Here is a 144,179-nt window from a genome sequence, read left to right on the forward strand (position 1 = left end):
CAATCTAAAGGCAATGACAAGGTGAATTCTGGCAAGGATTGGTCCTGGGATTTAAGTGTGTCCGTTGTGACCCCCCTCACCTACCTGGGAATTAGCCTAGATTGTACTTTGGAGAACTTTGTTCCCCATTAGCAAATTGTTTTCTTTATTTTTGTTTGTTTGTCTTTTGGTTAAACATTTTGTATGCTTGGTGTATGCTTGGTAGAAGATCATTGAACTTAGACTTGACACCTTTAGATCCCGAAATTGAAAGAACTCTTAGGAGAAATCTTAGAAATTCTGTTGAGATGGGAGATAACATGCAAGCAAATGAAAATGAGAGGAATCAGGGAGAAAACGTTGATCATACTAGGACACTTAGGGATTTGTTTGCACCCGTTGCAACAAATTCTCCTTCATGTATCGTGTTACCCCCAACCAATGCCACTCACTTTGACCTCAAGCCTCATGTCATCCAACTCCTACCCGCATTCCATGGCTTGGACCTCAAAAATCCTTATAGCCATGTGAAGAAATTCAAGGACATCTGTGCCACCTTCAAATTTCAAAATTTTTCTGAAGAGTCTGTGCATCTTAGGCTATTTCCTTTCTCACTCCATGATAGGGCCAAAGCATGGTTGGATTCAAACATGCCTGGTTCCATCACTTCCTGGGAGAACTTATTAAACAAGTTTTACAACAAATTCTTCCCCATGTCCAAAGTCAATGAGTGTAGGAAGGAGATAAGCTCATTTACTCAAGAAGAAGATGAGAAATTTTCTGAGAGTTGGGAGAGATTTCAAGATATGCTGATTAAGTGCCCTCCACATGGATACGAGAAATGGAGACTGGTGCAATTTTTCTATCAAGGATTAACTCAATCCAATCGTAGCATGATCGAGTCGATGAACGGAGGCACATTTCTGAGTTTGACGGGAGAGGAGGCGTATAGGACCTTAGATCAGTTATCCGACAATTCCTAACAGTGGGATTTTTCAAGCTGTCGAGATAAAGCTGCTCGCATTCAGAAGAAGGGAGGCATCTATGAGGTTAAGGAGGATATAGAATTAAAAATGAAGATAGATGCCCTTACCAAAAAGGTCGAAGCCCTAGTTGTTAGCAAATCCATGAATGCTGCCAACCCATTCCATGTTGACTGCTGTTCCATCTGTGCTAGTCCCTTGCACTTAGCACAGACTTGCCCATCATTGCCAGCTTTTGTCGAGTCACCAATGGAGCAAGTGAACACTTTCAACGATTATCGAAAACAAGCCAGTGGACCTTTCTCCGAATCGTACAATCTAGGGTGGCAGAACCACCCTAACTTTTCTTGGAAGCAGAACCAGCCTATGACTCAAGGGGGAGTTCCTCACCAATCCCATACTCAATTCCCCCCTGTATTTCATCAGCCGGTTCACCATCAAAGCCGTCCATCCCAGCCAGCACCATCATACCAAGCCCCTACTCAAGCCCCTGCCTCTTCTTCACAATCTTCTTTGGAAGACACTCTTAAGGCCTTCATCCAGATTACAGGCCAATCCATCAATGACGTGAAGAATGCTACCATGGTGAACACTCAAGCTATTGCCAAGATGGAGACCCAGATCGGGCAAATTGCCAGTCACCTGGGGAGAGAGAGAAGGGAAAGTTCCCCAGTCAGCCTGTGTCGAATCCAAAGTTGCAGTTTCATGAGGGAGGTTCATCAAATGCAGTGCATGGGCAGGAGCATGTGCAAGCCGTTGTCACCCTTAGATCAGGGAAACAAGTGGACAACCAAGTGGTTCACCCAGAGGAGAACCTACAGCACAAGGAGAACAAGGAAGCAGGAGCGTAGAGAAGAGAGATGCCGAGCCATCTACATTAGCTCCGACCATAGAGACTCCTCCTAGGCTGTTTATACCTAAGGCGCCTTACCCTGATAGACTTCTCGCGCCTAAGAAAGGAGGAACATTCGAGGACATTCGGGAGGTGTTCAAACAAGTGCAGATCAACATTCCGTTCTTGGATGCCATCCAGCAAGTACCGTCTTACGCCAAGTTCTTGAAGGACTTAATCACCATCAAGCGGAGAAACAATGTCCCGAGAAAAGTTTGTTTGACCGAGCAAGTCAGCTCAATCCTTCAATACAGGCTGCCCATCAAGTACAAAGATCCTGGATGTCCTACTATCTCTTGCACGATAGGAGTCAACAACATTGAGAAGGCCCTGCTTGACCTTGGAGCCAGTGTCAATCTCCTACCCTATTCAGTTTACCTGCAATTAGGATTAGGAGAATTGAAGCCCACCTCCATGACATTGCAATTGGCTGATCGGTCAGTTAAGATACCACGGGGAATAGTGGAGGATGTTTTGATTAAGGTGGATAAGTTTTGTTTCCCCGTGGACTTCATAGTGCTTGACACCGAGCCGGTACAGAATGTTGGAGTTCAGATACCGGTAATCCTAGGGCGACCATTCTTAGCTACGGCTAATGCCCTGATCAACTGTAGGACGGGGGTCATGAAGATCTCATTTGGCAACATGACAGTAGAGCTGAACATTATCACCATCAGTAAACAGCCGAGGGAGTGTGATGAGATCAACAATGTCTACTTGATAGAGGAAATCCTGGAGGAAAGCATTGAAGAATCAAGCATACAAGACCCCCTGGAAGGATGCCTTGCTCAATTTGGAGAGGATCTGGACTTGGATGTATTGCTTGAGCAAGCAAATGCTGTTTTGGAGTTTGCTCCTCTAGAGAGCAAGAAGGAAGAGGAGGCAACAGTACCTGAGCCTCCAAAGAAGGAACTTAAGCCCTTACCGGACAATCTCAAGTATAAGTTCCTCGGTCCAGCAGAGACTTTGCCTGTAATCATAGCTTCAGATCTTCACACCGCTCAGGAGGAGAGGTTGTTAGATGTCTTGAGGGAGCATAAGGAAGCTATAGGCTGGACCATTGAAGACATTAAGGGAATCAGCCCCTCGGTGGTGATGCATAGGATACACTTGGAGGAAGACACCAAACCATCGAGGGAGCCACAGAGAAGGCTCAACCCGACCATGCAAGAAGTCTTCAGAGGAGAAGTAATCAAGTTGTTTGATGCTGGCATCATCTACCCCATCTCTGACAGCAAATGGGTGAGCCTCATTCATGTCGTGCCCAAGCGAGCTGGAGTTACAGTCGTGCAGAACAAGGAAGGCGAGTTGGTTCCAACTCGAGTACAGTCTGGATGGAGAGTCTGCATTGACTACCGCAAGCTGAACACCGCCACCAGGAAAGATCACTTTCCTCTTTTGTTCATTGATCAAATGGTGGAGCGGTTGGCCGGGCACGAGTATTATTGCTTTTTGGATGGTTATTCTGGATATAACCAGGTCCCTGTGGACCCTGAAGACCAAGAGAAGATGACCTTCACTTGTCCGTTCGGGACGTTCGCCTACCGACGCATGCCCTTTGGCTTATGCAATGCACCCGCTACTTTTCAGCGGTGCATGATCAGCATCTTTTCTGATATGGTGGAGCGTTTCCTAGAGGTGTTTATGGATGACTTTTTCGGTTTTCGGGTCATCTTTTGAGGAGTGTTTGCACCACCTCACGTTGGTTTTGGAGAGGTGTAAAGAGAAGAACCTGGTACTCAATTGGGAGAAGTGCCATTTTATGGTACAACAAGGAATCGTGCTCGGGCACGTCATCTCTCGATGGGGGATAGAGGTAGACAAGGCGAAGGTAGATCTGATATCCAACCTTCCGCCCCCACGGACGGTGAAAGAGGTTCGCTCTTTTCTGGGCCATACAGGATTTTATCGGCAATTCATCCAGGACTTCAGCAAGATCGCCCGGCCCTTGTGCAAACTGTTGGTGAAGGAGGCCCCTTTCATTTTTGACGAGGACTACAAGAAGGCATTTGGGGCCTTGAAGGCAATTCTAACGTCCACACCCATCATTCGGCCCCCGAGCTGGGGTACACCTTTCGAGATCATGTGTGACGCATCCGATTACGCCGTTGGAGCTGTGTTGGGGCAGCGCATTGACAAACTTCCCCACGTCATTTACTATGCAAGTCGGACTCTGAACGACGCCCAGCTGAATTATTCGACCACTCAGAAGGAGCTGCTGGCAGTCGTATTTGCTTTGGACAAGTTTTGATCCTACCTACTAGGATCGAAAGTCATCATCTACTCGGATCACGCGGCATTGAAGTATCTTTTTTCCAAAAAGGATGCTAAATCTCGCCTCATCCGATGGATTTTGCTCTTACAAGAGTTTGACATTGAAATTCGGGACAAGAAGGTTTCCGAAAACGTGGTGGCTGATCATCTCTCGAGGATTACCGTGGACTTCACGGAACAAGCCGCCCCCATTTCTGAGACCTTCCCCGATGAGTAGTTGATGCATATTGCTCATGCTCACTCACCATGGTTTGCTGACATAGTGAATTATCTTGTCACCGGTCAAATGCCTGTGCATTGGGGACGGCAAGATAAGTCCAAATTTATGTCCATGGTGAAGAATTTTTTCTGGGACGATCCTTACTTGTTCAAATATTGTCCCGATCAGATCATTAGGAGATGCATTCCCGAGCCTGACCAATCCAGTGTCATCTCCTTCTGTCATGATCATGCCTGTGGAGGCCACTTCAATGCGAAGAAGACCGCTGCAAAGATTTTGCAGTGCGGATTTTACTGGCCTACCATCTTTCAAGACGCTCACACTTATTGTGTTTCATGAGAGCGCTGTCAGAAGCTAGGGAATATTTCACGTCGAAATATGATGCCCCTCAACCCGATTCTTATTGTTGAGATTTTCGATGTATGGGGCATTGATTTCATGGGACCTTTCCCAAACTCCTTCGGCTATCTGTACATTTTGGTTTCTGTGGACTACGTGTCCAAATGGGTAGAGGCAGTTGCCTGCAAGACCAACGACCACAGAGTTGTGGTCCAGTTTTTAAAAGACACTATATTTGCTCGTTTTGGTACTCCTCGAGCAATTATTAGTGATGGTGGAAAGCACTTTTGCAACCGGGTCTTCGAGCAGCTGATGAAGAAATATTGCATCACGCACAAGGTTGCCACTCCCTATCACCCTCAGACTAGTGGACAAGTGGAGGTTTCAAACAGAGAGATCAAGAGGATTTTAGAGAAGACGGTGAACCCGTCAAGGAAAGATTGGTCTCTCCGGTTGAGCGATGCATTATGGGCATGTCGGACAGCGTTCAAGACACCGATTGGCATGTCACCTTACCGTATCGTGTACGGGAAAGCATGCCATCTGCCTGTGGAGTTGGAGCACAGAGCCTACTGGGCCATTAAGCAGCTGAATTTCGATCTCACAAAGGCTGGCTCACAGAGGAAGCTCCAACTCAATGAATTGGAAGAGCTGCAGAACGATGCCTATGACTGTGCTAGGATGTACAAAGCACGGATGAAGAAGGCTCACGACCAGAACATATTGAGACGATCTTTTGAGCCCGGTCAGAAAGTCCTTCTTTACAATTCACGTCTGCATCTGTTCCCAGGGAAGCTCCGATCTCGATAGACAGGCCCTTTCATAGTTCGATCAGTATTTTCTTATGGGGCCATTGAGATTGAGGATCCAAAAAGTGGCAGCACGTTCAAGGTGAATGGGCAACGACTGAAGCCATTTTTGGAGTTACAGAGCTCGAAGATTGAGACGACCCTTTTAGAGGACCCGAGTTACTCGGAGTGATTGTCGTCAGGATGGAAAGTCTGGTTGAAGACTGAAAACTTAGCGCTTGTGGGAGGCAACCCTCATCATTTTTTTTTCCTATCATTTGATTTTCTTTCTTTAGTTGTGATTTTCAGGACAGTGTCTGCCGTTCAAGTTTGGGGGAGCGCTTCTCTTGCAGTGTGCCCAACTTGCATCACCACTTCGGTATTGTATCTCTAGCCACATTGGGGACAATGTGTCCTTCTAGTTTGGAGGTGGGGTAGACATTTCTGTCTGTTTTCATTTAATTCTTGCTTTGTTGCCTTGTTAATACTCATCCAAAAAATAAAATGCCTTATTGTTAGTTGAGCATGGTTACATCTTACTATGGTTTGCACCTCATTGGTTTGTTTAACATGTTGAATTTTGCATATCATTAAAATCTGAGATCTTTTGACTCATCTTTAGATTAGAGAGACTTGACATGTTTAATTTATTTAGCACAAGCACATTAGCATTGTTTTTGTGGGGTATAAGATTTGAATTAAAATTTATATGTCTTGAGATTTGTAGAATGACTTGTTGATGAAACCTTGGCTTATTGTTATAAAAAAAAAAAAAAAAAAAAAAAAAAAAAAAAAAAAATGCTTCGAAAAATATCTCCAATTTGACTTCTCATTGAGTAACCGGGCCCCTTGCCGCATTAAGCATTGGGTGTTCGCGTAAAAAGATGAGAATTTCAGTTTGGATGATTGTTTGGCTAGTTTAACTTCGTAGCCTTTTTGAATTGAGTAATTAAGCCCTTAGGGATGTTTTTACATCTAGTGCCCTAAAACCATCTGGTTTGGGAGTCACTGGCCCAACACTCGTTATATAGGTCAATTAGAAAGCTTAAAGGAGTCAAACATTGCACAGCCGACACAAAATAATAATAAATGATAATAAATGTAAGATAAGCTTTGGTTATTTGACGGAAGTCCTGCGAATTTTTGGATACATGTGTTTTGAGGAAAATCGAAACCCCATGACTCTATGTCATTCACACCTTACACTTTTGAACATGTGTTGTCTCAATTTTCCATCTATGAGTTGATCTATTTTTGATAACATGATAATGTGATATTCATTTTGTTAAACATGCTCATGATGTGTGAACCATGTGTTTGAATGATGATTTTCACTCAATTGATAATACGGCATTTCAATGTTTGTGGGTTCCATTTCTGGCAAACCCTCACGAGACTTCACTCGTCCACTAGGGAGTCCTAGGGGTTCAAAAGGCTTGTTGCATATGCTAAATGCAATCGTTTCTCCCACGAAAGAGGACTTATGTTTCATGTTTTGATTTTGTTTTCTATTTTGTTTTTGCTAAGGGACTAGCAAAATGTAAGTTTGGGGGTATTTGATGAGTGCCAAATTTTGTGTATTTGGACCCCTTGATTTGCACTAGTTAGACCTTTAGCCTTGTTATTTTCTAATGTTTTGGTTAGTTTTTGTGTTTTCTGTTTTTGTAGGACAATAAGAGAGGAATGGCAAATTTCATAAGGAAATGACTAGAAATTCGGAGATCCTGAAAAGTCGATCGATAGAACTTAAAATTCGATCGATCTAAACTTTGCCAGAAGTCAATCGATCGAAATAAAGGTCGATCGATCAAAATTTCCCAGAAACTGCTTTTGCAGAGTGCGCCAGAACGCCCAATCAGAAGCCAAAAAGTAGTCCTCCCTCTGATTTTCGCTGCAGAACACGCTGGTTTCGTGTTTGTGGTTGTCTCTAGCAGCAGAGGAACCCTAGAGGAGGGTAGAGAAGTCATTTCTAGCCCTAGCTCTCTTCTATAAAAGCCATAGCCATGCCTCCTTGTTGGGGAGAGTAGAGGAGGAGAGAATGGAGTAGAATAGAGCAGAAAATCAGTAGATAGGTTTAATTTCGTGCATCTTGTAGTGTATTTCAGTAGTTTTATTTTTAGATATTTTCTCTTTGTAAAGCTTTTCTTTCATTTCCATGGTTGTTCATCATTTTCTTGTGGTGTTCTTAGTCATGGAAGGCTAGTAACCTCAACTAAGGTTGAGGATGAAACCTTTCCATTGATGACACTCACAATCTTGCTGTACGACTTGCACGTTTAATGATATATCATATTAATTGTTCAAGTTCCATTCATTTAAAGCTTTATCTTTTGCAATGAATGTGGTTAGTGGTGGAAAGAGGACATTTTGTGTGTTTCAACCGACGAATACATTGTTTTATCGGTTTGAATGATGATATCCATTGTGATTGAATGATACATTGGATGTTTTGATTTCAATTGGTACTCTTTGTGATTTGTCTATGTGTTGGATTCATTTAATGGTTCTCGGGTTTATGGTTAAGAAACTTGAATGACACCCTAAGCTTAATGTTCTTTGGGTGTTCAAGTGGAAACCAAGAGTGTGAGTTGTAGGATTTGGTTTGGTGGATTCCTTAACCTTAGTTCCTTTTAATTTGAATATTTCATTCCGTCTCTTTTATTTAGTCTTTTATTCTTGAATCAATTCTCAAACCTTTGGAACTAGGTTAAAATGAGGTTGATTAAGCAAGACACCAATATTTGACCATTTCCCTGTGGATTCGACCTCGCACTTGTACACACTATATTGCAAACGATTCGTGCGCTTGCGAGTACTATTTAAAACACACATCAAGAACCTGCACCAATAAGTATGCGATTGCAGATTTTTCCACAATCTCATACTGTGATCAAGTGAGTCAACTGTTTTCAATAATATAATGCTTACAAAATTATTTATTTAAAGAAACACAATTATAAATTTATTTCTATATGTATATGCAATCCATGGTCTATGGTCATGAGTCATAGTAATAGATTGAATAGATATATATATATATATATATATATATAAAGTAATGGTGACAGTTTTATATGCATTGTCTTAATTATTTTCTGCTTTAACTGTAACGCCCAGCAATTTCAAGCTCTTAAGAAATCATTGATATTGTTGAGGAGACAATATCCACATGTTTTTATAAGCAAACCTAAACTTGTTTTGAAAACTTAAAAGATCAAAACCTAAAAGTAACATTTAAGCTTTAAATTTTGATTAAACCGAAAACAGGTCAAACAGACTCAGATTTAGTTAATTCAAAGGCCGTGGTGCTCAAAATAGAAATATATATCACATGGTAAAATTTTGTGAAAAGTCCACATGTTGACTTTTTGGATTTGTAGTTGACTATTTAGGTGCCAAGTGGCACTTTTGGTTAAACTTTAACCTTTAAATTTAGGCTTGATAAAAATGTTTTTATGGCTTATAATTACTCAATATAGTATATATATAGTTTTTACTTGAATCCTGTGAAGTCAGAATTCATTTTTATCCAAAACCAGTGCTTAAATAACCCAACTGTCAATATTAAACGAAAAGCTGTCAAAGAAAAATATCTCCATGCGTCTAGAAACATTTATGTATAAAAAACAAGAGTAATGATGAAAGGATAGAATATCTCAAGAGTAATCATGACAAGAAAGAAAAATCAATAAAGCAAGTGTGAACGCAGAAAGTGGTTTAAAGAAATTTTGGCTTTATAGACAGAAACTTTGACTTGACTGGAACTAAGTCAAAACGAACTCGAAATGAGTCAAACCATAAAGAGAAAGTGTTTGTCTTGAAATCCTTTATCTACCCTCAAAATTTCACATCAATCGGAGTAGGTTTGACCATCGAAAAATTTCTCGGAGTAGGCTGCCCTCTAGTTGGACGAAAATTCTAAAATCCAAATAAATAAAAAAGTAAGGATTAGTTTGCAAGACATTATCCAATAAGATAATTATTTTATTACATTTTGCACCTTAATACCCCTACTTTCCTCCTATAAATAAGCATGCAAGGGTCTTAGTCTTTCCACACAAATCATAGACAACTTTCAAGAAAGCTTTTGCTTTGGTTTTCTCTCCCTTTTTCTCTCTTTCTACCACACGACTACTTTGGTGTTCTTGAAGTTATTTTTCTCTCCAAATCAGATTGGTAAGTAAATCTTGACACCTCTTCCTTACTATTTGATTTCATTTCTTGTGTATTTATTACTACAGAGTTTGTTTGATCACTCATATTTTATTATTTATTTATTACTACAGAGTTGGTTTGACCACTCATATCTTATTATTTATTTATTACTACAGAGTTGGTTTGACCACTCATATTTTATAATTTATTGCATTCCAACAAAGTGGCTCTGCTGCTAATTTTCCTATCCCTTTGCATATTTATTTTATCATTTATTGTATTCCTACAAAGTGGCTATGCCGCTAATTTCCCTATCTCTTTGCATATTTATTTTATCATTTATTGTATTCCTACAAAGTGGCTATGCCGCTAATTTCCCTATCCCTTTACATAAAAATATTATCCTGTTAGGATTCATGTTTAAATGTTATGTTACCAAGTACATTATGCTGTGTTTCGATGCTTAAACATGAATCGTTGTAATATTTTCTCATGAATCGTTGTAGGATTCATGTTGAAGTAATTACCTTTTAATTGATAATTAAAAATGATGAGTAAAGTGATGTAAAAATATACACATTTTTAATATTGGAAAAAGGACTGATGTATATATCATCTTCTTTGTATATATTTGTTATAGAAAAGGAGCTAAGAAACTACACCAAGGAGAGTAAGTATGGATGTACTTACTGAGCAATGATTCTATGTTTCATCAGGACTGTGTGGAGTGTGTTTATTGCATGTGGTTGTTCATGCATTGCATGTTGTGTCCAATTAATATAATGGCTAATGAGATAGCCATCAACAAGCTGATGTAGTAGCAAGTGGAAGGAAAGCTAGTCAGTGGATCCAGGGGGTTCATAGTGACCCAGGGTGAGTCGAAAGTCCTAATATATAACTAATGCTGGGACCGGTAGGATTCCAGTGCAAACAGGTAAGACTTTAAGTGTGAGGCAAAGGACATGAACGGGTTTGGATACCTAAGAACGAGAGGTCTGAAGAAAGATGATCATAAAACACCAAACTAAATGGTTACTACGATGCACATTCATACAACCTTTGCATTTGTATTATTTATGAACTGTTATTAATCTGATGGTAACTTAGATATGAAAATGGATGACTCACTTGTTTGTCTATGTAAATATGATAATGTCATATTTGCATAGTTACTGATGCAGATCTGGAGAACGAAGGCATGGACCCATATGCCAGTTTTGATGGTTTTTGAAACCATCAACCAACTATTATGTGCTAGTTTAGAAATTACTAGTTGTGCTTATGTGTGATTTGTTTTGTGGCATGTAAATATTTATAACGATGTCATGTTTGGCATGTTTTATGTTATATGCTTATGTGCCGTTTGTAGCACTAATTTTGATGCACCTAGTGTGCATATGGCATGTAAAGATAAACCTAAGTAACTTTTAATAAACGTATCGAGGTATTTCAGTCAGCTCTAATGTGTTATGCTATCAATTCCTAAGTCTTTAGAAGAAAAAAAATATATATTCCGCTGCGAGAGTTTATCTCTGATGTAGTAATGTCACGTAGAAACCGGAGGTTTCTGCTTACGAATTTGCAGGCTCAAATTTGGGGCGTTACATTCACTCCTCTATTTCGACCTAGGCTCGGTTAACGTGTTACTTGAAGCCTAGTGATGTGTAAATTTATTTACTCGCAAGCGCATGAATCGTTTGCAATATAGTGTATGTGCAAGTACGAGGTCGAATCCACAGGAAATTGTGTTGCAAAAATTAATTTCTATTTAAACTAATTCTATTTTAACCTAGTTTCGAATTTTGGGGTTTTGTGAATAAAATAAAATAAAACAAAACAAAATGTACTAAGGTTTTATAATCCACACCCACCAAATTACAGCAACATATTCTTATGTTCGTCAATACATATCCGAAGTTCTCACCGTACAAATCTTATGTATGTTTTACTATGCTTCAAAAATTAATTAAATCATTCACTGAATCCATTCTTTACACAAATCACAAAAGATATCTGGTTTAAACTAAATCATCAAATATATCCATAGAATGAAAGACAATGAATATCCAATGTTTTGATAAATGAAAAATCCGAGCAATCAATTAAATGAGACTACCTCAAATCATCACATGTATCCAGATATCACAATAGATATCTAAGAAATCATCTTAATAATTGAAAATGAGTAGAACATTGGAAATATTAAACCCAATAAAATCGGATAGTATGAACTCTCGTGAAAATATTGTCGCTCTTCAAAAGTGAGGTTTAATCCTCAACCTTAGTTAAAAAATTAACTACTCATCATTAAGAAGAAAATACTAAATTTTATTGATAACATAAAAATAAATAAGGGACTTACAAAGAGAAAAGAAAATACACAAGAAGAAGCCAAGGATGGCTCTCGGACATGATGCCAGGTTCTCATTGTCCCCTCCTTACGCGTTCTCCCCAAAAACCAATCTATATCCTAAACACAAACATCTATACATATGTATATATAGCTCACGCATGCCTAGGTCTAAAAAAAAACACTCACAAGCGCCGCACCATCCCCTTCAGGTCAAGCCAAAAGTATGTTTACACGTGATCTGCTTGTTCTCTTTTGGAAAGAATAGTGTGTAGGTGCTTCTTCCTTTTCAGCATGGATTCGGTCTCTTGGCCAGGTTTGGAAGGACTCATGCATGAGTCTGAGGTTTAATTAGGCGCTGCCCTGCATGGAAAGAATTTGTCTTCTGCTTTTTGATTCGGTGTTGCACTATTTGACAGATACGCATGGCTTAATTAGCTGCAGGTTTTATTCTTTCTTTTGGCGAGAATCACGCACGCCTATGCGTCCAAGTTCTTCCAGTCGGCTAAAGGTGTAGCATCCTGAATAAAACATGTATAAGCAAAGAAGAAGGCTGACTTGCGCCGCACGACCTGCATGGATCATCTTTTTGATGCTGCATATCTTGGAAAGAATGTGTAGCTTGGTGGGTTCTTGCCAATTCTGAAGAGATACGTGTGTCTTAATTGGTTGCTGCCCATTATGGAAAAGAAGTCGTGCGTTCCTCTGCTGTCAAATTGGAGAAAAATCTTGTATTTTCTGTGCTGCGGCTGCTGCCCATGTATGGAAGGAAACACGTGCCTTTATTTCTGCCTCAGCTGTGATTTCCGAAGGTGCATGCGCTGCCAATTAAATCTGGAGATAGTTACGTGTGCTGCCAGCTACTGCTATATATTATGGAAAGACATGTATCAGTGCTTCTCCAGGATTCGGTCTTCAGTTAATTAAGGAAGGAATCTTGCTGCCAAATTTGCATGCATGGATGAAGACGTTTATAAGAAGGAAAATGACTCTTGCACAGCACAGTCGTTTTCCTTCCTAAAAAGAAATTAATGTCTCTCTATCCGGTGCAGCAAATCCTGTACAAAAATGTGTCTTGGCTATCTTTGGAAAGAAGTGTATGCTTTTGATTTTGTGCTGCAGGTCTTCAGGGATTCGGTGCCTCTTTTGTGAATTGCAGAAAGTGCATGTACTGGCAAGCCTTGAGAATCACGTATATTTGATTTTGCCTTCCTTTGCATGGGCTCACCTATGGAATATTCGGTGTTGGAACGGCTCTGGAAAGAACTTGTACAGCAGCCACGTGTAGACATGTCTTCATTTATGTGCTGTTGGTTTCCAAGGAAAAATCAGCTATGGAAAGAAAAACGGCCGTGTCTTCTTTTTGGTGCTGCAATCCCTGGAGAGAAACATGAGCCTTTGATCCGGTCCCTTTCAAGAAAACGTGTCTCTTCCTGCCAAGTTTCTCCAAAATTACGCCTTAATGAAACCTCAATTTTACTTGTTTTTCACGCTTCTTTGTAATTCCACATAAATTCCGTAATTTTTCCTCAATGATATGCAAAACACTAGAACATTAGAACTAACCAAAAATGTTAGAAAATAACAAAACTAAAGGTTTAACAAATGCAAATTAAAGGGTCCAAATATACAATATTTGGCACTCATCACCTAGGTTTCCTCACATATAAAGTTTATTTGTTTAGGAGGCCAAGGCCTTGCCTGTGAGTTTAGACTTGCCATGTTTGTATTTATTATATCTTTTCGAGTATTTCCTCATTCACCGTGAACCTAGGAACGCCAGTGAAGCCTCATGTACCCACTATGAACCTAGATCCGCCAACTTGTTAATAATCAGATTAGTTAAACCAGTAAACTATGAAAATTTCACAAGCGCAGATAATTAAATAAATATGTATCCATAATATGAAGGAAACTCAGTATCACTCATTAAGTATTTTAGAAATACTTACAGTCCTTTGGTACAATTCTTACTTCTTCATCTGCAATAAATATATATACCAAAGATGGCATATTTGTCAGTTTCTTTTCTAAACTTAATACATTAATCTCATAAACATGGGTTCCATGGTTTCAACCAATCGATTAAAACCAGGTGATAATTCTTTCTTAAGACTAGACCTATGAAAACATACATCAAAGTCAGTCAAATATTAACAAATATCATAGAAATAGTAACATATTCCCAAAACATAAAACATAGCCAAATTAGTGAAATGGCATGAAATTCAATTTAAATCTTATGGGGTTAAAATATAGTTAAAACTCATTGAATTCAAGCATTCAACCAAAATATAAATGCAGAAAATAAATAAGATAGATATTTTAGTGACGAAGTGGAAACTCTTTGTACCAGAGACAAAAACCACTCCGGGGCAGCCAAATCAGGAAATCCATTATTCAGAAAAAAAAAAAAAAAAAAAAAAAAAAAAAAAAAAGCTAGTTACAAAGCACTCATACTCACATACCCCTGATGCAGTAGTTGTACCTTGAACTCTAACACGTACCTATATGTGAGCGCCTCCAACCAGATAGCATGTCTGAAGAGTTCTTCAATGGACTCCTTTAGCTTAGGACTCCTCCCTAAGCTAGACTTCAATGGTTGATCAAATCACACATAATACTCTAAGAGAGCTCGCACATCTAACAATATCTGACTAAACACACTCTCTTAGCACATTGGAATTCAATACAAAAATCTTAAAAAATTACAAGCACAAAACCCATTTAAATAGGCTTCAGAAATCCTAATTTTAAACTGAAAAATAAAGTCACTTCTAAATTACAGTGTGTGTGAACAACGTGTAACAAAATATCAAAAGTTATTTTGTTAACGAAATGGAAACTCAATTAAAAGAAAAACCACTCCGGGGCAACCAACCCAGGAAATCCACTATTTAGAAGATAAAGCTAGTACAAAGAAAGTAACACTCACATACCCATATGCAGCGACCATATCTTGCACTCCGACACGTAACCCAATAAGAATGCCTCCCAACCAAGTCACCTACTTGAAGGGGTCTTCAATGGATTCATTTACCTTAGGGCTCCTCCCTAAGATAGACTTCACACGAAATAGCAACAATACACTGGCAACAGCTTGAGAGTTAGCAAATTTTCACAATATCTCCCTAAACACCCTCTCTAAGCTATAGAGAATTCAATACCGAATTCTGTAAAGATTACATGCCTAGAGGCCTCTATTTATAGGTTAAGAAGACCTAAATCGACTATGTCTTTGATTACTCTAGGCGGCGTCTGGACGGTAACATAGAGCGTCCAGACGGTCAGCTGTACAACTACCTTTCCATAACGCGCTTCACGCATTTCCATATTAAGGCAGCGTCCGGACAATTGCAACTTATCTGCACGCAATTTCCTTATCAAGGATCTTGGCGTCCAGATGGTGTTGCCTTGTCGTCTGGACGGGTGTAAGCTATCTTCCCACTCCATGTCTGCAAAGGAAAAATTGGAATCTTCTCGAACTCAGAAGAGCATCTGAACGTGTTGCCATGTCATCCGGACGGATGCAACCTTGAACTGTTCAGAAGCTTCTAGACACTGATGGGCATCCGGACGTATCACTAGGCCGTCTAGACGGAAACATAGGATCCGACTTCTCTGAGTTGGAATATGCACAGAATCTTCTTTGAACACTAAAATAGCCTTTCTCTAAATACTTTGAAGATTCTGAAATTATACACATCCCTGTTTATGTTAGCAACATTACATAATAGTGATTTTGGCTATTCTGGGACAAAAATCACTTGACCAGTTTAAAAATACATTCCCTGTCCAAAAATAAAAATACTCCCCATTTTTGTCTCAAAAGGACAAAGGGTAAACATAGTATAGAAAAATTCTAGTCATAAAATACTCTCCTTTAATGTCTCAACAAGACAAGGGTAAACAGAGTATATAAAATCCCATAATAGCAAAATTACTAATATTCAACAAACCAAGAATAAAATTAAATTGTCTCAAAATAAGAACCAACAAAACAACAAAAATAAGTGATCAAATCACCCAGTCATCCTCATGATCCAATTTTTTGAGGCAGCGTCTAATGTTGATATGAGTCTGCTCAACACGAATACCCATAGTGGTGACCTCCCGTAGAATGTTATAGTATCAAGAATGCGGGAGAGCATAGCATCAGTGGCTAGAGGTGGTGGAGTAGTGTTGGAAGAGGAAGCTGCAGCAAGGTCATCCTGACCTGGAGAAGAAGCTACTTCCTGTTGATCCTCAATACGCAACTGAGCATTAGATTTTATCACTGTATGCTTCCCAAGGGTATCCTTGGTTTCCTCCTTTGGCTCCATAGCTGGAATGTCAAGAACAACCTGCATGCAAATCCTCGTGACAAGGCACGCAAAGGGGAGACCTGTTTGATGCTCATCACGCATCTCAAGCATAGTAAACACAATGTGCTTGCAGATATAGAAGGGAATCCACTAGATCAAAGCATATAGAAATCTTGCTCTTTTGTAGATTAGCTCACTCCGTCAAGCCATAGGCCATAAATTGTGCTGCACAATTTTTGCAAGAAGACGATGCGGAGAAGAAAAGATGCTAATCCTGATAGAGTGAAAGACTCATCCATGGTAGGGGAAACCACAAAATCTAAGAAAGGACTGTCCTCAAAAGGAACTGGATCAGTCCCGATAATAGTCCCAATAAGCGCAACATCAACTCTGAAAGTCAAAAGTCACTCCCCTAATTGTGGACTGTAAAGTGAGACCGCCCTGCTCATCTTGAATGACCTCCAAAAGCCCATAGAAATCCTGGACCAGTCTCGGATAGACAATACTGGAGTAGTGGTACAGGTAATCCTAATGATTCTCCCAGATCAACGGATCAATGAAGTCAAAAGTAGGAATCATAACGTCGGCTCTGACGACATTTCTCTCAATGATCACGGGTCTGGTTTCTCTCAATGATCTCGCGCTTCCAGACTTGTCACTTATTTGTAAGGACATTTGAGCCGCACGCGTCTAGACACAAGAGAAGGTCCGTACAGACGCTTCACACTAAAAAACTAAAACTAGAGGAAAATTTGCAGAAAAAATATTTTCCCTAAAGTTAGCTTCAGAACACGCATGTATAATCAATTGATAAAGCAGTTCAAATAGCATTTCAAAAATATGCAAAGATATAATTGAGAGTTAAGTATCGAATAAGCATAAATTTCCTAACAGATAGGAAATTTAAATAGATTACTCAATTTATGCAATGCGTGTGTGTGTGTGTGTGAAAGCTTTCTCAATAAGGTATGAAGTTCGCTGATATGACTTGAAGCAATTGAATTTTCTAAACAAGAGAGAAAATCAAAGATAGATCAGTCAAAAGTCAAACCTTATTTTGCTAGAGCCTAGCCACCCTCATCTTATATACTCACCCTAAGATGCAGCACTTTTCTTTTACATAGTCCTTTAGTGACCATATATTTTCGCAATGATTTGGTCACTGACTGTTTCTTTAGGGACAAGTTTAAGAACAGATTTATAGCACAATAAGTATTGGATCTTTTCAAATATCCATATATACTGAAATTTAAATGCTTTTTATCACTTGGTACTACAACCTAGAAAGAATGCCAAAATTTATGGGTTCTAGGTTCAACTAGCGAGTTAGTTAATCTGACCATCTTAGCAAAAAAAAATCTCTCTCATCAAAATTTCCAGAAGCTAAAAATCAGAGAGTAAAAAAAATGTGCCTTAGGAGAGCTTTTTTGGATAATGCACAATTTTTTATCACATGAGAAAAGTAACTATCTAGCATTAAGATGCATAGGAAAACTTAGCAGATATCAAGCATAAACTCTCAATCATATATAAGCATAGTTAATTAATGCACAATGAACTGAGATATCAAGCAAAAATACATATAATATTTGAAAAGCTATCAAAAGAAAAAATAAAAATTTATGCATCTTCTCCCCAATATATATATATATTATGTAAAACAATAAAAACATGCTTGATGGTAAAAAAATAGAAACTAAACCGAGCATATGTGGTAAGATCAAACATGTCATAAAGGAGAGACGTTCAAAATTACCACGACAGAAAAGTAGCCACTAGACGTGCTTTTTCTGTCATCCCCAAATAGTACCGGCAGAAGTTTCTCAAGACAATACGAGAAAGCAATGGGGATAAAACAATGATGGTTCCTAGATTGCAAGGCAAAAAAGAAATATGTCAAGGAGAAAACAATGCAATCAAACCTGTTATGCTCTAGGATTATGAACCAAATCCTACGCATGTGAAACCTCACCATCTTGGTGAGTCCACTCCCCCTCAAGGGGTGAATGGCTTTATCCTTTCTGACCCATAATTGCCTTACCGGTGGTGGTTGTTGACAGGCCTTCAATTGGTTGTTCATCCATCTTATCATGCTCCACATCAACATAGGCAACTCCTTGTAAAACTGGTTGCTTTCAGGCTTTTGTAGCTTTTTCATGTAGTGCCTTGATTTGTTTGTCTTGGGTTTGCCATTCTAATTGGCAGGAACAAATCGCTGTTGTTGCCGCTGATGCTGTGGAGCCTGATGCTGGATCAGAGGTCCAGTGCCGGATGTAGCTTGTCTTGGTTGCTCCTTCTTGACCTTTGATCTCTGAGCTTTGAGAAGTGAACACTAAGGTTAGATATGACCACTTAAACCACAATGGAGGCATATAGGAGGCCTTCTAATGGTAGGAGGCGTTTGGGACAGCCGGAACATCTCCACCAATGACTTCCTTTCCTTTATCCACACAGGGCTCGGGGACAATGGGCTTGACAAACACAGTCTTGGAAGTAGAGGGGATATCAGAAGCAGAGGTTACATACCCAAGTCCTATCATGTTTATTGGGCTCTTCTGGATTGATAGCATATAGGTAAGCTTTTCATCAGTGACCCTCTCCAATTGTAGTTGTGTCTCCAACAACTTCTCCTCTAGATCTTGAATCTTGAGCAGTAAGGAACTCTTCTCAATCTGCAGACCGTTCAGCTCATGCACGTGTTGTTGGCGTGTCTCCCTCAACTTCAAGTATTCTACATAAAGGACTTTATGGGCCTCTTTGAGTTCTTCCCCGTCTTCATCACTGCACTCAGAGTAGTAGGATTAGGAATCCTCTTGGTCTATTCCCACAGTCTGAGCATTCAAAACATATGGGACCTCTTGGATCCTTCTTCTTAGCTTCTTCTGGCTCAGATTCTTTTGGGGCCTTCTTCAGTCTCTCGATGAACTTGTTCTTGAATTTATCATTCTTTATCAGGCTCCCAAAGTTCTTGGCCAGCATTGCCATTGCATCTTCTTCATTATCAGAGTTTTCCTCAAATGAGACTCTAGCCTTCTTCTTATATGCCTTGAGGGCAATTGTCTTTGCCTTCTTGATTGGAGGCAGGGAATACTCGTAAGTTTGAAGAGATCCCACCAACTCTTAAATCTTCATCTCCTAGATCCTTTCTTTCTTCAATGGTAGTTACTTTTATTCTGAAACGCTCATGCAAAGATCTTAGAATTTTTTGGATGAGTTTTACATCCAAGACTGTCTTCCCAAGACTCACCATCGAGTTTCTCAAGTCGCTAATCTTAGTGTAAAACTCCCTGAATGTCTCTTCTTCAAGCATCTTAATTTTTTCAAATCTAGAAATCTACATCTAGAGCTTGGCAGATTTAACAAGTTTTGTACCCTCATATGTTGTTTCTAAGATTTGTAATGCTACTTGTACAAATTCACAATTTAAAAATTCTTGCGAATTCAAAAGGTGAAAGAGGTTGACATAGAGCATGCATGGAGTGCTTTATTGCTGGCAAGTCGTGCGTTTTTTTGAGTAATAGGCTTGATAGCTGTAGCCTTTGGCTTAGTCCAACTAGATTCTACAATCTGCCAAACATCGATGGATTTTAAAAAGAAATGCATATGAGCTTTCCAATAGCCATAGTTTGTGACATCAAAGGTAGGAACAGAATTAAGAGTTTGAGACATAATAACTGTTAGGTTTTGATTGGCTACATTCTGGTTGACAAAATCACTTGTATGTAAAGATGCTTTTAACATGGATTTCACTATTCAGAGTGATGTCAGAAGTTTCTGCACTGCTTACAAGTCAGAAGAATTCGGTTCCCTGTCAGCCGTCCGGACGACGTGTCATCCCGTCCGGACGCCCATCTGTCCACTGTTCCATCCGTCCGGACGACGTACATTTTTTGTCCAAACCTCTACTGTATCGAGAAGCTACTGTTCAAGCATTGCATCCGTCAGAACGTCTCAACAGCCCGTCCGGACGCCTCTCAGTGATCAATCAGCTTCAGATTCTTTCCAAGTTCAATTTAAGGGAAGATTACTTCAACCGTCCGGACGCGCTCATACATAAGGCAAGAATCGCAATTCAAATATCACCGTCCGGACGACATTCAGCCTTGGTCCAGACGCGTGTTCATCAGTTAAGAAAATTGCCGATTCGACTTCAACCGTCTGGACGACTGCCTATCATGGTCCGGACGCACGCATAGCAGATATGGAAATTGTGTGTTGAAGTTCAGCCGTCCGAACGCTTATCCCCCATGGTCCGAACGCGCGAAGCCTTATAAGGAAATTACTTGTAGCGAAAGTGAGGCCGTCCGGACGACTGTGTCTTACCGTCCGGACGCGGCTCTTAAACAGGAAAGATTTTCAGCGAAAATCTTGAAAAATTCTTTCGCACTATTGTCAGTCCAGACGGCCCTGGTTCATCGTCCGGACAGCGTCCGTACATATTACAGCAATCGCCTTTTCTGCACCTCAACCTATAAATAGAGGCTCCTGGGCATTGAGAACTGCAAGAATTCGGTATTGAATTCCACAAGTGCTCAGAGAATTTATTTTGAAGATTGTTGAGCTGATTTAGTTTCCTCTGAAGCCATTGCAAGTGTGTTGTTGCTGCGCTACAACTGAAGTCTATCTTAGGGGTTGGCCCTAAGGTAAATGATTCCATTGAAGACCCCTTCCAGTAAGAGACCTGGTTGGGAAGCGTTCGTGTTGGGTTACACGTTAAAGAGCAAGGTACGACCACTGCATCGGGTATATGTGAGTGTTACTATCTTGTATCTAGCTTTGTCTTCTGAATAGTAGATATCCTGGGTTTGGCTACCCCGGAGTGGTTTTTCTCTTAATTGAGTTTCCATTTCGTTAACACAAATCCTTGTGTCATTTATTTTCCGCATAGTTATTTTTGTTGACACTTTGTGCACACACTTGCTATTTATTTTAGAAGTCAAATTTCATTTTTTCAATAAAAATAAAGAAGAAGTCAAAAAGATCACGCTCAAAAAATTAATCTAAATAGAGTGTACCAAGCTCTGATACCAATTGAAAAATAAAGTGACTTCTAAATTACAGTGTGTGTGTGTGTGTGTGTGTGTGTGTGTGTGTGTGTGTGTGTGAAAGTGCAACAAAATATCAAAAGTGTGGAATTTAAATGAGACAGATATTTGTTAACGAAGTGCAAACTCAATTAAGAGAAACACCATTCCATGGCAGCAAAACCCCGAAAATCTACTATTTAGAAGACAAAGCTACTACAAAGACAGTAACACTCACATACCCATATGCAGCGATTGTATCTTGCACTCCAACATGTAACCCAACGTGAATGCCTCCCAACCGATTCACCTACTTGAAGGCGTCTTCAATGGATTCCTTTACCTTAGGGCTCCTCCTTAAGATAGACTTCACACGAAACAGCAACAATACACCGGCAACAACTTGAGAGCTTGTAGATTTTCACAATATCTCCTTAAACACCTCTCTAAGTTATAAAGAATTCAATATCGAATTCTGTAAAGAATACATGCCTAGAAGCCTTTATTTATAGGTTAAGAAGACCTAAATCGAGTCTGTCTCTGATTACCCTAGGCGGCGTCTGGACGATAGCGTAGAGCATCCGGACGGTTAGTTGTGCAACCTCCTTTCCATAATACGTTTCACGCGTTTCCATATTAAGACAGCATCCATACGGTGTTGCCCTAGAGTCTGAACGGTTGCAACTTGTCTGCAAGTAATTGCCTTATCATGGACCACATTCGGACGGTGTTTCCCTGGAGTTCAGACGGATGCAGATTTTATGCATGCAATTTCATTATCAAGGATCTCGGTGTCCGGATGGGTGCAAGTTGTCTTCCCACTGCGTGTCTACAAAGGAAAAACTGGAATCTTCTCGAACTCTAGAGAGCATCCGGACATGTTACCATGACATCTGGATGGAAAGGAAAAATTGGAATCTTCTCAAACTCTAGAGAGCATCCGGACGTGTTACCATGACATCTGGATGGATGCAACCTTAAACTATTCAAAAGCTTCTCGACACTGATGGGCGTCCAGATGCATCACTGGGCCATCTGGATGGAAACATAGGATCCGACTTCTCTGAGTTGGAATCTGCACAGAATCTTCATTGAACACTGAAATAGCGTTTCTCTAAATACTTTGAAGAATCTGAAATATACGACATCCTTGTTTACGACAACGACATTACATAATAGTGATTTTGTCAACAAAATGAAGCCAACAAAACTAACATAAACAAACTCAAATTTCCATAGGTGGCATCCGGACGGTGCTCGTAGCGTCCGGACCTTCACTTGAATCTTCAATAAATCTCTAAGGCACGTCCAGACCGATAATCCTAGCATCCGGACGGTTGCATGAAAACCCTTTCTTCGTTCTCAGTCATTGCATTTTCTTCTAGACCTTGTGCAAACGGAGACTTACTGAGTATAGTGTCTGCTAGGCCGTCCGGACCTCTTCTAGACCTTGAGCTACTGACTTCAGTGTCCGTTGCGTTGTCTAGACCTGTTCCGGATCTTAAGCGACTGACTCCACCTTCTGCTATAGCGTTCAAACCCTAATTAGACACTGAGTTTCTGACTTGGGCGTCCGGACGGTCTGTAGGGAAAATCTACTTTTTTGATATGTAAAGTCTTCAAAATATTTCATCCTCCAGGATGTTTCCTTCTTAGTGATATTCATGCAAATTTCTTCCTTGTTCACCCCTTTCCATATTGAAATAAATCTTCTGCAAATATTCTTCTAGAAACCTCTGGAAATACGGTGTCCCTATTATGGAAATCCCTATAAAGGAAATTCCATGATATGGAAGCATTTTTGTCAAAACAGAATGAGCCAATTGGAATAAACCAACAAACTCCCCATTTGACCATTGTAGGACAAAAACGACTTAAACCAATAAAAATTACTCCCCATTTTTGTCTCAACAGAACAAAGGGTAAACAGAGTAATAAAGTGAGGAAAAAAAAAACCATAAAGGTTTAAAATTAGTGAACAAAACGATAAAGATGTTCATGAAGGTAGCCCAGTTATAAAAATTTATCAAAATACATGATAAAAAAATGATGCAGCACTAAATCCGCTAGCAGCTTTCTGAAACAGAGAAGAAAAACATACAAAGAGATTCTTTCACACATATAGACAGAGCACGCATGTATAAAGAATGGATAAAACAGTTATGAAGCATATCAAACATATCCAAACATATACAAGAGATATGAGTAATTTATGAGCAACAATTTCTCTACAGAATTTTAACTATGATCAATTTACTCAACTCATGCCATGTGTGTCGTGTGTGAAAGCTTTCTCAATATGGCAAATGTTTACTGATAAGGTTGCAAACATTGAATTTTCTAACCAAGAGAAAATTACTGTTAGAAGAGTCAAAAATCAAACCTTATCTTACTAGGGCCTAGCCACCCTCATCTGAAATACTTCCCCTAAGGCACAACACTTTTTCTTTAACTTAGTCCATTAGTGATCGCCGCTTACCGCAATGTTTTGATCATTGACTATTTCTATAGGGCCAAGTATAAGAACAGCTTTAACAACACAATAAGTAGTGAATCTCTTTATTTATCCATATTTTATAAAAATTGAATCATTTTTAACACTTGGTGCTGCAACCTATAAAGAATGCCAGAATTTATAGGTTCTAGGTTCAACTAGCGAGTTAGTCAATTTGACCATCTAGGCAAAAATTTATCTCTTGATAAAATTTTCAGTGTTAAAAACCAGAGATAAAAGAATTTACCTTAAGGGATCTTTGATAGGGCACACATTCATCGCATGAGAGGAATAAACTATTTAGCTTTTAGATGCAGCAGAAAAAATTAAGCATATATCAAACTTAAATCATTTCAAGGATATGAAGAATATGTCATCAATGCACACAAATTGAGATATCAATTCTAAATACATAAAATATATGATGATATGTATAAAGAATTAGCTGCAACATCCCCCCCCCCCCCCCCCCCCCTTTTTGTTGAAAAATAAAACACTCTTAAACAGAAAAACAACAAAAACATGTTTTTTAGAGAATAAGATAAAATCTATTCTAGAATGTAAAGTAAAAACAAACATGTCCTCAGAAAGAGGTTTGAGATAGAAAAATAAAAACTCCTAATTTACCGTGTGTGTGTGATCAACAATTCACCAAAATATAAATGCGGAAAAGTAAATGAGACAAATATTTTGGTGACGAAGTGGAAACTCTTTACCAACAAAGAGAAAAACTACTCTGAGGCAGCCAAACCCAGGAAATCCACTATTCTAGAGATAAAGCTAGTTACAAAGTACTCGTACTCACATACCTTTGATGCAGTATGATATAGTAGTCATACCGTTAACTCTGACACGTACCTATACGTGAACGCCTCCCAACCAAGTCTCTTACCTGAAGGGGTCTTCAATGGGCTCTTTTAGCTTAAGGCTCGTCCCTAAGCTAGACTTCAATGTGTTGATCAAATCACACAATAACCACCCTAAGAGAGCTAACAAATATCTCTATTTCTTCCTAAACACCCTCTCCTAATACACAGGAATTCAATACCAAATTTTTAAAGAATACAAGTCTAGAGACCTCTATATATAAGCTTTAGAAGACCTAACACAAGTCTGATTTGGAGTTCTCTGGGCAGGATCCGGACCAAGATAGTGGGTGTCCAGACGCCAAGAAGCAATCGACTTCTTTTCACGCGGTCTCACGCATTTCTTCATTAATCTTTAGTCATCAAGTTCGAATGGCTTCGCCCTAGCATCCGGACAATTGGATGGTAACAAGGGAACTAACTTTGCTGAGCTATAAGTGCGTCAGAATCTTCCTTGATTGCCTTAATTGATATTTGTAACACTGAACTTGTCGTATTATAACACACCCTAATAATAATTAAAACATTTTTAAGATTAGATAATAGGTTGCTTAAAAAAAAAAAAAAAAAAAAAAAAAAGAGGGCAGTACAGATGGACGTGTGAAATTTTTTTGTTTAGCATGAGATTTCTTAGCATGAGATTTTTCTGATTAATTATGGCTGTCCGTGAATGCCGGGATCTGCAAGTTCTTTTTTTGTTTAAGCCTAATCTTCCAAGACACGTACGCAACTCTATCCATATTAAATACCCTTGAGTTTTATTTCTTCTACTTCATCACCTCTTCACTGAACTGAGAAAGCTTGCAAAACCCAGAGCAAAACCAGCAGGTATTATTTTGAGTTCTACTGCATTTGGTTTTGTTTTCTAGTTCTTTAATATTCTTGGCATATGTATATTATTTCTTTTTTTTAATCTTTATTTTCTTTCCTTTCTCTTCCTTCAATAACGTGCGTGTCCCTGCAGACAGCACCTTATTTTGTTTTTTTCATTCTTCTTTTCCTTCTTCTATTCTCCTTCCTTCTCTGTTTATTTCTTCTTGTCTTTTTTTTTCTAACACAATCAGAGAGGGAGACGAGAGTGGAGATGAGGGAGATTTGGGCGTTGGCCGAGAGAGAGAGGGGAGGAAGGTAGAAGACCCAGTCGGTGGGTTGGCCACCGGACTGGGCGGTCGGCGCCGCTGGGCCGGAAGGCCACGGCCCTGCGTCGGCAACGTCACCGGAGAACTTTTTCCGGTGATGTTTTCCGGTACTTATACCATAGAAAACCCATTTTCTCCATGGGTAAGTGAAATCCTAGTACTTTTATATTTTTTGGGTTGATTTTGGTTTGATTTTGGGAGTAGATTTCTTGGGTAAACCGGTTGAGTTGTGGGATTCTTAGTTCAAGAAAAATTCTGGTTTGGTTGAGCTGGGGTGTGTGCCGTGAAGTGGGATGTGATGATTTTGTGGTGGTTTTTGATGATCGGTTTTTCTTGGTTGGCTTTGTGGGTTCGGCCGGTTGGATGGAGGTTGACAGTGGGTTCGTTTGTGACTCTCAGTAGAGTGTGTGTGACCTTCTTTACCATTTGTTTTCTTACTAAGGTGTTCATGATCTAGTGGCATTTCAAACTGACCCAAAGCTTTGCACCTTGTTCAGTTATCTCATGTTCAGTCGTGATGTTCTTCCCTGTTTTAGTTATTTCATATTCAGTTGTGTGTTGACTGATTCGTGATATTCTTCCCTGTGTTGGATTTGTGCTCTTCTGATTTTGAGTATGTGCTTGGGTGTGATGCTGTATGACCGAATCCATGTAATTTAGAAACAAGATTTTCCCCTGTTTTAGTCATTTCTCTGTTGATAAAATTTGAGTAGGCTAATTTGATTGGTCTTTATTAAGGATTTTGGTTTGGTAAGGGGATATTTATAATTGAGGACTAATATGTTTTAAAATGGTTAATTTACTAGCTAATTTGGTATTGGAACAGTGGACTTTTAAATTAGTTTTAATAAAATGATAGTGTAAGTATTAGCTCTAATTTAGATTTTAAGGTTTATAATTAACTGTTATAACGGTTATCTAAACTACAGAATATCCTCTAAAAATTTACCCTTGTGTTTTATTTAGGTAAAAGCTCAATCTTGTCGTTATGAGCAAATCCAGGTAAGGGGATACAACACCTAAAAATCCCCCAACAAGATTTTACTATAAATCTTTTGAAAAAGTGTTGGGGAATTTTACAAAGCATTGCTCATGTGAAATTTTAAATGCCAAGCTGTTATTTCTCATATGTTTTTATTCATGCAATTTTATGCATTTTTATAATTATGATTAAGAGCATTTTAAAAGTTATGGATTATACATACTTACAGCTATGAGAAAGAGCAATTCAAAGATTTGATTATAGAGTATTCTAAAGTTTATGATTTACATAGTTTTGAATGAAAAAAAAAAAGAGGATTTAAAGTTTAAAGTCTGCACATGACTATAGTTATAAAAACGGCTCTTACAGTTTTAAAGTATAGTATACAGTTATAGTAGAGCCTACAGTATTACAGAAAACGTTCATGTGCAGTAATTGTTTAAATCCTGAGGCACTACTACAGTTAAGATCGGTACCATATAGGGTAGCAAGGCAAGCATACCAAAATACGGTGTGTGCTACCGGCCGGGGTTGGCCTTCACCTAGGGAAGATCCCCAACCCGGCGACTCTTCTCTGTGACGACAGGCTGAGTCTATAGGTCCTTTGGACAAAGCCAACGTGCGCCGCTCACGGGAACTGGCGGTGTAGAGTCTATAAAGGGTTAAACCACAGTTAAAGGATAAAAGAGAAAATAAAAAGAATTGATTTGATTATTCATGCCATTATTCATGTTTCTTGTTCATCTATTTTTAAGTTCTGTTAATTATACTTATAAATTCTGTCTTAATTGCTCATTTTGATATTTTTGTCATTATGCATAATTAATGATTTTATAGCATGTTTTATTTTCCTGGTGTTGATATTTCCTTACTGAGTTGTCGAACTCACCCCTTTTCCTTATAACCATTTTCAGATGAAGGTGTATATCATAGTCTTGAGGGGAGGAGTGCCTGTAGGACTCCTGGTAGTCAGTGACCCACAGATTTGGCCCCATCCGTGGGCAACTTGGACTTACTGTACAGTGGACTAAAAGAAGATGTAGATATTTGTAAATAGTAGCAGTTTTAGTACCTGGGGACTCCTTCGTGGACAAAGACTGTAGAGCTGATAGATCATGATAGTACAGTTATATTTTGTTGATGGAAACTGTACTCATTTCAGTCTTTTAACTTATGTGGTGGTTTTTGTAGCAATGTTGATTGCTAGCTTTTGCTTTACCACTTCACTTTTGAGCTGTAAATAACCTCGAGCCCCAGTGTAAAATTTTGATACTGCTATCATAGTTGGTATAAATAGTAATACTACTTGTGTTTTGAAATTCTCCGTCTTTATTTATTTATCTTTTAGTTCGCGTTTCCCTTATTTTCTTAAACGGGGGCGTGACACGTATTAAGGCTTTCCATGTTAGAGAAATATTCTTTGAATATTCTGAAGACTCTGAATAATTACGGCATCCTTGTTAAAACAATACGTCAATATGGTAATGATTTTGTCAATAAAATGTAGCCAATAAACTAACAAACTCCCTCTTTGGCCATGCTCAGACAAAATTCACTTGACCGGTTAAAAATACAATCCCGGTCCAAAAATAAAAAATACTCCCTATTTTTGTCTCAAAAGGACAAAGGATAAACAGAGTATGAAAAAAGCACAGCAATTACAGAACTAAAGACCAAACAACAGGAAAGTAGTAAACTGTAAACAAAAAGCCCAAAACAAAGAACATCTTGCTGAGATGACAGAGAAAGAAAATAAGGTTAGTCTTTCATGAGTAAAGCAGCATATGCATGTATCTGAAACTGATAAATCAGTCAGATAACATATCAAAAATATGCAGACATACAATTGAGAGTCAAGTAATTAATGAGCATAAATTTTCCTACATATAGAAATTTTAACCAGTGTACTCATCTCATGCTATGCGTGTGTGTGTGAAAGCTTTCTCAGTACGGCAAGATGTTCACGGATAAGGTTTAAAGACAACTGAATTTTCTTAGAGAGAAAAATTTATCAAACCTTATTATACTAGGGCATAGCCACCCTCATCTAATATAGTCCCCCTAAGATACAACACTTTTCTTTTACTTAGTCCGTTTAGTGATCGTTTATTTCCCCAATGATTTGGTCACTAACTGTTTCTATAGAGACAAGGTTAAGAACAGATTTAACAGCACAATAAGCAATGGATCTTTTTATTTATCCATATATACTGAAATTGAATGCTTTTTATCACTTGGTGCTGCAACTTAGAAAGAATGCCAGAGTTTATAGGTTTTAGGTTAAACTAGCGAGTTGGTCAATTTGACCATCTTTGCAACAAAAAAAAAAAAAAAAAAAAAAAAATCTCTCTCATCAGAATTTTCAGCAGCTAAAAAACAGAGAAAAAAAATTACCTTAGGGGAGCTTTGGATAGTGCACAATTTCATTGCATGAGAGGAAGACACTATCTAGCATTTAAGATACAGTAGAGAAATTCAGCAAAGAGCAGACTTAGAATCTCAATCATAGGTAATCATATTCAATCAAGGCACAATGAACTGAGATATCAGATAAAGATACATGAGATAGTTGAAAGACTTGTAAAGAACAACCTTCACCTTTCCCTCTTTTTTTTTTTTATAAAACAAATCATGCTTCCTGAGGAAAAGACTAAAGAACACACTAAAGTCTAATCCTAGCATGAAGAGAGACATGTCTAGGGCATGTCACAAACACCAATGGCTTTTCTAAAAGACTCAAACCTGCTCCCATTGAGAGGTTTGGTAAGAATGTCAGCCAATTGGTTTTCAGTGGGTATAAAAGAAAGAGATACTACCCGGGATTCCACAAGATCACGGATGAAGTGATGTCTGATGTCTAAGTGCTTTGTACGAGAATGCTGAACCGAATTCTTGGAAATATTAATGGCACTTGTGTAGTCACAGTGGATGGCCATGGTGTCCTAAGTGAAACCATAGTCACAAAGAAGTTTCTTCATCCATATCAACTGAGTGCAACAGCTTCTAGCAGCAATGTATTCGGCCTTAGCAGTTAAAAGGGAAATAGAATACTGTTTCCTACTCATCCAGGTCACTAGATTAGTCCCAACATAGAAACATCCTCCATATTTACTCTTTCTGTCATCTGTATTGCCAGCCCAATCTGCATCAGAGTAACCTGCAAGCACAAGATTTGTTTCTCTAGAATACCAAATGCCATGGTTAATAGTATCATTAACATACCTGATGATGCGCTTGACTGCAGTGAGGAAGGATTCCTTAGGATTTGCTTGAAATTGAGCACACACTCCTACATTGAAGGCAATATCTGGTAGGCTAGATGTAAGGTAGAGAAGACTCCTGGTCATACTTCTATAGAGAGTAGGATCCACTTGTTTGCTTGTACTATCAGTACTGATCTTGACACTTATGCTCATGGGAGTACAAGCATGACTCTTCACATCTAGATCAAACCGCTTCACCAGATCTTTGGCATATTTGGATTGAGAGACAAAGCTCCCTTCAGAAGTTTGCTTAACTTTAAGTCCCAGAAAATAGGTCAACTCACCAATCATGCACATCTCAAACTCCTGCTTCATCTCCTCAGAAAGCTCATGGGCTTGGGAATCCAAAGTTGCTCCAAATATGATGTCATCAACATAAATTTGAGCAATGAGCTTATGATTCCCTTGATTCCTAATGAATAGAGTCCGGTTAGCGTGTCCTCTTGTGAATCCTCTAGCCAGAAGGGGGGCTTGCTTGAGGCCATACAGGGGCTTCTTCAGCTTGTAAACATGTTGAGGATGATGAGGATCTTGGAACCCCTTTTGTTGTTCTACATACACCTCTTTTTGAAGTATGTCATTCAGAAATGCACTTTTAACATCCATCTAATACAGCCTAAATCCAAGATAACAAGCAATGGAAAGCAGGATTCGGATGGACTTTAAGCGAGCAACCGGAACAAAAGTTTCATCAAGATCTACCCTTTCAATCTGAGTATACCTCTGAGCAACGAGACAAGCATTGTTTCTAATCATCGTACCATGCTCATTTGATTTGTTCTTGAAGATCCACTTGGTGCCAATGACATTGTGATTTGAAGGTCTGGGAACGTCCACACATCGTTTTTGGTAAACTGATGCAACTCCTTATGCATTGCAACGATCCAGCTTTCATCTTGTAGAACTTCATCAACCTTCTTTGGTAAACCTGTGCAAGATAACAGCTATATGTGACTTGATTAGCTACTTCATCTGATAGTTTAATTACTCTGCTTCTCAAATGACATCCTTCGTCGAGATTCCAAATAAGCTGCCTGGAGGGATGATTGAGTTTGATCCGTGAAGATGGTTCTTTAGGAGGATCAGTGGGTTATCTTCAGAAGTACTGGAAATGTCCCCAGAAGACAAAGTTTCTGGAGAGTTTGGAGGAGGAGTAGTTGCTAAAGGAATAATAAGAATTATTGGGGTGAAGGAGGCTTGACCGCATCAACTGAAAGAGAGGCCGGCTCTACTAGAGAGAACAGTGGTTCCTCCCCCTTGTTAGGTAACTCAACTTCTTCATCATCAATCACCACATTGATTGATTCGATAATAGTCCCTATTCTTTTGTTGAAGACCCTGTAAGCACGACTGTTGGTGGAGTATCCCAGGAATATTCCTTCATCACTCTTAGGATCAAACCTGCCCAGATTTTCTCGGTCTCGAAGGATGTAACACTTACTTCCAAATACCCGAAAATACTTGACTGTGGGCTTCTTTCCCCGCCATATCTCATAAGGAGTCTTGTTGGTTTCAGGCCCCAGATAAACTCTATTAATGATGTGGCAGGCAATGTTCACAGCTTCTCCCAAAAGTGTTAAGCCAAATTCATTGAGTGGATCATTACACGAGCCATTTCTTGTATAACTCTGTTCTTCCGCTCTACTACACCATTTTGCTGAGGAGTGATGAGGGATGAAAACTCTTATTGAATCCCATGTGAGAGGCAATACTCTTCAAAACTGGCATTCTTGAATTCTCTTCCATGATCAATACGGATTCTCATGATGGGACAGTTTTGCTCAATCTGAATTTTCTTGAATAATTGTTGATCAAAAGCATCAGACTTTTCCCAGAGAAGAAGAGCCCATGCGAGCCGGGAATAGTCATCCACAACCACTAAGATATACTTTCTTCCACCTAGACTAGCAGTTATAGTAGGACCCATGAGATCCATATGTAGTAATTCTAAGTTTCTGGAAGTGAGAATACCTTAAGTTTTCTTATGAGCTACTTGAATCTACTTCCCCAGCTGGCATGGACCACAAACTCCTTTCCCAGTTTTCTCCATCTTGGACAGATCTTTGGCAATTTCCTTGCTGGCAATCTTAAGCATACCTGTGAAGTTTAAGTGTCCTAACCTTTGATGCCACAGTTCACTGTCATCAGCGATTGCCTTGTTGCAGATTATCTGAGTCTCTAAAGTAAGGCTAGGGAGGCCATAGTAGTTGTCAATAGTATTTTCTCCTCCCATTATCCACTTGCCACTGCTGTCAAAGATATTGCATTTCTTTTTGGAGAATTGGACCACCAAGTCATTGTCACAGAATTGGCTAATGCTGAGGAGATTCGCCTTGAGTACTTCCACATATAAGGCCTCTTGAGATGCTCCCAATCTTGGAATATCAATAAGCCCTTTTCCGATGACCTTGGATTGACTTCCATCTCTATAGGTGATCTTTCCTCCTCTGCCCATCTGAATTTCCTTTAGAAGTGTCTTGTCACCTGTCATATGTTTAGAGCATCCACTATCCAAATACCACAAGCAAGTATCAAGTATTTTCAAAGCAGTATGAGCAACCAAACACAGGTTGTCTTCTTTTTTAATCCAAACTTGTTTATTGGTGGCATTCTTCCTTTTACTAGACACGACATATTTCTTCTCATTAGGGGTAAGGCTTCCTGGTTTTTCACTAATGAGTTTGACTTGATCACTTAGGGTCTTAACTTGATTCTCAATACCAAGTTCATCCTTCCTAGGCACATGTTGTTTATCCCAAGGTTTCTGATAACGTATTTGAAAGCAATTAGAGCAGATATGGCCACTAATGCCATATTGATGACATGTGAGGATAAAATTTGAATTTTAATGACTAGTCCCTTTAGCACTTTTACCCTTGTCCCCACAAGCAGAAAGAGTATGATGATTAGACATGCTAGGTTTAACAAACATAGTTCTATCAATACTCAGAGTAGAATCAAAAGGTTTATCCAAAGGCATTTTTTATTTCATTAGAGCATCTTCCAAAGACTTAATTTTTGCAATAAAACCATCTTTTTCCATTTTAAAATTTTTAAGTCTTTGTAGATGTCCAATGCTAGAATTTTTAATTCTTTGCAAATGTCTTACCACATGGATTATACACTCCTATGTACTTTGTTTTAGGCTTGCCTAGGTTAAGGAAAGGTAGCGATTCGATTTTTGTGGTTGTTGATAGGTTTTCTAAGATGGCACATTTCATATCTTGTCATAAATCTGATGATGCAACCCACATCGCTGATTTGTTCTTTAGAGAGATAGTACGGCTCCAAGGTGTTCCTAGGAGAATTGTGTATGATCGTGATGTTAAGTTCCATAGCTATTTTTGGAAAGTCTTGTGGGGAAAGTTGGGAACTAAATTGTTGTTTTTGACAACTTGTCACCCCCAAACGGATGGACAAACCGAGGTAGTGAATAGAACTTGAAAAATTGGGAGGATTGTTTGCCATTCATTGAGTTTGCAAATAATCGGAGTTTTCATTCTACTACTAATCTTTCACCATTTGAGATTGTTTATGGTTTTTATCCACTAACTCCTCTGGATTTGCTGCCTTTGCCAGTTAATGAAAGGACTAGTTTGGATGGTCAAAAAAAGGCTGAGATGGTAAAGAAACACCATGAAAGTGTACGGCAACACATAGAAAAGAAAAATGAGCAATATGCAACCAAAGCTAAAAAAGGTCGTAGACAAATCATCTTTGAACTGAGTGATTGGATTTGGGTGCATATGGGAAATGAAAGATTTCCAACCCGTAGGCAGTCCAAGCTACATCCTAGAGGTGATGGTCCATTTCAAGTCCTTGAGATAATCAATGATAATGCTTACAAGTTGGATCTTCCAGGTGAGTATGACATTAGTGCTACATTTAATGTTTCTGATCTTTCTCTTTTTTATGTAGGTGACGATTCAAGGTCGAATCATTTTGAAGAAATGGGGAATGATGAGAATCAACAAGCATCATTAAAGGATCCATTGCATGTTCCAATTGGGCCTATTACTATAGCAAGATCCAAGAAGATCAAAGAAGAACTTAATGGGCTGATTCAAGAGATTTGGGATGATTCTAATAATGGGGCATTTCAAGCTTGGCCCAAAGGATGATGAAGGCGTAACAAATTTAATCCAAGCTATTGATGGGCGTAATTTCCTTAGTAATGACATGGATTAATGACTAATTATGGCGTGAGTGGGCGTGGAATTAGGAGAAAGCAGCTGATTACTTTCTAATTTCAGACTAATTAATTGGCTAATTGACTTTCCAATTCCATACCAATTATTTGGCTAATTGACTTGCCAATTCTATATCATTTAATTAGCTAATTTATTTGCCTATTATTAGTGCTAAATTTTAGGCTCCTATGTTTTTAGTCCTTTTTTATCTATTTTCTTATTTTCGAAATACGTTAGTTTCCTTTTCCTTATAGTGGTCGTGTAGGGTTGAAGAGGTTATAAATAGCTTGCACTCATTGAAATGAAGCATCATTTAATTAAAAAAGTAAGGTTTGTTTTCTTTTATTAGTTCTTCAGAGAACTTGTGAACTTATCAAGGATTCTTCCTTGCGGCGTTCAAATTTTATACCTTCGGTTCGTGATTCAATTATAATCATTGGGTCAAGGTTTGTTACTTTGTACCTTCGGTTTATGATTCAATTATAATCGTTGGGTCGGGGTTTGTTACTTTATACCTTCGGTTTGAGTTTCATTTATAAATATTAGGTCGGGGTTTTCTATCAAAAATCTGAATTTTAGTTTTCATGGGGCAAATATTTCAATATTATTTATTGGATCTCAAAGCGTGTTGATTGAGGTTCGCATCAAAGGAGTAGCTGAAACCTTAGTCTTTTTGTAATATTTTTTTTTTTGAACACGTGGACTGTGGAGGCGCCATACATGCAGATAGGGAAAGAATTTTTTTTTGACCGAGACACACACGTTTTCATGAGGAGAAAGGCGCCAAAACTAGGGTATGTGGAGGCGTGAAAACCTAAAAGCGTTGCATTATATATTGTTTGGACAGAAGGGAGAGAAGCGGCAGTACTGCAGAATACATTTTTTTTTTCTTTTCTTTTCTTTTTCTCTTGTAAAAGGTGTATTGGGACGTGGATTAGAGGCGCAAAACACAATTCTTGAGTATTTTTTTTTTTTTGTCCCATGCAGCCATACATGTAAGCAGTGGCGGAGCCAAAATTTTGGTTCAGGGGGGCAAAATTTAAAAATAAAATTAAACAAAAATTAATTAAAAATTATGACTATAAAAAAATAAAAAATAAAAAATTATTGTTTAAAATGTATAAATGTAACTTACGATTTATTGTTCTTAATACCGAAGCACTATAACAACTGATACCGTTTTACTCCTATAACCTTTCTTTGGGAGAACCTTTGTTATTCGACACCTACTGTCCAATTGATTCTTACCCTTTAAGTCTCTTGGGGAATTGTAAATGTTGAACTTAATTTGCCTGATCATTTATAATATTTCAAGTTCTCTTAAAATAAAAATAAAAAAAAAAAAAAAACTCTTTTGTCTTTTGTTATTGGTCAGAAATCATAAAAGAATTTGGTTCAGTTGATAACAAAAAGAACATTGGCGTGAATGGGCTTTTAAAGCATCCACATCAAGCTCTCTAAAATTTTTTCTAAATTTAACTTAAACAATCTACTTTTTTGATTTTATCTCTCACTTTTGAAACACTTTCTACATCAAATTCTCTAAATATTTCTCTATTTTAATTATATATAATTTTTTATTAGTTTTAACACCAACCAATTTAACTGTATAAATTATGAACATCAAATTTTTCTACCAAAAGCAATCCCTCTACAATCATCTACGCACATAACCACAATCTCAAAATTACACTATACCACTAAACCGGCCTATTTTTTTTTTTTAAAAAAAAAAAAAAAAAAAAAAAAAAAAAAAAAAAAAAAAAACCCACCGCCAGCTGTAAAACACAAACTGCCCAGCTCCATCCAAAAGCCGCCACGTATACTGAAGATGACGCAGTGACCTTAGTCTTCACTTCAGTTTGTTTCTTCCCTTCACTTTAGTTTTAGCTTCCTTCCTCAATAACCGCATTCCTTGCCTGATGATGAGTCAACCCGTGACAAGTTCTCTCTTCCCACTCATTCTCCAAGCAACAACGCCGTCTGCGAATCCACAGAGTCCTTTGTTTCAGCAACTGTCCTCCACGGAGCTAAAAGACATCGCGCCAGACAGATATAATGCGAAAGCTTGAAGGCGCGGAGGAAAAGTGAAGACGCGCGGGAAGAGAAAAAAAATGATATTAAAGTGAATGGCGTAAGAGCAAATGGGGTTAAATTTAGATAGAGTTTCTGATGAGAGTTAGTTTGGGGAAATAATAAAGAGCTCAATGCATGGAGGTTTTTGAAAAGTTTCTCTAATATATGGTGAAAAGTTTAAAATGGAGAGTTTTATGCTAATGCTCTTAGTTACTAATTTTGATGAGGCTCACAATAATACCAAAGCCTAGTTTTAGGAACACGATTAAACACTTATGCTCCGTTTGGTTCGACGTAAAATGGTTTCTGTCGTAAAATGATTTCAGGGAAGTCATTTTTCTGGAAAATATATTTCGCCAAAAGTATTTTTCGGTGTTTGGCGCGTACGGAAAATCACAAATATTTTTAATATTTTTATTCAATCATATTAACCTATAAAAATCAATTTTTATTCAAAACATATAAATATTAATGAAAAATAATATAAAAATTACTGAAGACGAGATTCTGTCACTGACAGACAGGATTTTGGTCATTTTTACCGAATTCCGTCATTCTGTCTACTATAGCTAGAATCCAAGATAAAGGCCAGAATCCGAACAGTTTCATCGGAATCTGGGTTGGCAGGATTCCGGCAAAAGTGGCCGGATTCTGGCCAAAAATTACCGAATTCCGGCGAAAATTGCCGGAATCCGGCCAGATGGCCGGAATACGGTCACCAGAATCTGGGTTGATGGGATTCCGGCGACGATGGCTGGATTCCGGCGACATTGCCTGAATGCTGTCGGATTTCGATACCAGCAAGATTTCGGTGATAGTCAATTGCTTGAAGTGAAAGTCGACTGTGTCATTTAATAGGGGTCAAATGCGTCTGGCGTCTTCGGAAAATGATTTACGCTTTTAAAAAGCGTAAATCATTTTCCTAAATTTACTAATCATTTTTGGTCAAACAGAAATCATTTTCCGGTTGACCATTATTTTCGCCTCTACCAAACACCGAAAAATGCCGAAATCATTTTTCAGAAATCATTTTAGGCCGAAACAAACGGAGCATTAAACCCGATCAAAATCATTCCTCTGCAGAAGAGCTGGGTCCACTTACACGTATGCCGCGTTTTGGGTTATTTATGACTTTTATGTGATGTTGGCATATATAATCTAAACGAATCGTTTTAGTAAAAAATCTAAAAGACTTGAGAAGAAGTCGTTGTCGTCGTCTTCCTTCTTCTTTTAACCTAAATATCTGAAACTGTAACTGTAAATCAAGAAAAATACAAAGACTCTCGCATGACGGCGTCGTCTTCCTCTGGAAAAAATTTGCTCTTAATTTCGATGCCCCTGATGAAGTGGCTGAGGGTGGGCAAAGAAGACATCTACGGGACTTTTACCAGGGATTAAAAAAAATATTGGGGGTTGAGGGGGGGGGGGGGGGGGGGGGGGGGGTGGGGCATTTGCCCCCTCTCAACCCTCCCTCCCTCCGCCCCTGCCTATAAGGGTGTAACAGTTCATTCGCACGTCTTCTTCCTCATCGAAAAGTCACCAAGTTTACTTCTTTTATGTTTTTTATTCAAGTTTTTATGTTGAATTTAGTCATGAAAGGCTAAATCTTTAGCTGAGGTTAAAGATGAAGCCTCGCCATTGATTAGATTTCATATTTTCATGTTTCGTTCATATAATCTAAATATATGTTCATTTCAATTCAATTAAAGGATTAACACTCTTTTAATTGATTGTTTCGATTAATATATGTGTAAATGTTGGATATTCAATGTGTTTCATCCAACGGACACATTGAATCTTTTGATTTAATTTGGATATTCATTGTGATTTGTTAATCAAACGGATACATTAGATGGTTTTGAATGAAATTGGATATTCATTATGATTTGTAGAAAGGATGGATTCATTGAATCTTTCAATAGGTAATTTTATGAAGATTAGAACATGCATAGGATTTATTGGAATTCGCATGTATTAACAAACATGAGAATATGTGCTTTGATTTGGCGAGGTGGATTCTGAAAAACCTTAGTGCTTTTTATCTATTATTTTTAATTCAATTTTAATTTAGTTTATTATTCTGCATGATAAAAATCCCAAAATTCGAAACTAGGTTGAGATAGATTTAGTTTAAATAGAAAATAATTTTCACAACACAATTCCCTGTGGATTCGACCTCACACTTGCACACACTATATTTTCGTGCGCTTGCGAGTAATTTAAAACTCACAACACCTTCCAATATACTTCCAAGCTTGTCCACAGGCAGACCGAAGCCACCCATTCGGATATCGCTAGAAAAGCCAAGCAATGGGAAGTTGCTCAGGGCTCAGCCGGAAGGCTTTTAGGAGTTGCCGGTTTCTCACTGGCTTCAATGCTCTAAGAAGAAGACTTGGCTCAACCTTCCTAGCAATTCTGGCTAACGCAGTCGAAATGGTGTATTTCTTTTTCGATCATTTTTTTGGCTGTCAAGAATTGGAATCTTGGACGCGAAGTTGGCAGGAAAGATGAGCTTCATATCAACATTTGGTGAGTCTTTTGGCTATATTTTCTTTATTATATCTGATTTCATTGTCATTAGAGAGGGAGTAGAGGCAGAGAAAAAGCTTGGCAGTGCTTCAGAAGGAGAATCAGAGGATGCAAAACAGAGCATCAAAAAGATCAAAGCTGATAGAGTGATGAGGCTGATGGCAGTGGCAGCTAATGTTGCTGACTTGATTATTGATGTGGCGGATATCGAACCCAACCCATTCTACAACCATGCTGTAACTCTTGGGATCAACAAATTGGTCTCTGCATGAGCTGATTTGTACAAAAATTGGCCCTCAAAGAAGTTTCCAGGACCGTGAATCAGATGTTAGGGAACGCCTTTTGCTAGAACCGCACGGACTATGTCGACATCCTCGGTGGTCGACATTGTGTTAGGGTTTGGCCTTGGGGTGGCTGAACCACCCCCAAGGGCCATGAGAGTGGTTCCTAAAACCGGCCTTGGAGCTACCCCCTTGGCCAAAATGAGAGTGGCAAGCCGGGCCCATTGGCCAAAATAGGAGGCCCGACCACCCCACATTTTTTATTATTTTTTTAATTTAATTTTTATTATGTTTTAATTGAAAAATGACACGTGGCAAGAGTATTATAGGCATATTTTAACAAAATAGGCATTTTTGAAACTTTTTGGTAGTTTGAGGGGCCAGAGTCCAAGCGTTGGCAGTTCGTGGGGCTACTTGCAAAATGGCTGGCAGTTTAGGGGGCTAAACTGTAATTTTTTCTATTATTTATTTATTTATTTTTATCAGGTTACGCAATGTTTGGCCCGCTTTCTAATTGACTCATGTATCGAGTGTTAAGCCAATGACTCCCAAACCAAATGGCTTTAGGGCACTAGTTGTAAAACACCCTTGCAGGCTTACTAACTCGAGTCAAAAAGGCTATGAAGCTAAACATAGCCATATTATCAATTAATCCAAATTTCTCACCACGTGAACACACAATGCTTAATGAGACAAGATGTTCAGTTACTCAGTAAAAAAATTTAATTCTCTTTTTTCTATTTTTTTTTTTTTTAATATCATGCCAAGTCATTTATCCAACAAGTCACCCACTTCATTTCAAGATATTGAAAACAGACACAATTTGTTTCGCATGTCATACCCCACAAACTGTGTGCTAATGTGCTTGTGGCAGATTCAAAGTGCAACATGTGAAATCTCATGTGCCAAAGGTAAGTACCAAGACTTAGATTTCCTAATGAAACGATCATGTGTTCAAAATTTTAAGCTCGCTAATGAAATGCAAATCGCAATTAAAGTTGAATCCAAATCTTAGAAATAACATGATCAGGCATTCACAATATGTACAACAGGACAACAAAATATTTTTTCCTACCCCTAAACGTAAACAATACATTATCCCAATGTATAGATAGAGATACAATACTGGGTGAAAAGGAAAAGGTGGGGCTAGAGTACTCCCCCAAACTTCGATGCAAGAACATCTGCCCTGAAAAACAAAGCACTACTCCAGACATAAAAAAAAAAAAAAATGCTTTATAAAAACAGCAGGAGAAGTATCAGTAAGAGAACAAAGTAAAAATAAAAAATAAAAAAAGACAGGAATGTAATGGGCTGCCTCCCATAAGCGCTAAGTTTAACGTCTTCAACTAGACCCTTCAAAACTGACATCCTATGGGTTGATCAATAAATGTGAGTGAAAAACAACCCTTAGTCAGAATGCCCGGAAGTGAGTTTTTGACAAATGCTTGCAATATTTATAGGAAGAAATGCTCATTCTTAGACGGCAATGGCTGGGTGCTATGGAAGATGTTGAGTGTAACAACCCACCCCAAACGACACGATATTGTTCGCTTTTGGCTCCCCCAAACCAGACTTCCCAGGAGGTCACCCATCCCGGTACTACTCTCGCAGAAGCACTCTTAACTGCGGATTTCTAATATGTTCATGGCCATCATGGCTTTAAAACACATTGTGTCAAGAAAGGTGGGAATATACATATAAGTACATACCCTTCCCAGGCGATGTGGGATGTCACAATCACCCCCACTTGGGAGTCAGCGTCCCCATTGGCGACCATTATGGGATTCCCCCACTCTTGGCATCCCAACGAGTGTCCGTTGGTGACCCTCATGGGCTTGTACAAGCTTCATCCATCTCAAGCTGGGAAATGGTTCTGATACCATTTATAACTACTCACCCCAAACGACACAATATTATTTGCTTTTGGCTCCCCTAAACCAGACTTCCCAGGATGTCACCATCCCGGTATTACTCTCGCAGAAGCACACTTAATTTCAGAGTTTTGATAGGTTCATGACCATCACGGCTTTAAAACACGTTGTGTCAAAAAGGGTGCGAATATACATATGAGTACATACCCATTCCCATACGATGTGGGATGTCACATTGAGCTTTCTCCCACATTCTCAATAGGCTCATTGGGATGGTGAGGAAAAAGAGCACTAGGCTCATATTCCTTCTCAAGAGGAACTGGGAATGGAATTGAATTTTTCGGGAGTTCAAAAATCAGAACCAGCTCATCCTTCATTTCCTCCATCTCGTTGTCAATTATCCTCTACTCCTTAGTGAGATGTCGGCCTAGATTAGTTCATAATGATAATTGCTTGAAGCATCTTCATCAATCATGTAATATGGAGAATTGTCTTCAGATTGACTCCAAAGCTCATCTTCCTCTGTTTGATTAAGTGCATGAACTAGCCGCTCCACTTGGAATTCTAGCTTGGCTATGGATTAAGAGTGGGAATGCAGCAATTAAGTGGCTGGCTCAAGTTTGCCAAGGGCTGCCAACACTGTATCTTCAAAGCCAACACTATATGGAGATGATTGACATTGCTGGTGGGGAGGATGGATGTCGCATGGTGGATAGAACGCTAGATTGTAGAATTGCGGATATGCTTGATTGTGCAGTTCATGACATTGTGGGGCTGAATTACCCGTGGCTTGATCTTGCCAAGAGAAATTAGGATGGTTTCTCCATCCCGGGTCATAATAATCAGAGTAAGGATTATTCGCCGGTCTAGAGAAAGCCACATACTCTAAATCAAAGTGATCAAACCCAAAGTGAGTTTGATAACCTTCATATGGGTCCATAGATATGGTTCAAGGGCAAGGTCACAAAGATAGAAGTGATAAAGAACAACAACCAATCATAACTATGTAAAACAAATAAATATATATAGAAAATAAAATAAAATAAAAAATCCAAAAAGTTCAAGTGTATAGCTCTTTGCAATGCAATAGCTTAAGTACTACTGATTTGGGAAGGTGCGCTCACGCTCTTCTATGTAGCAGTATTGGTATTGCGCTTAAGCCCAACTAGAATGCACTCAAGCCCAATCTGACAGTGTTGAACCTAAAACAGGAAAACTAGAACATAAATTTAAAAATCAAATATATACAATTTCCTAAACTACGAATCAAATTAGATTTAATCCAAAAAACTTAACTACGTAACAGTCCTCGACAACAGTGCGAAAAATTGATGTGGTCATGAGCGTATTAATAATAAATTAAACCACTCGCAATAGAACAAATCTTTGTAGGATAGGATCTATGTGAGGTTTGTGTCATGTAATGCATTCAAGATTAATTGTAATATAACTCAGAGAAGGAATTGATTGTTTTTGTATCAATTATCACTAATATACGCAAAAGTAAATGAGAATGTAGTAAGGAGAAAGATAGAGTATTGATTTCACCATTAACATTATAATAATAGTAAATTGCAATTATCAAGGGAATAACATAAACATGAGTATTAGGACCGGGGGATTCATATGTCTAAATATCCTTTTTCCTTTCTTCCCCGGTGTTTATTTTTGAAAGCAAATTTCGAGTATGAAATAAAGATTCACACAAGAAACCGTTGCGCTAACAAACAAGCAACGAATTGAGCTTTAGAAAGCTGTTTCTTGTTGGACCTCATAATAATGGTAAATTGCAATTATCAAGGGAATAACATGAACATGAGTATTAGGACTTATGAGTATGTGTTAAGCACTCAACGATGTCATAAAGAAAGTACTTGTATTAAAAAATAAGAATAATCCATCTTTGGTTGGAATGGATTGCCCACCTAGCCACTAAGATGCGGAATGATCCATTCTTCCCTCAATATAAATTACGATCATTCGTGGTGGTGACCACGACCGTTCCTAGGGGAAAATCGCAAACGGTCCCAGTTTAGTAAACTCAAAAATTCAAAAGATCCCAATTCCTAATAAAGACATAATTATCCTTGATAATTATTTGGGACACTACACTTGTTGGTGGTCCGGGGGTGGCTCTGTTTTAGTTTGGGGGTGGCTTGAGGGTGGTCTAAGGGTGGCTCAGTGATGGTCCTAGGTGGTTCAATGGTGGTCCAGGGATGGCTTGGTGATGGTCTAGGATGGCTTGGCAGTGGTTTGGGGTTGTCTCGGTGATGATCCAGGGTGGCTCAATGGTGGTCTGGGGGTGGCTCAGTATTGGTCTAGGGTGGCTCAGCGATGATCCGGGGGTGGCTTGGCAATGGTCCAGGGTGGCTAGATGGTGGTTCGAGGGTTGCTCGATGATGGTCCGGGGCTTGCTCGGTGGTAGTCCGGGGGTGGCTTTGTGATGGTCCGGGATGGCTTGGTGAAGGTCTAGGGTGGCTCGGCTGTGGTCCAGGGGTGGCTCGAAGGTGATTCAAGGGTGGCTCGGTAGTGGTCTGGGAGTGACTCAGTGATGGTCCAGGGTGGCTCGATGGTGGTTCGGGGGTGACTCGGTGGTGGTTTGGCGATGGTCCAGTGGTAGCCCAAGTGATGGCTCCATGATGGTCCGGGGTGGTTTGGTAGTGACCTAGTGATGGCCTGGGTCTGTCTTGGCAGTGGTCAAACGATGGTTATGCATTTTGAGTAGGAGAAACTCAAACTCGAAAAAATGATTTACGGAATCTAAAAATGTAAATCATTTTCCGAAAGTAAAGAAGCTTTTTTAGTCAAACTGAAAATATTTTCGATTTGACTATTATTTTCGATTGCACCAAACGCCGAAAAATACGAAAAACAATTTCTAAAAAATATTTTACGTCCAAACTAACTGAGCATAAGAAGAAAGACAACTCATGCCTAAGGTATCAAAATACAACATAAGAACTCCCATAGTAGCCACCTGCATTCATCCACAACCAAAGTGTCGAGCTCAACATCCAAGGAGGTAATACCTATCACATACCCTTCACACTCCATTCAATAAGAAAAATGCTTCAACTCTCTTATCACCAAAATATGACTTGAATCTACTAAATGTACATTAAAACAATTTTGAAGCGTATGCAAGCATTTTGGTACATAACTTATGAGGAGAAGAAAAACACTTTAGTATTATTACAAGATGACTTCCATTAAAAAAATCAAATAAAATAAAGTGAAATGAATAATATAATCAACGAGATATTATTTGTTAAAAATCTAATTAAAGCATCTAAACTTGCAAGGAGATGCTGGCCTAGTGCAAGAAAACCATAGCTTACTAAGGAACAAAGTTTTCTAAAATTTATGTTCTTCTAACTCAATCTATTAAATTGACATATGTTCTTAGAACACTTAATTCTCACATGCATATTAAAAAATCCATGTGAGAGACACATACTCTAACGACATATGTCAATTTATATTAGAAATATATATATAAGAATTACATGCTCTATAAGTATAGATATTGAGTTGGAGGAAATTCAATTTAATTTATATGTGTATATATTGATAAGTCTTGAATTATTCGATTCAAGACTCCTTAATTTGCATTTGTTATACTTAGTTTGTATTGTATATATAACGTTTTGTTGTAGTTTTGTAGTATGTCTTATTTTCAGGTCTTAGTTGAAAGCTAATTCAAAACATTTGAATTAGACCTGAATATACACCAAGGGCAATTTAGTCATTTTTAGAGTTCAAGGTTGATCCTGAAAAGATAAAAATCAGCCAAGGCAGTTTGATCGATCGACTTTTAGTCGAACCAACTTCGATCAGTCGAGATGCGATCGATCGATTCTTAGAGTATCACAAAATCGATCAATCGACATTATATTTGATCAATCGACTTCGGGTCTTCCAGAAGGTCCTGATATTTCCAAATCTTTGTGCGATCCAAATCAAAATTTAATTTCTATGGACAGAAATGGACGCCGACCTCCTACGTTTGTGCGGCTAGAATTGATTTTTGATGACATTTTGTAAATCCAATTCTCTTTAAATAAGAGGGTTAGGGTTTAGGTTTAATTTATGCATCGTTTGGGGGTTTCAGATTTTCTCTGGTGTATCACTTAGTTTCTTTATATTTTAATTTCCTTTGATGCACGTTTTTTGGGCCAAAATCCAGAGAGCTTGTTCCTTTACACTTCTTCCTTAAATTTCAAGTTCTAGCTTAGGTTTTGTTCTTCCTTTCTTTTCTTTTGTAGTCCGAATTTTATAACCTCAATATAGTTGTTGTTCTTCAATTTTCTAGCTTGTTCTTTACTGTTTTCATTAATTTCCATGCTTAGATTAGATTCAATTATGTCTAGCTAAAACCGTTCTAAGAGTTTTGATCAAAATCTTTTCCAAAAACCATAGAGTGTTCTTATGTTTTTAAGTTTTTTTTGATATGTTTGATGATTGTGTAAGACTAGAATATTGCAAAACTCATGCTAAAAGGTTTTGTCTTCAAGATTCCAATCCATTTGTTCATGAAAAAGAGTTATGCTTATCTATGAGTTTTCTTGATTTCTCGAATAAAACTAATGTTCTTGAAAGAGAACGATGTCTTTTGCAATGGTTTTATTTGACATGATATGTGTTTACTTATTAGAGTTACCTTATAGGATATGCCAGGGAGCACTAGTCATTTCACACCTTTGGTTGTGTAAAACGTCTTTCCATTGTAGTTTAATTTTTACATGGAATAGATCGGTGTGAAACTAAGATATTTTATCATTGTGGCCTAATCAGGGTGTTCATGTATTGTGTATGCTTATTAGGATGTTTTATAGAGTAGTAAGCTAGGGCTCATCAATCCCCCACACCTTTGGTAGTATAATTGCTTTTTTATTGTAATTTAAATCTTTACGTGGTAAGTGTTTGATGTGAAACTAGATGCTTTATCATTACATCTTAACGAAAGTGTTTTCATGTCGAGATAGTCGTAATGGTTAACGCCCATTATGCGCTCATATCATGCATGTTAGGAAGATCCATATAGACTTTAAGTATTCCATTAGTTTAGGATTTGATAAGTTCATTATCCTAAGTTTTCCTTTAAGTTTGTTTCATTTTCTTGTTTTTATCATTTACTTGTTGTAGCTTCAATTCTACAACCTTTACTTTTTTTTTTTCTTTTTTTTTTTAATTATTATTATTTTATTATTATTATTATTTAAGTTAAGTTAAATACGTTCCTTCAAATATCTTGTTACACAAAACAACTCCCCAATCTCTATGGTTCGATAACTCTTATTATAGTACAATTTATTTGTATTATTGTAAGTGATAAAACTATAAATTTAAAATTCACGTAGTCGAATTGACTACTATATATATATTTTTTGGTTTGCATAGGCATGGATGTGTGAACAAGGAAGTAGGATAAATAAGACTGAAAATTGTAATAAATGTAAACCAACAATAAAAGCACTTTGTATTTTTTTTTTTGAACGGTAAAAATCAGCATCTCATTAGAAGAATCAAAACAACATAACACTTGGTCCCAAACAAGGAATCTAGGGACACAAACGTTCACTAAGAATAAAAGCACTTTGTTGAATTCACATTATCAGATGGTATAAACAAACATTTTCTTCTCCAATTGGGGGACGACTGACGAATGGCCAACCCATTTGATACGCAAGAAAGTCCTGGCTTTCCAGTCAAAACAGTCAAATCCCATTCATTGTCACTAGTAAACAAGGCACGCACGGTCTTCTCCCCACTTAAAGGTTTGGCTCTGAATTTCCAATTCGAAAGACTCTTCCTTTTTCCCATTTGGACTTTTGCGTCTCTGAGTTGTTGAAAAGTTAGAAAGACCAACACAAAACGAAGTCTTCGTGACAATAACACCCTACTGATGTTTCGTAGCTGATTCTTGGGTTCCTATGCTGCAGAGAGGGTCTTCTACGTTTTCTTCTTTTCCCTGTTAATTTTTTCCCTTCTTCTTATAGATGATAGTTCCCATACGAAATACTGAGTTCAGGTATGTCTGAAACCATTTTCTCTTCTGGGTATGTCCCAAATCTTCTTTAGTCAATTGGGTTTCAAATTTTCTTGGGTCTTCAAGGATTTAAGGTTAGTGTCTGTAACGTCCTCGTATCAAATTTAGGGCTGCTACTGTTGTTGTTTCTTGTAACTTATCTTGTATGATTGTTTTTCCTTAAATAAATTTCTCGAGTTGGGGTAGTATTATAGCTTGAATTGGGTTTTTTTTTTTTTTTTTTTTTTTTTTTTTTTTTTGTGATAATGAAAATCGAAGTCTTTTTCTTGGTTTGTGTACTATTTTGGAGCTAAATTCTTTGTAAAATTCTTAATTGGGTTTTGAGTGTTATTTTATTCCAAGGACTCCTCGGTGAATATGATGTTGAATGCCAAAGATGTCGTTGTTCTTGCCCCCACTCTGATCTTGTTTGTGGTGATGGTGTTGCTTAGTAGTAGTTCAAGTTTTGCCACTTTGAGTGATATTCACTGCTTGAAAACCATCAAAGACTCTATTGAAGACCCTTACAACTACTTGAACTCCTCCTGGAATTTTAACAACAGTACTGAGGGATTCATTTGCAAGTTCACTGGTGTGGATTGTTGGCACCCCGATGAGAACAAAGTTCTAAATATCCGCCTTTCGGACATGGGTCTCAAAGGCAAGTTTCCTCGTGGCATCGAGAATTGTTCAAGCTTGACAGGCTTAGATCTTTCTAATAACAAGCTATCAGGACCCATCCCTAATGATATATCAAAGAAACTCACGTTTGTGACATCCCTTGATCTCTCATCCAACAGTTTTTCAGGTGAGATACCAGTGAGTCTTGCAAATTGTACTTACTTAAACGTGCTTAAACTCGACCACAACCAGTTAACCGGTGCGATCCCGCTGCAACTCGGCCAGCTAAATCGGATCAAGACTTTTAGTGTGTCCAACAATCTCTTGTCAGGGCCAGTCCCTGTGTTCAGTTCCAGTTCTAATTCTAGTTCTGTTGCAACGACTGAGAGCTATGTGAATAATCTAGGACTCTGTGGGGGACCCTTGAGAGCCTGCCAAGGTACCCCAAAGAAATCTCATGTTGGAATCATTGCCGCAGCAGCAGTTGGTGGGATAACTTTTACAGCTATTATTGTGGGTATTGTTCTCTACTACTTGTCGCGTGGAGTAGTTATAAAGAAGAAGGAAGATGACCCCGAAGGTAACCAATGGGCAAAGAGTATAAAAGGAACGAAAGGCATCAAGGTAAGTTTTGTTTTTGATATCTCCATTTCTTGTATCCATAATATGTTGATGGATTTCGGTTGAAGAAGCTCCAAATTAATGACTGACAAACAAGTTTCAATGTTGTTTATACAGGTTTCAATGTTTGAGAAGTCAGTTTCTAAAATGAGATTGAATGATCTCTTGAAGGCAACTGATAACTTTAGCAAAAGCAGTATCATTGGAACAGGAAGGACCGGAACAATGTATAAAGCGTTGCTTCCTGATGGTTGCCCCCTTATGGTTAAGAGGCTACAAGACTCGCAGCGTTCAGAGAAAGAATTTGTGTCTGAGATGAATACGCTGGGGAGCGTGAAACACCGTAACTTGGTTCCCTTGATGGGATTCTGCATGGCAAAGAAGGAGAGAATTCTGGTGTACAAATACATGGAAAATGGGAGACTCTATGATCAACTACATAGTACGGAAGAACCTGAGGCTAGGAGCATGGACTGGCCCTTGAGGCTCAAAATCGGGATTGAAGCAGCCAGAGGTTTGGCATGGCTTCATCATAACTGCAACCCACGGATTATTCATCGTAACATAAGCTCCAAGTGCATACTTTTGGATAAGGACTTGGAGCCCAAGTTATCTGATTTCGGCCTTGCCAGGCTTATGAATCCAGTCGACACCCATTTGAGTACTTTTGTCAATGGAGAGTTTGGGGATTTGGGTTATGTTGCTCCTGAGTATCCACGGACATTGGTAGCCACTCCGAAAGGGGATGTTTATAGCTTTGGAGTTGTTCTTTTGGAGTTGATAACGGGTGAGAAACCAACCCGTGTGGCTAATGCTCCTGAAAGCTTCAAGGGAAGTTTAGTAGAGTGGATCACAGATCTTTCAAGTCATTCCCTTCAAAAGACTGCCATTGATAAATGTTTGCTCGGAAAGGGTTTTGATAATGAGCTTACGCAGTTTCTTAAAGTTGCTTGTAATTGTGTGTTGCCAACTGCTAAGGAGAGACCTACTATGTTTGAAGTGTACCAGCTTCTTAGAGCTGTTGGGGAGAGGTACCACTTCACAGCTGATGACGAAATCTTGATGCCATCTGATTCCAGTGAAATTAATTTTCCGGATGAACTTATTGTTGCTCAAGAAACAACGCAGGTTCACTGATAGACGGAGTTTCTTTTTAAGTGAGATATTCTAGTTTTTTTTTTTTTTTTGAAATAGAGATATTCTAGTTTGATCTTATATGAAAGAAAGGTACACCTGTTCTAGATGTAATGGCTTCTTGACATAATATATTAGCATTTATGCAAGATATATACAATATGTAACATTTCTAGCGTCTGTTGGGCCACCGCCAATTGTGTGTATATATATATTCTACTTGGTTGTGATTTTTTAAGATAGTTTTATCTCATTTCATTGGAGACCAAAAGTATATTGTTTAGACAGTGTGGGTCTTTTTTTTTTTTCCCTTGCGCGGGGGGGGGGGGGCGGGGGGGGGGGGTTGGGGTGGTGGGGTGGTGGGGTGTTCAGTGGTGTATTGAAGATCAGCAAATTGATTGTCTCAGAAAACAGGCTCAATGGCTCCCAATGGCTCCAAGAGTTTCTGGGGTTTAATATACTACTGCGTTTGTGTGGTTTATTCATTTTGGTTGTTTAACAATTTCTTGGCAGTACCTTTCCCTTCTGTCTCCGAGGAGAATTCACTTGTACTTCGCCGCAAACTTGATACCTGTAACCCCTTGGAATAATGTCCTACTATGCTCTTGATTTTGTTGACTTTGCACGATCCAAACAAACTGGCATTAAGCAGCAGGTGCAATGAGTATAGACAAACATGCAAACAATGATTCCTTAAAGATCAACATCATCTGCAAAATTCTTCTTAGGAAGGAAGTACTTCAAACCTTGATCCTATTATGACGAGTGAACAAATCTATTTAGTAACGAAGTTTAGCTCACACTATGCACATGGATCCCATATTGCAGCTTCCCACAGTCCTATTCGGTCAAAACCATCCAAACCTGTGAAAAATCATATCAACACGCTTCTAATTTGTAAGGACTTCTGCGTTTCGGTCATTCGGGACCTGCTTTTTGTCAATGCGGTAGCCTCACTACATTTTCTAAGGCAAGATCAATATGTGCAAAACGCTTGCCTCCCCATTCAAGGCAGAATGCCAGAAACCACACTCTGTTGCTACTGATTTTTGATAGAGCAATTTACCAGAACCAAATTATCGACCTCGAGCCACACGCAGTTCAAACCAGGGAGAGGCTTCACATTTGAAGTTATTGGCAAAAGAAAAAAAGAAAGTTAAAAAGTAAATAGGGCATGCATTTCTTTTTTCAGGTCTGAATCTACATATGCCTCAAATGGTAGAATGAATCAAATGCATACAACAAATTCAGATAGACACGTTAGGTGCCTAGCCTAAACTCAACTCGGTAAATTCTGACTATCTGGCGGAGGTTGAAAACTCTCAACAATTTTCCCCTTTTTTTTTTTGTTTTTAGCTGGACGACACAAACAAAATAGAGAGATACATTACTAGAGAGGTAAAGGTACATTCATTCATGTCATTCATGTAATAGATGATACACTGTAGTTTGGTTAAAAGTCAAGATCTTAAGTGCAGAGAAGAAACAATTTTGACCTGAAAGAGGCACCATATTTTTTCTGAACTCCCAATTGCCGCACTGATCTGCCTTTCAAGAGAGACCCAGCACATATTAGGAACAAGCCAAAGTCATCAGCTTTTCCTCCACAATCAGATAATAGGAAAATGCCAGTAAAAAAGAATTAGAAAAAAAGGAACCCATCAAAGGAAAAGCGAGGAACTCAAGATGCTCCACCATTGGAAGCTAGTAACTCAAGGATCACAATGGAAGCGGGTAACCACGGAGGTATGTGGAATCTACACCCGACTCCCGCACCAATGCCACCCTCCCTGTCCTTGCAACCTTCAAGAAAGAGAAAATAGCTCGTAAATCTCCAAGATTAATTAAGCAAGAACAGTTTTCAATCACCAATATCTTTCTCAAAAGTTCCAAAACACCCCCTATCCTTGTATTGTGTAACACAACCACCTATTTTTAGTATTAACATTAAGAATGACATAAGATGATGTCAGCATTTTTTGCCCCTCTCTACTTTCTCGTTTCATTGTCTTCACTCTCGACTTCTCCAGATTTTCTCTCTTTTTCTCAAGAGAATTGGTTCCGTGCTGGTAGGCGCATGTCCCAGGAGTCTAATATAGTGAAGTTTTTAAGGATTGACTTATGGCTTTTGTTCATTGTGATTGAAGTTAGTCAACCTCAAAGTGGGGAGAGTCATGTTACAGATTTGAGTGGAAATCTGGGAATAGAGGAAATCGTGAATTAAAGAGATTGGTATGTTTGGTGAATGTACAAGGTCATGCATAGAATAGGTGTTGGGGACGGGGAGGTTCCTCAAAAGGATCGTTCAGAAGAATGGTGCGAACTGTATAAGCAACTAGCTCCCCTACATTAAATGTGGAGCTAAGACCAGGATCCAGTGGAACAGCAATGACAAACACATTTAGTTCGGCCCATTGCAAACACTTACAAAGGGCTGACAGTATGATATTGCAATTTTCGAATGAGTCCAAGTGGAACCCATTCAAGTCTAATCTGGACCATGATATCATTTTCTACATCAAATTCATTCAAATCTTTACTTCAGTCGACTTCAATTTATATTGGGCATGAGTTACTTGAATATGCTTACTAGTCTCATGCAAATCACGGCCATGTCGTGCCAATGCATTGGCTGACTTAGAAACTCTAGCATGTAGGGACATCAGGAAAATGTCTAGAGGTCCGCTAGGCTGATAACAATGCACAACTTTAAATGGACTCACGCCAATAGACTTGTTTTGATAGGAACAACTTCAAGAACAGCTGACCTATCTACAACGAGGTAACTCGAATGCAACCTAGATGGGTAGGATTGCCTAAGCAATCATCATCTACGTCCTCAAACTCATCAAGGTTAGGCTCATAGATGATAGATCTATGTTTCAACACCCTCTGTTTCTTTCGCATCAATGATAAGGGCCTTGTTGGTGTAATTGATGGCAACATAACTGAAACCTAGACACCTGAAGCACTGAACCTATCCTATCCTTGTCAGCATCAAGTAAATTCAGTTTGTTATTGGGCAGAAGCTGGTTGACCACACTTCAACCAATTATAGCAGCTAGGTTTCAAGTCTAACTCTCAGAATCAACAGGTTATTAGATTTTATGATATGTAGGTAAACTGCATACTACAATCGTATGGCAGTGTTAGAATATATAGAGAATAGATCATCTAGGTTACACTAGATATCTTTTACATGAAGAGTTCTAGTACTAATAACTATCTATCTTATCACAAGACTAAAGAGACCTAGACTAATAGAATATAACTCTTAACACTTTACACTTATCATTATCGGATAGCAAGTCTAATCCAATACGCCCCCTCAAACTCGATGTGGGAGGATGAACGTTGAGGTTGAATCGGAACATGATGAACCGGGCAGCAACAAGTGGCTTCGTGAGGATATCGGCCAATTGATCTTTTCCAGAGATGAAGCATACTTTAAGGAGCTTTTTAGCAACCATATCTCGGATAAAATGATAGTCAATCTCTATATGCTTTGTGTGAGCATGATAGATGGGATTTGAAGCGAGATACGTGGCGCCAATGTTATCACAATACAAAATCAGTGGTTCTGGAGATATTACATCAAGTTCACGAAGAAGTGTTTGGATCCAAGTTAAATCTGCAGCTGTATTCGCAATGGCCTTGTACTCAGATTCGGAACTAGATCAGGACGCCGTGGGTTGTTTCTTGGAGCTCCAAGATAAGATGTTTTTACCAAGGACACAATACCTGGAAGTAGAGCGCCGGTCATCAGGACAACTAGCCCAATCGGAATCTGAGTAAGGAGTAAGATGCTTTGTAGAATTCTTTGAAATGCAGAAGGTATGTGAAATTGTGGACTTTAAGTACTAAAGGACACGTTTTACTGCCGACCAGTGAGTGTCCCTAGGATCTTGCATAAACTGTGATACTTTATTGACTGCAAAGGCAATGTCAGGCCGAGTAAGGGAGAGATATTGAAGAGATCCCACCGTGCTTCAGTATTGAGTAGAGTCCGTAATAGTAGAACCTTCAAAACGGCTGAGTAGTGGAAGCCGACATAGGAGTAGCTATTGGCTTTGCAAGCAGCATGTTTGTCTTGGTGAGGAGATCATGAATATACCTCTGTTGGGAAAGATGAAGAGCATCATTGTGCCATGTTGCTTCAACTCCATGAAAAAAATGAAGAGGTCCAAAGATCCTTAAGGGCAAAGGATTCGTGACGGTCACTGATGAGCTGAGAGATGGCCGCTGGATGGGAGCTTGTGATTATGATGTTATCGACATATCTTAGGACAAAGACAGTGATGCCGTGAGATTTGTATATAAACAAAGACGAGTCTGATTTGGAGCTAGTGAACTTTAGATCAAGTAGTCGAGTACTTAGGTGCGGGGGGCCTGTTTTAAGCCATATAAGGCTTTGCGAAGTTTGCAAATAGCTGCTGGATATTGAGGATGCTGAAATCCAGGAGGTTGAGCCATATTCACAGTTTCTTGAAGGTGACCATGAAGAAATGCATTGCTAACATCCACTTGCCGAATGTCCCAACCTGCAGAGACAGCAATGGAAAGCATAGTACAAATAGTAATGGGTTTGACCACTAGACTATAAGTTTCAGCAAAGTCAATTCCAGGTTGTTAATGAAACCCTTTCGCCATCAAACGAGCCTTGTACCGTTCTATTTCTCCATTAGCTTTTCTTTTAATTCTGAAAACCCATTTGGAGCCGACAATATTCATTGAGGGTCATGGAACTAGAGACCATGTTCCATTTTTGAGGAGAGCATCAAATTCAGCCTTCATTGCTGCACGCCAGGCCGAATGTTTGCTGGCTTGAGAGAAACAAGTAGGTTCTTCTTCGTTGGAAGCAATGGAAGCCGTGAGAGCTTGAGGAGGGTACCTCACCCTGCCATCAGTGAACTTGGATGGCTTGAAGATCATATTCTGTGACCGAGTGGTCATGTCATGGACTCGGGTTGGAGGAATTTGCAAGGGGACGGAAGAGGTTGGCTCGGATTGAGAAGGTGAGGGCGGTGTGGTTACTGTAGGTGAAGGTGATGGAGTAAGTGGTGTGTTTGGAAAAGTTAGCAAAGGTGGATTTGAACATGAGGCAGGAGATTGAGGAGTTAATGAGGGTATAATGGGAATAGAGATCGAGGAAGGTGTTATAGGAACAATAGATGTTGTAGTGGGAGTAGGAGTTGAAAAGGGGAAGCTGTTTTCATTGAAGACAACATGTCTTGCAATAGAGACTCGATCGGAGGGAAGATGAAGACATTTATAGCCAAGATTTTGTTTGCTATATCCAATAAACACACAAGAGGAAGATCGGAAGGAGAGTTTAGAGGAGTTATAAGGTCGAAGAAAGCGCTAGCATTCACATCCAAATATTTTAAGGAATTTGTAGTCGGGAGGAGTGTGAAAGAGAGACTCAAAGGGAAATTTTTGGTTGGTTACTTTAGATGGGAGACGATTTCTGAGATAAGTGGCTGTTTCAAAAGCTGAATCCCAAAATGTTATAGGAACATTGGCAGTGGCAAGAAGGGATAGGCCGGTTTCAACTATGTGGCGATGTTTTCTTTCAACGGTTCCCTTTTGATGATGGGTGTGTGGACAGCTTAATCTATAAGAGGTTCCCATGGAATTAAGGGCAGATTGAAGTGGGCGAAATTCACCACCATTATCACTTTGGACAGATTTTATTTTAGTATTGAAGAATGTTTCAACAAGGTGTTTGAAACGAAGAAAAGTTGAACACACTTCCGATTTAGTTGCAAGAGGAAAGAGCAAAGTGTACTTGCTAAATCATCAACCACACTTAAATAGAAACGATTGTTGTTTACAGAATTTATAGAGGCAGGCCCCATACATCAAGAAACAACAATTGAAGGGGAGAATTTGAAATAGAAGGTGAATAACTGAAATGAAAACGGTGACTTTTGCCCTGTTGACATGGAGAGCAGACGGAGGAGGACTTTGATGAATACACAGGCAGTTTATTTGACTGGACAACTTGGTTGACGATTGGAGAGGCAGGATGACCAAGCCTTAAATGCCACTGATCCAAGGAGACTTTTTCACCAAGGAAGGTAGCAGGTGACTGGGAAGAAGAAGCAGCAAAGGATGGCCATGGATAGAGGCCGAGCTTACTCGAGCCTTGAAGGAGCAGCTAACGAGTTCAAAGATACTTAACACAGAAAAAGGTAGGGTGAAACTCAATGAAAACATGGTTATCACGTGTGAATTGATTTACGGATATAAGATTTTTCTGTATTTGAGGAACATGAAAAAGAGAGAATGAATGAAAATTACGTGAGGGAGTGGGTAAGAGTCCACGACCAGAATTTGAAATATGCAAACCTTGTCCATTGCCCACTCGGATCTGATCAGTGCCATTGTAATTCTCAGCATGCATATTGAGGTTCGCCAGCTCATTCGTGAGATGGACATTAGATCCGGTGTCATGATACCATTGAGAGTCAGATGCAATAGGGAGGGAAGCCAAGTTTGCATTCAGAGGAGAGCTTTCAGATTGGTATCCTTGTTCAAACCGGAACCAACAAGTGGCAGCCGTGTGGCCTAGCTTGTGACAGACTTGACATGTAGGGCGTTGGGACGAACCAGAAAAGGAATATTGATGAGGTGGTCCTCGACCACGGCCACGCCCCCTGCCACGAGAGAAATTTGAGTTGCGGCAGCCTGTATTGGAGCCACGATTGTTCCTTGGATAGCTGGGACTTTGACGTTGAGCAGTGTTGGCAGTAGAGATGTTGATTTCAAGAGCTGTTTTGTGAGTCTCCAGACGCAGTTCATGTGATAATATGTAGCCATAAAGATCAGTAAGAGAGATAGACTCTTGCCTTCTTGTGACAGAGGTAACAAGGGGGTCATAATCAGCACCTAGTCCGGCAAGGATGTTTAAGATTAATTCGGAATCTTCGACGGGCTTACCAATGGCAGCCAAGAGGTTTGCAATTCTCAGTGCTTTTTGGAAATAAGCAAAGACAGTTTGAGCATCTTTCTTCAGATTTGATAGTTGTTGCTTGAGTTGGAGGATTCGAGATTGGGACTGCACAGCAAATAGAGTTTCGAGAGTGACCCAGACTTCCCGAGATGTTGTAAGGCCAATAACATGGGGCAGTGTTTCCATTGAGAGCGTGGAGATGATGGCGCTGAAGATAATGCGATCTTGATGATACCATGGAGAATGATCGGGATTGAGGATGAGGAGACCAGAGGTACGGTCAGGGATGAGTTTTGGAGGCTGAGGGAAGGTGCCATCAACATAACCGAAGAGGTTGTGCCCTTCGAGAAACGAAACCATGAGAAATTGCCATAGGATGTAATTATCCTGGGTTAGTTTTTCAGAGACGTGATGGTGCACATTCTGAATAGGATAGGAGAAGTAACTGGGATGGAGATAGAAGGTGGGTTTAAGGTGGTGGTAGAATCGGTTTCAGAGGTGGGAGCAACCATAGACATTAGTCTTGACTGGCTCTGATACCATATTAAATTTTATGACATGTAGGTAAACTGCATACTACAATCGTATGGCAGTGTTAGAATATATAGAGAATAGATCATCTAGGTTACACTAGATATCTTTTACATGAAGAGTTCTAGTACTGATAACTATCTATCTTATCACAAGACTAAAGAGACCTAGACTAATAGAATATAACTAGTCTAAAGATTACCCATAGAGGAAGAATCTTGATCTAACTCTAACACTTTACACTTACCATTATCGGATGACAAATCATGATCTAACTCTAACACTTTACACTTATCATTATCGGATAGCAAGTCTAATCCAATACAGGTTACTGCAAATAAAATTTCCAATGTCTTTAAAATCTTTAATCTTTCTTTCCCCTTTTTTTTTTTTTTTTTTTTTTTTTTGATATTGAGGCATGTCAAATTTGGTTGTAACTCAAGAAATATGGATCTAAACTTGGAACGAATTTTGACAAAGCTCACACAACAAGTATTGATCACATCAAGTAGCTACGCAAGTTGAGTGCCTTCCTCATTTACACTTTCAAGCACTCATTTTTTATCAAAAAAAAAAAAACCTTTCAAGCACTCATCTGAAGATGTTCCCCACAAAAATCAAGAATGAACATTAACAGTATGTGAAATGTTTGAAAATGTTAATTGCATGAAACAAAGACTTTGAACCAAGTTCACATGGCAACTCAAAGTTACTCCTATAAAAATAAATGCAGGAAATACCTCACAAATTCCAAAAGGCTCTAATAACCTCTGTAGTGCAACCATCTTGTTAAAATCACCTGTAAGCTGGAGCACATATAAAAAGCTAGTATTAGTAAGACAGGATGGAGAAGATTGTGGGGATTAGTGAAGTCAGCCAGCTGAGACATGCGATCAGTGGCATGTTAATGAATGTGGAGCTGCTGAAAATCAGGTTAACTGCTATAATTTTGCATTGCTTTCATCACCAAACTCAGATTATTATCCATCCATCCAACTGTCAGTTTTCAAATAATGTCTATACCAATAGACACTCTATCCCTCATTTCAATTTTATTTATTTATTTATATTTATTTTTTATTTTTTAAGTAATTCCTTGTTTCAAATTAAATAAACTAGAATGAGTAAAGCAGGTTAGGGTTGCAGATGATGTTGAGGAGCTGTTCAATTTCAGCAGGTTCATGAGTATGGGCAAAGGTGTTTGTCATGCTCATATTGCCCCTGAAATGCTTCAAAATTGTTTCCTCCAACTAGACCTAATCCCTAGAAATATGTAATTGGCAGTGAGATGGAGAGCTAATAAGAGAAGGGAACGACATTATTCTTACAGATGTTCCCATATCATGATTGGTGTCAATAAGGTAAAAGAGGAAAGATGAGATTTCATTGGATCTTTGTTTAAGAACCACCCACTCATACAAAAAAGTAGTGTCTTATGAGATCAACTGACAATCAACCAACACCCAATACACCCCCTCACCCCGCGCCTCCGGGCGATATCTGCCATGTGAAGTCATGAACTTAGAGCTCTTATGAGCCCCTAACAAATATAAAGTTATATGCCATGTGAAGTTGTGAAAATGGTATTCTGTAGAAGCTATCATTCTTTTCGACAGACTTTTCCAATGCTGGAATAGTCTCTCTTCTGATTGTAATGCATTCCTCTATCCTCTTACATATTGAATGGTATTGATGTTATGGAGGTTCAAATTAAAAATATTAAGCTTTCCAGAGCAAGCCTCTCTGTCACATCTATGCTAAATAGATTTTTTAACGTTAAAATAAATAAATAAATAAAAAAACGCGCGCGCACACACACAGGAAGGGCCCTTTCTTAACTCCCAAGATAATGTTATGCTCAATAGACGATTGGATCAGAATTCTACTTTTCATTCAAAGGAAAGAATGCCATTACAGTGATTCAAGCTGCTTTTAAAATCCTACAGAAAGTATGCTAAGGCGTAACAACATGCTAATAGATAGACAGATATGTAAGAATTCTTACCTCAAGGGTAATGGTATGATCAGACACGTCAACAGCTTTGGCCCGAAAAATGCTGGCAATATCAAGGACGTCCCTCCTAGCAGCAGTATTCACAGCAACCTTTATCAGCATAAGCTCCCTCTCTGCAAATGGCGAGTGAGTAATATCCCGAACCTGAAGAAATAACCACCTTGCTTTTTGTCAATAATGACCCACAAATTTAGGTGTTCAAGAATTGGGAAACCCAGTCACGGCATTAAGGACAGCATCCCTATGCAAGCAGATAGGAGTGACCATTTTATTAACTGCACTCTTTTGGTAATAAAACAAATTAAGAGCAGTAGTTCAAATAACTATTCTATTGAAGCTCAATTTTGTTTGGCAATACTTAAGTTTAGGAAAGTATTTTCTTTTTTGTTTGGTTCGATAGAAATCTTTCTCCTGATGAGGAAGATCTATACACACACAAACACATGTATCTATGAATGTACATGTTTATATTGTGTACAATAGTACCTTTCCCAAAACTAGTCTAGGCATAGCAGAATTTTCTCAAACTTCACTATAACAAAAAGATCCAATGATGAGTAGAGAGCCTTGGACCCTTAATGGAATAGCCGATTATTAAAATCTGACAACTTTTTTCTTAAATGCTAATTTTTTCACATTTATTCTTTATTCAAAGCTCAAATGTTCAGATTTTTTCCACCAAACCAAATAGGAAAATAAATACTTTCGAGTGTTAAAAGTAAAAGATGGATGACAAGAGTGAAGACTTGATTATTTTTAATGCATCAAAATGATAAGAGTATCCCCATTTTAGAGATTTGATACCAATACAATAATTTTTGGCTTCTGAAGACTATATTTCCATTGAACATAAGGAGCAAAGCATGCACCTGATTTTTTTTTGATAAGTAAGTAGTAAATTTTATAAAAAGCGTAAAGGCGCCCCTAAGCATACAGGAAGTATACAAAAAGACACCAAAACAGGAAAGAGAGGGGAAGGGGAAAAAACACCCCAAAAACCCAAACAGAGGAAACCCAAAAAACCCCTACAAAACCAGCCCACAAAACCCCAAGACTAATACATCACATTAGGCCGCTTAGCCTTGCCCCTACTAGAACAAAAAAACCTCTAGCATCATAATTAATCGAGCACTCTAAGTTCTTCACTTCACGACTCCCTTTAAACTTAGAAGCGGAAACTGAAGCCTCTAGACGATGCTCCGCATCAATTAGAGTCATGAAGTCTAGAAAGCCCTTCACATTCCCCTCGTGGGAGACCCCTAAAGTATTAACACAGAAGCTAAGATCAATCGCAGCCTCGGGAGGATCACCAATCTCTTCAAAACCACCTCCCCGCGAAGATTTACCCACCTCTGAGAAAGACATTAAAGACGGCCACCCAAGCACAGACTGGACCGAAGAGAGTGGAACCACTCCCACTTCTGATGGATGAAGAGCCACGCCGCTTGGGAGAAGGAAGCCACGCCGAAGGATAGGCAGATAGCCCTCGTCTTGAGCAGCCGAAGACTTTGGAGCTAACAAGGGCTTGGAGACAACCCCACAAAGCGGCCTGGAAAGCTCCTTGAGAGCACTGAAAGTCTCAAGAGCCTCTTCAAGCAGATGCTTATCCAATTTGCCAACCTTGTTCTTCCGAGAGTATGTAAGCACCGACTTGGATTCCGACGGGTAAATAGGCGCGCCAAACTCCGACATCACAGGGAAGGAGAAACGCAGCCTTTCACTAAAGCATCCGCGCCTGAAGAGCAATCGCCGAGAGCTGAATCAAACCCAAAGAGAGCCGGAGAAGGAGCCATCTCAGACGAAGGCGACAAAGGAGGATCCCCACCCAAAGCTGACCTCACCAAAGCAGAGACACCAAAGCCCTCGGAAACAGAAGTAACGGCCGACGACGACACGTTAGAAGCTTCAAACTGGACGGAGAAGAGGAATTTTCCCTGAGAATCTCCGTGGCAGAAAAAACTGGAGGAAAGGGATAGGAGCGCTCTTTTAACTCCGGAAGAGAGGCTGAAGAAAAACCCACAATTTTCGGCACCGGGGCACCCAAGCCCGAAGGAACAGAACCCATACCCGCGTCAGAACCATGAACCAGAGCTAACCCGCATTTCTTAGCCTTCTTAAAGTAATCCACTCTTCTAAGACCCGAATTACTGGTCTTTTTAGAAAAAGACCTACAGCCCACCCTTCTAGACCTAGCTCTAAAACGCATTCTGCCCAACCCAAGGCAATGTAAAAGTCCATGGGCCTTACTCACTCTTAAAAGACGCCTTGAAAGAGGAGGGGACACCATGACTTATAAAGTGCCCAAGTGAAGGAAATCTTAGCGATGTAGGACACTTTAACACGCCCCCTCACGTGTGGCAACTAATGGCCAAACACGTGGACAATAACGGAAGGGAAAGGACCCATCATCGCAAGAAACCTGTGGCTCTGATACTATGTAAAAGTCTATGGACCTTACTCATTCTCAAAAGACGCCTTGAGAGAAGAGGGGTGTCCATGGCTTATAAAGTCTACAAGACAAGGATCTCTTAGCAATGTGGGACACTTTAACACGCCCCCTCACGTGTGGCATCTTTGGCCAAACACGTGTTCAACAACGGGAGGGAAAGGCCCATCATTGTCAAAGGAACCTGCTCTGATACCATGTAAAAGCCCATGGGCCTTACTCACTCTCAAAAGACGCCTTGAAAGAGGAGGGGACACCATGACTTCTAAAGTGTCCAAGTGAAGGAAATCTTAGCGATGTGGGACACTTTAACAGGCAACACTTAGTCTGCCCAACACCTGATTTTTATCTTACAACTTTATAAGTTTTTTTTTTATAGGTAATCAGAAATTTTTTATAAAAAGTGTAGGCCCCTAAGCATACAAGAAGTATACAAAGGGACATAAAAATAGAAAAGGCAAAAGAAACAAGAGAAACAAGAAAAAAGCCGCAAAGACCCAACCACAACAAAAATCCCAAAACACCCTAGCAAAAACCAGCCCAAAAACCCTCAGCAACATTACATCACACCCTCAGCAACATTATATCATAGCAAGAGCCCTCTTGCTTTTGCCTTGAGTAGAACCAAGACTTCTAGTATCATAATTGACATCGCATTAAAGATTTTGTAGTTATCTTCCCTTTAATCTTAAGAGTGGAAATTGGGAAGACGCTGCCCCTCAACCACTTGAGCCATAACATCCAAAGAACCCTTCACGTTCCCCACAAAGGAAATCCCCACAAGCTTGAAGGTGCGTAGCGTCAAACACTGTCCCAGGAGAAACTGCAGCCTCTTCAGAATCACCTCCCTTCGAAGATTCACTCACTTCAATTGGCGGGGAAGAAAGACTATGCAAAAGAAGGAACCCACGCCGAAATGGAGGCTCCTACCTGCCTCGGTCTCCATTGGAGGCGAAGAATGAGGACCCAGCAGAAAAGCAGAGGCGGTGATCGCCACCAAAGACTCAGCAATTAAAGTCTTGTTAAGTTGCGTATCCTTTTGCTTTTGAGAAAACCTCAACACTGACTTAGACTCCGACGGATAGATAGGTGCCCTAGACTCCAACATCATGGGAAGCGAGAGACATGCCATTCACCCAACGCTGCCGCCCCCGAAAAATCTGACCCAACAACAGTGAAGCCCGGCACTAAAGGAAACTCCTCAGAACCTGTATCTTCCAAAACCACCAAGGAAGACCCCTCAATACCCGGTTCTTACTCAAAAATAGGTGGACCAATGACTTGTACATAAGGGACATAGCGGTAGGGAAGGAATGTGCTGAGATGTGCGTAGAAGGGAAAGAAGAGGCGTGCACATATGACGCCAAAACAGTAAAATCCCACCCAGAAAACGCTAAAACAGATTCTGGTCTACAGTACGTCTGAACGGGATCAGAGAAGGTCGGAGCAGTACCTAGAATCATCGCCGAAGACCACAAACTTGGAAATGCTTCTGGGATCGAGACCCACCCAACAACCGCACCATAACCCAACGAAGGCTCAATACCCGTAACCATAGAAGCATCCATGGCCGCTGAAGACTTGGACTCGCACCTGGACCCGAGACCCGCCCCGCATCTGCACCATAACCCAACGAGGGCTCAAGACTAGTATCCACAGAATACGCTACAGGCCCAAAAACTAGGTCGGGACCTATGACCCTCTTGGCATTGGGCTTAAACACCAACCGACTAGACCCAACCCGAATCCGAAAACCTTTGAGTGCAGACTTATACCCCTTAATCACCCAGCCTGCCACAAAATCACCCACCTTACGCTTAAGCCCAAAAGTGGACTTAAAGCCCAATCTCTTCGAAAACCCACAAACCCAATCTAAAGCCTTGGAGAAACATCCAAATAGCTCGAGAATCTTCCTGAAAACACCAGACTCTTCCTGCACTGAAGTGTCAACCTCAATCTCTGTAGCCCTAGACTTGACGCAAGCTGAGCTACCTCTGAAGTCTCAAAAACTGAAACAATCATCAACATGAAGTTTCTTACCTAGGGGACCAAGCGTTTGCATTTCCTGAGCGAAGCAATCCACCGCATGCTGAACCACCTCCATCTCCATACCTAGAGGACGAAACTTCTCCAACTTGCACCAGTCCACCACCTGTCGTGTGTCTTCAACCTCTACCACACCCCGCGAACCCGTTGTCTAAACTAGAAGCTGGCAACCCAGGATAGAGACGGTTGCTGCAAAGCGCACCACCTCCGCAAACGACAGAAATCCTACTTTCTTACCCAACTTCTTCCCTGTCAAAGGACCACCAGAAGGCGAAGACCCATCTGTAGCTTCAAGAAAGGCCAGAGCTTTGCTCAGCTCTCAAGAAACATGGCTCCAACACCGCCCATCATGGCCTTCAGGAATCAGAATTAGCTATCTCCGGCCACCCACAGCGTAAACCGCTACCTTCAAGAATTGACCGGACCTATTCTCACCTCTTTGTACGATGATCGCCTTAGACCCCACCCTTAAGGATTTGACAAAATCCTCAAACCCAGGATTTCAGAATACCTCTTCCACCATCAACAGCAGCCAAGCAGTGCATCTCGTCCCCAAAAGAGCAACCCCTAAGAATCCTTTCCTCTTCTCCTCCACCCGAAGCTCTGCTAACGCTTTCACCACCGAAAAACAGAAGGTTTAGCCTCCACAAAGAAATGGCTCTACATCCCCAACCGCAAACGGCAACCTCCTACGGGAATCACATCAGACACGCCACCATGTGTCACACAAAGTTACCTTAGATATTACTAGGAAATCCTTAAATCTTTGCAAAAAAAAATTAATTCCTAACTACCCACAAAGTTAAGAGTTTTACATTCCCAACTTGGATGTGGTTAGAGTATGTTTCTTTTTTTTCCTTTTTTTCAGGAATTCTTTTAACTATCACTCAATTACTTGAAATTAAATTTGTAAAGTCTCACTAAACATTCGCAGCATTTAATTCCGTACCCCTTACCTCATGAAGATCGATTAACTTGTGAAGTTGTTGAACCAACTTGCCAATTGATTCATCAGTCCCAGGAACAACAGTTGTAATGCGGGAAAGCCCCTCTATTTCAGCAGGCCCCACAGCTAAACTCTGTATATGAATGAAACTATCGGATCAGCGAAGGCATCAAAACCAGAAAGCTAGAAAGATGACCACCACTTGAAACCAAACTGACCTGAATGTTATAACCTCTTCGAGAAATAACCCCAGTGACCATGTTGAGAACTCCAGGACAGTCATTCACAAGCATAGTCAAAGTATGTGACTGAAGCCCACTTGACTGTAGTATTACATTTAGCACGTTCCAATTAGTGGTACAAGTAAAACAAAAACAAGAACTATGACACGGATTATTAACAAATTCAAAAGATAACAGTAACTATAGTTAAGAAACCAATTCACTAACAAAGAATGTGAACAAACTTAATGATTTGACTTTCAGACCAACCTGTCGCCCACATGTTATATGAAATTGAAAGAACTCCGTAACGAAATTATTTACTGACTGACTGAATATATAGAGAAAATATCAAAGCTCATTTACATTAATGAAAATGGCATAGAGCAACCAAATAAAAGCTCAATTTTGATATGGCATCTTCACAATAAAGCTTATCAAACTATCTCGACAATATCAGCAGATTGTTGAGTTCATCCTAGGCAATATCAGCAGACAACATTAAGATAAGGTGATTGAACAGCATCTACATTTGAGTTAAGATGACCCAGATTTTAAGGAGCTAATAACAAATGTGTCAAATAATCTGAAATTACCATAATATGTGATTTATTCCATTTGTACACCTAGCACATATTCTACATGGCATATATTTACTTTGAATTAGTTCCATAATTATCTTTCAGAAAAGATTATAAAACAAATTAAAGGATTCTCAAACATATATAGGTATCTTACATCTTCATCATAGAGAACACCCCAATGAGCATCAAGAACTTGTTTCATTGACAAGTCATCATATGGCTCCACTGGATAAACATCACCCTGTAACAGAGTTAAAAGTTACAAATTTGCAAACCAAAATTATAATGATCGAAAGGGAAACCTACAACACAGGAAGTAAAGAGGAATATAAGCAATACAATATAGATTTAGTAAAGCAAGAAAGAATATCAGTCTGAAGACATTAAAATATAAAAGTATTGGAATCTGCTTGCATAAAACATACAATAGTCCTTGGGCAGAGTAAAGAAGCCAAAAACCATGATTCAGTGGGCCAAACATCCTACAGACAGCGGGAGGGCCGACAACTTCATACTAGGGTTCAATATGTGAATGCACAACTTCAGGACCATTTATGATGCAATTCCAAATACAATCAAGTAGCGAAAAGGAACTTAATTTCAATTCAACCAACTCCCAATTTCACCGGATATGATTTTACTAACATGCCACCAAGTGTTGGATTACAAACTGACTGCAATATGAAACTTCATCTTAGAAAGGAATTTACCACTTCACCATACATTGTTACCAATAGTGTAGCACCCCAGAAAATTACATCTCACATTGGCTGGGACTTGGGTGGACTGTGGTAGTGTTACATGGGTGTGAAGTGATTATAAGTACTTTTAAGAAACTCAAATAGTAACTTTGACTAATATTTTTGGAGTACTAGTACAAATATAGTAGCACTTCTTTGAGTCGCAAAAAAAAATGGTATCAGAGCAACCTAGTAACTGTTAGAGAATAAAGAGCCGTTGCAGCATATCAAGAATATCTCATTGATTTCCTCTCCAATATCTTTTCTTATTTTCCTACCTGATTTCCTCAATATTTTCCACTTTAATATCTCCTGATTGTGTGCCATGATTAGTGGGATGTGCTCCCCTCTATTAGCCTATATATTCATATCTTTTGTAATCAAAAGCACTCAATGAAATAAGAAGCAATGTAGCGTTTTCTCTCTTTTGTGTTCTCCTCTTCTTCCCTTCTATCTCTTCTATTTTATTTTTACATAGTATCAGAGACATTTGGCTAACACCTCACGATCTTGGTTTTCTTCTTCGCTAAAGCACACTCTTTCAGCCCCTTTATCAAACACGTCTCACCCATCACAAGGTTCTGCCTAAAAACAGAGCTTCATCTCTGCCACTCCCAACATCCCAACTCCATCCACACAGAAACTCTCATAGTTTCTAATCTATACCAGTTTTCATCTTCATCTCCCAAAATTTTCTCTCTTTCACTCCAAAAAAAAAAAAAAAAAAAAAAAAAAAAAAAAAAGAAAAGAAGAAGAAGAAGAAGAAGAAGAAAGAAAAGAGGCCCATTTTTGGCCCACTCTCAAATCTCTTGCTTGTGGTATGTTTAAAACCCAAGCTTCTAAAGCCATTTGGCTCTCTCTCTCTCTCTTTCTTTCTTTTAATTTAGCCTTGTGATACAATTAAAAAGCCCAGACTTTATCTTTTATATTCCTGGCTTTGTGGTAATGTTTCAAAACCCAAGCCTATCTTTAATTTCTTTTGGCCCATAGTTGGCTTTATTTTTAGCCTTTGAGGTACAGTTTGGAAACTCGGGCCAACACAAAAAAAAATAAATAAATAAATAAATAAATAAAAATAAAAAAAAAAAAAAGGTTTCATGATGATGATCCGACACAGAAGACAAACTGAAGGAAGTTCCTCCCATCAGTTTGCAGGGGAGTGTTAGAGAATAAAGTGTCGTTGCAGCATATCAAGAATATCTCATTGATTTCCTCTCCAATATCTTTCCTTATTTTCCTACCTGATTTCCTCAATATTTTTCATTTTAATATTTCCTGATTGTGTACCATGATTAGAGGGATGTGTTCCCCTCTATTAGCCTATATATTCATATCTTTTGTAATCAAAAGCACTCAATGAAATAAGAAGCAATGTAGCGTTTTCTCTCTTCTGTGTTCTCCTCTTCTTCCCTTCTATCTCTTCTTTTTTTTTTATAAGTAATGATAGTTTTATTGAAAGCGTAAGGCGCCCCTACGTACACTAGAAGTATACAACAAGAAACACCTAACTAGAAAGCGAAAAAGAAGCAAGAAATTCAGCAAAGCTGATAGATAAAGGGTACAAATAAGCCATCAACCAGACATACAAGGTATGGAGAAACAACTCTAGCACCTCCTCTAAGGAGCTTTCTAGATTCTCAAAACACCTAAGGTTTCTTTCTCTCCAAATACACCAAAAAAGGCAAATAGGCACCATCTTCCAAGAAGTAGCGCTCCCAGATCTCCCAGACTTCCACCTGTCAATGGACAGCTGTGCTGTCCATAATTCCTCCGATTCTTTCCTTATTTCTCCATCTCTTATTTTGTATAGTTTATTTTGTATAGTTCGCATATATTTGACCGAATATGGTTTATATGTATAGGGCTAGAATCATGCGGGATATTTATTTTCTTTCCATGTATAGCATTCGTGTAAAGTCTTTATAATAGACAGAACTCAAGGCTCAAAGGCAGCCATTCTCACAATATTTTGTCATGGTATCAGAGCCCAATTACTAAATTTTTTGCTTCCTGATTTTTTTCTCAGTTCTCGATTTCTCGGTGGTTTCTCGGTGGCTTCTCGGTTTCTCGGTGGTTCTCGGCCTCAGTCTCTCGAAACAGTTTTCTGCAGCTTGGGTTAGTGGTTTCGGCAGTCTCTGTGTGATTCTCGGTGGTTTTCTCGGCACTTCTCTGGGTAACAGTGTGGGTTGTCCCTCTCAGTGGAGTTCTCGGCAGAGTCTCTCTGAGTCTCTCTTTCTTCCCTATGGATTCAGCTCCTGTGTGTGTTAAGTTTACCGGCACCAATTATGCTACCTGGGCATTTCAGTTTGAGTTCTTTCTCAAGGGCAAGGCGCTTTGGGGTCATATTGATGGCACGGATGTCGACTCATCGTCAACTTCTGAAAAATCTAAGGCTGACGGGTCTTCTCCGTCCTGGGCTGTGCTTGATGCCCGTATCATGTCCTGGCTTCTTGGTTCAGTGGAGCCTCATATTGTCACTCACTTGCGGCCTCATCGCTCCGCTCAAGCCATGTGGGCTTATTTGAAGAAGGTTTATCATCAAGCTAATGATGCTCGTCATTTTCAGTTGGAACATGAAATTGCCATGTTTCAGCATAATAGCCTTTCCATCCAAGATTATTACTCGGGGTTTTTGACTCTTTGGCACGAATATGCGGCCTTGGTTACTGCGGACGTTCCTGCTGCCGCTCTTTCTGCTATTCAAACTCTTCACGCCACTACACAGCGTGATCAGTTTCTTATGAAACTTTGCCCAGAATATGAACCTGTTCGCTCCTCTTTACTGAATCGCTCTCCGGTTCCCTCTCTTGATGTTTGTTTTGGTGAGTTACTTCGTGAAGAACAACGTCTTAGTACTCAAGTTATTTTGGAGCAATCTCATGGCAGTTCTAGGGCTGCAACTGTGGCCTTCTCTGCCCAAGGCCGTGGACGGCCTATGCATTCTCGACCGTTGCAGTGTTTTTGCTGCAAGGAGTCTGGGCATATTGCTGTTAATTGTCCTAAAAAATTCTGCTCTTATTGCAAGAAGAAGGGCCACATTATCAAAGAATGTCGTATTCGTCCCTCAAATCGTCCAGCCCATGCATTTCAGACTTCAGTTCTTGCCACGCCTCCTGCTGCTCCTGCCACCCCTCCTGCACCAGATTATTGCACTCCAGGAATGGTGCAACAGATTATGATTTCAGCTCTATCAGCAATGGGGTTTCAAGGTAAACATTCGCCTAAACTCTGGTATGTGGGCTCGGCAGCGTCTAATCACATGACCCCTACTCACACAGCTTTGTGTCATGTTCGGCCTTATGCTGGTACTTCTATTATTCAGACTGCCAATGGCAGTTCTCTGCCAATAGCTGCTGTCGGAGATGCTTCTTCTAAGCTCACTGATGTGTTTCTTGCTCCTGAGCTTTCCACCAATCTTATTTCGGTTGGACAATTAGTTGAAAACAATTGTGATGTTAAATTTTCTGGTGAAGGTTGTGTTGTGCAGGACCAAGTAACGGGGGAGCAAATCGCGAAGGGACCTAAAAGGGGGCGCTTGTTTCCACTGTTTTTGCCTGTTCCAGTTTCTTCTTCAGTTTCTTCTATTCAGTCTTTTGCTTGTAATAATGTTTCTGATCTTAGTATGGTGTGGCATCGTCGTTTGGGCCATCCCAATACTCAGATTTTATCTCATGTATTGAACTCTGGTTTACTTGGGAATAAAAACAGTTCTTCTTTCTCTCTTGAGTGTGCTTATTGCAAACTTGGTAAAAGCAAAATTCTTCCCTTTCCTTTGCATGCTAGTCGGGCATCTCATTGCTTTGACCTTATCCATAGTGATGTTTGGGGTCCTTCCCCTGTGAGTTCACATGAAAAATTTAAATACTATGTGACTTTCGTTGATGATCATAGCAAATTTACTTGGGCCTACTTCCTTCGCTCTAAATCTGAGGTCTTTCGTATTTTCACTGAGTTTTTTTGCATATGTTACCAATCAATTTCCTTCTTCTATTAAGACTTTACGCACCGATTCCGGTGGTGAATATTTGTCTAATGAGTTTCAAGCTTTCTTGGCATCTAAGGGTATTCTTCATCAACGTTCATGTCCCTCTACTCCTCAACAAAATGGAGTAGCTGAGCGCAAAAATCGTCATCTCCTTGATGTGGTACGTACTCTCTTGTTAGAATCTTCTGTTCCGTCCATGTTTTGGGTAGAGGCTATGAAAACTGCTACTCACTTGATTAACCGTTTACCTTCTCAAGTTCTACATATGGAGTCTCCCTATTTCCGCTTATTTGCTAAGCAACCTAGTTATGATAACCTTCGTACTTTTGGTTGTGTATGCTTTGTTCATTTACCTCCTCATGAGCGACATAAATTATCTGCTCAATCTGTCCGTTGTGCTTTCTTGGGATATAATGTGTGTCAAAAGGGATTTGTTTGCTATGATCCTCTCTTACATCGTACTCGCATTTCTAGGAATGTTATTTTCTTTGAAAACCAACATTTCTTTCCTGTGTCCTCTCTGCCATCATCTTCTACTATGGTTCTTCCCTCCTTTGAGGAGTGGCTCTCAGATCTTCCTCCCGTCAGTTTCAGATTTAAACCAGGTATTGTGTATACAAGACGCTCCCGCCCACAGTCTCTTCCGGTAGCTCACCAAGTATCTAATCCTACCGCGCTCCAGATTCAGTCCGTGGCAGCACCTCCGGTGGCTTTGGTTCGTCTCTCTTCTCGAGTGTCTGTTCCTCCGGATAGGTATGGCTTTTCTTCTTCTAGTGCTGACAATTCTATTTCAGCTCTTACTGCTACATTGGCCAATTATGATATTCCCACCTGTTACTCACATGCTGCCAAGCATGATTGTTGGCAACAAGCTATGCAGGAAGAAATAGCCGCTCTAGAGGCTAATCACACCTGGGACATTGAGCCCTGTCCTCCTACTGTTGTGCCTCTGGGATGCAAATGGGTTTACTCAGTCAAAGTTCGGTCTGATGGGAGTTTGGATCGTTATAAGGCTCGGCTTGTTGCTCTTAGAAATAATCGGGAGTATGGTGTTAATTATGAAGAGACTTTTGCTCCAGTGGCTAAAATGACAACTGTTCGTACGATTCTCGCCCTTGCAGCTTCCAATGATTGGCCTCTACATCAGATGGATGTTAAGAATGCTTTTCTCCATGGGGATCTGAAAGAGTGTATTTACATGAAGCCCCCTCCAGGCTTGTTTTCATCTCCAACTTCACATGTGTGTAAGCTTCGTCGCTCCCTTTATGGTCTCAAACAGGCTCCGAGGGCCTGGTTTGATAAATTTCGCACCACTTTATTACAATTTTCATTCAAGCAGAGCAAGTATGACACCTCTTTGTTCCTTCGGAAATCTGACATGGGTATTGTTCTTCTATTGGTTTATGTTGATGATATTGTGATCACTGGTTCCGATTCTATTTTACTTGACCAGCTCAAAACTCATCTCTCGAGGTCTTTTCATATGAAGGATCTTGGTTCTCTCACATATTTTCTTGGTCTTGAGGTGCATCGTGGTCCCGCCGGCATTTCTATCAATCAACATAAGTATGCTAGTGACTTGGTGGCTACAGCTGGTCTTCAAGAGGCTCCTTCTGTTGATACTCCCATGGAATTAAATGTCAAGCTTCGTAAAGAGGAGGGCGACTTACTTGCTGATCCCAGCTTATACCGGAAGTTGGTGGGGAGTCTCGTTTATCTCACCATTACTAGACCGGACATTTCTTTTGTTGTCCAGCAAGTGAGCCAGTTCCTTCAAACCCCTCGTCATCTACATTTAACTGCTGTCCGAAGAATTATACGCTATGTTCACGGTACTTCTGCTCGTGGCTTATTCTTTCCTGCCAGCAATTCTACTCGTCTTGCCGCTTATAGTGATGCTGATTGGGCTGGTTGTGCGGATACTCGTCGCTCCATCACAGGTTGGTGTGTGTTCTTAGGTGATGCCTTGATCTCCTGGAAAAGTAAGAAGCAAGACCGAGGCTCTAAGTCATCTACGGAATCTGAGTACCGCGCCATGTCTCTTGCTTGTTCAGAAATTATTTGGCTTCGTGGTTTGCTTGCTGAGTTAGATTTTTTTGAGACCGGCCCTACACCGCTACATGCCAATAATACCAGTGCTATTCAGATCAAGGCCAATCCTATCTATCATGAGCGCACCAAGCATATTGAAGTGGATTGTCACTCTATTCGGGAAGCCTTTGAAGCTGGGATTATCACTCTTCCACATATTTCCACTGATCTACAAATTGCGGATATTTTCACCAAAGCTCTCACTCGTCATCGACATTGCTTCCTAAGTAGCAAATTGATGCTTGTTGATCACCCTGCATCAATTTGAGGGGGGCTGTCAATGGACAGCTGTGCTGTCCATAATTCCTCCGATTCTTTCCTTATTTCTCCATCTCTTATTTTGTATAGTTTATGTTGTATAGTTGGCATATATTTGACCGAATATGGTTTATATGTATAGGGCCAGAATCATGCGGGATATTTATTTTCTTTCCATGTATAGCATTCGTGTAAAGTCTTTATAATAGACAGAACTCAAGGCTCAAAGGCAGCCATTCTCACAATATTTTGTCACTACCAACAAGCAACTAAGTCAAGCACGCTCCTAGGCATGACCCACGAAATACCAAAGCGGGAGAAAATGTTATTCCATAGAGCTGAGATCGCAATGCAGAAGAATATGGTCCACTGATTCCCCATCCCGCTTGCAAAGACAGCATCTATCCACAATAATTAAGTTCCTCTTCCTAAGATTGTCTAAGGTCAAAATTCTGCCTAGAGCTGCAGACCAAGTGAAGAAAGCTGCCCTCGGGGGAGCCTGAGACCGCCACACACACTTCCATGGGAACCGAGTACCTCCAGCACATATCATAGAACCAAAAAATGACTTCACCCTGAACACACCTTTCTTGGACGGGACCCATTTAAGACAATCTGCCCTTTCCATATTCACCTTGGTAGAGCCCAGCATCTGGAAGAAAGAGGCAAAAACATCGACTTCCCAATCATGAGCCTCTCTAATAAAGCTTACGTTCCATTGAATAGACCCGCCCAAACTCTCCAAATTATCAGCCACTGACGCATCCTTCATCCGAGCAATGCCAAAGAGATCAGGAAACACTTCTTTCAGAATCGAATCACCACACCACAAGTCATGCCAAAATCTAATCCTACTCCCATCCCCCACCTCAAATCTAAGGAATTTGGAGAAATTCTCACAACCTTTCCTTATAAACTTCCACAACCCTACTCCAAACGCCCCAGCAACCTCTCGGGAGCACCACCCACCCCACAAACTTCCATACTTGGATTCCACCGCGACTCTCCACCAAGCATCTCTATCTGTACCAAATCGCCATAACCATTTACCTAGCAATGCGCGTTTAAACTGAACCAACTTCCTAATGCCAAGCCCCCCATTCGAAATTGGAGTACAAACCTTCTCCCAACTCACCAAATGGTATTTAAAAACTTCACCCATGCCACCCCAAAGAAAATCGCGTTGCAACTTCTCAATGCGAGAAGCAACACTCACCGGAATAGGGAACAGAGACATGTAGTACGTAGGTAAGTTAGAGAGCGTACTCTTGATAAGGATCACTCTCCCTCCCTTAGAGAGGTATAACCTTTTCCAACTAGCCAACCGTTTTTCAACCTTCCCTTCTATCTCTTCTATTTTATTTTTACATGGTATCAGAGACATTTGGCTAACACCTCACGATCTTGGTTTTCTTCTTCGCTAAAGCACACTCTTTCAGCCCTTTTATCAAACACGTCTCACCCATCACAAGGTTCTGCCTAAAAACAGAGCTTCATCTCTGTCACTCCCAACATCCCAACTCCATCCACACAGAAACTCTCATAGTTTCTAATCTATACCAGTTTTCATCTTCATCTCCCAAAATTTTCTCTTTCACTCCCAAAAAAAAAAAAAAAAAAAAGAAGAAGAAGAAGAAAGAAAAGAGGCCCATTTTTGGCCCACTCTCAAATCTCTTGCTTGTGGTATGTTTAAAACCCAAGCTTCTAAAGCCATTTGGCTCTCTCTCTCTCTCTCTTTCTTTCTTTTAATTTAGCCTTGTGATACAATTAAAAAGCCCAGACTTTATCTTTTATATTCCTGGCTTTGTGGTAATGTTTCAAAACCCAAGCCTATCTTTAATTTCTTTTGGCCCATAGTTGGCTTTATTTTTGGCTTTTGAGGTACAGTTTGGAAACCCGGGTCAACACAAAAAAAAAAAAAAAAAAAGGTTTCATGATGATGATCCGACACAGAAGACAAACTGAAGAAAGTTCCTCCCATCAATTTGCAGGAGAGTGTTAGAAAATAAAGAGCCGTTGCAGCATATCAAGAATATCCCATTGATTTCCTCTCCAATATCTTTCCTTATTTTCCTACCTGATTTCCTCAATATTTTCCACTTTAATATTTCCTGATTGTGTATCATGATTAGTGGGATGTGCTCCCCTCTATTAGCCTATATATTCATATCTTTTGTAATCAAAAGCATTCAATGAAATAAGAAGCAATGTAGCATTTTCTCTCTTTTGTGTTCTCCTCTTCTTCCCTTCTATCTCTAGTAACATCATTTAGCATTGAGACATTGCATCATGACACGGGCCTTGATGAGGGAGACGTCAGGAATTTGAGTGAGGGAGATTGTACTACTCTGTAAAGTTAAGTCCCACATAAGGTGGGTGGATTGTAATGGTGTTACAGTGGTTAGCGCTTTTTCTATGTCGTGACAAATAGCTCCAAAACAATCTAAGACAAAATAAATATACAGAGTTCTATCTGAAAATCTACTTGAGCTAACTTGACCTGATTTTATTTAAATATAGTGTAGAAACACAGGAAATTGATCAGAGATTTATTTAAGTAAACTTCTTGATTAACTTAGATAGCCCAAATATTTTAATATTGTAAAAATCTGAGAGCAAGCTGTTCTCACTTTCAGTCTCATTGAGTTTCTTTCTCAGTTAATGAGAAAAGTCTTGACAATCTTTTCTTGCTTCAAGAAGCATTTTGAATTTCTTAACAAAGCAACACTGTTAAATGGATATCTTTTCTGATATTAGTTCCCACAAGTCAATTTATCCCAATAATGCAGAAACACGACATACAGAAGCATAGTATCAGGATAGCACTTCAAATAAGAAACACCTACCAAGCTGTGGCCAGTGTCACCAACTCAATTTAAAATTAATAATTCTATAAACTACTTTTTCACCTGTCCTTCTGACACTAGCCTTTCTCATCACAAGTTCAACAAAAGAAAAAAAGTAACTTTTGAAATAAAAATTATAATGCTGACGACAAGCAGGAAGTGTCACAGAATAAAACGCAACAAAGAAGTTGCAACTATGGTGAGTATAGAAAAGGATTATATGTTCTCTGTATTAAATAATAGCAATATCTCCTCCCAAATGATTCAAAGATCATAAAAGTTTGAAAACCAAGGCTGCCCCTGCGATTCCTTATTCTCAAACTGCATTTTGTTAGATTTTTTTTTTTTTATAAGTAATTGCAATTTACAAAAAAAAGCACAGAGGAGCGCAACCCTTATACACGGAAAGTATACAAGAGAACCCCTAAAAGGAACGAATAGAGAATAATTTTAAAAAATCTACATAAGTAAAAACATTCAAGCTATGATGGGATGCTATCCAAATATATAACGTATTGAGCAACTGCTTCCGTAGCTCCACCATAGATGTCTCTACATCTTCAAAGAGCCGCGCATTCCGCTCCCTCCAAATGCACCACAATAAGCACAGAGGAGCTAACCGCCAAGCTGCTTTAGCACGACCACACCCAATCGCCACCCCCCAACTATTCAACAACTCCAACACCGTTCGTGGCACAACCCACTCTACCCCAAATAAAATAAGAATGTAGTTCCAAAGTTCCCGAGCGATTTCGCAGTGAAGCAACAAATGATCAATAGACACCCCACTCTTCTTACACAAACAACACCACTCGATCACTATAACATTCCTCTTACGCAAGTTATGATGCGTCAATATTTTGCCCAATGCTGCTGACCATACGAAGAAAGCCACCCTTGTTGGAGCCTTAACACGCCATATATTTTTCCAGGGAAAAGATGGAAAAGATGGGCCATCTTTCCTAATAAGCTCTTCATAGAAGGATCTCACCTCAAATAAACCTTTTTTAGAGCGATTCCACACTAACCTGTCATCCTCTCCATGTCAAGCCGAAATGGAGTACAGTCGATCGAAGAAAGAAAGGACCATATCCATCTCCCAATCCTAGATTTGTTGCGTAAAAAGAACATTCCACTTAATAACATCATTATGAACAGCCAAATTATCCACCACCATTGCATCTTTGTTCCTCACTATACTAAAAAGAGCTGGAAAGCATTGCTTCAAGGATCTATCCCCACACCACCAATCATGCCAAAAACTAATATGTGATCCATTCCCCACATCAAAACGAACAAAATTGCGAAACTTCTCCCACCCCCTCCTAATATGTTTCCAAACACCCACTCCAAAAGAACCCAACACCTCTTTCGAGCACCACCCACCCTATAGACTCTCAAATTTGGCATCAATCACCAATCGCCATAAAGCCTCTCTCTCCCTGCCATATCTCAACAACCACTTACCCACGAGTGCTCGGTTGAACTGGATGAAATTGTGAACTCCCAACCCACCTGCATGCAAAGGAATACAAATCTTGTTCCAATTCACTAGATGAAATTTGGTCTCGTCCCCATTGCAACCCCAAAGAAAATCCTTTTGAATTCTATCAAGACGATTAGCCACCCTCATTGGAATAGGAAACAATGATAAGTAATACATAGGAATATTGGAAGGCGTACTATTAATAAGAGTCAACCAGGCACCCTTCAACAAATACATTCGCTTCCATCCCGCCAACCTCCTTTCCATTTTCTCAATAACACCATTCCAAATAGAAGTGGATTTGTAAGAGGCACCCAAAGGCAAACCCAAGTCATAGGCAAAGATGCAACCCAACATCCAAGAAGATTAGCCAACCCTTCGACATCCTCTACTTCACCAGTAGGAACAATTTCTGATTTTCCTAAGTTAATTCTCAAACCAGAAGCTACCTCAAAGCATAAGAAGATACATCTCAGATGTCGAATTTGTTCTTCTTGAGCACCACAAAAGATCAATGTGTCATTAGCAAACAGTAGGTGATTCACAACTAAAGCCTCGGAATCCCTGGAACCCACTGAAAACCCTATCAAATTACCTTGATCCAATGCAGCAGTCAGCATCCGACTCAAAGCCTCCATAACCACCACAAACAACGAAGGAGAAAGAGGATCTCCTTGTCGCAAACCACGAGAACTACTAAAAAAACCCGATGAGGTTTCATTTACAAGAATAGAAAATCTCACCGTAGAAATACAAAAACGTATCCAATCCCTCCATTTTTCCCCCAAACCACGTCGCTGCAACAAATAAAGCAAGAAGTCCTAGTTCACATGATCATATGCCTTCTCCAAATCTAGCTTACACAGGAGTCCTGGGTCCCCCGATCGAATATAACTATCCACACATTTATTAGCAATAAGCACAGAATCCAAGATTTGTCTACCGCCAGTAAACGCATTCTGTGTGTTGGAGATAATCTTGTCCAAAACAGATTTAAATCTGTTCACAAGGACCTTGGACATAATCTTGTAAATCCCTCCAATCAAACTAATAGGGCGAAAATCCTTCACACCCATGGCACCAGTCTTCTTTGGAATCAAAGAAACAAAAGTAGCATTAAAGCTCTTTTCAAACTTACCTCGAGAATGAAATTCTGCAAGAACAGCCATAATATCATTTTTTTTAAATATCCCATCACTTCTGAAAAAATGCCATAGTGAAGCCGTCTGGACCCGGTGCCTTGTCTCCGTTCAACTCCTTGATCACATCCCACACCTCCTCCTCAAAATCTCTTTCTAACCAAATACTTTCATCCTCATCAATAGATATGAAAGAAAGACCATCCATCCTTGGTCGCCAAGAACAATTCTCAAGGTACAGATTGTTGTAAAACTGGACTATGTGCTCCTGAATCTCCACAGGGTTCTTGGAAATTTCACCATTGATCTTCAAAAAGTTCACTTGATTGAATTTACGATGTGAGTTTGCCACCCTGTGAAAAAAATTTGTATTCTTCCTTCAGCCGCAAAGCTCTAAATTTCTGTCTCCAGTTCAATTCCTCAAAAAGAAAAGTTTTCTCCATCTCTCTCGACATATCAATCTTACAAACCCTTTCGTCCTCCTCTAAGCTACGACATTCTTCAATAACATCCAGCCCTCGAATATCCTCCAATAATTCTTTCTTTTTCTTCCCTATATCACCAAACACTTCTACGTTCCATTTCTTCAAATCTTTCTTCAAGGCCTTCAATTTATTAGCCAAAATATAACTAGGTAAACCAGAAAATTCATAAGACAACCACCAATTCTTAACCTGCTCAACAAAACCCTCATGTTTCAGCCACATGTTCTCAAACTTAAAGTACTTGTTACCTCCTCTTGGTGCCCCACAATCCAACAACAAAGGAAAATGATCGGATAGAAGTCTTGGCAATCTCTTCTGAATCACTTCAGGAAATCTTTCTTCCCACTCCGGAGAAACTAAGAATCTATCAATTCTAGGCCATATTTGATCTTCCTAATTGTTTGACCAACTAAACTGGCCACCTTCAAGAGGTAGATCCACCAAATTTTGCATGAAAATGAAGTCTGAAAACTCTTCCATAGCTGCGGAATAGCCGGCACCACTAGACCTTTCACTTGGGAAGCGGACCACATTAAAGTCTCCCCCAATGCACCAAAGCAACTCCCACAAACTCATCAATCCAGCAAATTCAATCCACAAATCATTCCTATCCCTATCATCATTCGGGCCATAAACCCCCCCCAAAAGCCCAAACTACATTATCTCCGGTGTTGCGCAAAGAACAAGCAACAGTGTACCTACCTACGCATTCCTCCACTTTCTCCACCACCCTTCTATCCCACATTAACAAAATCCTACCCGACACTCCATTGACCCCCAAATAGCACCAATCAACATGATAGCAACCCCATAAACTTCGCACCACCTCCCTAGAGATAACTGCCATCTTTGTCTCCACCAAGCATGCTCCCAATCCGGCAGAGATAGGGGAGCATGTGGTTCAGTTCTATCAAGATCTCTTCTCGGAGAAGCATAGTTGGAGGCCTCGGTTGGATGATCTTTCCTTTGATGCCATCTTAGAGTCAGAAGCAAGGTGGTTGGAGAGAGCCTTTGAGGAGGAGGAAGTTAGAAAAGTTGTGTTTGCTTTTAATGGTGATAAAGCGCCGGGTCCGGATGGCTTCTCTATGGCTTTCTTCCAAGCTTGTTGGGAGGTGGTGCGCTTGGACATTATGGAGGTTTTTTCTGAGTTTCATGCGAGAGAAGTTTTTGAGAAGAGTTTGAATGCTTCTTTTATTTCTCTTATTCCTAAGACTCCAGGAGCCTTGTCTCTCAAAGATTTCCGGCCCATTAGCCTCGTAGGAGGTATATACAAGATTATTGCAAAAGTCTTGGCCAACAGATTGAAGACGGTTATGGACAAGGTTATCTCCAAATCCCAGAGTGCTTTCATCCAAGGAAGGCAGATTCTTGATCCAATCCTTATTGCGAATGAATGCCTTGATAGCCGTATTATATCAAGGGAGCCGGGAGTCATTTGCAAAATGGATTTAGAAAAAGCTTATGATCACGTTAATTGGGATTTTCTGTTGTATATGTTGAGGAGATGCGGCTTTGGGGGAAAATGGTGTTCGTGGATAGCTCGGTGTATCTCTTCTGCTAAGTTTTCGGTGCTTGTTAATGGCTCACCATGCGGCTTTTTCAGCAGCTCTCGAGGCCTAAGGCAAGGGGACCCTTTGTCTCCTCTTTTGTTTGTATTTGTTATGGAGGCGCTGAGTCGCATGATTACTGCGGCAGTGAGTGGGGGTGTGTTGGATGGTTTCAGAGTGGGTGGTGCTTCTTTTTCCCATCTTTTGTTCGCTGATGATACATTGATTTTCTGTGATGCTAGCTCCGCCAAGATTCGGGCTTTGCGAGTTCTCTTGCTCTTATTCGAGGCTGTGTCGGGGCTTAAGGTTAATTTGGCAAAATCCAGCATTATTCCAGTGGGAAATGTCGATAATGTGGGTAGGTTAGCCGACATTTTAGAGTGTGAAGTTGCTTATTTGCCTGTGAAGTATTTGGGTCTTCCATTGGGGGCTCCTTACAAGTCTACTCGTATTTGGGATGGTGTTATTGAGAAGGTTGAAAGACGGTTGGCTAGTTGGAAAAGGATATACCTATCTAAGGGAGGGCGAGTGACCCTTATCAAGAGTACGCTTTCCAACTTACCTACGTACTATATGTCTCTGTTCCCTATTCCGGTGAGTGTTGCTTCTCGCATTGAGAAGTTGCAGCGCGATTTTCTGTGGGGTGGCATGGGTGAAGATTTTAAGTACCATCTGGTAAGTTGAGAGAAGGTTTGTACTCCAATTTCGTACGGGGGGCTTGGCATTAGGAAGCTGGTTCAGTTTAATCGTGCACTGTTAGGTAAATGGTTATGGCGATATGGTATGGAAAGGGATGCTTGGTGGAGAGTCGCGGTGGACTCCAAGTATGGAAGTTTGTGGGGTGGGTGGTGCTCCAGAGAGGTTGCTGGAGCGTTTGGAGTAGGGTTGTGGAAGTTTATAAGGAAAGGTTGGGAGAACTTCTCCAAACTCCTTAGATTTGAGGTGGGGGATGGGAGTAGGATCAGATTTTGGCATGACTTGTGGTGTGGAGATTCGATTCTGAAAGAAGTGTTCCCTGATCTCTTTGGCATTGCTCGGGTGAAGGATGCGTCAGTGGCGGATAATTTGGAGAATTTGGGCGGGTCCGTTCAATGGAACGTGAGTTTTTTTAGAGAGGCTCATGATTAGGAAGTAGATGTTTTTGCCTCTTTCTTCCAGTGGCTGGGCTCTACCAAGGTAAATATGGAGAGGGCAGATTGTCTTATATGGGTCCCATCCAAGAAAGGTGTGTTCAGGGTGAAGTCATTTTTTGGTTCTATGATGTGTGCTGGAGGTACTCGGTTCCCATGGAAGTGTGTGTGGCGGTCTCAGGCTCCCCCGAGGGCAGCTTTCTTCACTTGGTCTGCAGCTCTAGGCAGAATTTTGACCTTGGACAATCTTAGGAAGAGGAACTTAATTATTGTGAATAGATGCTGTCTTTGCAAGCGGGATGGGGAATCAGTGGACCATATTCTTCTGCATTGCGATCTGGCTTCAGCTCTATGGAACAACATTTTTTCACGCTTTGGTATCGCGTGGGTCATGCCTAGAAGTGTGCTTGACTTAGTGGCTTGTTGGTGGAAGTCGGGGAGATCTGGGAGTGCTACTTCTTGGAAGATGGTGCCTATTTGCCTTTTTTGGTGTATTTGGAGAGAAAGAAATCTTAGGTGTTTTGAGAATTTAGAAAGCTCCCTAGAGGAGGTGTTAGAGTTGTTTCTCCATACTTTGTATGTTTGGTCGATGGCTTATTTGTACCCTCTATCTATCAGCTTTGCTGAATTCCTCACTTCTTTTTCGCTTTCTAGTTAGGTGTTTCCTGTTGTATACTTCTAGTGTACGTAGGGGCGCCTTACGCTTTCAATAAAACTATCATTACTTATCAAAAAAAAGAAGCCCTCTAATCTCCAATCTTTTCTCAATCGCATTAAGACCTCTAACATTCCACGTAAGTTAGACCAAGCCAACATATTTAATTCCCTCTGCCCTTTCGCCCCTTGTGAAGACAAATAATTAGTCTTAGGTGTTGCCAAAGAGCGGTCTCTGGCAGCTTCAATCTCCTCAAGCACAGCCAACAATTTGTCCTCCAAACCACCACAAGATAGCCCTATAATTGGATAAAATCTCTTGATTCTTTCCACTACCCATCTAGGTGACACCCTATGCCCCTCTCCATCTTCCATAGCCAATGGTGTGATTACCATCGGCTCATATCTCTCTAACTCCCCCTGGACATCCCTGTCTTTATCTTGTAGCAAGAGGCCTTCAAAAAAATGGTGTTGCAAATTCAAAGAACAATCAAGATGAGCTCCCTCCTCAGCCACCATGTCATTTAAAGAAGACCCCCAACCTCCATTTTGTCCCCTGTATCTTCCCATAGGCGGTTTTCCACTTGAGATCCCACTGAAGATGCTTCGGTTTTGTAGCCCACTTTGCCCTCTCTTCTGTGGAAAAATCACCGGCTCGAGAGTGCCTTCTTCTTGCCTCTGATCCACTAGTTCTATACCAAACTCGAAATTCCCCAAAACAACATACTCCTGCGAACTAGAAACCTGAGGAGCCAGCAACAAACCTCCAACAGCTTCCGACAAAACCAGTGTAGGTCCTTCTTCAACGACAGAACCCTTCTCCTCTAAATCGGTAGTCTTTCTAGCTTCATCTGAGTTGAACCCAGATTGATGAGAGCAATCTGATTCCGACCCTGGAGATGCGACCGCCAACTCCTCCGGCTGTCTTATGGCTAACTGCAAGGGCTTCCGATTCTACTCCCCCACCGCACAACACATTCTCAAAAGCCGGAAAGGAGGCCTCATCCCCAACCATCGAAATAAGCCCAGCCTTCTCCCCACTCAGTGTCAAACCCACCTTCGGTTTGGCCTGTCCCTACTTGACTTCCAAACAGCCGTAGATTTTCGAACTTTCCGACGCTGATAAACCCGGCCAGAAAAACCAAGTCTAGACGCGGACGTCAAATTGCCAGAACCCAGACCTATCGGTGCCGACTGCACAGCGGAGGTAGAAGCACCGGCATCCATCGAGAAATGGGGAGTTGGAATGGGACGAAGGACCGAACCCGCCTTAGCCTTAACCAACAGATTGGGCCTCTTAATGGGAAAAAACAAAGGGGCTTTACCTTTTGAGAGATGGACTGACTTTGAAAGACCTTGGCCCGAAAAGGGGCTTGAACGCTTAGAGGATTTGGGCCGAGGACGTTTTGAGCCCATTGAATTAGGCTGGGTCTTGGATAAAGGGCATGGACCGTGAAGCTTAGGTCCACTACCCAGCAAATCATCTTCCAGTAGGTGCAAACCTTTCAGACAATACCCAATTTCCACATGTAGCTTCTCCAACGTCTTCCTAATGCTGCAAAGATCGAGGCTATCACCGAAATGTACCTTGCGTGAAGCAGAGGGTAACATAGGGGAGCTTGAGCCAACCACCCTACCCCATAGGCTTGAAGTAGACGCTTTTTCGGACACAGCAAGAAGAGACACCGGAACTGTCTTCAGAAGATTATCCTTTGCCGGAGAAGCCTTCACCATTGTATCAGTCTTTGACACATCAATTTTTGTCAAAGACGACTTTTCCGTTGAAAACGCCTGACCACGATGGCCCTTCTCCAAAGACTTCTCACGGGCCTGGATATCTATCTCCTTATCAGTATATGTCGACGTAGCCCCGGCACGCGCAGGAACAGCAAGCTACCTTGGGACCCTAGCAATAGTGGAATTGGAAGGACCAAAGGGCTCTTCAATCTTCGGTTGAGAGGATCTCAGAACTTCAGCAAAACTCCTTCTCAACTCGGATTTAGGTTCGGGTTGTGAAACTTCCTTACCATGAAAATGCTTCGAGTAGCTTGTACTACCAACATGAAGACTATTGAAAGCTAAACGAAGCTCCTCCCCGAAACGCTTCCACCATTCGCCAAATAATCCCTTTAGGCACCAAGATAGAACCTCTCGTTCTTCTACCCTCATATTCTTCTATGATCAGAAAGAAGCCATGCCTATTGGAACATTGCTGCGCAAGAATCCGAAGGAAGCCCGAAACGGATTGGTTCCAGAACACTCTACGGTCTTTAACCGTAACCGGATCATGAAAAAATTTAAGCAACCATGCAGCCTCATCTTTGTCTAAGAGAATGGACCTCGACACTCGTTTTCGTTTTTCAAAGATCCTAATACCTGTACATCCACCCACCACCGACAAAGCAAACTCCTATGACTCGACCAACCACCAGCACGAAGAAATCACCATCTCCTTATTCTTGTCACTGGGTCCTAAATCTAACTGGTTAGAATTTTACAAACACAAACAGTTCAATCAACAAATATAAGTTTTTAAGTTCAGTAATTCATCCTCCAAAAAGAAAGAAGTTAATTTTTTAAATAATTTTTCAGATGTACTTGGTCAGAGCATATACAAAAGATAGAAGAAATTATCTAAAATGGTAAGCCTCTTAAAATTGGCATGTGAAAATGAGGTACCCACTATGCACATGTGATGATATGGAGTAATTTCTTATATACAGGGGAAAAAAACAAAAGACAAGCACGGACAAAAAAGAAAATAGCAAGCAGAGCTTCCTTGATAGAACAAAAAGTACATACCTTTGAGGATGTACTGACATAGCCATTAAGTGATCGATTTCCATTCTCTACAAGAACATTAGCCGGAGATGGTCGTTCAAGATCTGGATAAGAAGCAGCAGAGAATCCCCAGAATGGAGCCGTCTTACCCATCTTTTCCCGTCGCAAGGCAATCTGCACAGATTGAAATTGAAACTCATCACATGGGAAATTCATGTGATATATTATTGAGCAATTGTTTGTCTTAATTCATGAACAACAGTTATTAAGGAACCCACTCATGGATGGTCACCATAAGCTACTGACCTAATCTGATTAGATTTTTAAAACTATTTTTCTCACAATTATATATTTTTGAAATGTATATATTTATAGAAACGTGCAAAAGAGAAGAATATCCAGTCATCTTGCACTTCTTATAAAATAATGTATAGAACCGAAATGGATTTGAAAGTATACCATGACTTGACTAAGATACATATTGCTTATGCCTGTCTAAAGGTAAAAAAATTCAGAAAAAGCATTGAGGATACGAATCAGGAATCTCGTTATTACAATCCTTTTACATGTCAGCAGCACCGCATGATGATAATCCACTTTCAGAGAGGTTTTTAGATATTCCACTGCCGTTATGGAGAACTTATCAGCAGTAAACATGATAGCTTGAAACTTATCAAGCTCTAGTTTTTTGACTCTCAAAAAACCCATTTATATATAACACCTTACATATAAAACTTGACAGCTCGAAATTATCACTGTTAATGCAGTTTCGGATCTCAATGGCCATCATCACATACAAGATCACTTTCTGTATTATTCTGGAAGAATATATAGATGTACATACGATGGCATGCAAAAACAAAGAGCATAAAAATATGGATGCATTACCTTTCCAGTTCTTGCAAGTTCCTTGATTCCAAATTTGCTTAAGTTTCTTTGAACAGCAACCATCTTCCCAGGGTCTCCAGTGACCTGAAATATCCATGTGGAACTTTTTTTTTTAAAAAAAAAAATAATGTCATATTCAGTAAAAAGCGCAGAGAAGCGCAACCCTAATACACAGGAAATATACAAAAGTGCCCCTAAAAAGAGGAAACAAAAGAGCAAGAAATTAAAAAGTCTGCAAACGTAACACGACGCGGGCTATGATGAGCCGAGACCCATACAAATAAAGTATTAAGCACGTTTCGACGCAACTCCAACACCGACATTTCTACATCTTCAAAATGCCAAGCATTCCTCTCACGCCAAAGACTCCACATGACACATAAGGGAACCTACTTCCAAATTTGCTTAACTTGACCACGACCCAACAAATTGCCCCAACTACTCAACAAATCCAACAACCGTCGCGGCATGATCCACCCCACCCCAAACAAACTATAAAAAAAGCTGCATATATCTCGTGCAACATCATAGTGAAGTAAGAGGTGGTCAATGGATTCCCCATTCTTCTTGCACATACATCATCATTCAACCACCACTATATGACGCCTACGCAGATTGTCATGCGTCAAAATCTTTCCTAAGGCTGCTGTCCACACAAAAAACGACACCTGCAATGGAGCCTTAACACGCCAAGTACTCTTCCAAGGAAAAGAGAAAACCTCTTGACTAGCTAAGGCTTTATAGAATGGCTTCACTTTAAAACGCCCCCTCTTAGAGAGACTCCAAATTAACCTGTCAACCGCTCCATGCCGAATCCGATGAGAATACAACCACTCATATAAGGAAAGGACCATCTCCACCTCCCAATCTTGTGCAAGGCACGTAAAGATAACATTCCAATGTGCAACTCCATCTAGCACTACCACCCAAGCGTCTTTAAATCGAGCAATACTGAACAAAACTAGATAACAAAGCTTCAACAGCCTATCTCCACACCAAAGATCATGCCAAAACCATACATTATGCCCATCCCCTACCTCCAAACGCACAAACTTATGAAAATAATCCCACTCCCTTCGAATATATTTCTAGACACTCACACCATAAGACCCCACAACCTCTGATGAACACCATCCACCCCTCAAACTCCCATACTTAACTTCAATCACCAATGTCCATAAAGCCTCCCGCTCCTTAACAAATCTCCACAACCACTTCCCCAATAAAGCTCGATTAAATTGAATCAAATTTCAAACTCCCAAACCACCTTCCTCAATTGGAGTACAAATTGTATGCCAGTTTACTAAAGGAAATTTTAACTCATCCCCAATGCCACTCCATAAGAAATCCTCTTGTAGTCTCTCAAGTCTCTAAGCCACGCTCACAAGAATGGGGAACAACTACAAATAATACGTAGGATTATTGGAGAGAGTACCTTTAATCAGAGTCAACCGACCACCCTTAGACAAATATAATTTCTTCCAACTAGCTAACCGACGTTCCACTTTCTCAATGATTCCATTCCAAATAGAAGTAGCTTTAAAAGATGCTCCCAAAAGCAAACCCAAATAAGTCATCGGCAGAGACGCAACTCGACACCCAAGGATATGAGCCAAATTATCAACATTTTCCACCTCGCCTATGGGAACAAGTTCTGATTTTCCTAAATTGATCATCAATCGTGATGCGGCCTCAAAGCATAAGAAAATACACCGCAAATTTCGAACATGTTATGCTTGCGCACCACAAAAAATTGAAGTGTCATCTGCAAACGACAGATGATTCACCACTATTTCTTCATTATCCCTGGATCCCACGAAAAAACATGTCAATAATCCCTAGTTCATCGTTGCATTCAACATCCAGCTTAATGCCTCCATAACCACCACAAACAACAAAGGAGAAAGCGGATCCCCTACCTTAGTCCATGAGAACTCGTAAAAAAAAAAAAAAAAAAAAAAAAAAAAAAAAAAAAAAAAAAAAAAAAAAAAAAAAAAAAAAAAACTAGATGGAATGCCATTCACCAAGATGGAAATCTTACCATAGATATACAAAATTCTATCCAATCCCTCCACTTCTCCCCAAAACCACACCGTTGAAGCATGTAAAGCAAGAAATCCCAATTAACATGATCATAAGCTTTCTCCAAAACTTAGAACCATGGATAATTGTCTCCTCTAGCCGAGGTTGAAACTCGATAATTGAACCAAATAAAGAGCTAACAGGGTCAGAGCCACCAGGAATGGAAACCGAAGAGGATGTTTGAGGTTGCAGGACGGTGGTCGAGCCCCCAGCTAAAGTCAACGTTGTCGGGTCGCGAGGTAGATCCATAACCATGATCATCTTCAAATTGGATCCTTGCCCCTTAAACGGTACCACAGGCTGACCCAATTACCGTTTACAAAGCTTGCGTTTAAAAGCGATTTTGGGTCGAGATCCTCAAAGCACAACTTGGCCATCCCTTTAGCTTCATGGATGTTAAGTCTTGCTCCTGCCTCCGACTCTTCAGTTAAGTTGAGCTTTGGACTTGCCTTCAATTGGTTTTGAATGAGGTGCAGGACCCATCAGTCCACACGTCAAGCCCTATTCCACCCATTTTAAGCAACTGGCCACATCCCTCTTTCAGAGAAGCAACGTCTTCCTGAAGGTGTGGATTTCGAAACTTTCACCAAGGAGGGCATTGTCCCTTTTGGAGGTCTCTCCCCCATCCTCCATCCCCATACGCAAAGCAAGGGCCTTTACCGTTGACTTCAACTTCGGTACGAAGAGCTTTATCATCACCTCCTTCGCCGATGGCTTCAGTTTTGCCGTGTCACCCACCGTTGGAAGAGATTTTGTCGTTGACGTCAACACCTTTGCAAACGGCCTCTTCCCTCCCATCTCCACCATAGATTTTAGCTCTGGCCTCAGATTGTTGTTGCCCTCACCCAAGATGAGCGGCTACCACTATGACCCACCACAACGAATCGATTGGGTATTCATGACCACTCGCAACTCTGAAGCAAAAGCCCTCCATCCTTTGCTGTGTTTTCCTTCCGGCACTAGTATAAATCCCCTCCATCTACCTCCACGGTATTCCTCCACAACAAAGAACCGACCATGCCTTGAACATCTCTGTGGGATGATGTCGGGGAATCCAACTCCAGAACGTCTCCAAAATACCGTAGACCCCTCCACTGACAGCAGCTCTTCTACAATGGCTAAAAGCCAACAAGAGTCAATTCTTCCCAAAAAGATAAAGCAAGTATAACCCCTGCAATTTTCACGAATTCTTAACCCAGTAGAACCACCCTCCACCTCCAACTCAAACCCTTTAGATTCCACTACAGACCAGCTTAACAACCCTATTCAACCTAGCTGAAAACGACAATAGCAATACCCCCAAATCACTGTGCTGATTTGGTAGAACTACAAAACATGGTTGGGGGGTTTCTGCAATGATAGAAGATCACCAAGGAGAAACAACAGTCGTCTTTCTGCAACAGTTGGTTCATAAGGATTGGCCGCTTTATCCAATCTTTCTGAACCATAATGAAATTACAAACCCTGAACGTGTTCGTCTACAATTCCAAACCCATAGTACTAATTTCAAAACTCTAAGCCCACCACAACTACACAGATTTTCCTAATCTATCCTAGGTGAATTTGGTATCAAAGGAAAAGATTCAATCTTTCTTGATTTTAGTTTCAATGGCTAGTACCACTTGGAAAAAAATCCAAGATTCAAAGCCGAGATCTTCAATGATACGTTGCACTTGAATGAGTTTCTCTTCAGTGAAGCATGGTGATGCAACTCTTCCATCCTAATATCGACTCCCAGTATCACAAGCTGATTTGATTTGTCTGAAAGAGATAGGCTTGAAGACTGATGAATGTGCTATGAGTATGAGCAAGCTTTATGGCAAAATTAGTTGGAAGAATCTTATTGGAGATCTTTTTCTTCCCTAAAAGCCTCAAATTGGGAAAAATCGTTATTATTAATGCAAGAGAATTATGGAGTTCGCTTTTCCATCTTTTTGGTGTTTATTGAGTTATGCCTAGAAGGGTAAGAGAGTTGTTGGTGAGTTGGAGAGATCAGGTGGAACGCTGTTATATTTTGAAAGTTTGGAGGTTGGCTCTTTCGTGTTTAATGTGGTGTATTTGGAGAGAACGGAATGCAATGAGCTTTGAAGACCAAGAGACTTCAGTGGTAGAGCTAAAAAAAATTATGTTTAAATTCATTTATACATGGATAGCAGCGTTTAATAGTCTACAATGTTCTAGCTTTTCTGATTTTTTAGATTTTTTTTTTCTTTCTCCCTAATAGGAGGTTTCTCTTGCATAATTTCTATCTACTAGGATCGCGCTCCTCTGCGCTTTTCTAATGAAATTGAACTACTTATCAATTTTTAAATACAGGAGAAGAAAAGATTTAGTAAAAGCCCCAAAGAGGTTTCTTATTGAGGAGCAAAAGACACATTCTATGAAGGAATGGTTGGCATCACTAAATGCTGTTTTAGATGCCTAATAGCTGAGAATATCACAACTAACCAAGACAAAGAATCTTCAAACAGCAATCCTACTTCAGCCCCTTCAGAGTCAGTTATAGCCAATAGAATATTAAATTGCCAGAGAAGACAACATTTTTTATGGACGAAATATGTATTGGCCCCAAAAGTATCCTTCTATTACCCAAAAGTATCCATATCAAACCATGGCCACCTTGTTTCCGATGGCAAATTATTTTCTAACTGGCATATACATATCCAGTCATCTCCAAGCCGCAACCTTGTGTAATATGTGCCTGACACTGGAAGTCTTAGGGTTTTGAGTATATGTGCTTCACAGGCTCTCATACATCGGCAGCAACCTTTTTCAGGACATCATGTTTTTAACCTAAAATAGAAGCTGCAGTTGGAGAGGCATGTGGGTCCCTTCACTAAATTCATACATACATAAATGGCAAGATTTGATTTCCAAACATTAAGTAGTAACTAACTGAACCAAATGTGTAATTGTGAATTATAACAATAATAATTAGAGAAATGATACTCATACACCTCCTACACATCTTCATACAACCAAGTTTCAAATCCACAATTGAATTTGTAGGACCCACATCTCATTGTGGATTTGAAAATGAAATGGGTAAGAGATGTATTTATATTATTTCTTTAACAACTACAATAACTTGTATCTCAAGTAACTTTCTTTATTTTTGCGTAATTGTGAATTAATTCTATTATCAATGATTGCCTTCATATATAAAACCAAACGCTAGCTAAGTGTCATAACTAAAACACACAAGTACAAGCTAAGGATCTGACAAAATTCACCTCAATAGTCAGCGAATCTTCTGAAATATCAACAATTTTTGCTCTGAAGATGTCTACTAACCACATTATCTGGAGATTATAGCACAAAGATGAGATCAGGTACTTCAATGCACTAAAATGAAAGGAAAGCCACTGAAAAGGAAAGTGCATACTGCCCTCAAATCAGAGAACCACCCCCATTAACTTAAAACAAAAACAAAAACAAAAAAACAAAACAAAATTGAACTCCATACAATAAGAAACACTTAGTACACCTTACTGGTTAATTCCCGCTTGCAACCCTAGTGAAATGTATGACACCACAATAGAGTATGAATACAGCATGGCACCCATGCAGGCCATGCACTTAATTTAAGTTAGCCCCACCTCAAAGATATATGAAATGACCAACCCAGATACCTGAGAAATTATCACACTTTTTATGGAAATTCAACTGTCTTATTTTTATTATTTTTTATTTTTCAAAATGCTACATTAGTATATAATTACATTTTTAGCAAAGCACATCAATGATCTCTAATAACTTAAAAGGGGAGGTTATCTCAATTTGCCAATACATTCCCCAAAAGATTTTTTTATAATAATAATAAAGATAAAATAAAATAAAACAAGTCCTGGAAAAAAAAAAAAAAAAAAAGAGTGAAATGAGGCATCTTGGGTGCAGAAAGTTGTACCCACTACAAAGAAAAAGCGCCTGAAACATGATTTCCATCTCCATTGGTGTGATATTTGTCTCAAAACATTATCTACAGACTGTAACACACAGCAATATCCCCTTAGGGAAAAAGAGAACCGACTAATGGGACAGTTTGCTTTTCAAGTCAAAGTAGACCATTCAGGTGATGATGTCTCAGATCAGTGATTGAATGATCTAAATAATTACCTCATCACCATTATTTGGATCTGCATTAAGTTTTATAAGCATCAGTTCACGTTCTACTTGTGGCTCCCTTGAGATATCTTCAACCTGACAGATTAGATAAGTTACTCAAGAAGTAAAGTGCAGAACCAAATAAGTAAACAGTCAGTCCAAAAAGTTATATATAGATATTTAGTAGAAAAAAACACAAAGTATTAGATGAACTAGTCCAAGAAAGCAACATCTTGAAAGGTTCATTTTAAAAATAAAAGGTAAAAATGTCCCCTGGCCCACCCAAATAGATTTAAATAAGAGAAATAGACAATCAGCAATACCAAGACCAAGAATTAAGATTTCTACAGAATATTTTTGGATTATCTAAGGTGAGCCATAACCTTAATGACATTCGCAAGCTTGTTTAGCTGTTCAACAACTTGTCGCAAAACCTTCTCAGTTCCAGAGACGACTATGGTAAAGAGGGCCTTGTCCTTGTTCAAACCAACTGCAAGGGACTCAATGTTGTAACCCCTCCTAGCAAACACCCCCGCAATTCGATTTATTATGCCACTCTCATCCCCAACAAACACTGAAATTGTATGGCGTTTCACCCTGAAAGCAATTAACATACCACATTACAAGCAAACTAAATGTAGTAAACACGCATACTGGAATGGGAAGAAAAGAGGCTCATAATTAAGTAGCTTTTGACATATTAAAAAAGAAAAATCACCAATGCTATCATTAAGACCTATCTCTCAAATACTGCAACCATCAAAGGGAAATCTAATCAAGAAAAACTATATAATGAATATCTTTTTTTCTCAGTAAATGATAATATCAAATAAAAACCAGAAATAGATTTATGTGAATAACCATATGAAGGGCTCTCTTGTACACTCTTCGTGTACGAGGGCATTGCCCTTTTTTCCTATAAAATTAATTTTTTTTTTTTTTTTTTTTTGATAAGTAAGAATTCATTAAAAAGCGCAGAGGGGCACAACCCTAGTACACAGGAAGTATACAAAGTAGCCCCTAATTAGAGGACCGAAACGAACAAGAAAGTAAAAAATCAGCGTACAGCATACTACCCAAGCTATGCGCCGACACCCAAAGATATAACATATTAAGCACAATTCTACAAAGAGCCACAACCTGAACCTCCACATCCTCAAAAAGCCTAGAATTTCTCTCACGCCACAAGCCCCACAAAACACAAAGAGGAACCTGCTTCCAAATACGGTGAACAGGACCACGACCCAGCAAAGTGCCCCAAGCACTCAATAAATCCAAGACACTACTAGGCATAACCCACTCCACCCCAAACAAACTATAAAAGAAACTCCAAACAACCCGAGCCACGTCACAATGGAGAAGAAGGTGATCAACGGATTCTCCATGCTTTTTACACATAACACACCACTCAACCACCACAATACCACGCCTTCGTAAGTTGTCATGAGTTAAAATCTTTCCTAAAGCTGTTGTCCATACAAAGAACGCAACCCGCTTCGGAGCTTTAACACGCCATATACCCTTCCAAGGAAAAGAAGCCGCCTCGTGACAAACTAAAGCTTTATAGAAAGTCTTCACTTCAAAGTTTCTCCTCTTGGAAAGAATCCACACTGCCCTATCAACCTCCCCATGCCGAACCCGAGTAGAGTATAACTGTTCGAAGAAGGACATCACCATCTCCACCTCCCAATCCTGAGCATTGCGCGTAAAGAGAACATTCCAATGAGCCACACCTTCTACCATAGACAAATTATCCACCACCCAAGCATCGGGAGAACGCGCAATAGTATACAAAGTTGGAAAACAGAGCTTGAGAGGCCTGTCCCCACACCATAAATCATGCCAGAAACGAATATGCGACCCATCACCCACCTCAAAACACAAAGACTTGGCAACATTATCCCACCCCCTTCGAATAAATTTCCAAACACTGACACCATAAGGCCCCGTCACCGGTAAAGAACACCAACCTCCCCTCACACTCCCATACTTCACCTCAATCACCGATCTCCACAAAGCATCGCGCTCTTGAGAAAACCTCCAGATCCACTTCCCCAATAAGGCTTGATTAAAATTAATAACATTACGAACTCCCAGTCCACCAGCCTTGATTGGAGAAGAAAAAAAAATAAAATAAATAAATAACCATATGAAGTTCAAGAGAATCATTGTTACCCAATCATTCTTGCTCTTTAATCATAATTCTAGATAGCCAAAGTTTTACTGAAGTTTCAGTTGAATAAATGGCCCCTCGTTCTTCAATGTTCAATTTAGCATTATATATATATATATATATATATATATATATATATATACCCTAATACACGGGAAGTATAAAAGAGCGCCCCTAAAAGGGAGGAACAGGTAATAAATTTAGAAAGTCTACAAAAGTAAAAACACCTAGGTGGCAAAGTATCCAGAAGTCCATCTAAGTGTCCTTGCTTCACCTAATCACTATAAATACAGGTATTGCTGTTAAATTGTATTACTTCCTGACTTCCCAGCAGTCGATCTAAGTGTCCTTTGGTTTACCTAATCACTACAACTACATTGCTTGGCTTCACAAATACCCAGCATCTTATAAAATTATGAATAGAGACCCCCAATGTAAAGCTTCACTTTTACCCTTTGGACATTTAATCTCAATTACATTAGCCTTCTTACATTGAATTTCTAGAACCAAGATGATGAGAATTTACCATGCCATCGAGCTCCACTATTAATTGCTTCAAAACAATTAACCACAAATCCCTTTGCAGAAAAGGAACAACTTTGTAGAACCAAATTATACAAGCCAAATTCCGATTGGGGGGACAGTTATTCAATAAATGAAATATAGCAATAGAACAGTTTTATGCAAACACTAAATCCAACAAATGAACAAAACAAAACCGTCTTAGAACTACCACAACCCGGCAGAAAAAGCCACCCGCATTAAACCAAATGCACACAAATATTAATCTATAAAAAGAAAAGCTTCATAGTTCATATACACAGCCACACAGGGACAGGGTTAAGCAAACCCAGAAAACAGCAAACGTAAATAAGAGGGACAGCGAGAGAGAGAGAGAGAGAGAGAGAGAGAGAATAGATCAGACAGAAACTCACTTAGACCGAGTCAGGAGAGGTGCGGACTCACTCAGAGACACTGCATTGTTATTGCTAGCGGCAGAGACCTCCAGCTTCCTGAACTCAAAAGTCATCCACTTGGGTGGTCTCAAATGCCCGAAATCCAAGCTTCTTGTAAACCTATGTCCCAAACCCACTCTCAAGCATGGGTTCAGCTTCTGAGTCCGCACCGGTGCTGGGCACCGTAACACAGCCGCCATGCGTAACTCCTCGTTTTAGAGAGACGGAGAGAGAAAAACAGGCTTATATGCACTTCTCTTTCTTTCTTTCTTTAGTTTTTTCTTTTTTATTTGTAAAATATTGAACTTGACTGTCTTCAGTACGTGGTGAGGCCACGTAGTATCAAACGTGACTATGTACAAGTCTTCTGTCGGTTTCTTGCACGTGGGTTCTTTTTCCAAGCTTTGAGGGTTGAGACTGTTACGAACCTCCGTAACGGGGATGAACGATGATGATTTGGATAGTGGTGAGCGTGGGATAGTAGGGTATTCGAGGTACCTTAGGCCTCCTAAAGTTAGGGTTATTCGAGAAACCCTAAAAAACTCCTAATCAACTACAAGAGCTGAGTGATAATAATTTTCTTCTTGATATTTTATTTCATTCTTCAATACCCTATTTATAGGGTTACAAAGCTTGAATTACGGAAACAATAATTAAATAAATATTACATAAATATTATTAACCCTAATGGAATAAAAAATTCCTTTATTTCCTTCCTAATATAATGGGATATAAATCCCTTAATTTCGGGATTCTTGCTTTATGAGCAAGACTCCTCATTTTCCTAATTAATTTATTATACTAATACCATACTAATAATAAACCTATTATTCTCTTAAATGATAATACGACACTTACCTAATTTAAACCCTAATCCTAATTACCCTAGGTACGTAACACTCCTACCCTCTTCAAATGGACCTTGTCCCCAAGGTCCTAAAAAGATGACTTCAATTACTGCCGATGTGGTACACGTGGAGGGTAGCACTGGAAAAAAAAAAATTGTGGCAAAATATTCCATTTTTTTAAGCCACCCGAGCCCCTGTTTGCACCCTTGAGTTCCTGATTTCTTTCATCTGCAATCTTCCATAGGGAGAGTAGGTAAGGCAAAAAATTTCCTTGTGAGGCCCTGATTTCACGCTGCCCGCTGCTCCACAAACGTGCGTTCCTTCTCTTTCAGCTGCAACTCCTTTCCATTTTCTTTTAGCCGCATATTTCGGGTTGGGTTCTCTTCCAACAGAAATTCCGGAAGCCATAATGCTCTTCAATTTTCCCCCTGCAGCAGATTCTGATTTCACTTCTCCTGCAACAGAAAATCCAGAAATCTCGGATGCTACCATAATCCCATTCAATTTGCCCTCATCCGCACAATCCGGATTTCCTTCTCTCCCAGCCAAAAAATCCGGAAATCGCGGATGCAATCTTCGGTCTTCCTTCACTAGCCAAGCCCGAACTGGCCCTCTGTCCACATCTCTCACCCCTTCTCTGCTGGCTAAATTTTCTTGCAATTTTCCTCCATCAAAAAATCCAAAAATCTCGGATTCGATCTCCGTTTTTTCTCTACAAGGCAAGCTCGAACGGCCTCCTCTGTCCACCTCGCTCAAAGGAAAATGCATGTTTCGTACAGCAAGATCCGGGCTGCTGTTGTTCATGCCGACATCGCCGTCCTGTGCGTAATAGCCATCTGGGGGCCATTTGGGTGGTCCCCGGCGACCGGGAAAATAGCCCGAAGGAGAAACTCGCTCCGTCGGACCTCCCTCCATCGCTCCAGCTTCTGGGTCTTGTCGCTGGCCAGGGAACGGTGATCTGAGCCCCGGCCCGGTCTGCTCCCCGAGCCTCTTCCTTGCTGAACGCCGAATTGCCGGCACCTTGAGGCCTCGGACGTTGTCCCTTTGCACCTGCCTCTTCTTCTTCGGTCCTCTTTTGCCCAAGCCCGGGTCTTTCTTCCCACGGCCCGACCCGTTCATGCCGAACTTAGACACTGCAAGGGGCTTTCTTCTCGCCAGGAAATGTCTTGTTTTGAACCTTGCCCGTTTCCTTCTTCTAGACCAATCAGTGTGAAAGAGGTAGGGTCTCAACGGTGGGGGTGGTTTTTTTGGTTTGGTCCTTTGGGTTTGTGGCTGACGGCTGGTGGTCTTGAGGTATGGGGACTGCTAGGCTGAGGAAATCGGGAAAAGGGTGGCTGGGCTTTGAGGTGGTTGATGGTGTGGTTGGTCGATGGGTGAACATGGTGGGAATTTTGGGGGTGTTGGTGGTGGCTGAACTTTCGGTTTTGGCCAAAAGGAGTCGTTCTTTTCGATTTTGGCTGGGATTTTGGGTAGGGATAGTGTTTGTGCCGATGGGTTGATAGGTGGTGGTGTTTGTGGAAATCGTGGGGGTTGGTCTTTCTTTTGAGCGGTGATGGGTTCAGGGTCTTTGCTTGGTGATGGGGTTGATGTTTCTTTGGTGGGTTGTTGTTTGGGTAGAATTTCTAAGGGTGATGGTGAAGGTGGGGTTTCTTTTGTAGGTTGTTTTTCTGAAAGATTTTCTAAGAGTGATGGTGAAAGTGTTATTACCTGCGAAGGGCTTGTGTGGGATGGGTCTTTTGCACAGAAGTTTTGGATCTGGATGGAATCCCTGCTGGCTTGGTGCCTAGAGGAACTTGCCGAATTATTTTGGTCTTCCTTTCGATGGCCCTGGCTTCTGGCGATCAGGGTACCCAACATCTCCTCTATATGTTTTTGTGCGCTGGTGTACTTCTGCCCAAAATTCGTCGGATAACATGGTTGGCTTAATTGGTCCGGAATCGTAACGTGGCTCTGATACCAAGTTGTTACGGACCTCCGTAACGGGAATGAACGATGATGATTTGGATAGTGGTGAACGTGGGATAGTAGGGTATTCGAGGTACCCTAGGCCTCCTAAAGTTAGGGTTATTCGAGAAACCCTAAAAAACTCCTAATCAACTACAAGAGCTTAGTGATAATAATTTTCTTCTTGATATTTTATTTCATTCTTCAATACCCTATTTATAGGGTTACAAAGCTTGAATTACGGAAACAATAATTAAATAAATATTACATAAATATTATTAACCCTAATGGAATAAAAAATTCCTTTATTTCCTTCCTAATATAATGGGATATAAATCCCTTAATTTCGGGATTCTTGCTTTATGAGCAAGACTCCTCATTTTCCTAATTAATTTATTATACTAATACCATACTAATAATAAACCTATTATTCTCTTAAATGATAATACGACACTTACCTAATTTAAACCCTAATCCTAATTACCCTAGGTACGTAACAGAGACCTTCCCATCCCCACCTAAAAGCGAAAACCAGACCTTTCAAGCTCTCTTCTTTTCACACCAAACAATGTTATGTAAAATTCCTACCCAATTTTATGTATCCAAACAATTAACTGCCAAAATATTTTAAAGGGATAATTGTATTATTGGTTCATGTGGTTAGCTTTAATTGCAAATCACTCCATGTGGTAACAAAATTAAATGGGGGATCCCTCTGGTAAACCATAATAACAAATAGGTCCCTAAACGTGTTTTCTGTCAGTCATTTTAACAGTTGCAGTTACCCCACCACATCAGAACCAATCAGAGGCCGACACGTGTAATTTTTTTTAAAAAAAAAATATTAACACAAAAATCTTTCCCTCTCGGACCACTAGTCTCCCACCGACACCGTTATACAGAAGAGCCATCTATGCGCACACTCCCACATCCGTGGCTTGGGTCTGGATTCGGCCCTTGAGCCCCGTCAAGTCTCGGATGGCATGGTGGGCCAGACCGCAGCCGGCAAGGCCGCTAGCGTCATCCTCTTGGCGGGTCAGCCCGGAACTAGCAAGATCGCCATCGCCATGGGCCAGGAGACCCCGTTCGCCATGCTCTCCGGCAGCAAGCTCTTTTCGCTGGAGATGTCGAAGACCGAAGCCCTAACCCCGGCCTTCCGCAAGGCCATCGGTGTGCGCATCAAGGAGGAGACCGAGGTCATCGAGGGAGAGGTCGTGGAGATCCAGATCGACCGCCCCGCCGTCACCGGAGCAGCCTCTAAGACCGATAAGTTGACCTTGAAGTCTACGGAGATGGAGACAGTGTACGACCTAGGCGCAAAAATCATCGAGGCGCTGGGGAAGGAGAAGGTGCAGAGCAGAGATGTGGTGGCCATCGACACGTGAGGATGGGAGGCGGAAGAAAGGGGGTTAATTTTGGGGAAAAAAAAAACCCCCTAGAAAGTATTGTAGCTGACGTGGGAAAAAATGACACGTGTGTCATTTTTGTGTTAATTTTGTGTAAATCAAAAAATTGTGTTAATATTTTTTTTAAAAAAATTACACGTGTCGGCCTCTTATTGGTTCTGACGTGGCAGGGTAACGGCAACTATTAAAATGGCTGACGGAAAACACGTTCAGGGACCTATTTGTTATTATGGTTTATCAGAGGGATCCCCCATTTAATTTTGTTACCGCAGGAAGTGATTTGCAATTAGAGCCAACCACAAGAACCAATAGTGCAATTATCCCTATTTTAAAATTAATACATTTTTATTGTATAGGCATTTAATTATAAATATCACTTAGTTGAGCAAACAATCCTACACCTTTGTCCTCAACCAATCTTAACCTCATATTTCCCAAATTCTCAGTAAATTTTCCCCCCTTCGATTTTCTAGGTGGTTTTTCCTAAATTTCAAAATCCTTTTCTCTAAACCTTTTTCTCTCAAATTGGCAATCTATTGGTGCAAAGTGAGGAGCTGTGTACAGTTTTATCAAGGTCTTTTGTTCAGATTTTTAACAATAGCACTCCCGACGTTCAGGTTCTTCTGAATCACTATTCAGGTATTTTTCTGTTCTCTTATTGGCTGGTGTGCAGTTTTTTTGTGTTCTTAGGGTCTTCTAGCTTGGGTGTTTCTCCCCTTTAGCGTAGAGCCTCTATTAGTGGGTTAGTATTTTTTTTATGAAGATTTTGGCTTGGAATTGTTGGGGTTTGGTTGGTGCTCCGTCAATCCGTGTTCTACGAGCTCTTATTAGATTTAATCGACCTAATGTTCTGTACCTCTCTGAAACTTTGGTGCATTGTTCGCGTTACTGGAATTCTCTCCTTGGTTTGGGTTTTGATTCTTGGTTATAGTTTCCTTATGTTGGTCATAAAAGGAGGTCTCTTTGTGACTTGGAAGCCGGGTTTGTCTTTGAAACCTCTTTGTATTGATCAAAATTACATCTCCTGCCTGGTGATTTCAAATTCTCAGAACAGTTCTTGGCTGATTTCATGTGTTTATGCTCCTCACTCTTTGCATAACCGGACTGTATTTTGGTCCTCTCTTTCGGAACTAGGTAACTCTTTTGCTGGGGGATTTTAATGGGATTCTGTTATCTGTGGAAAAAACTGGTGGCCACAATTTTGGTTTGCCTTCTCATCTTGATTTCTTTGATTTTGTTCATTCAAATGCTCTTATTGATTTGGGATTTGTTGGTAACAAGTTTACTTGGAGCAATAATTGATCTGGTGGTGATAATATTAGAGAAAGATTGGACTGTGGTTTAGCTAATCAAGGTTGGGTTCATCTCTACCAAATTCTTTGCTAAATCATCTGTGGGCTTCGCATTCGGATCACTGTCCAATTTTACTCTCTACATCTGGCTCTTATCAGAATCTTCCAAAACTTTTTCATTTTGAGGCTTTTTGGACTCGAGACCTTGCCAACCATTCACTAGTTGCAGAAGCTTGGTTATCTGAGGTTGCTGGTTCTTCGGCTTTCTCTTTAAGTAGGAAGTGAAAAAATACCAAGAATGCTCTTAAATTCTGGAATTCTTATTATTTTGGACATATTGAGTCTAAGATTAAGTCATTGATGTCTGAAATCAATGCAATCCAAGCCTATCCTTACTCGTTGATTAATTCTGCTAAAGAAGTTTCTCTTCAATCGAATTTGCAAGAACAGCTCTTGCAAGAAGAAATCTTGTGGAAACAAAAGTCTAGGTAGCTCTGGCTTACTTCCACAGCTTGCAGAATAAGGTATAATTCCATCTCTTACTCTCGGCATATGATTCTCTTATTCTGGGAAGAGATAATATTGGTTCTTATTTGGTTGATCATTTTTCCTATCTTTTTTCTTCTAAGAATACATCTCTTGATTCTAGTATGTCTGAACTGGTGGATTGTGTTATCTTTGATGCTAAAAATGATAACTTATGCACTATTGTTGATGAAAGTGAGATTTTAAAAGCCATTTCTGATTTAGGTCTTAATAAAGCTCCTGGTCCTGATGGTATGACAGGTCTTTTTTATAAAACTTATTGGTCTATTGTAACTAGCAGTGTTATTACTTCGGTGCAATCCTTTTTTAGGGGAGGTTTTATGCTTAAGGAATTCAATCACACAAATATTGATCTTATACCTAAGATAGATAATCCTTCTTCGGTGCATCATTTTAGGCCTATTAGTCTTATAAATTTCAACTATAAGATTATCTTCAAAATTTTGTCTACCAGATTTAAGCCTCTCCTTCATAAGATTATCTTTCCTACTTAATCTGCTTTTCTGAAGGATAGATCTATTCACGATAATACTATTCTCGCTCATGAGGTTTTTCATACCATGAAACAGAAAAAAGGGAATGGTGGTCTTATGGCTTTGAAGCTTGATATGGAAAAAGCTTTTGATTCTATGGAATGAAATTTTCTTCTTAAGATTCTAAAATTGCTAGGTTTCCATCCTATTTGGATTAATTGGATTAGTCAATGTCTATCTACTTCCCTCTTTTTCCATCCTATTGGATGGTGTTCCATATGGTAAGTTTGTTCCTACGCGAGGTCTCAGATAAGGAGATCCTCTTTCTCCCTTCCTATTCATACTTGGTTCTGAAATTTTGTCAAGACTTCTTCTTAAGAAATAATTCATGGGTATTCTTCATGGTATAAAACTTGCAAGATCCAGTCCCCCTATTTCGGACTTACTTTTTACGGATGATGTTTTGATTTTCTGCAAGGCGAATACTGTGGAAGCTTCTGCGATCCTCCATTGTCTCTCTACTTATTCTCTTTGGTCTAGCCAATGTATAAATGTCTCAAAATCTGTTGTTTTCTTCAATTGTAACTGCAAGGCTTCTATCAAGTCCTCATCAATGATATCCTCAGGTTGCCTCCTATCCCTGCTCGAGCTCAATATTTGGGTCTTCCAATTTTTCTTGACCGATGGAAGGCTAATTCTTTCATTGAGCTCAAAGTTTGGATTTTTGCTTGAGTTACTGGATGGAAAGCTCAACTTCTCTCACAAGCGGCAAGAACCACTTTGATCAAATCAGTTGCTAATGCTTTTCCATCTTACATTATGTCTTTGTTTCTTCTTTCGAAATTTTTTTGTTATGATATCAATTCGATGCTAAGGAAATTATGGTGGGGATTTCCTCAAGATAAGAAACACAACCTTTCCTTACTATCTTGGGAGAGTATTTGTCAACCTAAAGCTTTGGGTGGTTTAGGTATTTGTTCTATGGAGTATATCCACAACTCTCTTCTTGCAAGACTCGGATGGAAACTGATTTCCAAGGAGCCTCTATTGTGGGTTGAAGCTCTTAGTGGTAAATATCTTCCTAATGGTATTTCCTTTCTTGATGTTGGTGTCAATCCTCTATCTTCTTGGATTTGGAAAGGTTTATTGAAGATCAAGAAAGTGCTTGAGAAAAGTGCTTGTTGGTCCATTTCTAAGGGGGGTTTTATTAATGTTTGGAAATCTCCTTGGATCCCTTCCACGCCTTTTTTCAAACCTAGGCCTAATGAACTTGGTGGGTCTCCCGGATTATTCTGTTGCTGATCTTATTCTCCATGGGGAGAGGTTGTGGAATGTGGACATTCTACATGATCTTTTTGATCCTGTTTCTATCCATAATATTCTTCAAATTCATCTTCTCCGTATCAGCACTGAGGATAGATGGTCTTGGATTCCTTCTCCTTCTAGACTTTTTTTTGTCAAATTTGCTAGGGACGTTTCTTTGCCTCTTTCTACCAGATCTCATCGTTTTACTCCGGTTATCTGGCAGGCTCTTTGGGGTCTTAAACTACAAGCTAGATTAAAGCACTCACTCTGAAAAATTGGTTGGGATAGTCTTCCTTCTAGAGCTAATATTAGTAGATTTATTCTTTCTAACAATGCAAATACTTGGGTTTGCCCTTTTTGTAAGGGTCCTTTGGAAACTTTAAGCCATATTTTTCTGGATTATGCTTTAGCTAAGCTTCTTTGGAGATCTGCACTGTGGTCTCTCAACATCTCTTATTTTTCTTCTAGGCCAATATCTGATTGGATTTTTGCTGTGATCTACCCCTCAGATTGTTTGGATATTTCTACTACTGACGCTCATAAGTTTCAGCTTTTTGCTACCCTCGTTATGGACCTCATCTGGCAGTCGAAGAATAAATTGGTACATGAGGGTACTCTGCTTAACCCAGTTCTTGCCATTCAACATCTTAAAGTCACCTTACAATCTCATTACTTGGCATGCAAGTCTGTTGCTCTTTCCTCTCTGTGGCTTCCTCCTTTTGCTGGTTGCATTAAAGGAAATTTTGATGTAGCCATTCGTGACAACTTTGCAGTGGCAGCAGCGGTTATTAGTAATTCTTCAGGGGAAGTAATTTGTGCAGTGACTCAAAAACTCTCTGTCTCTGATGTCTTAAAAGGTGAAGCTTCTGCTACTCTTCTTGCTACTAGGCTCGCTGCTTCTATGGGTATTGGTGATTTTATGCTTGAAGGGGATGCTCTTCTAGTGATTTTAGCTGTGAATTAGCCTCATCTTTTTTCTTCTTGGCACTTCACTCCTTTAATTTCAGATATTCGACTTGATCTCTCTTCCTTTTATAGCTAGAAAGTTATGAAGGTCTCTAAAAGTGCCAATTTTGGGGCACATGGTTTAGCTAAATGGGCTGCTACCCACCTTGTGTTTGGTAGTATTCCCACTGGATCTCTTGTTCTTTCTTCCACCCAGATCAGGAATTGGGCAGATCCTTCTTTGCAACCTTTTTCCTTATTCAATTAGAAGAAAAAGACAAAAAGAAGAAGAAGAAGAGTGTAGTTTAATTCAACTTGTATACTAATATATGCTTATCTCATAAGATTAAACTCAAAGTGAGGTTGTGTAAGAAGAGTCAACCAACTGTTAAAATCTTTTGTTTTACCTGAAAATTTGGACAGTGGTCACTTTTAGTATTCGTGTCACGTAACCACTATATAATTTAATTTAAATTCTTTTTTTTTTTTGAATCTTGCATCATATTATTTAAATATTTTAAATTATTTAATTTTGATATTAAAATTGTTACTCATCATTTTATTTACAATGGATTGAAAACCTATCCCAAATTTAATAGATAGACAAGCCACTAGTAAAAGCATTCACATTCACTTGTGCATTTTAGAGTGCTATGTAAAAATGGCAAACCAAAACTCCAAAAAAAAAAAAAAAAAAAAATTATAGGAGATCTTTTATATATTTTTTTTTCAATTGTACAGATTTAATTCCAAATCTTTCATGAAAAATAAAAGAGAATGAAATTATATCTAACCTGTTGAAAAACTATAGGAGATTTCTTGTAAGTTTTTTTTTTTTTTTTAATTATTTATTTATTACAATAGCTAAGCCAAATCCAAAAAAAAAAAAAAAAATACCTACATTCGCGTCTCAAAAGTATTTTGCATTATTTTTTTTATTTTTATTTTTAAAAAACAATTCAATCTTTCATTCAAATATGAGGAAAAGTATAGCAAAATTGCTCTAAGGTAATAGGAGCGTGTTGCTCTAAGGTTACTATGTCACAAATACACAGGAATTTCTTCCATCCAGACATTATTCATGACTTGTTTGGTTGTAGCCTTGGCTAACCCATGCACAACAAAGTTTGCCTCTCTCTTAGTATGACCAATCTACTAGCTCCAGAGCCCATTTAAGACCCCTTTAGCATCCTCCACGATCTGTCCATACCAGCTCTAGTTTTGTCCATTAGTCTTTACTGCATTAACTACCTACAATGGATCACCCTCCAAAATAATAATACTTTGTAGACCCAAATCACGGCTAAACTCCACTGCATGCAATGCAGCTATCACTTTCACAATTAAAGGTTCAGATACAATACAAGTAGTCTGACTTTTAGAAGCAATCACATGACCCAAATGATCTCGCACAATGACACCAATAACCAAGCGTCTGTTGGTGTGTTCAATGGCTAAATCCCAATTCACTTTGTCCTCTCTTAATACTATGTTGCTCAATTGCTCCTTCTTTAACATTTGTTATCTTGTACTCATTCAAAAAACACTTCAACCTCTTGAATAAGGTGATTTGGGTGAGTAAATTCTCCCACATGTACCATTGTATTTCTTTTAAACGAAATGCTCCTTGCAATCACTACTAGAAATTCTATTTCCTCATTCAAGCACCTATCTACCAATGTTTCCATGACATCTATAAAATTTACACCCCCTCCAGAGCTCTTTTGCACCCTTCTCCCACAGGCCCCCCATGCATCACCAGCAGAGAGACAACTCCATAAAATATGTGTGACGCTTTCACACTCCAAGTTAAAAAAAATACAAAGAGAGTTTGTTGACAATACCTTTCTTTAGATGATCCTCTTTTATTGGGAGAAGATTGTTACAAGCCCGTAAAAGAACACTTTAATTGGGTTGGCCACCTTCAGCTTCCATATAGTTTTCCAAATATTGCTACACCCCGCACTAGTGGAACCTTCCCCTCGCTACAGATCTTTCCTTTCTTTTTCCATATGGTAGGCAATCCGCACTGTGAACTCTACTGCACTAGTGCCTCTCCAAATAAACTTATATTTTTGTATGTACCTGCTTAATGGTAATTGACATATTATTCATGCCCCATCTGCCTATTAGCGATCATGCATCAATCAAATTAGACGCAGTGAAATACCAATCTCAAAAATTTTCTTCAAGATAAACAAGGCTAGATAATTTAAACAAATATGTTTAGAATACTTACTTGAACGTATTTAATAATAAACTGCCACTCATTGGCTATATCAGTCAATTGACTTCGAAGCTTTCATGTTGAATGATGAAGAACTTGTTCTTCATGTTCTTCGTATTCTTGACTCAACCTTAAGATTTTCTCTTCGATAAATGAATATGACCGTGAGTGTGGACTCACAACTTGAAGTAGTAAATTATGAAAATTGTAAAGTGACTCCTACGTGTGTGTGTATGATCAACAATATACCAAAATATAAATGCGGAATGTAAAGAAGACAGATATTTTGGTGACGAAGTGGAAACTCTTTGCAACAAAGAGAAAAACCACTCCGGGGCAGCCTGATGCGATCCTCAACCGACACGCTTTGGGACTCAACAAACAATATTGGAATATTTGCCCCAAAAAAGCTAAAATTCAGATTTTTGATAGAAAGCCTCGACCCAACGTTTATAAATGAAACGCGAACCGAAGGTATAAAGTAACAAACTCCGACCCAATGATTATAATTGAATCACGAACCGAAGATATAAAATTTGGACGCCACAAGGAAGAATCCTTAATAAGTTCACAAGTTCTCTGAAGAACCAATAGAGGAAACAAACCTCATGTTTTCTTTTATTTTCATTCAATGATGCTTCATTACAATGAGTGCTGGCTATTTATAACATTTTCAGCCTTACATGCCCACTATAATGAAAAGGAAACTAACATATTTTGAAAATAAGAAAATAGATAATAATAATAAAAAAAGACTAAAACCATAGGAGCCTAAAATTTAGCACTAATAATAGGCAAGTCAATCAACCAATTAATTGGTATAGAATTGGCAAGTCAATCAGCCAATTAATTGGTATGAAATAGACAAGTCAATTAGCCAATTAATTGGTATGGAATTGGCAAGTCAATCAACCAATTAATTGGTATGGAATTGGCAAGTCAATCATCCAATTAATTGGTCTGAAATTAGAAAGTAATCAGCTACTTTCTCCTTCTAATTTCACGCTCACTCAAGCCATAATCAATCATTAATCCACATTGAAAATTATTGGACTTCTAATTTTAACAAGTGCATGTAAACAGTGTGCAACAACATATTAAATGAGGAATTAAAGGAGACAAATATTTTGTTGACGAAGTGGAAACTCAATTAAGAGAAAAACCACTCCGGGGCAGACAAATCCAGGATATCCACTATTCAGAAGACAAAGCTAGTTACAAAGCAGCAGCACTCACATACCCCTGATGTAGTGGTCGTACCTTCAACTCTGATGTGTAACCCAACACGAACGCTTCCCAACCAGGTCTCCTACTTGAATGGGTCTTCAATGGAATCCTTTACCTTAGGGCCAACCCCTAAGATAGACTTCACAGCTGATCAAATCACACACTGGCAAAAGCTAGAGAGCTAGCAAATCTTCAATATCTCCCTAAACACCCTCTCTGAGCTATAAGGAATTCAATACTGAATTCTGTACAAAATGCATGGCTAGAGCCTCTTATTTATAGGCTTTAGAAGCCCTAATTCTAGTTAGAATTGGAGTCTCTGGCACGCGCATCCTGACAGTAGCCTTGGGCGTCCTGACGGGCAACTGTTTCCGTGTCTGAATAGCAATTCTAAAAATTTCTCAAATTTTAGAGGGCTGTCCGGATGCTACTATCTTCCCGTCCAGATGGTGGGCCGTCCAGACGTTTCTATTGGCTGTCTAGACCATCAATCTACAGTATTTTTTGTTAGCTTTCCAATGACGCCAATTTCTTCCCAATCCGATATTTGAGTAGAAAGTTATGATCAAAATACCAGAGGGTGTCCGGACGGTGTTGCCCTAGCGTCCGGATGGTTGCACTTCCGCTGCACGCAATTTCCATAATAAGGTTTGAGCGTCCGGACCGTGGAGTCTGATGTCCGGACAGTTGGACTTCTTCTACACGACTTGCCTTATCAAGGATAGCGTCTGGACAGGAACATCACATTGTTCGGACGGTTGCAGCTGTCTTCCCATATCTGTGTCTGAGACAAAAACCCTATTACTTGTCGAACACTGAATGGCGTCCGAACGGTATTGCCACATCGTCCGAATGGATGCATTTGAACGCTGGATTCTTCTCAAACTCTGAATAGTGGCCAGACGATTTGCCATTACGTCCGAACGGATGCAATCTTGAACAGTTCAAAGTTTCTAGACATTGATGGGCGTCCGGACAGAAAGTTCTTGTCGCCTGGACGGATGATGCTTTGACAGATGAGCGTCCGGACGAAATACCACGTCGTCCAGATGGATGCGAGGGAACTGAATTGATTGATTTGAATTCTGCACAGAGTCTTCTTGAAGCTCATAACTGAAGTGTAGACTCTGAATAAAACAACATCCCTGTGAAAGCAGCAACATTACATAGAAGTGATTTTGTCCAACAGAATGTAGCCAACACAAAAACCAACAAACTCCCCCTTTGGCCATTATGGGACAAAAATCACTTGACCGGGTTAAAAATACATTTCCAGTCCAAAACTAACATATACTCCCCCCTTTTGTCTCAAAGGGATAAAGGGTAAACAGAGTATAGAAAGATCACAGTAATAAAATACTCCCCCTTGATGTCTTAACAGGACAAGGGTAAACAGAGTATACAAAATCCACAGACATAAAAGTTCTAATATCCAAAACAATAGGAAAATAAAGAAGAGTTTGCAAGTGGCCCAAAAGAAAGGAACAAAAATCCTCCAAGTACCAAATCATGTTGATCCATTGAAATCAAGTAACGGAGAGAAATTCGTATAAAAAGCTGGATTTGTACTACTTCGGCTTCTAGCTCATGAAGCCGGGAACCATGGACTGAAAAAAACCTTCAATCTCTTGATTTTGCAAAGCCTGAAATTGATTATTCACAGATTGACATCCTCTAAGCAACTGGTCTGCAAGATAAATGAGGAGATTCACCACTGAACCTCTAACTGATAAAGATCCGAGGGAATGCTATGGAAGGCTCTGCATGAGCTAGGGGGAAAAGCTCATCTAAATCCTGAAACCTTTGGAATTTAAACATATGACTTAAACAACGGTCAGTTTTCCAAACGATCCATCTGTCAGATATTGTGCTGGAAGTTGTTGGACGACATATTCCTGAAAAGATTTAAACATACATATTTCCAAAAATAACACCACAAAGAAATATTAGATCCTGTTAGTCCCAAAAAGAAAGTGGTATTATGACAGCTGTCAATTGGATGCCCAAGTATTACAAAAGCAAAGATCGCAATCCAAATGACCCAGATATTTAAATATCAACCCAACACACAAACAGAATAGGATTTTCATGCACAATATCTCAAAAAATTCCAATCACCAAATATTCCAATATTCTAAAAGCATAAAAACTTAAAAGAACAAAGGAAGATACAACAAATACCATGGAATGAGAAGAAATGTGCAGAGAATGCCAAAATCTCGGGAAAAATCCATGAGAGACACACACAACATGACATAAAAATGCAAAGATGTGTGTATGGCAGAGAAAGAGACGCAAGTCTTAAACCTGTAGAGATCCCGTCTGGACATGTCACTAAACCATCCGAACGGCTACTGCTAGGACAGCTTACAACAAGACTGCACTCGTTCGGACGTAAGAATAGGTCCGTCCGGACGCTTCACACTGAAAATCTGAAACTGGAGAAAAATTTGCTGAAAAATATTTTTCTCTAAAGTTAGCTTCAGAACACGCATGTATAATCAACTGATAAAAGAATCAAATAACATTGCAAAAATATGCAAAGATATAAATGAGAGTTAAGTATTAAATAAGCACAAATTTTCCTGCAGATAGAAATTTTAAATAGATTACTCAACTCATGCAATGCGAGTTTGTGTGTGAAGACTTTTCCCAAAAGGTATGAATTTAACTGATATGACAAAAAGCAACTAGATTTTCTAGACAATAGAGAAAATCAATGAAAGATCAGTCAAAAGTCAAACCTCATTAATTACTAGGGCCTATTCACCCTCATCTGATACACTTCCCCTAAGATGTAGCACCTAATTGTTTTACTTGTACCATGAAGGACAAGGTAAAATTTTACTTGCAACATGAAGGGCAAGGCTTATTTCAGCATAGAAGCAGTGAATGTAAGCATATAGCATAGAAAACTAAAGAGTTACTGCTTGATTTTAGTAGTGCTGCAACCTAGAGAGAATGCCAGAATTTTTAGGTTCTAGGTTCAACTAGCAAGTTGGTCAATTTGACCATCTTATCAAAAACATCTCTCTTATTTAGAATTTCCAAAAGCAAAAAGTCGGAGAGGAAAAGATGTACCTTAGGGGAGACTTGGATAGTGCACATTTTCATCGCATGATGAAAGTAACTATCTATCATTAAGATGCAACAGGAAAACTTAGCAGACATCATGCATAAACTCTCAATCATATATAAGCATATTTAATCAATGCATAATGAACTGAGATATCAAGCAAAAACACATGCAATATCTGAAAAGCTATCAAAAGAAAAAAATAAAAATTCCGCATCTTCTCCCCCAATTTTTTTTTTTTTTGGGTTGAAAAATGAGACAGAAAAACAACAAAGACATGCTTATGGAAAAGGAAATGACATCTATTCCCAGTATTTAAGGTAAAGCCAAACCTGTCCTCATGGAGAGAGGTTTAGAAATACCAAGACAGAAAAGCAACTGCTGGACGTGCTTTAACTGTCATCCCCAAAAAATATCTGCAAATGTTTCTCAAGACAACAAGAGAAAATATGAGGGATGGAATAAATGGTTCCTCAAACAGAATGCAAGGCATGAATAAGATATGACATGATAAACAGTGCAATGCAAACATACCTGACATGCACTAGGATTTAGGAACCAAAATCCTAGGCATGAGAGACCTCGCCTACTAGGTGAGTCCATTCCCCCTCAAGGGGTGAATGGTCTCATCCTTCCTTACCCATACCTTCTCTACTTGTGAGGCAAGGGTGTGAGCCATGTCCCAATTGATCAGTCTGACTAGGACATTCTTCATCATGTTGACAAGCCCTTCATTGGTTTGATTCTTCTTGGGCTTGTGAGGCTTCATTCTGAAGCATTCGGCCTTGGTGTGGCCATTCTTACCACATTGATGGTAGGAGGGAGAACCCTTTTGAGGATAATGCCGTTGTTGCCGAAAAGCACGATGAGGCTTGGAAGGTTTAGAGCTGGACTTACCTGTCTTTTGCTCTGTTTTTCTGATCCGAGGTTGCTAATGTCGGATCTGAGGATAGTGTGGCCTGATGTGTCCAGAGACACCACAATGATAGCAGGTAGGCTGACTTCGTTTGTTGAAATGCTTCTTAAAGGGCTCTGCAAATTTAAGATTAGCATTTTTGATGTGTCACAAATATTGTGTATTTGGATCCCTCAATTTACATTAGTTAAACCTTTAGTTTTGTAATTTTCTAATGTCTTGTGCGAATTTTAGTGTTTAAGTGTTTTTTAGGTCATTGGAAGAAAATAACGGTGTTTATGAAGGAATTGCAAAGAAATGGGATTAAGTCCCAATGACGGATGTGAATCTTGGCAACCAAAAGTCGTGTATGTGGAGGTGAAATCCAGAATTTTCTTTGGGCTATAGCAATTTGTGAACCAAAAGGGACTTAATTGAAGCACAAGGAAATGCATGCTTGCACCTCCAAAACCCATGCACTGAATTGCACACTTGTCTAGGTGTTGCTGGAAAAGTCTCTCCTTCCAAAACAATGCAGCACATACACGCGAAGGACAGCTTCTCCAAGGACAGCATGCACCATTCCCCAAGCTGGACAACACTTGGACAGCACCTGCAGCACACTCCACGCCTAGCTAGCATGTAGGTTAGTAGCCCTTCTCTTCCTCCTTAACACTACAGCATGCCAGACAGCAGCACCTGCAACACTCCACCTTGCCTGCAGCACACTTTCGGCCAGCAGCATGGGCAGCAGCATCACACCAGCAGCAACCCATCCCCACACGGCAGCATGGGCTTGGACAGCTCCTGCAGCACCTCGTTGACAGCACCTGTTGGACGCCTTTTTCCACGCCACCTGCAGCAGCTCCAAGCTCCTAGGACAGCAATCCACGTCAGGGCAGCAGGCACCAAGGCGACAACAAGGACAGCAACCCCATCTTTACACCTTCAACTGGACAGCAAAGCAGCATGGGCTGCACCATTCTCCACCTGGCAGCAGCAAGGACAAAAAGAAAGGGGAGAGCTTGTTCCATAAAACCCCATTCGGGGGGAAACAAAAAGGGGGGGGGGGGGGGGGGGGGAAACCACAACAGAAAAAAGACTCGAAAAAAAATGTAGATTAGTTAGGAGTTTTTAGTTTTTTGGGTAGCTTAGTTTTAGGAAGCTCTTCACGTACAGTGAAGAGCTTCCCCTTTCTTTCTTTTTTTAGTTTTCTTTCCTTTTTAGTTTTTAGTTTTGTTTGTAGATAACAAGCTCATGAATGGGGAATTGTTCTTCAAGTCCAAATTATCAACGGATCTCCATGCGTAGCTAAGCCCTTTCTAGGGTTTTGATAAACCCTATCCAAGTATCAATGGCTTAATTGTGTTTTTTTTTTGGGATATTTATTGTGGGCATTGATGATTGTATAACTATGAGAATTACATTTTTGTAATTGGTTTTAAAGTTAAATGCAATCATGATGAAATGTTTATCTAGAAAGCTTATCATTTTGATTGTGCTCAAATTATGTTTATTGTTCAAAAGATGGTAAATGTAATGGTTATGCAATGGTATTCTTTGAACATGCAACAAGAGGTTTTGATAGTTCATGCCTAGGATAGACAAATGATGCTGCACCCTAGCTTAGGTAGATGATTTGTACTAATCTTAGGATGGGCTACACTTAATCATTGTTGTTTGTAACTAAGTTAACAAGTTTGATAGTCCATGCCTTGGATAGACGGATGGTGCTGCACCCTATCTTAGGTAGACGATCCGTACTAATCTTAGGATGGGTTATGCTTATTTTTAATGATGGTATTTTCTTGACACTTTGTTGTGTGATTGACAACCACACACGGGTAATATCATGACTAGAATGAACGTCCCATGTTAACATGATAGCCATTGGTACAAGGTTAGCGGTAAAATCAAACCCCTATTTCTTATTTCATTAAGTTCAACTTTAATTTACTTTCTATCATTTAATTTCTGTCATTAGTTTACAAATTGAAAATCACAAAAACATCATTTCTCTAAAGGGATAAATTAGGACCGATTTTATTAAAGCTTGATGCATGCAACCAATACATTCCCTATGGAACGACACCCTCAATATAGACACCATCCTACAACGATTCGTTCTATTGCGAGTGGTATTATTATTGAAGTAAGAAAAAACCACATCAATTTTCACAAATAACAAGGTCCTTACATCTCTGAGATATATGCCTCCTATGGGGCGGAACATATTTATCTGAAGAGGTTTTCTCAATAAAGTCCTTTCTGGAATCCTCTTGCTTCTTCCAAGGTTTGTGGGATTTTAACAGATAACACTTTGGTCTAATATGACCAACCTTCTCACAATGATGACAAATAGGAACAAGCTTACCTTGTGTTCCCGAATCCTTGGAGTTAGGCTTCACAGTTATTTAAGCAAGAATTTTCAGAACAAGTTGCATCTACAATCACAGGCTTAATATCAATAGAATCTAATTCAGAATCAGAAGCATGTGAAGTAGAGGTACTTAAATCAGTAGTCAAACCAGGCTTGTTCGAAATATCTGAATGAATACACAGCATGCTTTTCAAATTATCACTTGAGAATTTTTTCAAGAGATTTTCAGATTCCCTTAATTTATTCTCAAGTGTATCAATAATGTCAAATAGCATGGTATTCTCAGATTTCAAAGAGTCAATCAAAGCATGTGATTCAGATAACAGAACAATAAAAGACTCTTTTTCTTGCTTCATCTTTTTGAGCTCTTTTGGAGAAACAATTTTATCTAATTTAACAAAAACTTTAGAGAGCTCAATATGATAATTTTCTTCAGATAACTGAGAGAAAACTATGATCAAAGGTGTAATTAAAAAAATAGAAGTCACAAAAGAGATAAGGATCACACTCAGGAATTAAATCCTTTAAATGGAGAAGTCACTAGTTGAAAATTATTGGACTTCTAATTTTAACAAGTGTGTGTGAACAGTGTGCAACAAAATATTAAATGCGTAATTAAAGGAGACAAATATTTTGTTGACGAAGTGGAAACTCAATTAAGAGAAAAACCACTCCAAGGCAGCCAAACCCAGGATATCCACTATTCAGAAGACAAAGCTAGTTACAAAGTGTTAGTATTTGGCCTCATTCTGGTTTGGACAAAATCACTTATGTGTAAAGATGCTATAAACAGGGATTCCACTTGTCAGAGCATTTTCAGAAGACTCTGCACTGCGAAAAAGATAGAAGGTTTCAGACTCCCTGTCAGCCGTCTGGACGCCCATCTGTCCATTGCTCCATTCGTCCGGACAACGTGTCATACCGTCCGGACGCCAGACAGACCAGCATCATCCGTCCGGACAATGTATCTTTCCGTTCGGACCCTCCACTGTATCGATCCTCTCAGCAGCATCCGTCCGGACCTCTCAGCAGCCCGTCCTGACGTCCATCAGTGATCGATCAGCTTCAGATTCTTTCTAAGTTCAAGATATGGGAAGATTGATACACCGTCCGGACGATGTGTTTTCCCGTCTGGACGCGCTCATAAATAAGGCAAGAATCGCAATTTAAATATCACCATCCGGACGTCAGTCAGCCTTGGTCCGGACGCACGTGCAACTAATATGGAAATTGCCGATTCGACTTCAACCGTCCGGACGTCTGCCTCTCATGGTCCGGACGCACGCATAGCAGATATGGAAATTGCGTGTTGAAGAATTTCCGTTCGGACGTTCATCCCCCTAGGTCCGGATAAGCGAAGCCTTATATGGAAATTACTTGCAGCGGACGTGCAACCGTCCGGACGTCAGTGTCTCACCGTCCGAACGTGGCCTTTAAATAGGAAAGATTTTCTACGAAATTTTCAGAAAATCCTATCGCACAGTTGTCCGTCCGGACGGTGAACCATAGCCGTCCGGACGGCGTCCGTACATATTACAACAGTCACCCATTCTGCACCTCAGCCTATGAATAGAGGCCCCTGGGCATTGAGAACGGTAAGAATTCGGTATTGAATTCCACAAGAGCTCAGAGAAGTTCAAGATCCCTCTGAAGCTGTTACAAGTGTGCTGCGCTACATCTGAAGTCTATCTTAGGGGTTGGCCCTAAGGTAAATGATTCCATTGAAGACCCCTTCTGGTAGGAGACCTGGTTGGGAAGCGTTCGTGTTGGGTTACACGTCAGAGAGCAAGGTACGACCACTGCATTGGGTTAATGTGAGTGTTACTATCTTGTATCTAGCTTTGTCTTCTGAATAGTGGAATTCCTGGGTTTGGCTGCCCCCAGAGTGGTTTTTCTCTTGATTGAGTTTCCACTTCGTCAACAAAAATTTGTGTGTCTTTTATTTTTCGCTGTGCTTAATTTTTGTTGACACTTGTGCACACACTTTACTTTTAGAAGTCAATTTTGATTTTGACAAAGCAGTAGCACTCACATACCCCTAATGCAGTGGTCGTACCTTGAACTCTGACGTGTAACCCAACACGAACGCCTCCCAACCAGGTCTCCTAATTGAAGGGGTCTTTAATGGAATCCTTTACCTTAAGGCCAACCCCTAAGATAGACTTCACAGCTGATCAAATCACAGACTGGCAAAAGCTAGAGAGCTAGCAGATCTTCACAACTGTTAGTTTGTAATTGGCCACATTCTGTTGGACAAAATCACTTCTATGTAATGATGCTTTCAAACAGGGATTCTGCTATTCAGAGTGCCTTCAAAAGATTCTACCTAGTTTACAAGTCAGAAAATTCGGTTCCCTGCCAGCCGTCCGGACGATGTGTCATACCGTCTGGATGCCCATCTGTCCAAAGCATCGGCCGTCCAGACGAAGTGTCATACCGTCCGGACTCCCATCTGTTCAAAGCATCATCCGTTCGGACGACGTGGATTTCCGTCCTGACCTTCCCCTATGTCGAGAAGTTTTGAATTGCTCCAGCTTGCATCCGTCCAAACATTTCAGCAGTACGTTTGGACGACACTCAGTGTTCGACAAGCTTCAGGATTTCTTTCCAAAACACAGTTATGGGAAGATTGCTGCAACCGTCCGGATGACATGGATTCCTGTCCAGACCCGCTCTTCCATAAGGCAAGTATCACAATTCAAATCTAGACGTCCGAACGACGGTCCTTATGGTCCGGACGCTCGTACATCAGATATGGAAATTGCGTGCATCAAATAAACCGTCCGGATGACCATTCCCTCGGTCTGGACGCGCGAAGCCTTTGTATGAAAATTACTTGTAGTGAAAGTGCGGCCGTCCGGACAACTGGGCACCACCATCCGGATGCGGCTCAGAAACAGGAAAGAATTTCAGTAAAATTCTCGGGAAGACTATTGCACAGTTGTCCGTCCGAACGGCCCTTGACTACCATCTGGACGGCGCCTAGTTTTTATCAAGCCAAATGCTCATTTGAACCGTCAGCCTATAAATAGAGGTCCCTAGGCTTGAGAATAGCAAGAATTCGGTATTGAATTCCATTAGTGCTTAGAGAGCTATATTGTGAGATTATTAAGCTGAGTTGATCTCTCTAAAGCCGTTGCTGTGTGTGTTGTTGCTGCGCTTAATCTAAAGTCTATCTTAGGGGTTAGCCCTAAGGTAAAGGATTCCATTAAAGACCCATTCAGGAAGGAGACCTGGTTGGGACGCATTCGTGTTGGGTTACACGTTAGAGTGCAAGGTACGACCACTACATCAGGGGTATGTGAGTGCTACTACTTTGTAACTAGTCTTATCTTCTGAATAGTGGTTATCCTGGGTTTGGTTGCCCCGAAGTGGTTTTTCTCATATTGAGTTTTCTACTTTGTTAACAAAAATTCTTGTGTTATTTAAATTCCACACTGTTATTATTTTGTTAACACTTTGTACACACACACACTTAGAAGTCAATTTCAATTTTTCAATTGGTATCAGAGCTTGGTACACTTTGTTAAGATTCAATTCTTGAGTGATATTTCTTTGACTTCTATCTAAAATGTCTCAAACTCTTAATACTGTTTCTGCCTTTGATGGAACAAACTATGGCTATTAGAAAGCTCGTATGCGGTTCTTTTTAAAATATATTGACTGTTGGAGTATTGTTGAAACTGGTTGGACTAAACTAGCAAATGCAGCACTTGAACTAGTCCTTCAGAAAAATGCACGACTTTCTAATGATATAGCCCTCCATCCTCTATGTCAAGCACTTTCACCGTCTGAATTTGCAAAAATTTTAAACTGTGAATTTTCTCAAGAAGCATGGCAAATCTTGGAAACAACATATGAAGGCACCAAACTTGTAAATCTTCCAAACTTCAAATGTTGATTTCCAGATTTGAGGAAATTAAGATGTTGGAAGAAGAGACATTTGGAGAGTTTTACTCCAAAATGAGTGACCTAAGAAACTCCATGGTAAGTCTTGGGAAGCCTGTCTTGGATGTAAAACTCATCCGAAAAATTATAAGATCTTTGCCTGAGCGTTTCAGGATCAAGGTTACTACAATTGAAGAGAGCAAAGATCTGGAAGAAATGAAGATTGAACAGTTGGTGGAATCCCTTCAAACTTATGAGCTGTCCCTGTCCCTGGTCAAGAAGCTGAAGACCATTGCTCTGAAGGCTTCCAAGAAAAAGGTAGAAGCCTCATCTGAAGATGACTTTGAGAAGGAAGAAAAAGCTGTGGCTATGCTGGCCAAAAATTTCAGAACACTAATGAGAGATGACCGATTCAAGAAGAAGTTTTCTGAAAAGATGAAGAATGCTCCCAGGGAAGCTGAACCTGAGGAAGTAGAGAAGAAAGATCCCAGAGGTCCGAAATGCTTTGAGTGCTCAGGATTTGGGCATATACGAGCTGATTGTGGGAACCTCAAGAAGGGCAAAGGGAAGGCATACAATGTGACTCTTAGTGATGAGTCAGAAGAAGAAGAAGCTCCTGAGTCAGAAAATTTTCTAGCCTTTGTGGTTCCACTTGTAGAAGAGGAGGATTCTTATTACTCAGAGCACAGTGACAATGGGAATGAACTCAAGGAGGCGTACAAAACTCTCTATGTAGAGTATGAAAAGCTGAGGGAAGGACGTAAGAAGCATCTTCATGATCTGTGCAGTTTGGAGACTGAGAAGAGTTCCTTGCTGCGAAAAATACAAGAGCTAGAAGAGAAGTTACTAGAGACACATCTCCAATTAGAGAGAGTCAGTGATGAAAAGCTGACTCACATGCTATCAATTCAGAAGAGCCCAACCGACAAGACCGGTCTCGGGTATGTAGCTTTTCCCACTGACACTCCCTCTACCTCCAGGATTGTTTTTGTTAAGCTTGCAATCCCAGATCCTCCTCCTGTTGAAGATAAAGGGAAGACCAAGCTTATTGGAGATGTTCTGGGCACCTAGAAGCCCCCTTCCATTAGAAGATCTCCTCTATGCCATCATTGCTGTTTAAGTGGGCATGTTCGACCTCAGTCCTTCCTTCTTAAAGCACAAAAGGCGAAGGCCAAGAAAGAAGTTCCCAGACAAGCTAATCATGGCACTAGACCTCTGACCCAGCATCAGACTCCATGGTATCAGGCTCCTTATCATCAAGCACTAAGATATCAAGCTCCTTGGTCTCATGCACCATGATACCAGGCATCTCAGCAGCGATTTGTACCTGCCAATCATAGTGGCAAATCCAAGATCAAATCCAAGCACTCGAAAAGGTCGTAGAAGGTGGAAGATGATCAATACTACAAAGAGCCACCTATTTGGATGCAAAGCATGATGGAGTGGATGGGTCAGCAGATGAAGTCCTGCCAGCAACCACCCACTGGAAGGCAGGCTTGGGTCAAGAAGAAGAATAACATTCACCCCATAAGGGTGAATGGACGCACCTAGCAGGAGAAGGTGTTCATGCCTAGGATTTGGTTCCTAATCCTAAGGCATTAGGTTTGATTGCTTGACTTTTACTTGTTATATTTTGTATGCAATCTAGGAACCAGTTTTGTTTTGTCCCCTATTTCTCTTAAGAGAGCATTGTAGGTACTTGTTGGGGAAGACAAAAAAAGCAGGTCGAGCGACTATTTTTCTGTATTGGCATCATCGAGCTTACACAGGTTTGATCGTGCCTTGCATATGATGTTATTTCCATATAGCATTTTTTTTAATAAAAAAAATGGGGAGAAATTGCAGGATTTTTTTTCTTGGCATATCAAATATTGCATGTGTTTTCACCTAACATCTCAATTCTTTATGCATTAATCTAATTTGCTTAGATATGATTGAGAGTTTATGACTATATTTGCCAAGTGTTTTCCTGTATATGCAAAAGTTGGATAACTTCTTTCCTCATGCGATGAAAATGTACGCTATCCTAGACTCCCCTAAAGGTACATCTTTCCTTTTCTGACTTTTTGTTTCTAGAAATTCTGGATAAGAGAAGAGGTTTTTGATAAGATGGTCAAATTGACCAAATGCTAGTTGAACCTAGAACCTAAAAACTCTGTCATTTTCTCTAGGTTGCAGCATCAAAAGAATTAAGCAGTTACTATTATGAATTCTGCGCTATATATGCATATTTTCTGCTTATGTACTAAATTGGCAATATGCTTTGTCCTTCATGGTGCAAGTAAAATATTTACCTTGTCCTTCATGGTACAAGTAAAACAATTGGATGCTGCATCTTAGGGGGAGTGTATCAGATGAGGGTGGCTAGGCCCTAGTACTGAATAAGGTTTGACTTTTGACTAATCTTTCACTGATTTTCTCTCTTGTCTAGAAAATCTGGTTGCTTTTTGTCATATCAGTGAAAGTCATACCTTGTGGGAAAAGTCTTCACACACACTCGTATTGCATGAGTTGAGTTGTCTATTTAAATTTTCTGTCTATAGGAAAATCTTTGTGCTGATTGAACTCTGAACTCTCTTTTATATCTCTGCTTGGTTTTGAGATGTTATTTGATTGTTTTATTAGTCGATTATACATGCATGTTCTGAAGCTGACCTTAGGAAAAATAATTTCTACAAATTTTTTCCTCAGTTTCTGTCTTTTCAGTGTGAAGCGTCTGAACAGCCTCTTCTTGCAGGCGGACGGGTGTGGCTCAGTCGGCCGGATGGTTCTGTTACAAGTCCGGACGCGCGCGGCTCAAATGGCCAGACGGTAAGGCTACACGTCCGGACGCGCGTGACCTGTCCGCATGTTTACGAGGCAACGCGCGTCTGGACGAGGTTAATGATCCGACTGGACGGGGACCCAACAACCTCTGTAAAACATGGCCACTGCATTTTCTCCCTACCCCACAGAATCTCTCCTTTGGCTTCTAGTGAGCGATTTCTTGCGAATTTTTGCATTATCTCGCTCTCTTTTGTCTTTTTGTGCAAATCTCTCACATTCCAGGTATTCTTCTAACTTTATTCTTTTCAGTTTAGTTTAAACTGTTAGAATTTTGATTATTTTGGGAATGTTGTTGAGAGTATATCTGCTGTGTTGGATTATCTGGTTCAGTATCTTTGTTGGACTGTATTTTCTGTCTGTTTTAAAAGTCCCTTTTACTGCCGTTATAATGCCGATTTTTCTCTATGCACTAAACAAGATTATTTCATTTGGATTATTTTTGGCAAATCTTGTTGGTTTGTTTTGCAGAATCATGTTTGCCGGCAGTCCACAACGCAGGGTTCGCCAGAGGACAGAAGGAGATCGAGCAGCCCTTCGAGCCAAAATTATGGATCGACCATTAATTGCTAAGAGAAACGTTGTTCGGTCTGATATCATGGTGGCTCCTTTGGATAGTGTCCACGACATTATCCAAACTTATCATTGGGGGTATCTCCATTCTTGTGCCTGCTTTGTGTACACCAGGCTAGTCAGGTTGTTCTATACCAACCTTGTGGTGGTTCAGGATGATGACCGTGGGTTTGTGCTTCAGTCCATTGTTGGAGGGTATACTATCACTATTAATCCCCAGATCATCAGTCAGTTCATAGGAGTTCCTGTTCTCCAGATGCCTGGCAGCCTTTACAATGAAGTGGTAATCCCTCATTCTTTGGATGACCTCAGAGAGTTTTTCCATGAAGTTCCACAAGGAGAGGAGTGCGCCACCACCATCAGGATCGGTGCTTTATCTACCCCACTCCGCATGCTAGCCAAGATTGTTCAGCACAATCTTTGGCCTGTTGTCAAGCATAGTGACCTGATTTTGAAGAAGGCCTAGTTCGTCTATGCTATCCATCTTCGCTTGCCCTTCTGCCTGTGCAAGCATATTTTGGGCATTATTCTGGAGGCAATACTGGTCTTCCATTTGGCTGTCTGCTCACACAGATTATATTGCAGTCAGGCATCAGTATTCCTGGCGAGCCGAAGATGAAGATCCAGGATCCTATCAGCAAGCAGACTCTGATGAAGTCCAATGCTCAGCTGCAGAGAGATAATCCGGATGATGATGTGCCCCCGCCTCTTCCTATTCCTGTCGGCATACCAGATGTGGTGTCTTCTTCTCAGACTGTTCCACCACCACAGCCGGATGTCAGCTATTCTTAGATTATGGAGGCATTTGGCTGCTATTCAAGGGGGCATGAGTTCTATGCAGCTTTCCATGTCATCCATGCAGCAGTCCATCTCAGCCATGCAGCAGAAGGTTCACTCAATCAACCTCCATGTGGAACAAAATCAGATTGATCTCCGAGAGTGTCTCAAGTTCCACCACCAGTCCAGCAGTAATGACAAGGACGATTCACTTATGGCTGATGCATCCTGATTTTTCTTTTGTTGTTGTAGTTTTTGATGTATTTTGAGACATTTTTATCTTTTTCATATTTCCCTGAAACTCCTGGATATTTTATTACTCTATTTACCCAGGTCCTTCTGAGACCTTTAGGGTAGTAATTTTTTGTGTTTCCTTATTACTCTGTTTTACCCTTCGTCCCTTTGTGACAAAAAGGGGGAGTAATTTTTATTTTTGGACCAGAATTGTATTTTTAACCGGTCAAGTGATTTTTGTCCCAGAATGGCCAAAGGAGGAGTTTGTTAGTTTGTAATTGGCCACATTCTGTTGGATAAAATCACTTCTATGTAATGATGCTTTCAAACAGGGATTTCTCTATTCAGAGTGACTTCAGAAGATTCTGCCTAGTTTACAAGTCAGAAAATTTGGTTCCCTGCTAGCCGTTCGGACGACGTGTCATACCGTCCAGATGCCCATCTGTCCAAAGCGTCAGCCATTCGGACGACGCGTCATATCGTCCGGACTCCCATCTGTTCAAAGCATCATCCGTTTGGACGATGTGAATTTCCTTCCGGACCTTCCCCTGTGTCGAGAAGTTTTGAACTGTTCCAGCTTGCATCCGTCCGGACGTTTCAGCAGTACATCCGGATGACACTAAGTGTTCAACAAGCTTCAGGATTTCTTTCCAAAACACAGTTATGGGAAGATTGCTGCAACCGTCCGGACGACGTGGATTCCCATTCGGACGCGCTCATCCATAAGGCAAGTATCGCAATTCCAATCCAAACGTCTGAACGACGGTCCTTATGGTTCAAACTCGCGTACATCAGATATGGAAATTGCGTGCATCGAATAAACCATCCGGAAGACCATTCCCTCGGTCCGGTTGCGCGAAGCCTTAGTATGGAAATTACTTGCAGCGAAAGTGCGACCGTCCGGACAACTGGGCACCACTGTTTGGACGCAGCTCAGAAACAGGAAAGAATTTCACGAAATTCTCGGGAAGTTGATCGTACAATTGTCCGTTCGGACGGCCCTTGACTACCGCCCGGACGGCGCCTAGTTTTTATCAAGCTAGACGCTCATTTGACCCGTTAGCCTATAAATAGAGGTCCCTAGGCTTAAGAACAACAACAATTCGGTATTGAATTCCATTAGTGCTTAGAGAGCTATATTGTGAGATTATTGAGCTGAGTTGATCTCTTTAAAGCCGTTGTTGTGTGTGCTGTTGCTGCGCTTAATCTAAAGTCTATCTTAGGGGTTGGCCCTAAGGTAAAGGATTCCATTAAAGACCCTTTTAGGTAGGAGACCTAGTTGGGAGGCGTTCGTGTTGGGTTACACGTTAGAGTGCAAGGTACGACCACTGCATCAGGGGTGTGTGAGTACTACTACTTTGTAACTAGTCTTGTCTTCTGAATAGTGGATATCCTGGGTTTGGTTGCCCCGAAGTGGTTTTTCTCATATTGAGTTTTCCACTTCGTTAACAAAAATTCTTGTGTTATTTAAATTCCGCACTATTATTATTTTGTTAACACTTTGTGCACACACACACTTATAAGTCAATTTCAATTTTTCAACTACTGAATTATGTACAAAATGCATGGCTAGAGCCTCTTATTTATAGGCTTTAGAAGCCCTAATTCTAGTCAGAATAGGAGCCTCTGGCACGCGCGTCTTGACGGCAGCCTTGGGCGTCCGGACGGGCAACTGTTTCAGTGTCTGAAAAGCGATTCTGAAATTTCTCAAATTTTGGCCGGCCGTCCAGACGCTTCTATCTTCCTGTCACAATCTAGACCTTTAGTTTACCATTTTTCGTTAGCTTTCCAATGACACCAATTTCGTCCCAATCCAATATTTGAGTAGAAAGTTATGATCAAAATACCGGAGGGTGTCCGGACGGTTGCACTTTCGCTGCACGCAATTTTCATAATAAGGTCTGAGCGTCCGGACCATGGAGTCTGACGTCCAGACTGTTGAACTTCTTCTGCATGACTTGCCTTATCAAGGATAGCATCTGGAAGGGAACACCACATCGTTCGAACAGTTGCAGTTGTCTTCCCATATCTGTGTCTCAGACAGAAACCCTATTACTTGTCGAACACTGAATGGCGTCCGGACGGTATTGCCACGTCGTCCGGACGGATGCATTTGAATGCTGGATTCTTCTTGAACTCTGAATAGCAGCCGGACGATTTGCCATTACGTCCGGACGAATGCAATCTTGAACAGTTCAAAGTTTCTAGACACTGATGGGTGTCCGGACGGAAAGTTCTCGTCGTCTGGACGGATGATGCTTTGACAGATGAGCATCCGGACGGAATACCACGTCGTCCGGACGGATGCAAGGGAACTCAACTGACCTATTTTAATTCTGCACAGAGTCTTCTTGAAGCTCATAATTGAAGTGTAGACTCTGAATAAAATAGCATCCCTGTGAAAGCAGGAACATTACATAGAAGTGATTTTGTCCAATAGAATGCAGCCAACACAAAAACTAACACACTCCATTGCTAAGGAAATAACGTCTATCAATAGCTTGGATTAAATTTATTACGCATTCATCTTCCTTTGGGCCAAGCTTGGAATGCCCTGTTTCAAAATCACTCCAAATCTCTTAAATCAACCTATTAAGTGCTTCTTTGATCTTCTTAGATCTTGCTCTAGTGATAGGCCCAACTGGAACATGCAATGGATCATTTAATGGTGCTTATTAATTCTCATCACTCCCCCTCTCTTCAAAAGGATTCGACCTCGAATCGTCACCTACATCAAAAAGAGAAAGATCAGAAACATTAAATGTAGCACTAATGTTATACTCACCTGGAAGATCCAACTTGTAAGCATTATCATTGATTCTCTCAAGGACTTGAAATGGACCATCCCTTCTAGGATGTACCTTGGACCGCTTACATGCTGGAAATCTTTCCTTTCTCATATGCACCCTGAAAAATTAAACGGATTTCTAATTTTAACAAGTGTGTGTGAACAGTGTGCAACAAAATATTAAATGCGGAAATTAAAGGAGACAAATATTTTGTTGACGAAATGGAAACTCAATTAAGAGAAAAACTACTCTGGGGTAGCCAAACCCAGGATATCTACTATTTAAAAGACAAAGCTAGTTACAAAGTAGTAGCACTCACATACCCCTGATGCAGTGGTCGTACCTTGAACTCTAACGTGTAACCCAACACGAACGCCTCCCAACCAGGTCTCCTACCTGAAGGGGTCTTCAATGGAATCTTTTACCTTAGGGCCAACTCCTAAGATAGACTTCACAGCTGATCAAATCACACACTGACAAAGCTAGAGAGCTAGCAGATCTTCAATGTCTCCCTAAACACCTCTCTAAGCTGTAAAGAATTCACCACCGAATTCTGTGTTGAAAGCATGCCTCAAGCCTTTTATTTATAGGCTTTGGAAACCCAAAATTGAGTCAAAAACGGAGTCTGAAGCACGCGCGTCCGGACGGGAGCCTTAGGCCGTCTAGACGGTCCAAGTTTTTCTTGTCCGAAAAGTAATTCGGGAATTTTTTGCAGGGCCGTCCGGATGGGCAAATCTTTCAGTCCGGACGCTATTAATGACCGTCCGGATGCTCAATTTACAAAACTTTTTCTTAGCTTTCTAACGACGCTGATTTCTTCCCATTTTGATATATGAGTAAATAGTTATGACCAAAATACCGGAGGGTGTCCGGACAGCTTGACCGAGCGTCCGGATGGTCAACTGCAACCACCTTTCCAAAATAGCACTGAAAGCTTCCATAACAAGGCCGTGTCCGGACGGTGTTGCCCTATCGTCCTAAAGGTTGCACTTCAACGGCATGTAATTACCATAATAAGGCTTTGGAGCGTCCGGACCCTGAAGGCTGACGTCCGGACGATTTAACTGGTGCACGCAATTTCCATATATGAAGCTTGATCGTCCGGACCATGAAGACTGACGTCCGAACGGTTGAACTTAGAGTGCACTACTTGCCTTATGGAGGACATCGTTCGGACAGGATCACACATCGTCCGGACGGTAGCAGCCGTCTTCCCATAATTGTGTCTTGAGTCAGAAACCCTAATGCTTGTCAAACACTGAATGGTGTCCGGACGGTATAAGACAGATGCGCTGGAACACTGGGATCTTCTCGAACTCTAAAGAGTGTCCGGATGATTTGCAATTACGTCCGGATGGATGCAATCTTGAACTTTTCAAAGCTTCTAGACACTGATGGGCGTCCGGACGGATGATGCTTTGACAGATGAGCGACCGGACGGAATACCACGTCGTCCGGACGGCTGGTAGGGAATTGAAATAAACTTCCTTGAAAACTTCACAAAATCTTCTTGAAGACCATAGCTAAAGAGTAGACTTTGGATAAAGTAGTATCCCTGTGAAAGCAGCAACATTACATAGAAGTGATTTTGTCTAACAGAATGCAGCCAATACAAAAACTAACAAACTCCCCATTTGGCCATTCTGGGACAAAAATCACTTGCCCGGTTAAAAATACAATCCCGGTCCAAATCAAAAATTACTCCCCCTTTTTGTCACAAAGGGACAAAGGGTAAAACAGAGTAATGAGAAAAACCACACAACAATTACTCCCCTTCAATGTCTCAAAAGTACAAGGGTAAACAGAGTAATAATATCCACAGACAAAAAACTTTCTAAAATCCAAAATAGGAAAATAGAGAAAAGTTTGCAAGTGGCTCAAAGGAGAGGAACATAAATCCTCCAAGAACCAAATCCTGTTGATCCACTGAAATCAAGTAACGGAGAGTAAACCGTATAAAAAGCTGGATTTGTACTACTTCGGCTTCGAGCTCAGAAAGCTGGGAACCATGGACTGAAAAACCCTCAATCTCTTGATTTTGCAAAGCCTGAAATTGATTATCCACAGATTGACATCCTCTAAGCAACTGGTCTGCAAGATAAATGAGGAGATTCACCACTGAACCTCTAACTGATGCAGATCTGAGGGAATGCTACGGAAGGCTCTACATCAGCTGGGGGAAAAAGCTCATCTTAAATCCTAAGACCCTTGGAAGTTTTGAACATATGACTTGAACAACGATCTTGTTTTCCAAAGGATCCATCTGTCAGATATTGTGTTGGGAGTTGCTGGACAACATATTCCTGAAAGGATTTAACAGAAATCTATCCAAAAATAACACCACAAGGAAATATTAGTTCCTAAAAGAATGTGGTATTATGACAACTTGCAATTTAGAGGCGTATGAATTACAAAAGCAAATATAGCAATCCAAATAGCATGGATATAACAATATCCACCCAACACACAGACAAAGTAGATTTTTATGCACAATATCTCAAGAAAATATCCCAATCAACAAATATTCCAATTTTCTAAAAGCACAAAAACTTAAAAGAATAATGAAAGACATAATGAAGATCATGGGATGAGAAGAGATGTGCAAAGAATGCCAAAATCTCGGGAGAAATCCACGAGAAAAACACACAACATGCCATGAGAAATCAATAAAAATGCAAAGATGCGTGTATGGCAAAAACAAAAAAGACGCAAGTCTTAAACCTGTAGAGATCCTGTCCGGATGTATCACTTAACTGTTCGGACAGCTACTTGCTAGAACATCATAAGGCAAGACTGCACTCGTCCGAACGTAAGAAAAGGTCCGTCCAGACGCTTCACACTGAAAATCTGAAACTTTGAGGAAAATTTGCAAAAAAATATTTTTCCTAGAGTTAGCTTCAGAACACGCATATATAATCAACTGATAAAGCAGTCAAATAGCATTGCAAAAATATGCAAAGATATAAATGAGAGTTAAGTATTCAATAAGCACAAATTTCCCTGCAAATAGAAATTTTAAATAGATTCAACTCATGCAATGCGTGTGTGTGTGAAGACTTTCTCAATAAGGTATGAAATTCACTGATATGACAAAAAGCAACCAGATTTTCCAAACAAGAGAGAAAATCAATAAAAGATCAGCTAAAAGTCAAACCTTATCTTACTAGGGCCTTGCCACCCTCATCTGATACACTCCCCCTAAGATGCAGCACCTAATTGTTTTACTTGTACCATGAAGGATAAGGTAAAATATTACTTGCACATAAAGGGCAAGGCATATTGCAAATTCAGCACATAAGCAATGAATATACAATTTAAAGCACATAATTCATATGATTAACTGCTTGATTCTTATGGTGCTGCAAACTATAGGGAATGCCAGAATTTTTAGGTTCTAAGTTCAACTAGCATTTGGTCAATTTGGCCATCTCAAAAACCTCTTCTCTTATCTAGAATTTCTAGAAGCAAAAAGTCAGAGAAGGAAAAGATGTACTGTTAGTATTTTGGCCTCATTTTGTGTTTGGACAAAATAACTTAAGTGTAAAGATACTGTAAACAGGGATTCCACTATTCAGAGTCTGCAAGTCAGAAGAAATTCAAGTTCCTTGTCAGCCATCCGGACGATCGAGCCATCCCGTCTGGACGCCCATCTGTCCACTGTTCCATCCGTCCGGACGACATGTCATCCCGTCCGGACGCTAGACAGACCAGCATCATCCGTCTGGATGAAGTGTTCATCTCGTCCGGACGCTAGACAGACCAGCATCATTCGTCCGGACGAAGTGTTCATTCCGTCCGGACCCTATATTGTATCGAGAAGTTTCTGTGCCAGCTTGCATCCGTCTGGACGTTTCAGCAGCATGTCCGGACGCCTCTCAGTACTCGATCAGTTTCTGATTTCTTTCCAAGTTCCAAGAAAGGGAAGATCAATCAACCGTCCGAACGCGAGTCTCCATAAGGTAAGAATTGCAATTCAAATATGACCGTCCGGACATCTGATAGCTGTGGTCCAGATGCGCGTGCATCAAAGAAGAAAATTGCCGATTCGACTTCAACCATCCAGACGACTGCCTATCATGGTCCGGACGCGCGCATTATCGATATGGAAATTGCGTGTTGAAGAATAGCTGTCCGGACGCTCATCCCCCTTGGTCCGGACGCTCGAGAGCCTTATAAGGAAATTACTTGCAGCGGACGTGCGACCGTCCGGACGATGTGCCATCCCGTCCGGACGATGTCCTTAAACAGGAAAGATTTCTCCGTGGAAATTTTGGAAAATCTGTTCGCACAGTTGTCCGTCCGGACGGCCCATGTCGACCGTCCGGACGGTGCCCAAGTATATTTTGCCTGACACTCATTTGAGCCCCTAGCCTATAAATAGAGGCCCCTGGGCACTGAGAACTGCAAGAATTCAGTGTGAATTCCATTAGAGCTCAGAGAAGTCATCAATCCCTCTGAAGCTGTTTTACAAGTGTGCTGTGCTGTAAACCGAAGTCTATCTTAGAGGTCGGCTCTAAGGTAAGGAGCTCCATTGAAGACCCCTTCAGGTAGGTGAACCTGGTTGGGAAGCATTCGTGTTGGGTTACACGTCAGAGATCAAGGTACGACCACTACATCAGTACATGTGAGTGTTACTGTCTTGTATCTTGCTATGTCTTTTGAATAGTGGAATTCCTGGGTTTGGCTGCCCCGAAGTGGTTTTTCTCTTAACTGAGTTTCCACTTCGTCAACAAAAATCTGTGTGTCATTTACTTTCCGCTGTGCTTTAATTTTTGTTGACACTTATGCACACACTTTATTTTTAGAAGTCAATTCAATTTTTCAATTGGTATCAGAGCTTGGTACACTCTGAGAAGATTAATTTCTTGAGTGTTATTATATTTGACTTCTATATCTTGATATGTTTCAAAATCTTAATTTTGTTCCTACCTTTGATGGTACGAACTATGGCTATTGGAAAGCTCGGATACTATTCTTTTTAAAATCTATTGACTGTTGGAGTATTGTTGACTCTGGTTGGACTAAACCAGAGGATACAACTCCTGAAACAGTTCCTCTAAAAAACGCCCGACTTTCCAATGATAAAGCCCTCCATGCTCTGTGCCAAGCACTTTCTCCCTCTGAATTCGCCAAAATTTCAAACTGCGAATCAGCCAAAGAAGCATGGCAAATCTTGGAAACAACATATGAAGGCACGAAATTAGTTAAATTTGCCAAACTTCAAATGTTGACTTCAAGATTTGAAGAAATTAAGATGTTGGAAGAAGAGACTTTTGGAGAGTTTTACTCCAAGATAAGTGACCTTAGAAACTCCATGGTGAGTCTTGGGAAATCTATCTCGGATGTAAAACTCATCCGAAAAATTCTAAGATCTTTGCTCGAGCGTTTTAGGATCAAGGTAACAACGATCGAAGAAAGCAAAGATCTATGAAGATTGAAGAGCTAGTTGGATCTCTTCAAACATATGAGCTGTCTCTGCCCCCGGTCAAGAAATTGAAGACCATTGCCCTAAAGGCTTCCAAGAAGAAGGTAGAAGCCTCCTCTGAAGATGACTCTGAGGATGAAGACAAAGTTGTGGCTATGTTAGCCAAAAATTTCAGAAGACTGATGAAAGATGATCGGTTCAAGAAGAAGTTTTCTGATAAAATAAAGAAACCTTTCAGAGAGCTGAACCAGAGGAAGAGGAGAAGAGAGAACCCAGAGGACCTAGATGTTTTGAATGCTCAGGCTTTGGGCATATCCGGGCGGATTGTGGAAATCTCAAAAAGGACAAGGGGAAGGCAGAAGAAGCTCCAGAGTCTGAAAAATTTCTGGCCTTTGTAGCCCCACATGTTGAAGAAGACTCATATTACTCGGAGCATAGTGAAAATGAGGAAGAGCTTAAGGAGGCCTACAAGACACTCTACAAACCGAGAAGAGTTCATTGCTGCACAAAGTACAAGAGCTGGAGGAAAAGCTACTAGAGACACAGCTCCAGCTAGAGAGAGTCACTGATGAGAAGTTGACTCGTATGTTGTCCATCCAGAAGAGCCCAAATGACAAGACTGGTCTCGGGTATGTAGCTTCCTCTTCTGATGTTCCTTCTTCCTCAAAGACTGTATTTGTGAAACCTACAGACCCAGAACTTCCTCCCGTTGTTGAAGATAAACAGAAGGAAAAGGTCAATGACGATGTTCCAGGCACTCAGCAGCCTCATTCCATCAGAAGACCTCCTATTTGCCATCACTGCGGTCTCAGTGGGCATGTTTGGCCTCAGTGCTCCCTCTTGAAAGCTCAAAAGGCCAAAGCCAAGAAAGAAGTGCCCAGACAAGCTCATTATGGCACTAAACCTGCGGCTCAGCATCAGACTCCTTGGCATCAGGCATCCTATCAAGTACCATGGGGACAAGTATCAAGGCATCAGTATCAAGCCCCTTGGTCTCATGTTCCTCAGCATTAGCGGTTTGTACCAGCCAATTACAAAGGCACTTACAAGAGCAAACCCAAGCATTTAAGAAGGCCTCAAAAGCAATACTCCAGTGAGCCTCCTGTCTGGATGCAAAATATGATGGAGTTGATGATGCAGTCTTGTCAGCAACCACCCACTGGAAGGCAGACTTGGGCTGAGAAGGGCAGTTACCCCAGGAAGGGGAATCGACGCACCTAGCAGGTTCGGGTGTTTATGCCTAGGATTTGGTTCCTAATCCTAAGGCATCAGGTTTGATTGCTTGCACTTTTTATGTTATATTTATGTGCTTGTTATGCAATCTAGGAACTAGCTTGTTGTGCCCCCTGTTTCTCTTGAGAGAACTTTGCAGGTATCTATTGGGGAAGACAGAAAAAGCAGGTTGAGCAACTGTTTTTCTGTACTGGCATCTTTGAGTAGTTACAGGTGTGATCTTACCTTTGCATATGATGTCATTTCCATATTGCATGCTTTGTTTTTTTTTAATAATAAAAAAAGGGGTATTTTGGGGAGAATTTGCAGGACTTTTTCTTCTTGGCTTATTAGATATTGTATGTATCTTTACCTGATATCTCAATTCTGTGAGCATTAATTTACTTTGCTTAGATACATTTGAGAGTATATGATTATTTTGGCCAAGTTAGTTTTCCTGGTTGTACAAAAGTAGGATAGCTCCTTTCCTTACGTGATGAAAAAGTGCACTATCTGAGACTCCCTAAAGGTACATCATTCCTTCTCTGACTATTTGCTTCTAGAAATTCTGAATAAGAGAAGAGATTTGTGATAAGATGGTCAAATTGACCACAGGCTAGTTGAACCTAGCATCTGTAAATTTTGGCATTTCCTCTAGCTTGTAGCACCGTAAGAATTGAACAGTTATTCGTATGAATTTTGTGCTTTAAAAAAATTGTCTATTCACTGCTTCTGTACTGAATTTGCAATATACCTTGCCCTCTATGAGCAAGTAAAATTTTTATCTTGTCCTTTATGGTACAAGTAAAACAATTCGGTGCTGTATCTCAGGGGGAGTGTATCAGATGAGGATGGCTAGGCCCTAGTAAGAGTAAGGTTTGACCTTTGGCTAATCTGTCACGGATTCTCTCTCTTCTTTAGGAAATTCGGTTGCTCTTATCATGATTTTTTTTAAAACCTTGTGGGTTCAGTCTTCACACACACACATGCATTGCATGAGTTGAGTTGCTATTTGAATTTTCTATTTTCAGGAAAACTATTTGTGCTAAATGAAATCTCAATTCTCATTTATATCTCTGTTTAGTTTTTGAGATGCTCTCTGATTGTGTTATCAGTTGATTATACATGCGTGTTCTAACATTGACTTGAGGAAATTTGATCTTTGTAAATTTTCCTCAGCTTTTCTGGTGTTTCAGTGTGGAGCGTCCGGACGGTCTACATTGACGTCTGGACGGACTGGTGGTCCTGACGGCTCTCCCTTGGAGTCCGGACGGAGATGGAGCCCACTTGTCTGGACAGGACCAGACGGAGTCCAGACGCGTGCTGTCATCACCGTCCGAACGGTCTCTTTATATCGTTCGGACGTGCGCGACCAGTCTGCTCCTTTTCGAGGCAGCGAGCGTTCGGACGTCATCAATCCACCGTCCGGACGGGGACCCCACAGAGGCTATAAAAACCCTTGCTCGCCACATTCACTCCCTACCCCACAAAATCATTGTTTTTTAGCTGTTTGTGAGTTAAGGTGGCTTTAAGTTTTTGGCTTGTTGCATATTCCTCTCATATTTCAGGTATTTTTCTAGTCTTTTTCTCTTCAGTTTTTTTTTTTAAAAAAAAACTGTTAGAATGTTTTTTTAATATGAGATGCATATATCTGCCATGTTGAAATTTCTTGGACTTAGTTGTGATATGATTTTGTATTTATTTTTTTCACAAGTCCTTTTACTGCTGTTATTCTGCCAAATTTTTGTTATCCTAACAAGAATATTTTTGGAATATTTTTCTTTGGACAATTCTTGTTGGATCTTTTGGAGAATCATGTCAGCCGGTTGTCCACCCCGCAGGGCCTGTCAGAGGCTTGTGGAAGATAGGGTTGCAATTCAGGCCAAAATTATGGACCGCTCCGTCATTGCTGAGCGGAACGTTCTTCAGGCTGATATCACGGTGCCACCACTAGACAACATACTTGACATCATCCAGACGTACAACTAGGGATATCTCCACAGCTGTGCTTGTCAGGTATACACCAGATTAGTCAAGCTGTTCTACGCCAACTTGGAGGTGGTTCAGAATGATGATCGTGGAGTGGTGCTTCAGTCCTCAGTCGCAGGCCATCTCATCACTGTTGATCCTCAGGTCATCAGCCACATCATCCGAGTCCCAGTGCTCGAGATTTCGGCCAGCCCATACAATGAGGTGGTGCTTCCTCCATCCCTGGATGATCTCAGGGAATTCTTCCATGCCGTTCCCCAAGGTGAGGAGCGATCTACTGCCATCCGGATTGGTGCCCTGTCATCCACCCACCGCATGCTGGCCAAGATCGTTCAGCAGAACATCTGGCTTGTTGCCCGGCACAGTGATCGAATTTTGAAACGGGCCCAGTTTGTCTATGCAATCCACCTCCGCTTGCCTTTTTGCCTGTGCAAGCACATTTTGGGGGTTATATTAGAGGCCCGTGATGATAGCACTGCTGGTCTCCCTTTTGGCTGCCTCCTTACTCAGATTATTCTTCAGTCGGGCATCAATGTCAATGGTGAGCCGAAGATGAAAATCCAGCAGCCCATCAGTAAGTAGACATTGATGAAGTCTAATGCGCAGCTGCGGAGAGATGACTCCGATGATGAGGTGCCCCCACCTGCTGCTATGCCAGTCAGCTTTCCAGATATGGCTTCATCTTCACATACTGTGCCGCCATCTGAGCCAGAGGTCAATTATGCTCAAATTATGGAGGCTCTTGCTGCACTTCAGGGAGGGATGAGCAGCATGCAGGAGTCTATGTCTTCCATGCAGCAGTCCATCTCATCCATACAGCTAGCTGTGCACTCCATCGACAGAAGCGTGGAGCAGAACCATCTGGACCTTCAGGAGTGCCTGAAGTATCATCATCCTAGCAGCAGTGATGATGAGGATGTTGCAGATGGGATTTTACCCATGCCTGAGGATGTTTGATTCCCTCTTATGTTTGTAGTTTTTTTTGTCTTCTGTTATTTTGAGACAATTTTTGCTTTGTTAAAACTTTTTGGATATATATTACTCTGTTTCCCGGGTCCTTCTGAGACCGTTAGGGGGAGTAATTTTTATGATAGTTAGTTTTTATTACTCTGTTTTACCCTTTGTCCTTTTGAGACAAAAAGGGGGAGTAATTTTTATTTTGGACCGGGAATGTATTTCCAAACCGGGCAAGTGATTTTTGTCCTAGAATGGCCAAAGGGGGAGTTTGTTAGTATTTTGGCCTCATTCTGTGTTTGGACAAAATCACTTAAGTGTAAAGATGCTGTAAACAGGGATTCCACAATTCAGAGTCTGCAAGTCAGATGAAATTCAAGTTCCCTGTCAGCCGTTTGGACGATCGAGCCATCCCGTCTGGACGCCCATCTGTCCACTGTTCCATCCGTCCGGACTACGTGTCATCCCGTCCGTACGCCAGACAGACCAACATCATTCGTCCGGACGAAGCGTTCATCCCGTCCGGACACGAGACAGACCAGCATCATCCGTCCGGACGAAGTGTTCATTCCGTCCGGACCCCATATTGTATCGAGAAGTTTCTGTGCCAGCTTGCATCCGTTCGGACGTTTCAGCAGCATGTTCGGACGCCTCCCAGTACTCGATCAGTTTCTGATATCTTTCCAAGTTCCAAGAAAGGGAAGATCAATCAACCGTCCAGACGATGTGGTATCCCGTCCGGACGCGCGTCTCCTTAAGGCAAGAATCGCAATTCAAATATGACCATCCGGACGTTTGACAGCTGTGGTCCGGACGCGCGCAATACCGATATGGAAATTGCGTGTTGAAGAATAGCCGTCCGGACGTTCATCCCCCATGGTCCGGACGCTCGAGAGCCTTATAAGGAAATTACTTGCAGCGGACGTGCGATCGTCCGAACGATGTGTCATCCCGTCCGGACGATGTCCTTAAACAGGAAAGATTTCTCCGCGGAAATTTCAGAAAATCTATTCGCACAGTTGTCCGTTCGGACGGCCCATGTCCACCGTCCGGACGATGCCCAGGTATATTTTGCTTGACGCTCATTTGAGCCCCCAGCCTATAAATAGAGGCCCCTGGGCACTGAGAATTGCAAGAATTCAGTGTGAATTCCATTAGAGCTTAGAGAAGTCATCAATCCCTCTGAAGCCGTTTTACAAGTGTGCTGTGCTGTAAACCGAAGTCTATCTCAGAGGTCGGCTCTAAGGTAAGGAGCTCCATTGAAGACCCCTTCAGGTAGGTGAACCTGGTTGGGAAGCATTCGTGTTGGGTTACACGTCAGAGATCAAGGTACGACCACTGCATCAGTACATGTGAGTGTTACTGTCTTGTATCTTGCTATGTCTTTTGAATAGTGGAATTCCTGGGTTTGGCTGCCCCGGAGTAGTTTTTCTCTTAACTGAGTTTCCACTTCGTTAACAAAAATCTGTGTGTCATTTACTTTCCGCTGTGCTTTAATTTTTGTTGACACTTATGCACACACTTTATTTTTAGAAGTCAATTCAAATTTTCATGTACCTTAGGGGAGTCTTATATAGTGCACATTTTCATTGCATGAGGAAAGTAACTATCTATCATTAAGATGGAACAGGAAAACTTAGCAGATATCATGCATAAACTATCAATCATATATAAGCATATTTAATCAATGCACAATGAACTGAGATATCAGGCAAAAACACATGCAATATCTGAAAAGCTATCAAATGAAAGAAATAAAGTTCTGCATCTTCTCCCAATTTTTTTTTTTTTTTTGTTGAAAAATGAGACAGAAAAAAAAACAACAAAGACATGCGCTTATGGAAAAGGAAATGACATCTAATCCCAACATGTAAGGTAAAACCAAACTTGTCCTCATGGAGAGAGGTTTAGAAATACCAAGACAGAAAAGCAGCCGCCCGATGTGGTTTAACTGTCATCCCCAAAAAAAATATCTGCAGATGTTTCTCAAGAAAACCAGAGAAAATATGGGGATAGAATAAAAGGTTTCTCAAACAGAATGCAAGGCATGAATTAGATATGACATGATAAACGTTGCAATGCAAACATACCTGACATGCACTAGTATTTAGGAACCAAAATCCTAGGCATGGGAAGACTTCACCTTTACTAGGTGAGTCCACTCCCCTTCAAGGGGTGAATGGTCTCATCCTTCTTGACCCATACCTGTTTGACCCGTGGCTATAGCTTGCAGGTCTTGTCCATGTTGTCCATTCTCCTTAGCATACCTTGCATCAGGCTCAGAAACCCTTCATAGTCATGGTAGCTAATGGGCTTCTGGGGCTTTCTCTTGTAGCGCCTTGATTTGTTCTTCTTTGATTTGCCACTCTGATAGGCAGGAACAAACTGTTGCTGATGCCGTGGAGCCTGAAACGCCTTAGGAGGTAGAGTGCCTGATTAGCTCTAGTTGGCAGCTTCCTCTGAACCTTCAACTTCTGGAGCTGTGGGCATTTGGATCAGATGTGACCGGTGATGCTGCAATGATGACAGGTAGGCAAGCTTCTTTTGTTTGAATGCTTCTTTGTATTCTCTGCAAAATTATGATTAGCATTCTTACAAATAACATTGTATTTACCTTTTATATGTCTCCTATGCGGGGGGACATATTTGCTGAGGAAGAATCTTTAACTTCACTTTTCCTCTGAGCATCCTGCTTAATCCAAGGCCTGTGGGATTTCAACAAATAACAATTTGACCTAATATGACCAATCTTCCCACAATTATGACAAGGTACCTGTATCTTTGGATTTTGGCATCACATGATTAGTTATGCAAGAATTTTCTAAACAAGCTGTATCTACTATCACAGGCTTAATATCAATAGAATCTATTTCAGAATCAGAAGCATGTGAAGTAGAAGTACTCATATCATCAACAATTAAAGCAGGCTTGTTAGAAATATCTGAATGAATACAAAGCATGCTCTTCAAATTATCACTTGAGAATTTTTTCAAGAGATCATCATATTCTTTTAATTTATTCTCAAGTGTATCAATAATGTTAAACAGCATGGTATTTTCATATCTCAAAGAGTCAATCAAAGCATGTGATTTAGACAATTTCATAATTAATGACTCTTTTTCTTGCTTCACCTTTTTAAGCTCTTTATGTGAAATTTTAGAATGTTGAGCATTCTTCAATTTATTAAAAACCTTAAAGAGATTAATATCAGAATCCTCATTAGATAAATGAGAAGAAGAATTCATGATAAAAGGTGTAATTAAAAAATAGAAGTCACAAAGAGATGAGGATCACACTCAGGAAATAAATCCTAAACAAAGTGTACCCGCTCTGATACCAATTGAAAAATTAAATGGACTTCTAATTTTAACAAGTGTGTGTGAACAGTGTGCAACAAAATATTAAATGCGGAAATTAAAGGAGACAAATATTTTGTTGATGAAGTGAAAACTCAATTAAGAGAAAAACCACTCCGGGGTAGCCAAACCCAAGATATCTACTATTCAGAAGACAAAGCTAGTTACAAAGTAGTAGCACTCACATACCCCTGATGCAGTGGTCGTGCCTTGAACTCTAACGTGTAACCCAACACAAACGCCTCCCAACCAGGTCTCCTACCTGAAGGGGTCTTCAATGGAATCCTTTACCTTAGGGCCAACCCCTAAGATAGACTTCACAGCTGATCAAATCACACACTGACAAAGCTAGAGAGCTAGCAGATCTTCAATATTTTCCGAAACACCCTCTCTAAGCTGTAGAGAAGTCACCACCGAATTCTGTGTTGAAAGCATGCTTCAAGCCTCTTATTTATAGGCTTTGGAAACCCAAAATCGAGTAAAAAATAGAGTATGAGGCACGCGCGTCCGGACGGGAGCCTTGGGCCGTCCGGACGAGCCAAGTTTTTCTTGTCCAAAAAGTAATTCTGGAATTTTCTGCAGGGCTGTCCGGATGGGCAAATCTTTCCGTCCGGACACTCAATTTACAGAACGTTTTCTTAGCTTTCCAACGACGCCGATTTCTTCCCATTCCGATATATGAGTAAAAAGTTATGACCAAAATATCGGAGGGTGTCTGGACGGCTTGACCGAGCGTCTGGATGGTCAACTGCAACCACCTTTCTAAAATAGCACTGAAAGCTTCCATAACAAGGCTGCGTCCGGACAGTGTTGCCCTATCGTTCGGACGGTTGCACTTCGACGGCACCTAATTACCATAATAAGGCTTTGGAGCGTTCGGACCCTGAAGGCTGACGTCTGGACGATTTAACTGGTGCACGCAATTTCCATATATGAAGCTTGATCGTCCGGACCATGAAGACTGATGTCCTGACGGTTGAACTTAGAGTGCACGAGTTGCCTTATGGAGGACATCTTCCGGACGGGATCACACATCGTTAGGACGGTAGCAGCCGTCTTTCCATAATTGTGTCTTGAGTCAGAAACCCTAATGCTTGTCAAACACTGAATGGTGTCCAGACGGTATAACCACGTCGTACGGACGGATGCAATGGAACACTGGGATCTTCTCAAACTCTGAAGAGCGTCCGGACGATTTGCCATTACGTCCGGACGGATGCAACCTTGAACTGTTCAAAGCTTCTAGACACTGATGGGCGTCCGGACGGAAAGTTCTCGTCGTTTGAACGGATGATGCTTTGACAGATGAGCGTCTGGACGGAATACCCCGTCGTCCGGACGGCTGGTAGGGAACTGAAATAAACTTCCTTGAAAACTTCACAGAATCTTCTTGAAGACCATAGTTGAAGAGTAGACTCTGGATAAAGCAACATCCCTGTGAAAGCAGCAACATTACATATAAGTGATTTTGTCCATCAGAATGCAGCCAACACAAAAACTAACACACCCAAACCCAATCACCTGGTTCAAAAATGACTTGTCTACGGCCTTTGTTGGTTTTGGTTGCATATTGCTCATTTTTCTTTTCTATGTGTCGCCATACACTTTCATGGAGTTTCTTTATCATCTCAGCCTTTTTTTGACCATCCAAACTAGTCCTTTCATTAACTTGTCCTTTCAAATGCTTCAAAGACTCATGGTCGGTATGTACGACAAATTCTTTCGGCCAAAGGTAATGTTGCCAAGTTTCCAATGCTCTCACCAATGCATAAAGCTCCTTGTCATATGTCGGGTAGTTCAAAGTTGCCCCATTTAGCTTTTCACTAAAATAGGCTATTGGCCGCTTCTCTTGCATCAAAACATCTCCAATACCTATTCCTGAGGCATCACACTCAATCTTAAAAGTTTTAGAAAAATCAGGTAATGTTAATAAAGGAGCACCACATAACCTTTCTTTAATCTCAATAAATGCACGATCTTGCTCACTACCCCATTTAAAACCCATGGATTTTTTAACAATTTCAGTGAGTGGTGCAGCTAGTGTACTGAAATCTTTGGCAAATTGTCGATAAAAACTAGCCAAACCATGAAAACTTCTTACCTCCGTGATTGACTTAGGTGTGGGCCATTCCTTGATAGCCTTCACCTTTTCCTCATCCACCGCAATTCCTTTCGCGCTAACAACATAACCAAGCAAAAGGAACATTTCTTTACATTGGCATATAGTTTTTATTTCCTCAAAACATCAAGAACACAATGCAAATGATCAATATGCTCATCTAAGCTCTTACTATACACCAAGATATCATCAAAATAGACCACCACAAATCTGCCTATAAACACATGCAATGCATGATTCATTAACCTCATGAATGTACATGGTGCATTAGTTAGACCAAAAGTCATTACCAACCACTCATAAATCCATATTTAGTTTTAAATGCAGTTTTCCATTCATCACCCTTTTTCATCCTAATTTGATGATACACAATTTTCAAATCAATTTTTGTGAAAATACATGATCCATGCAATTCATCCAACATGTCATCTGGCCTAGAGATGGGATGTCTATACTTTACCATAATGTTGTTGACAGCCCTGCAATCAACCCACATTCTTCAAGTTCCCACATTCTTCAAGTTCCACCATTCTTAGGCACAAGTAGCACCGGTACTGCGCACAGACTCATGCTCTCCCTCATGTGTCCTTTGGCCATCAACTCCTCAACTTGCCTTTGAAGTTCCTTTATCTCCTCCGGATTACTCCTATAGGCTGGTTGGTTAGGAATTGACGTACCTAGCACAAAATCAATTTGATGCTCTATTCCTCTAATAGGTGGCAATCCATTAGGCACATCGTTAGGAAACATGTCCTCACATTCTTGCAATAAAGAGACAACAACACTAGGCAAAGATTTGTCAAGTTCGTTAGTATTAAAACATGCCTCTTTGCACAAGAGTACAAATATAGGCTGGTTTGTATAAAAAGCACTCTTGACATCACTTGCCTTAGCATAAAAAAGTCACTTGTTTTTTGTTTTTCTCTCATTTTCTTCCATCTCTCTCTCTCTCTCTCTCTCTCTCTCTCTCTCTCTCTCTCTCTCTCCCTCTCTTTTATTTTCTCTCTCTTTTCTTTTCACTCTTTTTTTTTGAAATCTCGGCGTCACAATTTTTTTTTTCAACTCATTCTCTCTTTTCAATTTCATTTGGTCTTCATACACTTGTCTTGGAGTCAACGGTACAAGAGTAACGTTTTTATTGGCTTTTACAAAAGAATGCCTATTCTTAAACCCGTCATGAGTGACCTTCCTGTCAAATTGACATGGCCTGCCCAATAATATGTGACCCGCTTGCATTGGAACAACATTACAAAGTACTTCATCTTTGTACTTCCTAATTGAAAAAGAAATTAGCACTTGCTTATTTACCTTAACCTCCCCACAATCATTCAACCACTGCAACTTATACGGTCTAGGGTGTTTCAAGGTAGGTAAATTCAGTTTTTCAACTAAAGTAATGCCAGCCACATTAGTACAACTTTCCCATTAATGATCATACTACATACCTTGTTGTTGATGTGGCATCTAGTTTGAAAAATGTTCTCCCTTTGTTATTCCATGTCATCTTCTTTGACTTGGGCACTTAAAGCATGCTTAACCACAAGTGACTCACCCTCCACCAAATACTCCATATCATTATCACAAGCGTCCTCAGGCAGTGGCATTTGGTCATCATCGCCCTCGCTTTTGGTTTCCACCACTCCATCAACACATGCAATCTTGGTCCTCTTATTTGGGCATTGTGAAGCTATGTGACCTACACCCAAACAACGAAAACACTTAATATCACGATTACAAGTTTGAGATTCGGTTTTACCTTTGTTGACACTAGGAACTTCATCTCTTCTTTTTGGTGGTTTGGTTTTGGACTTTAAAACATCCCCTTCGTCCTTCCTCCAATTTGACCTCTATGAAGTAGAGGAGCCCGGATTTTGAAATGTCCAAGTTCCTGTGACATCTCAGAAATTAAAAAAAAAAATATAAAAATAACATCATTAATATATATATCTATATATATATATATATATATATATATATATATATATATATATATTAATATTGGGTTTTTTTTTTTAAAAAAAAATTCTTGTATGAATTTTTTTTTTTATAGATTTTTTTAAAAAAATGTTAGAAGAAACTAGAAGGGGCGTGAGGCTAGTTCAAAACAAAAAAAGAAAAAAAGAAAAAGAAAAAGAACTCACTTGGATGACGTCATTTTATTAAAGAATTTTTTTTTTTTTTTTTTTTTTTTTTAAACCACATGCATGTCTTCCACCTTTCACTACCCCTACGACATATTACATTTTCTTTCCTCCCATGCGTTGCAGAATGATTGAAAATCATTGACACTTTGCAAAAACCATCTGACCTCTCTCGCCACATTTCAGTCCAAACAATTACACGTTGAGCTCATGCATCACCCTTTAAGCCACAATAGCTTCCTTCTTCCCCTATTTAAACACCTTTCTTGCCATGCTTCAAAGCATCAGCATAAATTCATAACTTCAAAAAATACTCGGCTTGTTTTTGAAATCTCAACCCAACAGGTATTCTTCTGAAAGCCTTATTTTCTTTTTGTAAGTTTTAATTCTTGGTTGATTTTTTTTTTTTTTTTTTTTTTTCCCTTCATGTTAGTTTTTGTGTTGGTTGCATTTTGTTGGACAAAATCACTTCTATGTAATGTTGCTGATTTCACAGGGATGCCGTATCAGTTCAGAGTCTTCAAATATTTAGAGTATATTCCTTCGATATGGAAATGGCCTTATTATGACAAGATCAGTGTCACAAGCATCAAGAGGGAATTTCCAGACTCCAAGAAGACTCTGCAAAGTCTACATCTCAGCAAAAGTCGGATCCCAAGTTAATCCTCTGAACGGCCTAGTGAAAAAATGCCTAGACACTCATCAGTCAGTAACATAAACAATGATGCTTTTAATCAGGGTTCAGTCTGTAACGCCCCCAAACCGCTATGGGTTAGGTTCGTCACTTTTCTCTTTAAACTGCAAAGATTCATAAGGTCTGCCAAATATCTTAACTAGTATGCTGATTTAAATAAATAAAATAATAATGGTTTCAAAATCTCAGAGTTTTTAATAAATGCGGAAACGGTCATTTAATTGTAAAAGATACAAAAACTGAAAATTTTGGGTAATATAAATGAAATGTCCTAATGCATTCCTAGATCCCATCCCGGCCACCTACGTCTCTCTGTTCATAACCTGAAAACAAAAACAAAATAAGGGGTGAGCACAAAAAAAACATGCTCAGTAAGGAATCCTCAACCATAAAACAGTTGAGTTAAATTCTTTTGAAAATCTTCAAAACAATTGTCAAAAACTCCTTTTAAAAATCTCCAAAACATTTGTCAAAACTCCCTTTTATAAATCTCCAAAACATTTGTCAAAAACTCCTTTTTATATACAAGATATAATATATGTTTGGAAATAATCATTACTCATAATATGCCCGTATACACTCTTACGCCCTGTGTACGTAGGGTTGCGCGGTCGTTGCTGTTGACCTCGGGTGAGTAACGCGGTTTACCTGTGGCCACAGGCCCCACCCCCGTCAGCTAATTAATTGAAGTGCACTTAGACTGACATAGAGACAGATACCGCTGTCACTAAGCGAACCAGCGGGTGCGCTTCCATCTCGAGCTACGGTACCGAGCTAAATCTTGAAGGGTCTCGAATCTCTGCGGGTCTAGGGCCCAAATAATAGTCTCTTCCACACACGTGCCCTTTTCAAAAATATTTCTCCTTTATATATAACTCAAAGAGTTTTTCTCCCAAAACTTTCTCATTCTTTTCTTGTATCTCTTCTCACAAAACTTTCTCATTCTTTACTAGTATATATAGGGCAACGTGTTGGAGGGTTTTTTACTCAAAATCACGATTTCAAGAATATCATTTTTATACTCAAAACTTTCATATCAAATCCAACAAATCCTTTATATAAACAAAATAATTTAATAATTTGAAATACCGAATCAAAAATAATCAATTCGAAATTTTGCAAATAAAGGAATATAATTAAAATAATATAATAATTTGAGAAGGGGCAAAGGGTTCCCTTACTTGGATTTTCCCTTAGTATCGGGGTCGAGTTTTCCACTCTCCTTGTATAGTTTCTTGGTTTATTAAATAAGAATTTTCACTAGAAAATCTAGTGAAAACGATGAGTTCGGTCCCGGAATTTCACCGGAAAGTCGCCGGAAAAGTCACCGGAAAGTTCGCCGGAAAGTCTGCCGGAGATGTGTCACTGGCGGGTCGGGTCTCGGGTCTCGGGTCACGGGAATGGGTCCGGGTCTTCGGGTTTTGAAATGGGTCACAGTTTGGGCTGGGTCAGCTCAGTGGGCTGGGCTCATGGGTTATCAAATTTCTGGGCTGGGCTTCACGGTTATGGGCCGACTGGGTTATGGGTTTCTGAGAACCGGGTTCCGGGTTGCTGGGTTAAATGGGTTATAGGTCTGACCGGGTTCGGGTTATAGATCCACTGGATTGGGCCGGGTCACTTGTTGCACACACACGGGTCGGTGGGTTTAGATCAATGGGCTCGGTTTTTGGGCTGGGCTGAATCGGGTTATGGGATTCTGGCTGGGTTGATGGTTCGCGGGTTATGGGCTTACTGTTGCTGAGTTTAATGGCTTCGGGTCTGGGCTGAATGGGTCACTGGGATGGGCTTGCGGGTCTGGGCTGAAATTCAGCCCACAGTATCACGGTTCAAGGGTTGCCAATTTTCTGGGCTAAAGGGGTTTTGGGCTTCCGGGTTTGTGGTTCAAATGGAAGCTGGGTTTATAGGTTGTACACACACACACGGGTTGGGCAGAGATCGGGTCTCTCTGGGTTCGGCTGGAAACTGTGGATTCACGGTTATGGCAGAACCGGTTTCACGGTTTGCTTGAGGACCTGGTCTCGGTCTGGGTTCACTCTGGTTACTGGGTTGACTGCTGGGGTTTGGGTTGCCGGGAAATTCATTGCTGGAATCTGCTTGGCAGGTTCGAGTTTGCTTCGAGCGGCCAGAACAGGTCACTGGTTCGTTGG

At 40.2% G+C, this 144,179-nt stretch overlaps 2 protein-coding genes, 1 non-coding gene and 1 pseudogene across 3 annotated transcripts; 2 read left to right on the forward strand and 2 right to left on the reverse strand.

Annotated features, from left to right (window-relative positions):
• The first annotated feature begins 38,557 nt into the window (after positions 1–38,557).
• On the forward strand, positions 38,558–39,167 carry LOC133852549 (peroxisomal membrane protein 11-4-like; annotated as a pseudogene).
• Positions 39,168–46,722: 7,555 nt separating this feature from the next.
• On the forward strand, positions 46,723–49,586 carry LOC133851673 (probably inactive leucine-rich repeat receptor-like protein kinase At5g48380). The gene is made up of 3 exons (XM_062288204.1): positions 46,723–47,033; positions 47,394–48,275; positions 48,390–49,586. The coding sequence occupies exons 2-3, from the start codon at positions 47,409–47,411 to the stop codon at positions 49,407–49,409; spliced, it is 1,887 nt and encodes a 628-aa protein (XP_062144188.1). The 5' UTR covers positions 46,723–47,033; positions 47,394–47,408; the 3' UTR covers positions 49,410–49,586.
• A 1,211-nt stretch (positions 49,587–50,797) lies between these two features.
• On the reverse strand, positions 50,798–94,748 carry LOC133851721 (acetolactate synthase small subunit 2, chloroplastic). The gene is made up of 12 exons (XM_062288274.1): positions 94,474–94,748; positions 91,749–91,962; positions 91,378–91,461; positions 90,495–90,563; positions 85,180–85,263; positions 84,313–84,465; positions 65,304–65,390; positions 64,563–64,667; positions 64,355–64,477; positions 58,898–59,050; positions 57,633–57,698; positions 50,798–51,209 (listed from the first exon to the last, which is right to left on the reverse strand). The coding sequence occupies exons 1-12, from the start codon at positions 94,692–94,694 to the stop codon at positions 51,126–51,128; spliced, it is 1,443 nt and encodes a 480-aa protein (XP_062144258.1). The 5' UTR covers positions 94,695–94,748; the 3' UTR covers positions 50,798–51,125.
• On the reverse strand, positions 56,210–56,343 carry LOC133853096 (small nucleolar RNA Z247). The gene has a single exon (XR_009896217.1). It is a non-coding gene; the product is annotated as a small nucleolar RNA Z247 (small nucleolar RNA).
• Positions 94,749–144,179: the final 49,431 nt, after the last annotated feature.

The sequence above is a fragment of the Alnus glutinosa genome, chromosome 12 (assembly GCF_958979055.1).
Source record: "Alnus glutinosa chromosome 12, dhAlnGlut1.1, whole genome shotgun sequence".
Taxonomy (NCBI): Eukaryota; Viridiplantae; Streptophyta; class Magnoliopsida; order Fagales; family Betulaceae; genus Alnus; species Alnus glutinosa.

Coding starts and splice junctions, on each gene's coding strand:
- LOC133851673 (XM_062288204.1), top strand. CDS start 47,409: ATGATGTTGAATGCCAAAGATGTCGTTGTTCTTGCCCCCACTCTGATC. Junction 48,276..48,389: donor AAGGAACGAAAGGCATCAAG/GTAAGTTTTGTT, acceptor TTGTTTATACAG/GTTTCAATGTTTGAGAAGTC.
- LOC133851721 (XM_062288274.1), bottom strand. CDS start 94,694: ATGGCGGCTGTGTTACGGTGCCCAGCACCGGTGCGGACTCAGAAGCTG. Junction 64,668..65,303: donor GTGTTCTCTATGATGAAGAT/GTAAGATACCTA, acceptor GTAATACTACAG/TCAAGTGGGCTTCAGTCACA. Junction 59,051..64,354: donor AGTTAATCGATCTTCATGAG/GTAAGGGGTACG, acceptor TTATTTCTTCAG/GTTCGGGATATTACTCACTC.